Source organism: Fistularia commersonii, chromosome 16 (assembly GCF_037954325.1).
Source record: "Fistularia commersonii isolate RoL2024-O1a breed Wild chromosome 16, RoL_Fcom_v1.0, whole genome shotgun sequence".
Classification (NCBI taxonomy): Eukaryota; Metazoa; Chordata; class Actinopteri; order Syngnathiformes; family Fistulariidae; genus Fistularia; species Fistularia commersonii.
Window position 1 is genome coordinate 18,009,994 of NC_141299.1, and position 115,185 is coordinate 18,125,178.

At 48.9% G+C, this 115,185-nt stretch overlaps 8 protein-coding genes and 1 long non-coding RNA gene across 15 annotated transcripts in view; 3 read left to right on the forward strand and 6 right to left on the reverse strand.

The window, feature by feature from the left end:
* Window positions 1-24,102, reverse strand: part of ano8b (anoctamin 8b) — a 49,593-nt gene extending 25,491 nt beyond the window's left edge. For both annotated transcript variants that reach the window (XM_086161680.1, XM_086161679.1), the window contains exon 1: window positions 23,266-24,102. In XM_086161680.1, coding sequence (XP_086017806.1) covers window positions 23,266-23,398 — 133 coding nt within the window. In that variant the 5' untranslated portion in view covers window positions 23,399-24,102. The remainder of the gene's footprint in view (window positions 1-23,265) is intronic.
* Window positions 24,103-27,613: 3,511 nt separating this feature from the next.
* gtpbp3 (GTP binding protein 3, mitochondrial) lies at window positions 27,614-41,117 on the forward strand. Of its 2 annotated transcripts, none has more exons than XR_015107303.1 (11): window positions 27,614-28,141; window positions 28,541-28,809; window positions 28,916-29,002; window positions 30,608-30,690; window positions 30,828-30,947; window positions 34,025-34,097; window positions 35,549-35,692; window positions 37,449-37,614; window positions 39,248-39,378; window positions 39,458-39,625; window positions 40,649-40,776. XR_015107303.1 is itself a non-coding variant. In XM_086162318.1 (11 exons), the coding sequence occupies exons 1-11, from the start codon at window positions 28,074-28,076 to the stop codon at window positions 40,878-40,880; spliced, it is 1,545 nt and encodes a 514-aa protein (XP_086018444.1). In that variant the 5' UTR covers window positions 27,614-28,073; the 3' UTR covers window positions 40,881-41,117. The 2 variants fall into 2 exon arrangements, 1 of the variants encoding a protein (XP_086018444.1); XM_086162318.1 differs by having other exon boundaries at window positions 39,454-39,625; window positions 40,649-41,117.
* Window positions 41,118-44,130: 3,013 nt separating this feature from the next.
* On the reverse strand, window positions 44,131-50,241 carry plvapb (plasmalemma vesicle associated protein b). Its single transcript, XM_086161935.1, has 9 exons — window positions 49,747-50,241; window positions 48,546-48,722; window positions 48,354-48,447; window positions 47,655-47,856; window positions 47,298-47,517; window positions 45,148-45,297; window positions 44,942-45,070; window positions 44,579-44,689; window positions 44,131-44,334 (listed from the first exon to the last, which is right to left on the reverse strand). Exons 1-9 carry the CDS (start codon window positions 49,948-49,950, stop codon window positions 44,326-44,328), a joined length of 1,296 nt encoding a protein of 431 aa, XP_086018061.1. The 5' UTR covers window positions 49,951-50,241; the 3' UTR covers window positions 44,131-44,325.
* A 1,669-nt stretch (window positions 50,242-51,910) lies between these two features.
* babam1 (BRISC and BRCA1 A complex member 1) lies at window positions 51,911-56,895 on the reverse strand. The gene is made up of 9 exons (XM_086161958.1): window positions 56,774-56,895; window positions 55,612-56,090; window positions 55,478-55,536; window positions 55,282-55,402; window positions 55,117-55,195; window positions 55,001-55,025; window positions 54,787-54,916; window positions 54,596-54,679; window positions 51,911-52,647 (listed from the first exon to the last, which is right to left on the reverse strand). Exons 2-9 carry the CDS (start codon window positions 56,074-56,076, stop codon window positions 52,447-52,449), a joined length of 1,164 nt encoding a protein of 387 aa, XP_086018084.1. The 5' UTR covers window positions 56,077-56,090; window positions 56,774-56,895; the 3' UTR covers window positions 51,911-52,446.
* A 568-nt stretch (window positions 56,896-57,463) lies between these two features.
* On the forward strand, window positions 57,464-68,175 carry ushbp1 (Usher syndrome 1C binding protein 1). Of its 3 annotated transcripts, none has more exons than XM_086162351.1 (14): window positions 57,464-57,645; window positions 58,667-58,860; window positions 58,963-59,099; window positions 59,540-59,703; window positions 59,787-59,957; window positions 60,070-60,314; window positions 61,205-61,345; window positions 61,428-61,504; window positions 61,591-61,696; window positions 61,775-61,979; window positions 63,097-63,222; window positions 63,649-63,746; window positions 65,143-65,265; window positions 65,346-68,175. In XM_086162351.1, exons 1-14 carry the CDS (start codon window positions 57,640-57,642, stop codon window positions 65,494-65,496), a joined length of 1,944 nt encoding a protein of 647 aa, XP_086018477.1. In that variant the 5' UTR covers window positions 57,464-57,639; the 3' UTR covers window positions 65,497-68,175. The 3 variants fall into 3 exon arrangements, 2 of the variants coding, with proteins under 2 accessions (XP_086018477.1, XP_086018478.1); XM_086162352.1 differs by having other exon boundaries at window positions 65,350-65,485; XR_015107305.1 differs by having other exon boundaries at window positions 63,649-65,265; window positions 65,346-65,376.
* A 5,877-nt stretch (window positions 68,176-74,052) lies between these two features.
* Window positions 74,053-79,373, reverse strand: LOC147226156 (uncharacterized). 2 transcript variants are annotated; one of them, XR_015107259.1, is made up of 4 exons: window positions 79,129-79,373; window positions 78,715-78,935; window positions 75,373-75,481; window positions 74,053-74,715 (listed from the first exon to the last, which is right to left on the reverse strand). It is a non-coding gene; the product is annotated as an uncharacterized LOC147226156 (long non-coding RNA). The 2 variants fall into 2 exon arrangements; XR_015107260.1 differs by lacking the exons at window positions 78,715-78,935; window positions 79,129-79,373 and adding an exon at window positions 77,874-78,010.
* Window positions 77,212-87,585, forward strand: LOC147226157 (nuclear receptor subfamily 2 group F member 6-like). The gene is made up of 5 exons (XM_086161500.1): window positions 77,212-78,914; window positions 79,722-79,816; window positions 83,063-83,397; window positions 83,860-84,106; window positions 84,747-87,585. The coding sequence occupies exons 1-5, from the start codon at window positions 78,646-78,648 to the stop codon at window positions 85,019-85,021; spliced, it is 1,221 nt and encodes a 406-aa protein (XP_086017626.1). The 5' UTR covers window positions 77,212-78,645; the 3' UTR covers window positions 85,022-87,585.
* Window positions 87,586-88,559: 974 nt separating this feature from the next.
* LOC147226158 (occludin) lies at window positions 88,560-102,345 on the reverse strand. The gene is made up of 9 exons (XM_086161548.1): window positions 102,081-102,345; window positions 98,830-99,427; window positions 97,134-97,325; window positions 96,527-96,694; window positions 92,804-92,967; window positions 91,645-91,863; window positions 90,767-90,938; window positions 90,092-90,133; window positions 88,560-89,934 (listed from the first exon to the last, which is right to left on the reverse strand). The coding sequence occupies exons 2-9, from the start codon at window positions 99,406-99,408 to the stop codon at window positions 89,833-89,835; spliced, it is 1,638 nt and encodes a 545-aa protein (XP_086017674.1). The 5' UTR covers window positions 99,409-99,427; window positions 102,081-102,345; the 3' UTR covers window positions 88,560-89,832.
* A 2,103-nt stretch (window positions 102,346-104,448) lies between these two features.
* mfsd12b (major facilitator superfamily domain containing 12b) lies at window positions 104,449-113,823 on the reverse strand. Of its 2 annotated transcripts, none has more exons than XM_086161126.1 (9): window positions 112,990-113,823; window positions 111,753-111,963; window positions 109,402-109,522; window positions 109,132-109,314; window positions 108,796-108,888; window positions 108,618-108,710; window positions 107,883-108,056; window positions 107,480-107,574; window positions 104,449-105,215 (listed from the first exon to the last, which is right to left on the reverse strand). In XM_086161126.1, the coding sequence occupies exons 1-9, from the start codon at window positions 113,273-113,275 to the stop codon at window positions 105,059-105,061; spliced, it is 1,413 nt and encodes a 470-aa protein (XP_086017252.1). In that variant the 5' UTR covers window positions 113,276-113,823; the 3' UTR covers window positions 104,449-105,058. The 2 variants fall into 2 exon arrangements, with proteins under 2 accessions (XP_086017252.1, XP_086017253.1); XM_086161127.1 differs by lacking the exon at window positions 104,449-105,215 and adding an exon at window positions 107,061-107,210 and having other exon boundaries at window positions 112,990-113,819.
* Between the last annotated feature and the right edge of the window lie 1,362 nt (window positions 113,824-115,185).

Here is a 115,185-nt window from a genome sequence, read left to right on the forward strand (position 1 = left end):
AAGTTTTCACCTTTGGGTGTTTTCAGTTTTAGGACAACAAAGTGAAGATGAGCAGGAGAACACGAAGGATCGCCGTTCTGAGCGGCGGCTCGTGGAAAGTATCTCGACCGAACTCTCCGTCATCATCTTTACGGTTCATCCTGCGTGAAGTGGCGTCCAGGAGCTCGTCCAGGAGCTCGTCCTGCATCACAACCAGGGTTCTTCTTGCTTGTCTTACATCTCAAGATTTTCAGTCACGGATGAAAAAATCTGAAAGTCGAGGGAAAATGTTTGTAGCTTACGTGGAGCTGCGGCGCCCTACCGCCATTTCCGAGTCTGCGATATCAGACTCGGAAACGATATCAAAGGTGTTTGATATGATGGAAAGTTTTTTGGGTGACGACGACGGCAGAGACAATATTTGTCGGCGGTTTGGATGAACAGGAACGGCGAAGGACGTCCTGGTGAGCAGGCGGCGTTCACGCAGAGGAGGGATGGTATGGTGGTATGGTGGTATCGTCAGCGAGCGGAGGAGGAAAAGCGGATTCACGCTGGAAACATCACACTGCGGGGAATAAACTGCTCAAATCATCAAGCTGTTTCTCCAAATCTTTTTAAAGCCTTTATATGTAAATAGATCCTCAGCCTCGGCCGAGGCGTGAAACTTCAAAAACTAGTCTGTAGATGTTAAACGGTGGGATAGTTTTACACAATCCTAAGCTGTGTGGCGGCATTTGGGATTTCACATTTAGAAGATCTGGATGGACCTCTGGTCCCTTCCCTTCTGGTTCGCCCGCACCTGCAGCCTCACAAACCTTTTGAAATTTAAAATGAATTAAGATGGCATCTAACCATTATTTTTGCCTTTGTGCTGTATATACACAAAACATGCAAAACTAAATGACATTTCTGCTTGCAAATACACATTTTGAGCTCTGAACAGATGACGTCGGGTTGAAGGTCACTTTTAAGCAAAATATCGCGTATTTATGAAAAAAAGGAGCTGGATTTAAATCCTCCAAAAATGCCATCCTCTCTGCTTGCGCTTTCACCTGCAGAGCGTCAAAAATATTTCAACACATTTTATTTAGAGGAAGTAAAATAAAATACATTTTAATGACACACTTGCCGACCCCTGACCTAAACCAAAACACAAAAGGGACAGGAAGTGACCTCACCTTCTTCTGATGAACGGGCGGCTTTTCAATCATGACAAGAAAGCGCTCAGACTAGCACTGAAAGCAGGGACAGATATCGCCGATGAATCCGCTCTAACGTCGCCGCGCCGCTACGTGACGCGACATGGTGGCGCGGCGGTCTGACGCGAAGAAGGCAGGACAAATATCGATACCAGGCGAAGATAGATCACGGAAACATTTGCATCGCAGTCGTCGCCTTTTCAACGCGCGCCTCGCTGACGGTTTCTGAGTCGGTACGGCGGGTTTAGCCGGGCGGCGGTTTAGCTGCTCCGCTGCCGGTGCAACCCAAGACCCAACGCCACCTTTAACGCTCGGACAGAACGCCTGCGTGACGGGCGAGGACAGAACGCCTGCGTGACGGGCGAGGACAGAACGCCGAGACTTTAAAACTCAGATCATGAATCCCAGATACTCACTTCATTTAGACGGAAACGCTTTGAGTGGAAACAACAGACCCGAGAGCTGAGCTGCATCCGTGCAGTATCACATTACACATGATGTGATGCCTGGTCTGTGCTTTGAATATTGCTTACACACACACACACACACACACACACACACACACACACAAAGGTCAAGGCCGTAAATGTAACGGTGGCACATCACTGGGCGGGTCCAAAACATTTCTGACACATAAAACCATCACTCTTTGTCCTTCGGCTTCCAGGAAAGTGTTTTGGGCGGAAGGTGTGAATGTCAGAGATCCGGGTTCGAAGCTCCATAACCTGATTTCTTCACCGTTGTTTTCCAGACGCTAATTTAGAACCGAACCAGCATTCATGACCTGGTCAGACGCATGTGAGGAGATGTTTGAGCTCCTTTGCATCGAAATGAGCAACGAAAACAAAGCAGAGGCTGGTTTTACATCTCAACTTTAAGAGAAAAGGATATGAATCCTGAAAGTTTCATACCTTTCATGCAGAGACTCTATTAATGATGTGTAAACAGATGATAAAAGTAGCGGCCGGGGTTTGAATTCACCAAAAATAATCCTTGTTGCTTTTTTATTGATCCTTTTATAAAAACGATTAAATCTCAACTAAAATGACAGTATTCATAAAACAACGCGATCGTTGAATGTGGATGTAGAACAAGTGATAGAAGAATCTCCGATGGGAACTTACGAAACAGGTTATGAGGCCTTGGTGCTGCTGCTGACGCTCCTCACATCTGAAGGACCTTCTCAAAGTTCTCAGAAGGGGAAACCAAAAAAAAGGGCCGGGTATTTTCAACTTGCCGGTGGACGGCGGGAGCCGACGGGCTGCGCCGCCGCCGCGCCACATGAAGTGCTGCAGGCTGCGCTGCGACACCACCGCCATTCTAATGAGCCTTGCATTCATCGCTGAGGGCAACACACACACACACACACACACACACATTTACACCGTCCTGGATCAGCAAGTAGACCGGTTTAAATGCTTTCATAGTTCTTCAATTAGTGAGCAACAAAACGGCGCCGGTGTTTATTTGAGCGTGTTTTGGCTAAAGAGCCCAGGGATCTCCACCCAAGTGTGATCGGCTGCTCGCTGAAGGTGTCGGAATCAGAACTTTCTGGAAACTTCCGTCAGACGCGGGTTAGGGTGACCAATCCCAGATCGGGGCAAAGTTCGTATTCTTCGGACTCGAACCCGAGTGCGATCTTATATCCAAACTCTTGGACGCCGGAAGTGAAAGGAAGCTCGAGGGTTCTTCCGAAATTTCGCCGCCGGTTCGGGGTTTTCCGATCGGTTGAGGACGGGGATTCTTCCTTCTCGCGCCGGATCGTCGCTTCCGCTTTTTCATTTAATAAGCCTTTATCCTCTCCAATGATAGGATTTATCGGCCGCGGTTGTTTGTTTAGGATGAGTAAGGTTCTTTCTCACGTCGGCCCGGGAGATGATGAATGTCCTCTCCCGCTACACGGCCCCCGTCCGGAGTTGCATTTGAGCAAATGTATTACAAGATGTAAAATCCCACTCTGGAAAATCAGCATTTTTCACCCTGCGGGGGAAAAAACGACTTTTAATAAAAGGCCGGCCGATCCGTGAAGGTTCCGGAGGAGGGAGTCCCGCAGGGCCAAAGCTCCCCGGAGGCGGCGGAGACGCTCGCCGAGGTCCTGCCTGCAAAGTGTTTACGCGCCGGCATTTCTTGAAAACCTTTGACCGGGAGAGAGATAGAGTTTCTGATGACCGGGCTGGAAGTCAGCTTCCAAAGCTGATACAGGACTTCAAGACCGGGGACGCTTTCTCCAGGGGGCTTTAGACATTTTTAAAAATCCCTTTCCGCAAGGTTGTTCCAAGGAACCGTCGTCCTTGGAGGCGAACGTTCCCGGTTGCATCCCAGTACGAGTGTTGTCCAGCGGGACGCCGAACCCTCCTGCTGCTGCTGCTCTTCTGATCTTCTGCTCCTCATCCATGATGGGTTAAATCATGGCTTCTCAAATAGTGGGGCGCGTGACCCCCGGGGAACACGATTATTTTTGTTGTACCGCAATAAAGTGTAATTGCACAGCCACAGTAGGTGGCGGTGAGGCTCTCATCGGCAGTGCGCGCACACACACACACACACACACACACAGCACAGAGCAGGAGATATGAAGCGAACAAACCCTCGAGAGACACCGTGGAAAAATATTTAACATGGATGAGAAGAGACGGAGAAAATGAGACAAAGCAAAGTCACCCGAGAGCTGAGAGGAGGAAAGATGACAAAGCGTATGAAGCGCGAGAGTCGCAGTTTCGAGCTTCAAACCCGCTTCGAAAAGACGTGCGAAGCAAAACCTGCGCCGTAATCCTGACTTCCTCATTTGGATTAAAAAAAATAAAAAATTGTTTTATCCATTTTTGTTTTCTTAGTGTTTTATATATGGTGCTCCTGAGTCAATGTTGCTGATCAATTTGAGTTTATTAGCATTATTTATTGATTTTATTTTTCAGTATCAATTGGTTCAGTCGGTCAAAAAAAATCTTATAGTTTAAATAAGGATTTGATTTTTTTTTTATTTCAGGTAAATTGACACTTTAAATCTTTTCTATCCAGACAAACTGTTAACAAAATAAAGTTATTCTTTGTTGTAAGTTTATCTATATTTCTTTCTTTTTTCTTTTCTTTGATGTTAATAAGGAAACAATTTAACCCTTGTGTGACCCACTATCATGTTTAGCCGTAGAAAAAACACCTTAACCTTTTTTTTCCGACTTGAAATTTTATGACTTTTCCTCAAGAGACCCCATAATTAGAAAAAGTGATACTTCTTTTTTATTTATGTTTCCAAGTGGGCTGTACAAAGATTGTCTTATGGGTCATTTTTGACCCGTAGGACAAGGGGAGTAAACACAATGCTAGGATCGCTGCAGGGTTAACGCAGAGGTGTCCCTACAACAGCGTTACAGACACGTGATACCATCCGTAGAAGATAACCGAGAAGCAGCGGGTTCAATGCAGAGGTCGAATTTCGCTGAGGTTGTGCTCGACCAAGAGCTGAATGTGACAATCGAGGTACTTCTCGTGTTCCAGCAGTGCTGACAAGGTAGTCGCTTCTGGATGTCCAGTCAGCGGGCAGCGCCGCTCCGCGGGGAACCGGCATTTCGGACAAACTGACACCGAAATCGAGTTCTCTCAAAGAGTCTCGCGCTTAAATCAAAAAATGATTATTATTATTTCCTTTTTTCTCAAAAACCAGGCTCTTTAATGGGCTGGGAGGGCTTGCACATATTCTTATTCTTCATATTCAGAAAATATCTGAAGGTAAACTTTGAATGCATGTAGAGAATTTAACAATCTTAGATGTACCGTCCTTGAAGCTTCGGTGTCTAAAGAGAACACCTTTGTGTTTATTTCACCACCTATGAGTTACAAGTTGTATTGTTTTAATTATTTTCTCCAAAAGTCCATCCTCTGATGAGGCTCCCGGTGGCTTTTGAACATAACGAACGAGCATTTAATTAAAATGCATTTTATTTTAGTTTGTTCATTTTTAAAACGTCATTTTGAATTTTGTAACATTGAAATAAAAGCGGTTAAAATATTCGTGTCGCTCTTTCCGCACGTGCCAGTAAAAGGACGACAGAGTGAGAGGACGGTAATTCTGGTCCGCGGTTGGTGAATAATTAAAAAAAAAATGTTTTCATATAAACAAGAAGGACTCAAATAGAAATGGAGTATTTTGTGTCAAAGTGACCTTTGACCCAACGTCTTTTTTTTCAGAGTTCAAAATGTGTTGTTGCATGCAGAAATGTCATTTTGTTTCCTCTGCAGATGCTCATTGATTTAAAAAAAATGCTACACTTGTTTTTTCTACAAAGCAAGAAGGCATAAAAAAAATAAATGTTGGTGGGCGATCCTGTTTACGGTCGCTGCAAAACCAGTCCTTCCTTTTGTCAGGCTTGCTTCGTGACAGGCTGCTTTTTATCAACGCAAAGCTGGATATAAAAGGTCGCGCAAAATCACCTGAGTCGTAATGTTTGTTTATCCAAGAATTCACAAATGACCATTTCTATTTTCTATTTTCATAGACTTCATAGATTTCCCGGACGGTCGAAGTTTAAACCCGCCTATTTTAGTTTTCGTCCGACTTTGTTTCCCCTCTTATTCAGAAATGTGCTTCCCGCACTCATTTGATTTCTTCCAAAATGAGGCTTTTCTCCATCATCTACGATGATCCTCTCATCTTCTGCCGCTCCTCCTTTCTGGTGCAAACCAGACATTTCCAAAGACGCGCTCCTTTCACGCCAAGCTTGACTTTCTGTCCGGCTGCCGCCCCGAGTTTGCTTTGGGCCCAAAGCAAATTTCAAGTAACAAAGAGAGCCGAAGACAAAGAGGTGGTTCCTGGAAACACACCACGGCTTGATCTCGGACAAATGTCAGCTTCCACCACCTCGACACAGAATAAACCCTGGGACGACATCGACGCAAATATCGTCTGGTTCTGTGCAGCACATCCAGCCTCTGATGCGCAAACCACACACACACACACACACACACACGCATCCCTCTGGAGAAGCCGCATCCGACAATATAACAAAAAAAGGCTTGGGTTTGAAAAGAGAGGAAATCCAGACGGCTCAGGAGGCAGAGGGGATAACAAAAGAAAATTCATCATTAGTTTCCGTGACGGGGGAAAGAGCTGTCGACTCCTGCGACGTTTGCTAATTAGCAAGAGAGCGGGATGACGGACGATTTGCAGATTCGCTCGGCTCGCCGCCAAGATTGTGGGCAAACAGAGGAGCTTTTTGGAAGGGGCTCCTCGCTTTTAGGGGGCCGGGCTGGACGGCAACGCAACGTCTGGAAAAGCACACGTTTCTTCTGCTACTTGTGAGTTACCAGTTACTAGAAACAGCCAACCACCACGTTCCAATATTTCTGTTCAAATACACACACATACATATATATATATACCTATAATCAGATCCTAAATATTTTCATCAAAATGATTTTAAGTGTATAGTAGAACCTCATTGACTGTTCGATTGTGAACCGAATCAATGTTTCCCATTGAAATTGATGTCGATTAATCCAGACCCAAAAAACATACTTAACTTTTTTCCACTGGTTTATTTGTGGCAAGAAGACAGAAAGGTGTTAAAGATAACCTTAATTACTGCTCCGTTTCTGCTCTTCTTTCTCTTCTTGTCAGCACTTGCGCTCAGCGTTTCCTTCACTACATCAGCAAACGTAAAGCCGTCTTGCAAACGCAAACGCTAACACAAACGCTAACGCAAACGCTAACACAAACGCTAACGCAAACGCTAACACAAACGCTAACTCCATCTCCAGCAAGCTGTCTGACCTTAATCCCAATTAACAGTCACTTTTCAACTTCTTCGAAGACTCAAGACCTTTGCTTCGTTAGCGTAGTCGCACGTTTAGCCACATCAGCCGTCTTTAGCGCACCTTCGCTCTGTCTTAGTCATGTGTTAGTGCTTAGCGGCATCTGGAACGCCAACGCCGCTCCCGCCTTCAGCTATCATTTCCTTCTTCCCATCCACTGCGCTTCCTAACTTCGTCCCGACACGGCTGTCACCAGCACTTTCTTGGGAGCCTGGCGAAGGATAACTAACTCATAAAAAGCACAAACAAGCCTTTTAACAGGAGAAGACGACAATGAACGGCGTCAACAACACAAAGTAGCACCCGCAACTGCCGCTACGCTACAACATGGAAAACCCGCTGGGTTATTCTTTTGTGTGTGTGTGTGTGTGTGTGTGTGTGTGTGTGTGTGTGTGTGTGTGTGTGTGTGTGTGTTGGTGCGCCGAGGCTTGTTTGCGAACCCTGTGCTATGATGGGCCTCAGCCCTCCAGGTCCTGGGTGATCTTTGTCAAACCCTGGCTTGTGGGTCTCTGGGTGGTTTGCAGGGTGCAGCACTGGTGTGTGTGTGTGTGTGTGTGTGTGTGTGTGTGTGTGTTGATGCAGCTTTCACTTCACGTGTATCTTGATGCCTAAATAAAGCATCGGGACAAAAACTGGAGTTCGGACGAGTTCTTTTTTTAGGACTCTGTAGCTTGAAGAATATTTGACTGCACTGATAAAAAGGAATTCTATTTCAACTGCACTTCCATCACAAGAAAAAAAAGTATCCCTTTGTGCGCGTGCCCGACAACAAGGTTTCCTTCCAGGTGGCGTCGACTGTGGCAGGTTTTGATTTGTGTTCACAGTCAGAAATGTTGAGTCATTTATAAGAGATGTTTTTTAAGCAAAAGGAGCAGCAAATACGGAGAGTAAAATTAGAAAAGCGCAAATCTACTGCTTTCGTGATAGAACACAATGACAAGGGGAGGTTTAACTAACCAGACGAGTGAATGACGGGGTGAATGTGTGTTTATCAGGGGCGTCAAAGGGCCACATGGAACGGGGACACCAGCAATGGAAATCGATGGAAAAATAAATGTAACCACTCCTCTATGTTGAGTAACTCATTGGAATCCAAAATGTCACATACAGTAGGCCTTCCCATCTTTCTTGAAACTCCTTCCATCTGCATCAGCTTCTCTCTTCCTGGACATTTAGGGATCCTTTGTATTTCTCAGTTCCGCATTGATGGACACGCTGAGATCTAATGGTCGGCATGAATCCTGGGAAATGTAATAAAACTGTTGGAAATGACCGATTCATGTGAAGACAATCGGACCTTCTAAGACGTTCTGGCGGACCAGATGACATGAGGTGTCGGGTCACATTTTGCCCGCGGGCCTTGAGTTGGACACATGTGATCTCCATGACGTGTGAAGGAGAAGCAAACGGTCTGGTCTCCATGCCATCAGTGAATGAAAGGGTAGATGTTGTATGTCTCTTTAGTACTGAATCTTCTTCTCCTCTGGTCTTTTCCCTTCAGGATCTCCACAGCGAATCCACCTTCTCCATCTCACCCTGTTCTCTGGATCCTCCTCTCTCACACCAACGACCTTCAGATCCTCTCACGCCGTCCATCCATCTTCTCTTTGGTCTCCCTCTAGACCTCCAATATAGACCTCACCGTCCGTCCTCTGTCCATCACCCAACCGTCTCTGACCTTCTTTCCAAAACATCCGACATGTGCCGTCCCTCTGATGGACTCGTGGAGAGTCAAACAGAACCTCAACATCTCCATCTCAGCGTCAGTGTGTCGGCAGCATGCAGCACCGTCTCCTCCACCTTTCCTTTCATTCCCGCTGCTGTTCTTCTATCTCTTCATCTCCCAACACTTTTCTCCAGCCGTTCCAACCTGCTCGTCTGCGTTTCTTCACCTCTTCTCCACCCCAACAACGGTCCTGTCCAACAACAACACCCAACAACCAAACCTCATCTTCTTAAAGAAACACATCCCACACACAAGGACGCACCCAGCAGAAACGTCATGATGTTTTAGAATCAAGCGACTGATTCTGCAGCTGCAGCCTTTCACGCCGCCTGCGTCCTTCTTCCCGAACCGCCCGTCTTCGCCGGCATTCGGCGTCCGTTTGGACAAACGGCCCCGGCGTCCTTTATGAACCGACGCCTTGAGACGCTACCAAAACCCCGCGGCACTTTTCTTTCCCCTCGGCGGATTCATCTCCTCGCCGAGACCCCCTCGTCTATCTCCTCTCCTTTTTCTATTTTCTTTTCGCCGCTATCGTCCCCGCCCCTCATCCAAATCCTCTCTCTTGAGCGCCATCCTTCAGCGCACGCTTCCCCTCTACGGCTTCAGTTTTATTCTCCCGTCTCCAGAGTTATTTGTCATCGCTGTAAACGGAGCTGCAACGGAGCTGCAACGGAGCTGCAACGGATAAAGCCCTCGCGGAGGGCAGTGGGAACCAAAAGCAAAAAAAAAAAAAAAAGAAATGTGTTTGTAATCCTGACACAAAGGACGTGGGTTGCTACCTGAGTCGCTGCTAATGGGATCCATTTTAGAGGAATAAACAAATAAATAAACCAGTAGGCATAACAGCTGTGTTGAATTTGAGAGGTGGCGTGCAGCTCTGTGCACGGCGCTGCAGCACAAACACCGCAAAGCGCCTTCTTCTCCTCCTCCCGTCGTTTTATTGACACCAGTCAACATCAGATATTCTCTGCAGTTGATGTTGACCGGTGTTTTGACGGTGGCGCGGCAGCGAGCGCTTCCGCCCGGCAGCCGGGCGTCCCGTGTGATTCCTGCAAGGGGTTCTCGGGTTCTGAGGCTCCTCCAGGTCCATCACACAGTCCAACCACAGACATTCAATGGCTCAGACAAAAAGAGAAAGTCTTTGTCTTTGTATCTGCGTGAACTCTATACCCTGATAGGTTAATGTTTACTGATTAATGTAAGCGTGCACGGCATCTCATTTGCAATGAATTGAATTAATGGAATAATTTGCCATATTATTGTGAGAAACAATGGCAACACACACACACACACACTCACACACATACATACACACACAGGAGAGACAACTTTTAGCAGTCTTCCAGAATAGGTTTAAAGGTCACTTTAGCGCCAAAACTGACAAAAAAAAACGCCTCCTCGCTCCTCCTACTGGTCGACACACAGCGAATATTTCACACTTCACGCCGTCAAATGTCTGTCATTAGTGTTTATGAAAAAGTGCGCTTTACTGTTTAATTTGCAATTAATTGAAGTCATGAAATAGTTTGCTATTTTATTGTGGGAAACATCTTCTCTATTCCTCTGTATGTCCAGTACATGTGGAGAAACTGACAGTACAGCTGACTTTACTTTCACTTTGACTTCAATCCCACAAAATTCACTTCTAACAGCAGCATTACAGGCTAGAAATAGTGGGCAAATAGTAATAATGGAATAAAAATAGGCCAATAAGGATAAAGGTACAAAAGAACTAGATGATGGGAAATAAAAATAACATAAGAACAATATATATATAAAAAATAGTAAAAACAAAATTAAAAATCAGAAAATAAATCAATCCAGAATATAGAAAAGTGGTAAAAACATGGTAAAAAAGAAAGAAAATAAATAAATCCTAAATATATAAAAATTGTAAAAACACAATTAAAAAATAAGAAAAAAAAAGTCCAAAATACCAAAGAAACTCTCAAAACATTGTAAGAAAATAGAAAAATTAATAAATCCAAAATATAAAAAAAGGTAAAACATAGTAAAAATTAAGAAACTAAATGAGTTCAAAAGATAAATAGAATGATAAAAACATGCTAAAAACAATAAAATAAATCAATCCAAAATATAGAAAAGTGGTAAAGACATGGTAAAAAGAAAAGAAAAGAAATAAATCCGAAATATATAAAAATGGTAAAAACCTAATAAACTATAAGAAAATAATTAAATCCTAAATATATAAAGATAGTAAAAACAGAATTGAAAAATAAAATAAAAAATCCAAAATACTAAAAAAATTCTCAAAACATTGTGAGAAAATAAGAAAATTAATAAATCCAAGATATAAAAAAATGGTAAAACGTAGTAAAAATTAAGAAACTAAATGAATTCAAAATATAAAAAGAATGGTAAAAACGTGATTAAAAAAAATAAAATAAATCAATCCAAAATATAGAAAAGTGGTAAAAACATGGTACAAATAAAAGAAAATAAATAAATCCGAAATATATAAAAATGGTAAAAGCCTAATAAACAATAAGAAAATGAATAAATCCTAAAAATATGAAAATAGTAAAAACATACTTAAAAAATAAGAAAAAAAAACCCAAATACTAAAAAAACTCAAAACATCAAAAGAAAATAAGAAAATTAAAAAATCAAAAATATAAAAAAATGTTAAAACATACTATATTAAGATACTATATTAACCATGATAAAAACATGGTTAAAAAAAAGAAAATAAATCAACCCAAAATATAAAAAAGTGGTTAAAACATAATGAGGAATGATTGCACACAAGTAAGTCCTAAGGGAGAAGTTGTGCAGGTCAGGTGGAGAAACTGTCAATAAAGCTGACTTGACTCTGACTTTGACTTTGACTTTGACTATGACTCTGACTTTGACTTTGACTTTGCTGTATGAATGAGCGAATGGCGGTGTGTGTCCATATGACATGTGAATGAACGTTTCCCACACGTGTCCCGCCGATGCTCGGGTTGAGCCCCGCCTGTCGGCGCCGTTAGCCGATGAATGGATGAATGGATGAAGGAACCATCACTCCCCGGTTTTAATTGAACCGCAGCTTTCCCTTTCTCCGCGGCGATGAGAGAAGCTTTGCTCGGCGGGAGATTTCCACAGCGAGAGCCGCCTGTTCTAACTGGATGAAGACGTCAAAACTTCCTCATTAACGGCTCCGGGGGAGGATATGAGGGACCCGTCCGCCGGCCTGAGAATAATGATATCATGTAACTCCGGAGCCGTCCGTGGCTACGAGCCACAGCAGAACAAGCCCAGAAACCGGCCATCGTTCCCAACAGACGAGCCCAAGTATCACTTTTCCACCCGTCCCGCCTTCTCTCGCTCTCGGATTGTGTCCGCCAATCCGGACGAAAAATAAACAAGATAAATTAGGGATTATCGTGTCACATCCACGACGCGGAGTCACAACTCCATTAGGTAACAATGGTGAAAATACACAGGGTTGAGTTTGGCGACAGACGGGTTATCTAACTGGCACGGCTGAACGTTGTCGGGGGGATTAGGAATTATGAATAAGCGAGTGGCGAGGATGAATTTCCTCCAGTGAATGGACGCCTTTGTGGAGCTCACTGGCCTCCTCCATGGCCAGCGGGAAACTGCCAGCGTGGAGGGAGGGCTTTTTGGTTTTTTTCTAATGAACCCACGGAACAAAGGGACACAGAAGACAATGGGAACACACACACTCGCACACACACACACACACACACATGCGCACACACGCATCATTATTGCAGTCTTTCAGAAATGGTTGAAAGGTCACTTTAGCACCAAACAAAAAAAAAAAAAAACGACCCTCCTCGCTTCAATTCCTGCCGCATGACACACGGCGTTCCTGCGCTAACGGCCCTGCAAGTCAGTGACAACAAGCGAATACATTTTTAATGGACTCCCTCTCGAAATCTTCTTCTCGCCGCAACCGGACTTGAATTTCTCGACTTAAAGACATTTCAACCCTCATCCCAGCAGCTTCTTCACTTCTAATGACCTGTGAGGAGTTTCCCAATGTAACTGACTGGTTTTTATGGTGTTATGGCGGCTTGTTGTGTCAATGGAAGACTTGATCCGCAGAAGCCAGGTTGCTATGCTAGTTATTAGCATAGCATAGCGACGGAAGGAAACGGCGCTCGGCCCGGCGGCTGCTGCAGCGAGAAGACCCATTCCATCCGTTCCATCAAGCAGTATAAATGTCACAAAATGGAACCAAATGTTATGCAAAATAAATGTAACTACCCTTTAACGTTAAATAACTTAGCCCAGTTCCAAAATATTTCATATGCATTTGCATCGACAGGAAATAAAATGACGTTTACTAGATGCTGTTACATCATAAACCCTTCTATATTGTCAGGTTAAGATTTAATCCATCAATCGATGATCAAACTATCCAAGTGAAAAAAGAAAAATATCATACGACACTATTCTGACGTCAACTTTGTTCAAAACCATCAACTTTTCCGGACATTTAGGGATCATTTGTATTTCTCAGTTCCACGTCGACGTGGACGCGCTGTGATCGAATGGCGTGATCGGCAGGAATCGTGGGAAATGTAGTTTCTGGTCAACGCACGCCTTCGACTTACTTATTCAGACCTTTTAAGACGTTCTGACAGCCACAGAAAATGAGCCTGGAGTTTGACACATCTGACACATCGGCTCCCAAATAATCCATAAAGCTTCGATCATCCCAGAAAGGCAGGTGATCATCATACCTCGGATATAAAATAATATGAAGATAAACTTTGCTCTATCAAACAAGAATTTATCATAGATAAACTACCGTGATCCTGACTCTAGACACACACACGCACACACACACACACACACACACATAAATACATTTTGAATATATTCTGAACAGGTTGGGTAGCATCTTAGACTCTACAGATTCCTAAAGTCACGCCCACGAGCTGGTTCCCCCTGGTTCCCCCTGGTTCCCCCTGGTTCCCCCTGGTTCCCCCTCGCACGTGAGCAGAAGCTGCGCGACCGGCAAACACAAATATGGGCGTTTCAGGAAAGCGAGTGTTTGCCCTCAATGTTCCTTCGGGCGTCGTCACAGACGCTTGGCATGTGCAGCCGCCCGCTTCCTCGCCATCACGCTTCACGGCGTCTCGTTCACGAGCATCCAAATGTAAATAGTGAGTTTTGCATGCAGAAAATACAAAACGTGTGCCGTAAGTTGAAAACGAATCGTAATAATTACGAAAAAAAACCACTCAAAATTCGCCTGTATTCAAGCTAGTCATGCCACGATGCTTTTGTGATTAAAATCAATTGCGGCAGCAATACTTTCCATGCGGACACGTCGAGTCACGATGCTCGCGGTGCAAACGTGAAAATTAATATTGCATTGGAAGCGATTGTCCTCCATTCCAAACTTGACGCCGACGAGGTAAAACCCACTCAAAGTGAGGTTCAGAAATGAAGGGGAATTACGCTGGCGGCGAAACGTGAGCGGGAAAGCTGTGTATCTGTCACCTCCAGCTGGGCCTCGGCCGCTGATGTCAAAGTGCATTGTTCTCCCTATTACAGAGCGCCGCATAAATCACTCCCGCCCAGATCGCTTCAGCCGGCGATAAAGGGCAGAGGCGAGCGCTGATTCATTTCCACATGAGCGCCGAAACAAGCACCCAGACCCTGAAATACAAAGCCCGGAGCCAAAACCGAGCTCCAAGAAAGCGCGATTCGAGAACGACCCGGGCGTTATATTGCGACGTGACAAACAGCGCGTTCTGTTCGGCAGGCTGACGACAAGGCGATAACGCCTATTCCTCTTCTGCTAATACCGAAGCAAAAAAAGACGCTCGCGGCGGGATTGCTCGGAAGCAGTGACGTGCGCCGAGGTTGATGGACGCTGAGACACCGACTGCATCGCAATCAGATTTACAAACCCTACAGAGGAGCTTATTCACCATCTGATTGGCAGCAGTAAAAGGGTGATGTTTAAAATCTCAAATCAGCTTTCTTCACACATCCAAAGTGTAGCACACAGCAAAGCACATTTAATTAAAAAAACCTACTATGGTATGATGGAAAGTGATGAGAGGAAAAAAATAAATGGACGGCTGCACTTGACTTGCAAACTCTAGCTTGCCGTCGCTGCGTTCTGCAGCCGAGGAGTCGCAAGAAGGATCCCTGGAATCAGCAGCGCCCCCTACCGTGAGGCAGGAGGACGCCCTGCCTCACTTGGTGGCTCTTTGCAGACGTTTTCTGATCGCTCAGCACGAGAAACTAGCTACACACATACAGCTTCTGACTAAATTGGAAATGCTGTTCATCGAGCAAAAGCGTTTCAATATTAACCCTCTCAGGCTCAAATTAAGTTGTGGCGTAATTAGCTAAGTAGCATTTAGCTGTCGCAAATCTGCAACATCTGCCTGGAGAGGGTTAATATAGCGACGGAGAGACGGCGAGACTGTTCGCACAGAGCACGACGGCGGTCGGCCGTCACTGAGGCTCGACGGTCGGCGTCATTCTCAGTATTTTAACAGTAAACATGAATAAAAAACAATCTATAAGAGGTGAAGTTAAATGAAAAATACCTTTCTATTGCAAATCACTGATAAATAGAACCTCTTCATTCTTTTTTCTTTCCACGAGGCACGGCCTCTCCTGCCTCCCCCGACTGCACGGCACAGTTAGCAAGAATAAGAGCGAGGACGGAAGATGATGGAACCTCGTTTCTCATTGGTTTGTTCTGCACCGACGCCGTCAAGGTCAAGGTGTCCCCGCTCAGCGCCGTAGGTCTTATCCTCCCGGCCCTTTATCAGACCCCCGAGGCTCCGAACCGCGAAGCAGTTCCTCACAAATTCTTTGCCATGGTCATTTGATTTATTTTTTGGGGGGGCTTTAGCAGGGGTTCTCTTATCAGCTATAAAAAAAAAACAACAAAAAGGACCGGCTAAAAGGACGAGGTGACCAAACGCTCTTCAATCCTGCTTTTTCCAGGAGGAAGGCGGTATCTGTGGCGCACAGGGCGGACCAACGGTCGCCGGCGCTGCTTTGACGGCGCAAAGCCTGATACGATCTTTCGCCGGGCGCCGTCAATTCCGCACGAGGCGGGAAACACGGCGACGTGATCCCGGCTCGGAGCGCATTAAGCTCCGGGGCGCGCATTTTTTTATTTTTCAAGTGCTTTACAGTTTGATAATCTTCATGGCTCAAATAGAAAAGTGTAAACTTCCAGAGGCCGTGAACGGGGATTTAGAAGATGCCAGGCTGGAAGCAAAGAGCCATTATACGTGATGTGATTAAGCCATTAACTAGGCCAAGTGAATCACCGACGGCGAGATGGTTTATCGCAACTCGAAGAAAAGTTTTTGAACTTCTTAAAAACACACCGCCATTAAGTCCTCTCTGGAACGTAAACCAATTCAACGGCTTCCCATTTATTTGTGACTTTCCTGATGGATTTTAAAGGTTACAGACGCAGCGCTGCACTTTATTCCCACTACCATATATTTGATTTATTCTTATTCTACTGTGTACATACTTTGTCTACTTTTATGCACGCCTCTAGCCGGGAGTCCCTGAAATCGTACCTTATGCTTGCATGATGGCAATAAAAACGCCGGGGTCTTTTTAGTGTGTGTTTATAAAGAATGTAAATGTAAACCAAAGCGTCGGATCAGCCGGAGTCAACGGAAGAAGCCACGGGGTTTTTCACGGAGGAATTTTCCAAACAATCCTCGCACGATACATTTTGGACAAGTTGGTGCTGAATCATGTCAAGGACTCCCCGTCACGTATCACCACCTTGGTAACTAATAAGTAACGTCACGCATTCATTCATTCATTCATTCATTCATTTATTCTATACTGCAGAGAGACAAACATCTATTCACCCTTTCATCACACGGCCGGGAAATTCTATTTCTATCCTTGTTGTTGTCATTTTGTTATCTATCCCTATTGTTATTGTCTTTGTCCTTTTATTGTCTCTTCTATTTATGCTTATATTTATTGTCATTGTTATCGTTATTGTTGCGCTGCTGTGACAAACCAACTTCCTTATGGGGATCAATAAAGTCTTATCTTATCTTATCTTATCTTATCTTATCTTATCTTATCTTATCTTATCTTTATCTAGGTCTCCAGTGAGCCATGTTTTCAGACTGGGAGGAACCCGGAGAAGCCGCTAGGAATGTACAGACCTCCGAACAGTTGGAATCCAACCAAAAGAATCCCATTATCATTCTTTAAATCACATTTTGAGCCAAACAACTTTTTCCTGACCTGAATCAGAAAACAGATTCACCGTAATGGGGAACAAAACATCACGGTAGAGATTGGAAAATGGCGAAAATGCACAAGCCGTGAGATTTTCCTGGTCTGACATTACTCACACTGACTTTCATTTCTAGGTTCATGTTACCCGTGTGAAAAGGGACTTCTGTTTTGCAACGTGGATTTGAACTAATTAACCGCGAGGAAAAGAAGGCCCGGAAACCACAAAACGCAAGCAACGGCTCCGAAAAGGACGACGAGGAAGCTGCCGTTGTCTAATAACGTCAACATTTAGCGCATCCTTCCTGCCAGGATCGGAACCCGTGGGGAGAAATTCATTCGTCCGCAAAGCCGTAACGGAGTCCACGCAAACTCTGACATCAACACTGGAAGGGAACATAATTAGATCGCTAACTGCGTTGGCCGTCTGCCGCCAGTGTGAAGCGTTCTCCTGGCAAAGAGCTACCGCCCTTTACGCTCATGTTAGCACGATGGCCGGCTAACGGCGCCCAAAGGCTCCTCGCCGTCGGCCGATCGGCCGAGGTTAATAAAGCACGCACATCACCCGCGGAAAGGTGGTCGGGGCGGACGCCATCCTTTGCTAATGGATTCTAATGCGCAGTTGGGCTTCAACAGGAGAGAGAGGACGGGAAATGCGTATCTCTGGGGAGAGCGTGGAGAATACCAGGGATGCAGACACAGAATCATTAGGCAGCACACACAGCTGTCATTATCATACTGTATTACACTCATCAGCCCCTCCATTACGAGGCGGGGGAGGGCGGCTCCGACCCGACCCCACGTTGTGCTTCGACTGCGGCGAAAAACGGCTCGTCTTCGGGCGAGTTTGACGCAGAACCGAGCGCCGCATTTTAAGCCGCCTGCGTTCGATGGAACCTGAGCGAGGCTCGGAATCTCCGCTTCCGGCAAAACTCCGCTTTCCATCTGAATCTTGCAATTTGTGACATTCGTCGGCTCACTCTCTGTACTGTTTCCAAACAGTGCCGGAGCCATCGTTGGCCCCGGAGCCGTCATAGCTGGACAACTTAGGGCGGCGGTGTCAAACTCATGCTCTCCGAGGGCCACGGCAACATCATTGTGGCCCTCAAAGGGCCACATGGAACGGTAGCTGGAACTAAATGTGATGGAAAATCGATGTAACTACTCCTTTATATTAAATAAGTCATTGAAATCCAAAATGTTACATATGCATTTGCATGGATTTAAAAAAAAAAAGGTGTAAACTAATTGCTCTGTTCCAAAGCTAGCTTTCACTGCTGCAGTGCTTTGGTGAACACGTTCTGCTGCCGTCTGAGTTTGGCTTTTAATTTTTGGACAATTTGTTGTTTTTCTGGAGGCTAACTTGGTGGCAAAGTGCCGACGTAGATTGGACTTTTTGACAACCGACGCCGCCTCGTAACACAAGAGACAAACAGCTTTTTCTCCTTCAGGCACAAACATGGATTGAGACCATCTTCCATCAGTGGCAACTTTTCTCTTCCTGGACATTTAGGAATCATTTGTGTTTCTCAACTCCACTTGTTGAAATTGGCATCGATGTGGATTCACTGCGATCTAATGCCATCACTTGTCGGGTAACGTGATCGACATGTATTGTGGCAAATGTAGTTTCTGGTCAACGCACACGTTCCACTTGCTTATTTGAAGACCACCGGACCCTTTTAAGACGTTCTCGCGGGCCTCATGAAATGAGGTGACGGCCACATTTGGCCCGTAGACCTTAAGTTTGGACTGTGGGAGGAACTCCATGCAGACACGGGGAGAACATTGGGACTCCACAATGAAAGGACCCCTTGATGGGGATTTTCTCGCAGCGAGACGTTTGCGCTGACCTCTGCTGACCACTGCTAACCACTGCTGACCACTGCTGGCCACTGTTAACCACTGCTGACCACTGCTAACCACTGCTGACCACTGCTGACCACTACTGACCACTGCTAACCACTGCTGACCACTGCTAACCACTGCTGACCACTGCTGACCACTGCTGACCACCAAACTGTGCCATTCACCAGGAGTGGAGGGGTCTTCATGGGAAACGTGGATCCTCCAGATACCAGTCCCGACCCTAAGCGGACCCTCTAAAGCCGATCCAGGTTCCAGGGTATGCGGCACCTTCCAGACAAGCTTTACATCCTCCAAGGGTTTGTCAGTGGAACATAAACCTGGTATTATTCAGTTTCTCCACGGCACCTGTGTCAAACTCAGGGCTCGCGGGCCAAATGTGAGAGAGTTTAAAAGGTCTGATTGTCTTTTGTGTGATGAGGCAGCGTCAAAGAGTCCAATCTACGTCATAACACGGAGCTAAGTATGCTAAAGTTAGCCTTCCAGAAAAACAACAAATTGTCCGAGAATTAAAAGGCAAACTCTGAAATCTAGCTTTGCAACAGAGCAACTAGTTTACATCTGCGCAAATGCATACGTAACAATTTGGATTTGAATGAGGTTTTTAACATGAAGGAGTAGTTACATGTATTTTACATTACATTTGGTTATATTTAGTTCCATCTATTCTGTTGCCGTTCCATGCGGCCCTTTGAGGGCAACCACGATGCTGATATTAGACACTGAATGAGTTCGACACCCCTGTAGGATCTACAGACAAAGCCGACGGGCCGCGATCACATTGGAGTCATTCTTCGGTTTGGTTTCCGCTGTTAGTGTTCATCATCTGCATTTAAATGCACTTCTGTCCGGCTGAAGTTGACTTTTAGTCTCCATTGCTTGCAGCTAACAAGCTCTAGCCTGTTCTAGATCGATCCCTTCCCTGCCGCGGCAAAGAAAACGGCATCCTAAAGCACCGTGATTTCATTCAAATATGGAAAAGCTAAACGCAGGTACGCAAACATACAGAATCACCGTCAGCTCTCTGTGTCGTTTATCCAGTGCAAGGAATCCCAAACGCCTTTGCCGGATGATTAAACAACCGCAAATGACATGACCCGGTTTCCAGAACGCGCTGGCCTCGGAGGGAGCGCCGGCTAATTGGTGAGATATTCGCTTTGCTTTTTTCCTAATGATGGGCGCTTAATTAATCTTTGGAACATTGGGTTTGTGGATATGGGGAGGCTACGGAGCCACCGAGCAAGATGGCGCGGAGGATCAAAGTCTAGAGCGAGTGGATTAGGGAAATACGATGGAGGCATTGAGACGATCCGGCGCCCGAAAACCCGGAGCGAGAAAAATCCTTCGAGACGGCGAGAAAAAAAAAAAAAACAGCCGGCTTCCTGCCGCACGGGGGAACGGGCGCCGACACGTGAGAGGACGGGTATGTGATATTACCGGCGTAATCCGGGCGAGGTAATGTTCAGCCAATCGGGAGCGGCGGGGTTTAAAAGGGCAGGAGAGCAACATCGGCTGAAAATAAGGGACGGAGAAACGAAGCTTTCGAATACGAGTCGGACGCCACTATTATTAGGATATTCCAACCTGAAGACTTTGCTTGGCATCAAGACGTTGCCGTTCTGATGTAGTGAATCGTAAACATTCGGCCACACAAACTCAGCCCTCCGGAGTGGAAACTGACGATCGCGGCCCCATTTTACGTCCAATGCCGATTACTGGTGGCCTCGGATCGCCTTCGTACCGGCTGTGGTGTCCTTCTAGAGGGAGGAGGCCACTCGCTCCTTCTGCTTCTGCTGGACAGTCTGATCAGACCTCGCTGAGATGATTCCCGACACGCCGTGCGTCTCGATCGTCCCTCGCCCGGATCATCCCCGCTCTCGTTTTGGTCCGCGGAGGCTCTCGGTCATCGGATCGTGACGAATTCGGTTCTTCAGAACCGGGGAAGCCTCTCGGATGGAACGTCTTCAAGTAAACACATTGAAGCCACGAGAAGACGAGAACATTTGGACAAGAACTTCTGTTTTTCAGCAAAGCGACCATGTGTGCTCTACAGACACTGACAATGACCAAAAGACAGAAGGCAGAGCTGGTGGGCCCAGAGATGAAGATGTTGAGGCTCTCTTTGGGAGTGACCAGGATGGAGAGGATCGGGGTGAGTCCATCAGAGGGACGACACATGTTAGATGTTCTGGAGAGAAGGTCAGAGATGGTCGGGTCACGGACAGAGGAGGGAGAGTGAACATATTGGTAGACAGATGCTGGAATCGGAGATCTAGAGGAAGACCAAAGAGAAGATGGATGGACGTCGTGCGAGGAACAAGAAAGCAGTTGGCGATGGAGAAGGTGGATTGGCTGTGAAGACCCCTGAAGGGAAAAGCCCAAAGAAGAAGAATTAGAAGAAGTGGTCGAACCCCTGCCGTGGCGCCGCGACGTCTCTCCACCTGCCGCCGCACGCCGAGGCCTTCTGACTCACAGGTCAGCCTGAAGACGTCGCTGCAGAATTTTCCAATTCAGATGAACCGACCACATGGCGAAGATCATAATGGCTACTTTGTCATTTGGAAACTGCATGAAGCGACCGGAGCACGCCGGGCGCCGCGCGCCAACGCCTCCATTCGTCCGAACACCCTCTGGATCCGCCGGCGGTCGATTCAAGCGGCTTGACGAAGGCCGACTCCAGAAGCCTCGGCTAAACTTAGCATAAATAATGAAAACTGGGAGGAAGCTAGCCTGGACTATGACCTACTTAAGTATTCATTATTTGATTAGGGCCGCTGAGCAGGAGAGGACGCCACCAAACCCGCTCCGGTTTCGAGAAGAGCGTGACTTTATTTGTAAAAAATCCACCTAGATTTGTTCCGGAGTCACTGGGATGTCGCAGACGTTCCATCCAACGCGTTCATTTTCGGTCCATTTCGTTGCAAATCTATGAACCCGGATGTCGAAGCGTCACCCTGAACCGCCCGATAATCTGCAGCCGTGAATGTCGGACGACCGAACGCCGGTCTGTTCCGCCCTGGACCCGAATAGATCAGGTCTCCCTCCGCCACCGTGTCGGATAAATCCATTAACGTGTCAAACAAACGACAAAGAAAATGCCAAGCGGCGGATCAGAGCTACCGCTCCCCGGCCTGCTGACGATAGCCGATAGCGTCCCAGACGGCTACGCCGGGCTCTCGCGCGCCGATGTGGAAAGACGGGCCGAACGATACCCGGAAAAAACGCACAAATATCAGCGCGCGTCCCTGTCGTTCTTTCGCTCGCCCTGTTTCGGTCGAGGCAGAAGGTCGGCGGACGCGCCGGGACCCGTCCGATGCACGCCGGGCTCCCGTAGATCATTTTAGAAGCGGCGTCAGGCGACTGTGTTATGATTTGGCGCCATGGAATTAAAACCCGACTGAACCGCCGATGAGGAGCTACGCTATCCGCCCGGTGTCTTTCCACCTCGGCGGCCCCCGAGGGGCCCCGGGGACCTCGCTCATGTTCCGGCGCCGACCGATGAATGGCGGGAGCCTTCCTGCTCCTCCTAAGTTCAGCATCTTGATCGAGACAAATCCCCGGAGGACTCGCTTTCCCCGGCATCGTCGCCGCCGATCTCGCGAAACGAAAGCTTCTTTCAGGCTCTTCTTGTGACCCCTGAACCTTCTGGCGGTGGGAGAGCCGTCCTCTCCGCCCTTCCCTCTCGGGTTACCGCCGCCGGGCGTGGAAAGAAGCGCTCATCACCCGATAGCCGGCCGCTCGCTGCATCACTCTGCAGCAGAGCGAGCGCGGGCCGTGTCTGCGAAAACAACCCCCGGCTCGACAGCTGCCGAGGCTACGCGCCGGCTAATATTGTAGTCCCTTCCAAAAATAGCCCCTGAATGTTGCAAGGAGAAACCTCCGACCCCGTCTATTCCGGCGGGCTGCGCTACAGAAATCACATTTCTACTTCACCGTAAAACCGGCGCGAGCGTAGAACTTCTGCTTTGTTTTGGTTTTTTTAAATAAGGAGGATTAAGCCTGTTTGGAATGACAAAGGTGGCACCTGCTACAACTTAACCCCGAGGGAAACCGACGCCGCTCGTTCCCGGGAGGCTTCAGGGTGACACGGTGAAGTTGCCGAACATCCCGAGCGAACCCCCCGACCCCAAAAAGATGAAGATGCCCCCGCGGCGGGTCCCGCTGCAAAGGGTCGGTGGTGCAGAAGAAAGGTCAACATGTTCACCCAGGAGCATTTTAGTAAAGTAGATGCCAGTGACCCCCCCCCCCCCTCCTCCGTCCCTCCGTCCCTCCGTCCCTCCGTCCCTCCCCCACCGTGCAGGGCTCATCCCGGGCCTGCAGCCTCCGGAGCCTCGTGGAGACAAAAGAGGGAGTGTGACGGTGCTCGTCTCCCAGCATCACGTCCACCTGCTCCCTCCTCTTCCTCCTCTTCCTCCTCCTCCTCCTCCTCCTCCGCATCGAGCGGCTCTCACTCACCCAGTACGCCGGCTTGTGTGGGTGCAGCGCCGGGCTCCGGCCTCTCGGCGTCTCCCTGCGGGGCTCGGTGGCGGTGCCGGGAGCTCTCCGGCCCGCCGTCGCCGGCCGCCGGTGCCGTCCCCGGGTCGGGCATGCTCTCGATCAGCGAGGAGCGACGGACGATGAAGATCTTCTCCGGGAAATGGAGCAGCGGTTTCGCATCGCAGGTGGACGAAGAGCGGGAGGAAGGCAGGGCATGTGTGTGTGTGTGTGTGTGTGCGTGTGTGTGTGTGTGTGTGTGTGGTTAGACGGCCAGGAGACGGAGGTGAAGGTCGTCTGCGCGGCTGCGGCGGAGGGTCATCCCGGCGGGGCGCAGGAGCGGGAGGCGCGGCTGGATGGAGACGGAGATTCTGCCGAGCTCCGGAGGAGGAGGAGGGACAAAGGGAGGGAGGAGGCGGCGGAGGAGGAGGAGGAGGAAGGGGGAGGAAGGGGGAGGAAGGGGGCTGGGCGACCCGCACCTCGGGACGGCCGTCCCTCCGTGCACGGAGATGCATGGAAAGCCCGCGGAGACGCGTTCGGTGACAATGTATCCCCGTTGGAACAATGTTATCCACACGCACGGTGGCCGAGAAACTCCTCCCTCAGAGAGGGACTCACTGCGTGCAATAAGTCCTCCCGTGCCATAATCTGTGCGTGTATTTATTTGTTTTCTCCTTTTTTTTTATCATTTTCCCCACTTCTCATGTTTTGCAGTCATTCATTTTCTTACTTTTTATTGTCATTTAACCACTTTTTTTTATTTTGGATTTATTATTTTCTTATTTTCACTATGTTTTTACCCATTTTTTATATTTTGGATTGATTTATTTTCTTGTTTTTTATTGTCATTTAACCACTTTTTTAGTATTTGGGATTTATTATTTTCTTTTTCTTAATATTTTTTTTTTATATTTCGGATTTATTATTTTCTTATTTTCATTAAGTCTTACCAATTTTTTTTATATTTTGTATTGATTTTTTTTCTCTTAATTTTTATTGACATTCAACAACTATTTTATATTTCGGATTGATTTATATTCTTATTGTTTATTTTTATTTAACCACCTTTTTATATTTTCTAGTTATTATTTTCTTATTCTTATTAGTTGTTTTTTTTATAACCAACACATTTTATATTATATATATATATATATATTTTTTTTTTTTTTTCTGTTGTTTATATTGTACATCGTCTTGTCCATTTGTACCCCTCTCCTCATTTGCCATTTTTTCAATTGTTGCGATTTGCTCGCTTTTTCTAGCCTGTAATGCTGCTGTTACAATTGAATTTGCCATCGTGGGATTGTCAAGTCAAAGTCAAAGTCAAAGCCAGTTTGACAATATGAAGACTGAAAATGTATAAATATTTGTAAATTGAATATAGAGAGGAGCAGCAGAGGTGGTTTGGTGTTTTTTGTCCACTTTAGTGCAAACATCAGTCAGTAATACCATAATGGAAGGTGGTAAAATAGCAGCATGATGTTTTTTTCAGTCGTGCAACAAAAAGGGATAACATTGTGATATATTATCATGGATACAGTCTATCTTATCTAATTGTCGTTTCTATGCTTTATTTTCAAAGTTACTTTTAAATCTGTATTTTTCGTACAAGTCTGCATGGCGTCCTTGAGTGTTGAGGAAGGCGCCATACATAACATGTACTATTATTATTATTATTTTTATTATCATTACCCATGTCGAATGCAAATATAGAGCAATAACCCAGAACTAATTATACTAGTGCATATTTTTATATTGATTTTTGAGATATGACAGACTTTATTGATCCCACAGCAAGGAAATTCAATTGTCACAGCAGCACTGGAGACAGGGACAGTGCACAAAGGAGATGTGGCTACAGCAGACTATTTAATATTAGATGTGATACAAAAAGAAGATAATGTATAACATGATAAAAAAAGAGGAAAAAGTGTAAAAAGAAAAGTCTATATTTTCATATTGATGTTTATATTTTCTAATCTTGCACCCTCTGAGTAGGAGCTGCTGCTGTTACAAAAAGCAATTTCCCTTGGGGATCAATAAAGACATTCTGATTCTAATTAATAAACTATATTGTGCGCGCGCACACGCACACACACACACACACACACACACACACACACTGAGCACTGAGCACTGCAGCGAGCACCTGGCTTTGCCTCTGCAGAAATAAAACACACCCACGTTGACAAAGCCCCGTCCGAGCTTTGGTTTTAATCAACAATCACAGGGACCTTGGGATTATTTGTGCTGGAGCGATGCGAGGAGGCCCACGCCGTGTCACCAGCGCGTCCGACAAGGCCGAGCCAGTGGAAAGAAAGCCGCCAGGAGAAAAGTGAATTGTCAGGGACGGTCGTGACCGTTATAAGAAGAATGAACGCAGATCAACACAAGACAGGGGAGGAAACAGGTTGGAGGTTCATCTCCAATCCTCTTGGCCCTTTCTCCACATCTCATAGGTTTTACTTGATATCTTGAAAATATAAATCATCTGCGAACGCATGACTTTAGCACACTGACAGAACAAGTCAGTCATGCTTGAGTCTAAACGGGACAAGAAACCACGCTGCTTCCCGCACTTTCACACCGACTGTAACCCCGAGAGCGCTCGACGCAGCCGCTCCTTCTGCGTCATGAGATTCCAGAAGACAAACACGTGCAAATATTGGACATTTTAAAACACGGACCGGAGGACCTGCGCGTCTCTTATTTCACTATAAAGTCTATTCTCGTGTGGATGCACCCGATGCCCTCGGTTGACCCGCTTAACACTGGAGAGAAGACGCGACGTCACCGACTGTGGATCCACTTATTTTGAAATCAGATCTTCTTACCTCTCGGTGTGAAATCCGGCTTCTACCGACTCCGCACTTCGGAGCGTGACTGGAAAAATAAACTTTGAATCGACAGGAGCCAGCTTATTTTTCGGAGCTCTGCCTAATATCTGTGTCTTCTGGCCCACTTGAGAAAATTCTATTAAGGTTCAGCTCTTTCGACTGTTTGACTAAATGAAGATCAAGATTCATATCGCTTTATTCGGTCGTTTTCCTCCATCCATGCTGTTATACTTCTACAAATGCCATTTTTAATCCCCAAGTTAAAAGCGCTCGCATCCGCTCGGCCGCAGGCCTATCGGCAGGCGCGCTATTGCTCCCCAGAGAGAAGGACTGCATTATTCCGGACCCTCGAAGATTTAATAGACTATGATTAATTTATCAATGCAAAAAATACCTCCGTAGATTAAAGTTTTAGTGGCATTCAGGCTCGGGGAAAAGCTCTGCGATCGGAGCTGCATAATTCACCCGTTTGCTCGGACAAACACTCCGGGCCGACCTCCCGGAAGAAAAAAAGGATCTCGTGATAGATGATCTCTTAAAAACACATCATAACCAAAAGAACAACTAAGTCGACACCTTATGCAAATATAATTGCGCGCTGAACGCGGTTACGTTATAATCTGCTCCGTGACCGCCAGCAAATAGGGACCAGCCGGCGTTCGCCTGTGTTTTCACGAGCGTCTCGCTCAACCATCAAATCAGCGAACGACTTTTTTTCCGATGCTAAACAGCAGCTTCGGTCAAATGAGACTGACGTGTTTGCGGAGTGACGCTCGACAGCTGCGGGGTAGCAGCTGCCATGCTTTGTACACATGCCGAGCGGCTATAAATTATTGAGAGCCCAGGTTGAAGACTGCTCCTCGGGCCTGAGGCCACGCCACTCGTGCACGTCGTATCGCCTCGGCCGCTCTCCTCCGACAGCATGTTTGGGCGGGCGGTCCGCCGTCTCCGAGCTTGGACAGCAACGTTTCTGCGAGCAGAGATTCTGCTTACTCACCTGCCTCCGTGCTGACAGCTGTGAAGCTCTGCGGCAGGGTCCACACACCAGTGCACCTGAGCTGGTTGTGCGGTTGCATACTTGATGCATGTCCCGGAGACAACACCGCCAAACATCTACCAGATGCCACAACACAGGCCGGAGAACACGGCGTGCAAGGAAATCGCTCGCGAAACACAAACTGGTAAAACAGCTCCGCAAAGCTGATGCCTTTAGTAAATATTGGTTGTTGTTTTTGCCGCGTTAGAGTGAAAAAAGGCCGACTGTGTTCATTTTAAACAGAGCAGCTCGAACGGCAGAAGCACTTGAAAACAATCCTTCAAAAAGACAAAAAAAAACAAAAACAAACTAAGGATAAAACAAACACGGTTCTACATTTTCTGTTTTTTCTATTCTGCTCCACTGTCCGGTGTATCGGTCCTCTTGTTTTAAGCCATATTTTTAAAGATAGTAAACAAAATAATCTAATCGTGTCTCTTTCTGTGCACACGGGGACCAGACACACCTTGCACAGATCTGGACCTTACAGTGGAATATAAAAGATACTTTTCCAAAATAAATCAGATGAAACGGATAAAGCAAATCACAGGAACATAACTTAGCAATATCTTTTGTTTTGTTTGTGCAAATCAAATAAATGTGTGACGGGAAAAAGGGACGCAAACATCGAGAGCGGGCCATGGAAAGAAGTCCGGTGGAAAACAATAAACACACGGAACCTATTTAATGTTGCACAATGGGCGGGGCTTACTGATGATTGACATATGTCGGACCAATCAGAGAGCGCGAATAGGACAGCCATTTCCGGGATGAAGCGGAACCGGTGAATCTTCCGGGGGACGTTTGTGCGAGAACACGTCCGAATCACGAGATTATTTTATCCGTTTATCAGCTACTTTCTCGGATATATTCTGGTTTCATTTTGGGCATAATGTTGTGAAACATCTCCATAAACCATGCTTTTTCCCCGGCCCGGTCTGCGTGGATTGTTATGGAGAGCAGCCTTCCACACACTCACGATAAGGTTTGTTGTCAAATATCAAGACATTTTTAAATCCAATCATTGTTGCTCAAAACACTCCGTGTTATTCGGGCCACGTCAAAACATTGTTTATTATAATGTTATTACAATATACATATATAACGTTTGAATGAAAATAGAGGGAAGGGCTTCTGTTCCCTGATTTTGTTTCCTCAAACATTATTTGTAAAATAATTTTGCATCTCTATTCATTGTGGAGTTTTATTTTGTTTTCTTATTTACACACCTTCATTTGATTATTTTGCCTTAAGCAGGCCGGTCTCAGAGCGACTCCAGGTGCAGGATTCGCGGTTTAGACAAAATGAAGATAAAAATTAGCTTTGTGTTTTTTCCCCCCGTGCATTGAATCAAATCCGTGTCGTGTTTTTCACTCACCGCCAGCAGAGCGACCGCGCTGCGACATCTCTGCACCGGCGGTGGATTCTCAGCAGGTCTGGCCGATGCCGGGACCATCTACGCCTTATCGTCGGGTCACGGCAGGTGTGGGGTGGCGGTAGTCCGGGTCAGCGGGCCGGCCTCGGCCGCGGCCCTGCGACACATGGCGGGGCTTTCGCACCGCCTGCCTTCTCCACGCACCGCCCTGCTGCGGAGCATCACACATCCCCGGTCCAAAGAGGTGCTGGACCGCGGCCTGGTCCTTTGGTTCCCTGGTAGGCTCGCCTCATGCAAACCCGTTGCGTTTCACTCCTCCTTCACGCGGAGGTACGATGTCGACTAATACTGCGCCTCCTTTCTCTGCCACGCTCACCTTATCAGCTCCTCACAGTTTCACCGGAGAGGACAGTGTGGAGTTCCACATCCACGGCGGCCCTGCTGTCGTCACTGCTGTCTTACAGGCTCTAGGTAACATCAGATACTGTTACGACCGAGATACCATGTTATATTACTTAAAATAAAACACCACACATGTAAGATGTTTTGGAGAGAAGGTCAGAGAAGCCAGACTGAGATGGTGGGGTCATGGACAGAGGAGGGACGGGAAATATATTGGTAGATGGATGCTGGAATCGGAGGTCTAGAGGAAGACCAAAGAGAAGATGGATGGACGTCGCCAGAGAGGATATGAAGGTGTGAGAGAGGAGGATCCAGAGAATAGGGTGAGATGAAGAAGGTGGATTTGCTGTGGAGACCCTGAGTAGAAAAATCCCTGAGGGGGATCAGAAGAAGAAGATATTACTTACAACACATCTATCTGTCTATTTAGGTGGATATAGATATAATCATTGCGATGTGGTCGGACAAAGCAGACTAATGCACCGCAGGATTTGTCATATGATGGCGGTAACATTTCACTTTTAAACCGCAAATCCAAATCCGTCAGTGTCGCAAACATTGTTTATAGTGCTTATCGAAAATGAGGTCGATGGGCCTTTGAAACTATCAAACTCTCAGAATGCCTGTGATTCGCTGCCTTGGTTGGCCGGGTTTTAAGCCCGAATTTAATCCCAATCCTCACGTGACTGTCAGTGTGACTTAAAAGGGAAAACTGAGGCGAGCGTTCCTGTTTTTAATTTACTGATAATATGAGCCCCGACAGGCGTAGCCGTCTCTCTGGGAATGGCTAATAACCTTCTCCCTGTAATTCCCGTTCTGGCCTCCTAGAGTGCAGTGTTGTATCAAACCTGACGGGAACCTCCGCCGGTGAACTTCAGGTCGTGAGCTCCAGACTGGAAAAACCTCACAGCGTCTTCTCAAATTCATTTTGGCGCACAGAATCAAGCCGGGTTCCGCTGCGACCCGGCCATCCCGCAAGACGGTCCATCCATTCAGGAGTCACAGAAAACATCTGGAAAATCAGAGAAACCATTTGAAACGTCCTGCTGATATCACGAGAATTATTTCTGAGATGTCTCGTGTTTTCCGATTAACTTTTTCAAAACCGGAGATGGAATAAAATACAGTGAGGACACCTTATTTTAAATCAAATATTAAAAATAATCGAATAAAGACCGTTCAAACAGAAGAATGTAATGTAACGGTGAAAAAATAAAATTCTTGACAGAAAATATTAACGGGCCTCAAAGTTGCAGAGTTAATGTATAAATATATAAGCGTCTTTGAGTACCATGAAAAGTGCTATACAAATCCTATGTAGTATTATTATTATTATTATATATGTATTTTAATAGATAAAGTCAGTTAGCGTTGATAGCGAAAAAGAGCGAGAACCGCACAGGACAAGCGACAGCCAGCGGCGTGTTAAAGCGAGCGAAGCGCTCCGGGACGCTCGGATCCGTCCGGACGTCCTCTGGTTCCACGATGACATCTGCAAAGCGTTGGAGAAAACAAAGAAAGAGGTGCCACCTGCAGGGCTCCGTCTGTTCTAACTCTTAAACCACCGTGACCTCGCGTGGGTTCGTGCACGCTTACCTCTGGGCTCATACCTTTCTTTCATGTTTGTAAGCATGCTGCATGTGTGTGTGTGTGTGTGTGTGTGTTGTTTCTCAGGAAGCGTGCCTGGCATGAGGCCTGCTGAAGCTGGGGAGTTCACGCGGAGGGCCTTTCAAGCTGGAAAACTTGGCCTGACAGAGGTGGGTCAAATGTGAAAACACATGGAAACCTCAGCCGCCGGGTTATAGAAAGTAAACCCGGTCCATGTTCGGTTCCTCCGGAGACGGTATTTTCGCGATCATTCTCTGGGAATGAGAAATGTCGCCGCTCTCCGAAGGTGGAGGGGCTCGGCGATCTGATCCACGCCGAGACGGAGGCCCAGAGGCGGCAGGCCCTCAGGCAGATGTCGGGAGATCTCGGACGCCTTTATCAAGACTGGACTCACACACTGAAACGGGTACAGTATGTCTGACGCCTTTCGTTTTGTTTTTAATCAAACTGCAGAAATTCCCGTTTTCATTCGAGCCACGGGGTCAAAAGGGGAATGTTCAGGATGTGTCGCAGGAACTGGGGTTCCAATACTGGTTTGTTCTGAAGCGACACACAATGGGTTTCAGGCGGTATTTGGCCAACAAGTCAACCTTTTGTGTCCAATCACATGGATGAAACATCTCCAGGGTGAAGACTCTCCTGGTCAGAAAGGTTTTTTTTCCCCCACACCTTCCGCACCTCTCGACCCCCTCATGTGGACGCATCGCAACCTTTAAAAAGCAAGCCGGACCCGAACGATAATCTGCGTTTAAATGTGTAACGCCCTCAGAACACACTCACAAGCGCGCAGACACTTTCACACTTATCCCATCATATGAGACGAAGGCGTCCCGGGGGTCCGAAGGAGATCGATTGGGTTTTTTTTGGTATCGTGTTTTACAAAGACCCACAGGCTGAATCCACGACAGACGCGACCCTCTTTCAATGACTGCAGTCCCGGCGTTGTGATGAACGCGGCGGCTCGCCATCGGTCACCTGCACAACACGCGCCCGTAAATGTAACCTTATGTCTGAGTAAACAAGCAGTTTGGTTGTTTCTTTTTGTTTTTTAAATCTGGCATCTGGATAAGGAGGACACGCCTGCGTCTGCGAGGCCACGGTTCAGGTCCTAGCTTTCTCTTTTTTTTTTTTTTGTGCCCTTTTGAATCAAGGCAGGGGATTTCGCACCAAGTTGTTGATGGATTAACTTTATCTGAGGTTTCCTGTTTTCATTTCGCCGTGGTCCGGAGCCATTGTGTGCGACAGCTGCAGGATTGAAGAGCACAGCGCTAACCTGCATCTTGGCTGGAGATATTAATAAGGGGGACCTTGGGGAGCCGGGGAGGACGGGGGAGGACGGGGGGGGACGGGGGGGTCCCACACTGCAGAGGCCGGGAACCTTTGTTGCATCTCGGGATCTCTATGCTCACTGCCTCGGAGAAACATAAGCCTTTAAAGTAACGAAAAAAAACGGGGAAATGTTTAGTTTTTGTTCATCTGTTGCAGAAAAACCCCCAGCACAAACTGCGTTTTCATCCATTTTCAGACTGAATATTTCTTTATTTACAGCGCGCCTCATGTCGTGAGCACGTGGAAGGTGCGACGTTAAGACGGTCAGGACGAGGACGTGGTCCCTGCAACCGCGAGCCAGAAAATGTATCCGCTTGACTTTGGGTCTTATCAAGTCACCTCAGCCTCCGGCTCGCAGCTGAAATGAGTCCGACATTAATTTTAAATCCTTTAACATCAGATATTGGTTTTGAAACTACCTTTTGCGTGGAAAGCGACAAGACTTCCATGTAGAGATCGATCACATTCTGGTTGTTCTTTCCTCCCGTTCTTTTAACCACTTTAAACTTTTGTTGTTTTTTTTTTTGCTTTCATAATCATGAGGAACAATTATTCACTCGTTCATTTTGCATACAGCTTATCCTGCACTCGCTGTTGTTTTCTAGGGGGGCTCAACTATTGATCTCACAGCAGCGTCAGGGTAGAGAAGTGCAAATAGTGATAGAATGAGTGAGCAAATAAAGGGTATAGATACAAATAAACAAGCACTATGTAGGATACATACAAGAGAATACAAAACTAGAAAAAGAAAGGCCTTTTGCAGGGAATGGTGATGGAAACAGCAGGTGTACGGACCGAGATGTGGCCGGTAAAAATGAAACAAGTGTCCTGGAGAATCTTTATAAATATAAATATTAATATTGCAAGGACGCGCTGATGTTCTTTTCGATTTTCCACGTTTTCCCGCGGCCGATCGGGAGGCGGGGGCAGCAAGGGGGGAAGCGGGTCGCCGAACGCGGACAAACACCTCGGCTCCACGAAAGCAGGCTAGACTTTCCTATTCTGCGAAATGTTTTGAAGGCGATGCACCGATTGTGTGGCAACACTTTGGCAGCAGAGCCGTCCCTCGGGCGCCACGGCGCACCAACCTGCTTCTCCTTCTCGGAAAAGACTCCCGTCGCCATTTTATTTTCGACTCGGATTCTCGGGAATCCAGTTAATAAGAGGAACGCCATCTTCTTCGGGTGAAAGACTCATTTGACACGCAAACAATGTGGTTTTTGTTTGTTTTTTTTAACCATGGGGCTTCCCACGTTTGTTAAAGTAAAGTATAGGAATCTGATGCTTCCTGTTTTTCTCGGGCCAGTTTTGTGTGTGCGCTCCGGCGTCAATCAAGATACGGATCAGCGCTGGAGTGGGAATGAACAGGGTGTCCTCCCTGACGATTCTGGCCGGCGCCGAGAAAACAATTCGAGATTTACTCGATTAGTCCGGTGACATTATTCTAAATCAGTTAATCTATAAAATCAAATGAGAGTTTTGCGACAGGACGACAAACGTCTCCTTGCTCATATGGCAGGATGTGGATTGATCGATATAGGGAATAAATTGGCAAAGGAGGAAGGGCAGGGAGGAGATCTACGGATGGAGGGAAAGGAGACATGAAGTTATTGGGGGTGAGAGAAGAAGATGAAGAGGACGGGGTTGGATGGAGGCAAGCGATTGGCCGAAGGGAGACGCAGAAGACCCGACTCGGTCAAACCCCAGGCCGCAAGAACCTCTTAAAAGATCCGATTGTCTTCAAATAAAGAAGTCGAACGCACGCGTCGACCAGAAACTACATTTCCCACAATTCCTGCCGATCACGTGACCCGCCATTAGATCGCGGCGTGTCCACGTCGATGTGGAACTGAGAAACTCAAATGATCCCTAAATGTCCAGGAAGAGAAAAGTTGATGCAGGTGGAAGGCGGTTTCAAGAAAGATGGGAACGCACATCTAACATTTTGGGTTTGAATGAGTTATAAATTCAGAGTTATTTAACAAGTTCTTTTACGGTACATTTAGTTCCAATGATAGTGTTACGGCTCCATGTGACGCTTTAGGGGCAACCACGATGCTAAGATGGAAAAAAAAATTCCAAGCTAACACTAATCTAACTAAACCAACAAGGCCGTCCGACTGACCTCCCCTTCCCGCCTTTGCCCTTTCGCAGTGTCTGGCCCACGTGGAGGCCTTCATAGACTTCAGCGAGGATGAGCTGATCGAGGACGGGGTCTTAAATCAAGGTATGTTCGCAGCTCGGCGGGGGGGCGGCTTAGGTAGAGCCGAGTCTGACCGTCTTTCCTGTTTGGACTTGGAAGCGTCCATGGTGCGAGCGCCTCGCTGTAGGGACCAGCCGTGGACATCAAGCTGCTCCCAGAGCCGGTTCCTCTCAGGAAGTGTGGACAGAAGGCGAGGCGGGGGGGCCAGACATTCGTCTTACCTTCAAAGCAGACCTGCAACATCGCTCACAGAAATAGGCCTGTCAGCAGCGCAGCTGACCGCTTTCCCATGCTTTGCGTGTGTGTGTGTGTGTGTGTGTGTGTCAGTGCACACATGTTGAGTGTATGTGACAGAGACCTGTGTTTACAGAGGTACAGTTTGCCTGGGGTTTTTTGTACGAATATATGTGTCTTTGGTTGGTGTGTATGAGCCTGTGTCTGTGTGTGTGGTGCATACTGTGTACACTTATATGTATGCGTGCATATTTATACAAATTGAGTGTGTGTGTGAGAGAGAGAGAGAGAGAGCTGTTTTTTAGTACTATGTGTGTGTGTGTGTTTGTGTTTTTATTGTATGAATATATGTGTCTTTGGTCGGTGAGTTTGTGAGCCTGTGTCTGTTTGTGTGTGTGGTCCATACCGTGTATACTTATATGTGTGCGCGTGCATATTTATACAAATTGAGTGTGTGTATGTGTGTGTGAGAGAGAGAGAGAGACCTGTTTTTAAGTACAGTGTGTGTGTGTGTCTTTATTGTATGAATATATGTGTCTTTGGATCTGTGTGAGTATGTCTGTGCATGTGGTGCATACTGTGTACATGTGTGAGTGTGTGTGTGTGTGTGTGTGTGTGTGCATGTCTACACAAATCGTGTGTGTGAGAGAGCTTTGTTTACAGTTAGTGTGTGTGTGCATTTGTTTTGTATGAATATATGTGTCTGGATCCGCATGTTTGTGAGTGTATGTCTGTGCATGTAGCTCACACTGTTTACGTGTGTGTGTGTGTGTGTGTGTGTGTGTGTGTGTGTGTGAGCGCTGTCACCCAGCCCGTCGCCGGCTGTCTGGCTCTGGCTGAGCCCCTCAGATGTCTTGAAAGGTTGGACACGATAAAGCCTGGGAACTATTGTTTTGTTTAGGTGGCACGGAATGTCGGCTCTCGCCTCGGAGGTGAGCTGCAAATAATAATAGGCACACTTCCAAAAATAGCAAAGCTTTGCATAAATACTTTCCATCTGCACCTGCGATGAGCGCATTGAAAGTGGTGCATCGGTGTTTTTAACCGCCATAAGCGGTTTCCCTTTTCATCACCCGCACAAAGAGACGCGTCCGTGACCCACTTTTTGGAATCCGGGCGAGGGGTGTCAGACGGCGAAGGTCTTCTTTTTTTCCGTCAAAGCCCAGAAATCCCACGGACAAGGACGCGGAGGTTGAATCCGGCACGAGATCTCCCCTCACATCCCGTTCCTTCCCCCGCAGTGGACGGATGGGTGCGTGACCTGCAGACGGAGGTGGCGCGGCACCTCAAGGACGAGCGCAGGGGCGAGCGGCTGCGCGCGGGAGTGCAGGTGGTCATCGCCGGCGCCGCCAACGCCGGGAAGAGCAGCCTCTTGAACGCCCTCTGTAAGACAAACACCACGGGGAGGTTCAGATGTTTTATTATCTGTAAATCCCTGACTGTTAACTGACAAATATCACTTTGTAGAATCGTTATTATTATTATTATTTGGGTCATCCGAAATGTGACGAGCAATTTGGCCAAAACCGTCCCGACAGATCCGCGCGAAAGAAAACAAGCAGCCGTTTGGGATGATTTGAAAGGGAAGAAGACGCATTTCATATTCTGTAATTTTCTTAAAATACTTTAAATTGTTAGATTTTCTCAAAAATCAGCCGTGCCCCTTATAGTCCGGTGCCTTATGTATGAATTCTTGTTCTGCTTGCTGACCTCCAACCCATTCTATGCGGCACACTGCGCTCAAACATCTGTCCAAATGTTTTAGTGCCTGATCGATGTCGGGAGCGTTCCACCCGACGCAGGGACGTCGTATTAAAGTGTCTCCTTGCTTGAATCTGGGTTGCAACGTCAGACAGCGTTAGATGTGCTCCATCGCTGGCAACTGTAAACCAATCAGATAACAAAACATAAACAGAGCTTCCTTGGAGCAAAGAGAGATGGCCACAGTGAGTGGACAACGCTGAGCAGTGGGTTTTAGAACCAGTTCAACTAAACGGACTATTTGTTTGGCTTTATAGAGCGTATGTTTTATCATGCGCCTTATAATGCAGTGCGCCTTATAATGCAGTGCGCCTTATAATGCAGTGCGCCTTATGGTCCGCAAAATACAGTTGGTTTTAAGCGGTTAACAAACGCACGAAAATACAATAACAATACAAATGTTTTATTCCCTCCTTCCAGGACCCGCAGTTACACAAATTCATTACTGCACACATATTTTGATGGCAAACTAATACAACCCTGATAGTTTATGTTGTAAGGCTGCATTTGTTTGGAGAATCATATCCTGAAAAGTATTTGGAATCACCTTCGTATAAACTATCCAGAGCGAAGCGCTGGAAGGACCCTCTCTCTCTCTCTCTGGGCTTCCTATCAGAATAATGGGCCTATTTGTCAAGCTCGCCATAAAGTCCTGCCGTTGTTTCCTTTTCTAATTAGTCTCCGGCCCGAACTAACACCCCGTCTGACAAGTAAGGATTACTCCGGTCATTACCTTCGGGGGGGAAACCGCCGCGCCGCCTCTTGAGAAAGTTGAAGAGGCTGTGAAGGAGGGTTTGAGAAGAGGGCAGGGACGTGGCGACCACCTGTGCAGAGACGTCCTCAAACCGCCCAGGACCAGCGACCGCTCACGTCCGGGATAAATAAACTGGCCCATATAGTTACCCACGCTCCCTTTGAATCCGCCAACTCATGATTAGATAATGAGATCACCGACTTGTAGGACGTGCACAGAACTAGAGGGCCATTACGTTCGTTGTTCTTATCCGTCCATTACTTTTGTTTTTCTGAAACTGTGTGTATGGATTCATATTTTAAAAAGACATACAAAGAATGTCATAATAGAGCTCGCAATATTAATATTATTTATTTCTACTTTTTTTCTTTTGACCACTTTGCCATTTTTATTGTTTTGTTTTTGTGTCTCCACGGTGTCCTTCAATAAATGTATTAGTATCATTATTATTCATTATCGCCATATCTGTGTGGTAAATCACGTGTTTCCACATAGAAGAAGGCGTTTTCTATTTCAATCCGACTATATCGACTTTTCTATTTTCACGATCGTTTCCATAAAAGTCCAGACACAAAATATTTTGATGTTCACCCTCGTTTGACGTTTTCAAACGGTCCTCCTCCCAGGCCGCCGACCCGCCGCCATCGTGTCTCCCATCGCCGGCACCACCAGGGACGTGTTGGAGACGGCGCTGGACATCGGCGGCTTCCCCGTCGTCCTGAGCGACACGGCCGGCCTCAGAGACTGCGGCGACCCGGTGGAGCGAGAGGGCGTTCGCAGGGCCCGCGAGAGGTACCTCTGCCGAAAAACACGCCGGCGTCCGAGCTCCTGAAAACAATGGAAGGAAGAAATAAGTCACGGGCCTTCAACCTATACATCACGTGGCGGTTCTGTCATGTCTGCGTGGACGGAGTTTGTATTACTGCTGAGCCATAGATAGAAATAGGTCCCACAAACACTGGCAGGAGGTTGCGTAATGAGGAGCCTCTTCTTGTCGTCCCCCTTTAAATAGCGCCTCATTTACTCTGCAGAGAATGAACTGGCAGCCACTTCCACTGTTTACAGCAAGGAAGAATGGCGGCGCTTTCTTAGAGTCGTCATCGATTGCTAATCTTATACAAACACACCTCTGCGCCCCCCCGACACACACCGCCGAGTCAGCTGATTGGCAGCGGTCCGGACGGGCTCGGCGGCCATCACTCTGTCCCCCGAAAGCGCAGCCGCATTTTCCTCGGACGTTTCTCCGAATCGACACATTTGTACGGCTCTGCGACGGGTCACCGTACCCCAAGCATTGTCTTCGCGAAACATTTATGGCTCATTTCAAGTTATTTCTATAGGAGGGGTGGGTCACGGGCTGGTGACCCGGGTCACTACAGGAAGGACGTGGTGAGTACAAGCATCCGCTGCTGCTGCTGCTGCTGCTGCTGCTGCTGCAGCGGCGGCGGCGAGGAGGAGGAGGAGGTCTGGTACGGGTGTCACATAAACCTAAATGACCCCAAAGGAATTCGAGCGAAGACCCGGGGGTGAAGTCTGGACTCACTGTGTGCAAACTTTTCTGTTGTCCAATAACCCGGCGATCCACAACCTCTTTTGCACCAGGACCGGTTTTATGTCAGACAGGAATTTCACAGTCCGGCCTTTAAGGTGCGGCGGGTAAATACGTGTTAATATATAAATATCCCCGCTTTCTTCTTTCGACATGTTCCGAAGGCTTGTTTTTAGCGCTCGGTCTCCGAGCGGTTTTGAAGGCTTCGTCGCCTCATCGGAGAGCCGGTCCCTGTATTTAATTCAGAGCGAGCTCGGCATGCGGGAATCACCCGTCGCCATAAATCCATATTAGAAGTGGGTTTCCTGGTATCGTCCGTTAAATGCTTCTTTCTTTATTGGCGGTCTCAGGGTCTTCGTCCGTCTCCTCACCGGGCCTTTTCCCCTTTGCAAAGAAACTTTCCGGAGACTGTTTTTTAATCATTTTTCCGGCTCCTGGGTTTTATATTCACGGTCATGTGACCGAGACGAGCACCTTGACATGTGCAAGAGTGAGTCATAGACGGATTGAACCGAGAGAATTCTCTCGTTTTTCAAAATAAAACATTGTTAAGACTCAGATAATAAGTAGAACAGAAATAATGTCGGTTATTTGTTCCGTCTGTGCGGCCCAGGGGTCGGGGACGGATGCAATAACCAGCATCCGTATCCAACAACAACCGGGGACTGTATATTCACTTTTACATATTTAGTTTTTTCATCAATGCTTAGATTGTCTTATCTTGTGCCCTTCGAGTGGAAGCTGCTTCTGTAACAAATAGCAACATGCTAAAGTCTTTCTGATTCAAACAAATGTGCATTATTGCCTTTGAATTTGGGCTGCATGTTGTTTAGAAGCCAACATGACGCCTTCAAACTGTGCATTTGTTTCCTCCAGGGTCCAGCAGGCGGATCTGACCCTGGTGGTGGTGGACTGCACCCTGCTGCCCCCTCCAGCCCAGGAGGCGGCCGCCTTCCTCCGGGATCACCTGGAAAGTTTGCCGCTCGCCCTTGAGCCGCCTCCCGCAGGTATCCCGCCGATTCCTCCGCGGTCTCCACGTCCGCAACTACTCACGTCCTGATTGGCCGCGACGCTGCCGTCAGACAGGCGTCTCCTGGTCCTCAACAAGGCCGACCTGCTCCCGCGGGAGCGCAGGCGGGAGTTGGAGGAGCTCGGCTGGAGGTCCGGCCTGCCCCCCGTGGTCCTGACGTCCTGCCGCACCCAGGAGGGGCTGCAGAGTCTGGTCCAACTGCTGAGCCGAGCCGTCGGGACCTTGTGAGTCAGCGCCTTACTCGCGGTTGCGTCACATCGATTTATGTTTCCCCGGGGAGGCGGCGCTGCTTTCGGGACAAAAAGAAAAAAATGTCACCACAGAGAGACTCCATTCAAGGTTATATTACTGTAATTTCTGGACTATTTCTGGAGCGCGCCTGAATATAAGCCGCTGAAAGCAAGAAAATAAATCTGTGTGCAAATATAGGCTGCACAGTTATTTACACAGAAAGATGTTACATTAAATCCATAGCGGTAACATCCACAAATACACACCGGAAATGTTTTTATCCCCAAACAGTGGCTGTAACAAAAAAAGATGAACGATAAATAAGACGAGGAAAAGTCCACGTTCTCTCCCCGCCTGGTCCTCCAGCTGATGGCTGCCTTGGTCCTCCTGCACGCTGAAGGTCGTCTTCAGTGTCGGAACTGAACGGCCTCTGAATTTCACGCCCGATGAGACGAGGCTAAATGTTTTGGTGTGAAGTTCATCAGCCCAAAATAAATCCTTGTTTAAGCATTCAAAGCCTGGGGGGGAAAAGGAGCGGCTTATAGTCCGGAAATTACAGTATTCGAGACTTTCTGCGCCGCCTGAATCTGGCGTTCACGCTCGCTCGCTCCCGAATCAACAGAAACACTGAACCAGCTGAATCGGGAGGAGAAGGCAGGAGGCAGGGGTGGAGATGGAGAGCATCAGGAACCAGGTCCATCTGAGGGACAGCACGTTAGATGTTCTGGAGATAAAAGATCTAGGGATGGAGCTCAGGAAGGGTTTGAAGGAGGAAGGTGATTGGCTGCGGGAGCAGAACGGAGAAGTTGCGAATGTAGAGCGTCCGGAGACGACCCGGAGCTCCAGGGCCGACGAGCGGATCCCGCAAGATCGGCTCGTGACGAAAGCCGTGTAAAACCTCCGCCGTCATCCCGTCAAAGATGGAAGATAAATCGAAGCTCGCAGGATGTTTTGACTGCTTTTCTTTGCTGCTTTTTATTGCTTCGGTTCAGTTTGTACTGCAACTTCCTGCGTAGGTGCGGCGACCCGCTGTCCCCGGCCCCGGCCCTGACCCAGGCTCGCCACAGGGCCCACCTGCAGCAGAGCGCCGACGCCCTGGATCAGTACCGGCGCTACCGCCACACCGACCTGGCTTTGGCGGCGGAGGGAGTCCGGCTGGCCCTGGTCGGCCTGGGCCGGATCACCGGACGGGTCGGGGCGGAGGAGATCCTGGACATCATCTTCAAAGACTTCTGCATCGGGAAATAAGTGGGACTCGCGGCGGCTAAAAAAAACAAACCCAAACACGGAGAACATGTATTAATAGTCTCCTCGGAGAGGAAAGCCGCATTCTGGAGCCGTCCCGGAGAAGCAGCAGAGAAAACAAAAAAGGACGGACGCTCGGCGGCGTGCCAGGCCTCCGGGCGGGAGGAGGAAGAAATAAAGGAGGAGGAGGACGGCGAAATGTATGTGTTGGCCGCCGAGACAAAGAAATATAAAGAAAAATAACTGGGCGCGTTGACAGCTGACTGCAGAAGCCCGACGCGTCCGCCGGCTCGTGAGCCGCGTTTAAAAACAGACTCTCGGAGGCCGCCGGGTCAATATTGGGCTCCGGGGAGGCGGTTTAACCTCTGCAAGGCGGCGCTCTCACTGAGGGAACGCTCGCTTCCAATGCAGGACGCCACCTCCGTCCAGCCTCGCCCGACACGCACGCTTCTCCATCGGGACTTTTATTGGTGCCCGAATTTAAACGGCGGACCGAGTCGAAAACCTGCCGGGAACGCCGGACGCTCGGGATTCCTCTGAGTATTTATGATCACGAGGACGATGCAAAATCATCGGTTGTTCTATTTCAAAAAAGGTCTTTCAATGGTTGAAATCAGCCATAAAACTAGAGCTTAAAGTCATTTCATGCAATCGGCCAAAAGTGGACCTTTGGCCGTCATGTGTTTATTATCCCCACTTGAACTTTAGGATCAGATTAGAGGTGGACGGATGTTACAGGATTATTGTCACTTTATTAAAGGTACACGTGCACGATACTGCTGAATGATCTTTACCGAAAGGATTGCCGTGAGGATTTTGATGTGTTTGGAAATGACATTTTTAATCAACGATGCTACACGCCGACGTCCGACCGAAACGCCAAAGCCTTCAAACACGTGCGCGGGCCGAGCGCCGGGGTCGTTCACGTGTTTTTCTGCGCGGCCGGGAACCCTGTTCGCTCGCTGGGATGACTTAATAATAAGAATTATTTGTAAAGTGCTTTCTGTGGAAGAGCGGTGTGATCTGCAGCGTCCCCACTGCTCTGGGGGGTTTGTTTTGGTTTTTTTTGTTCACCTGTCAATCCGGCCTTGATCAAAAATTTATGTTTCCTCGCTGAACCCCCCCTTCCCTCCTGAACCCCCCCTCCCCCCCTCCCTCCGTCCCCCCGTCCCTCCCCGCTGCCGACGCTCGCCGACGCAGCCGTCCGTCTCCGCCTGCGTGTCCCTCCGGTCTGAACCTCCCCCGGCGTCCCGGCCTTCCTCTTTCCGCACTGCCGCGTCAGCCTTTTTGTCCTCTTTCATGTTCCCCGTGATGGATTGCAGGGGACGGAGGGCATCGGGACCAACCCCAACCCTAACCCACGCAATCAGGGGCCATAAATTTCCAGAGGTCCGATCCTTTTCTTTTTTTTTTTTTGTGCAATGACGTCACAGCCGACGAATAAATCTACTCTTGAGTTTTGTCGACGACACCTAAAAATATGATACGAGGCTCTGATCCCGTTCGGTCATCTTCAGTTGTTTCTCCTCCTGAAACCACATTTGTCCTCCGTTTTGCATTTATCGTCGAGAGGATCTTGTCAAAATTGCGTCCGCTGTTATTTCAGAGCGATCCTCGATAAACGTGATATCGTCGTCTACGTGCTACATCTGCCGTTATTCTGTGAGCGAGTTGAAATCCAAGCATTCAGAATCCCTCACAACTCTATGAGCTGCTGCGCTGGTGTCCGACTGCAGAGTGTCTGACTGCATGTTTGCGGAGAAAGAAGGATTCCAGGCTGATATTTTTACACGCCGAGCCCGGGACAGGCATTGCGTGTCCGTGTGTCTCCAACAGGCTGATTTTTGATTTTTGGCGGCGGTCGCTCAGGAGGACGGTCCGTCCGTCTGCAGATCCCGGCGGAGCAACGCTACATCACTATCAAGAGTCACTATCAATTAAACACACAGCGTTTGGACAAACGGCTCATTTCGCTGTCGACTTCTCGAACCCCTTCGTGCGCCGGTCAACTGTTCTTTATAACAAACTGTCGGTCGTGTTTATTTTCTGTAACACACTGAAGAAAGTCACGTTTATCAACCACATCTGACACCGATGCATGTCGGGAAAAACCATGTCAAATCTCTCAGGGATCAAATAAATCTGTTTATATTCGCACTTTCACGATCGTCCCCCATTTCTTTCAGGTTGCCGAGCGAAAAGTGTTATATTTTATATTATATTTTATAACGTGATGTTGCGTCGGAGCTGAGGAGCTGGCAGGGATCAGCGTAACACCGCCAAGACAGGCAAATACACTTTTCCACAACGCCCACTTTACACAATAACTTATTTTCAATGACGCACCAGAGTGTGTGTGTGTGTGTGTGTGTGTGCCAACAAGTTAAATGCCATGAAATTAGAAGGGGAAATTAGGCTTCTCATTCGGGTAACGACACAAATAGCGAACTGTGAGCCGGCCTGCCGATCGATGGCGAGAGTGAAGCGGAACAGCAGTTTAAAACGTCGTGGATTCAGAAAATACAGGCGGGAATGCGATGAACGATTATCGCTCAGTATTGATATGGAGCAGATTAGAATTAAATGTTGTTTATCGATAAGCGGTGCATCGACGACCGGCCGCGGGCGTTTCAGACAAATATGCGAAAAGTGAAACAACAAAAACAAGAAAATGATGATGAAGGATCGCCGACGCCGGTGCAGAGACACCACTTGGAGAGGATTATAAGAATAATAATCGTGCACGGCACCCACAAACACATGTACACAAACAGATATGCTCAAAAGTGTTTAGCGCCACCTTTTTTTAGCAATGAAACACAGAGTTACCATGGAAGAGGCGCATTTTAATGGACGTGGCCTCTCCATAAACCTGGAAAAACACTGTACACGGCGAAGAGGAAAGGGAAGTAGTAAAGCATCCCGAGAGCAGCTCATACAGCAGCTACTGCCAGGGCGTGAAACGCAATAAAGGGGGCAGAGAGTGACATTACATTCTCCATCTTTCAGTCTCCCCAACATTACGGGTCATAAAGACGAGCGCGCCCTGGATCCCCCAACGCTCATCTGACGGAGGACGTGGCGATGTGTTTACGACCCGCGCCGTGTGTGTATTGTCATCCGGGTTGGGCTTGAAATTTGAACACTGGGAAACATAAATGCGGCTATTTCAGGAGCACACACACACACACACACTTTGCTGTGTTCTTCTGTTTTTGTTTTGAGAGACAAAGGAAACGAGAAAAGTGTCTGCTTTCGGTCGGCTTTCATTTTAATGCCACTGTAAATGCGAGGAAAGACATGAATCAATATATTTACACCGGTGTCATTTTTACATCTACCTGGCGATGACCATACACTCATAAATGCGGACAGTGTGTGGAGTGGGTGTGTATATACAGGTCGCGCACGGCGTCCGAGTTATGTACACCATCTTCGCTTCCGCATTTCATCTCACCTGGAAGATAAAACAGTGAGTCGGAAACGTTTCCACCCCAAAAAGTAAAAAGTGATGCAGACACAGAAGCTCCGCTGCAGGTCGAATGTCACCGCTAAAAATGATCTTTTCTAAAGACACTTGATTTCACTGATTTCCAGTCATCCATGTGCAGTTGACTTGATCAATCATTTCAAACGCATCTTAACCGGGTTTTGGCCACCGGCGTTTCTGCTCAGCGAGGAACATATAAAGTAAAACTCACCGTCGGGGGTCTATTGATGGCGGGTCCTCCTGCAGAAGGCCAGTTGTGTCCCATCTGCCTGCCGTGCTGCTGGACGCCCTGCGGCGCCGCCGGTTGGTTCGGGAGGCCGACCTGCAGACACGATGGTGATTTAGCGTCCTGCAGCTTGGGGGGGGGGGGGGGGGGGGGGGGGGGTGACGGCCGCACGCCGCTAGAGCCACCGCCGTTTGCGGCGTTTCAACGTCATAATCATGGCGGTGGGCCTCTATTGTTCGGCCCGCGCGTCCTTCCGCCGCCCTCGGACACGTCGAACCTCCGCCTCGCCACAATCACGCGCCGCCTCCCCGCGACCGCTTCGGCCCACGTGTGAATAAATGTCTGCACCTTGCAGTTGGGCTGAGAAGAGATGGCGGCTCGCAGGGTCTGAAGCTCCTGCTCTCTGAGGCCCACGCTGTCCTCCAGCAGTTTCTTCTGCTCTCTCAGACGGTTCTGCTCCATCAGCAGCTGCTCCATCTAAACGCAAGCCGGAAAACTAAACGTGAGCGCGTTCTCCCGGCCGCCGCCGTGGCGACGACACGCGCGTCACTCACCTTCTCGTCGTGAGCTTTCTGCTTGTTCTGCAGCGAGTCCGCAGCCTCCGCCGCAGACTCGCTGCGGTTGCGGTTGCACTGCCGGAGGTCAGAGGTCAACTGGGAGTTTTGCACCTCCAGTTTACTGGACAGGGCTTGGATTTCAGCCACCTGGAAACAGAAGTAATCCGAGCGTTACAGTCATATGACACCGAAGATGACATCCTTGTTCAGAGCTCCAGTTTGCCTCATGGCTCTTCTGGTTATAACGTTTTTTTATAAACAAAGCAGGTCTTCGTGGGTCACAAAAGGGACGATTACAAATTTCCCCCTTTTAGCGAAAAAAAACATTTCTCTCATACGAACCGGGCGTTCTGCGCCAAATTTATTCCTGGAAGTTTCTACTTGTTTTGAATAACGCCTGTCTATTTCTGGCAGAGAATGTGAGTGTTTGTTAGTGTTTGATTTCCTAAACGTCACCCCGGAGAACACGGCGTACGGCCGGCGTGACAGCGACAGCCGTGTCCAACGTCTGCCGGCAGGACGGCGGCGAGCCATTGATCAAAACAACTGATCGTGAGCGCGTTATTGTGTCCGACGCTTGCAGAATCTGACAGCAGAGCTGGCAAAAATAATGAGGGAAATTATAGGACACGTTGAGGGGGGTTCATTTCCCCCAGGGTTTCATGTAACTTCACTAGAATGAGGCGCAGGGAGGGAATATTTCACATTAGATGGCAACATTTGCACTTTAATACTAGCAGATCCAGCCAGGAATAATAATTATTATTTGGATTTCTGCTTCCGTTCAGTGTCGGGCAGTCAGGGGAGGCAGGAGAAGCCGTGCCTCACTATTCATCCGTGACTTGAGCAATAAATGTATTTTTCGTTTAACTTCACCAGTTTTAGATTGTTTTTTTTTAATCAAAATGGCTGGATTTTCACATTTACTGTGCAAGTATTAAGAAGAGACGTGCGATGAGGCTGCGGACCGTCGAGCCTCAACGTAGATTGTGCAACGTCTCCGCACCAAAACCGGATTGCTGTTTCTCCGTACGTCGCTATTAAAACACTTTTGCTAGATGAACTGCATTTCCAATGCAGAGTGTTTTTGTCAACAACTGCATGCGCGTTACCAGTTTCCTGTGCCGAGCGATGATTAAACGACTGCAAAGAGCCACTAAATGAGGCACGTGTTTCTCCTGCCTCACGTTGGGGTGCACGCCTGATTCCACGGAGTCTGCTGGCGACTCCTGGGCTGCAGAACACATTCATTCTTTCCCCTCTGGCAGAGATGGGGTTCCCCGGAGCGTCACGGGGCCACATATGGAGGCGTACAACCACTCGCTCGCTCGTTCGTTCACACTTGTGGACAATTCAGGGTCTCCAATGAGCATCTTGCATGTTCTTGTCAGAATTCGAGCTAACGGTAGCTTGGAGGATTCACCTTCTGCTCTGTTTAACGGTCAAGCCTTCGCCCCCGAAAATCCACTTGTTATTTACACAGAAATAAAGTCAGCGGTGAGATTCTCTCCCGCTCCCCTCTAACCCTTTGCAGAGACACTTCTCCAAGTAAAATATCAATTGTAAAAACAAACATCTTTGCTCGGGTCTCGTCTTTTGTTCTGCGGTCATGAAGTGCTTTATCAGCAGAGCCACACATTTCACCTCTGCTACGCTGCGCCGTTTGCCTCGGAGGACGTCTGTCTCTTCAGCCAGATTTATCACGGAGGAGGCGGAGGATGGACTTCCTCTCTTGAGCTACGGGCCTTTTGGAATATTCCATTTACTTTAAGCCGGCTTTAAAAAACGGCCGGCTAGACAGGAAAGCAAATTCTTAACAAAGGAAAAATCTGCCCGGTAAAATATAGCATTTGTTTTTTTTTTAAACACAATCCCTCGAGGGTCTTAAACACTCTGAGTTGAACCTGTAACCTTAGAATAAAAAAAAAAAAGTTAAAAAAAAAATCCCCTTTTCTATTTCCTCTGTTAAATTCAATCCAATTTATTTATTTTTTCATTATAGGCCACCCTTAGCACTATTTGCATTAGCAACTTATGTATGGGCCTTAGAGGATGCTCAGGCTCTGAATCCAATTACACACACACACACACACACACACACACACACACACATACACACAAATCACACACGTGATTGGAAACCTCACCTTGTTGCCCACATTGTCTAAATACAGCTGAAACTTGTTCTCCACGTCCCTGGACAGGTTGCTGCAGCTGGTCCGGATCTTCTCCATCTGGTCCTTCTGACTGTCGCAGGTGAGGTGGAAGGTCAGCTGGTGGGGGAACAGGTTGTTGATTCTGTTCAGAAAGTCCCTGGTCACCGTCTGGATCCCGTCCAGAGAGTGAGCGAAATCCTCCTTGCATTTCCTAGAGGGACAGATGGAGCAAACCTCTGATTGGTTCAGGACTCTCTCTCTCTCACACACACACACACACACACACACACACACACACACACACACACACACACACACACACACACGCACACACGGGCAGCGGCGTACTTGGTGTAGGTGGTGAGCTGCTGCTTGAGCATGGTGTTCTCCCGCCGCATGATGATGAGGTCCTGGTGGTGCAGGTCTCGGTCCCTGAGGGCGTTGTCCCTCTCCTGGATCAGATACTGGACCGTCTGGGTGAAGTTGAGCTGGATGAGGTGGATCATGGCTTTCTGCTGGGCGTTGAGGGTCTGCAAAGTCTTGACCTCACCTAGAAGATTCAGGCGAGGACTTCAGAAAGTGAACAATCTTCAAAAAAGCCGGCCAGGAGAATATGTCATAGCAGTGAGGTGCAGTCAGTCAGGGGAGGCAGGAGACGCCGTGCCTCACCTGCCAATCTTGGAGAGAAAAAAATGAAAAAAACCAATGAAGTGGTTCTATTTATCAGTGATTTACACCGTAAAGATATTTTTCATTTCACTTCACCGGTTTTAGAAACTACATTTTCAACGTAGAGTGTCTTTTTGTCAACAGCTGCGTGTGTGTTACTAGTTTCGTGTGCTGAATGATCATAAACCGTCTGCCAGGAGCCACTTGGTGAGGCAGGAAAACTGCCTGTCTCACCAAGTGGCTTGTATGTTTGTATGGGGTTTGTATGTCTGTAAATCTGATCTTGATGAAGTCAGCGCCTCACCGGCTACAAACCTCACAGCACGTCACCGCTTCAGAGCATATTTAAAATGTAAGCATCTCTGGAAAAGTACGTACTGCCGGTGGTGACCATGACGGGGGCTTGTCTGGCAGGAGTGGGACACCTCATGGTCATGCTGCGAGTCACCGCGATCTGTGCCTCGCAGGAAGCCTGGTAAGGAGACAGCGACGAAGCTCTGAATCACATCCGGGCTACATTTGTGGAAATTTCACGTCTGGACGCGAAACATCGTGGAATCGCCCGCTTACCATTTTACTTCGGAATTCCAGCAGGGTTCTGTTGTTGTCGGCCCTCTGCTGCTCCAGTTCTTTCTCCAGCGCTGCCTTCTCGGCGCTGCGAGCCCCCAGCTGGGCTCCCAGCTCCACCTTCTCCTTCCTCAGCTGGATGTTGTTCTCACTGAGTCTGTTGATGTTCAGCTCCAGTTCCTTCACAACAGCACATCACTCAGCATCACCAGATCCACCACTTTGCGTACCTCGGAGCGTGTGAAATAAAAAGGATGCGGTGGTGTGCCAATATTGTTTCAGCACAGGACGACCCACGGGCCGCGGTGTGACAAGAGCCAAGGGAAATATCATCTGAGAACATTTTAAAGACATTAAGGCTTCAGAATATTTCAGAAACCCGTCATGTAGGTACATACATACACACACACAGGCACACATATATATGCGTGTATTTACGTAAATATATATATACACATGTGTGTATACATATGTATATACATGCATATATATGCATATATACGCACGTGTATATGTAAATATACACACATACATATGCATAAATATGTATTTATACATATATATGTGTGTGTATATACATGTGTGTGTGTATATATATATACACTCACACACACATGAATTTATATGAGTGTGCATATATATATATATATATATATATATATATATATGTACACACATATATGTGTATAAGATTTTATTTGATTATTTCCATATATAATTCTGCTAGAATAAAAAATAAAAAGATTTCTGATTAAGCACCATCCTCATTGAGTGTTATAATACTCCATGTAGAATACCTATTGTTTAATTTTATGTGAATAAAGTGTATGATGCAAACATTATATTGTATTTTTAATTTCTTTCACTCCATGTAGAATACCTATTATTTTATTTTATGTGAATAAAGTGTATGATGCAAACATTATATTGTATTTCTAATTTCTTTTACTCCATGTAGAATACCTATTATTTTATTTCATGTGAATAAAGTGCATAACACAAACATTATATTGAATTCTGAATTTCTTTCACTTCATGTGTAGTGCTCAGTGGTAATGAAATATAATATATAAGGGTATAAAGAAACTGCATTTTTGCTAATTTTGCTGTTAGCTTTGGCATTGAATATTGATTTCTTTATTATGATTGTTATTATTTAAGAGCAATAAACAGCCTTCAGCATAAGTTACCACAAGCCACTGACCTTGACCCTCTTCTCCGCGGCGGTCTTCTCAGGCTGTCCGTAGATGAGGAAGAGCACCAGGCTGACGATGATGAGGGACTGGATCAGCGAGGAGAAGAAGAAGACTATCCTCATGTAGTAGCCGCAGCTCTTCCCTTTGGGTCGATGCAGGGGCTCCTGCGCCTCCAAGCCAAACTTGGCCCGGGAGTAGCTGGAGCTGTACATGGCCGTCGGGGGTGAAATGGTGGCGACCGGTTTGGCAAATTAATAAAAAAGAAAAAAAAAACAATCCTCTAGGGCTTTCCTTTCCCCTTTGACGCGTCGGTCCGCGCGGAGCAGGTGTCGGCGGCTTCCAGCGGGACGTGTCGAGCAGAAGTCGGAGGAACCCGCCGCGATTATTTCTCCGTCTGGCAGCGAGGCGTCATGTATGGATGGATGTAAACAATGACCCTTCGGGGTGCAAAGGGGCCATGTTTATAAACGCTGCCGGAGGCACACTTCCACTCCATCCTGGCACAGCCCTCACATCACCTCCCTCCTGGCTCCTCGCCTTCCTCCTCGACCTCTGTCACACTTCCACACTCCCTCCGCACTCCCACCTTTCCAATTATCACATTTTCCTACGGGGCCGTGCGGAAAAATACAGGACGTTCAGGTGAGGATTTAATAAGTCAGAATTAAAGACGTATCTTACCGCTTCGTCCTCACGCTATAATTGGACCTCATTATGAACCATGTGAATAATGCAGCGATACGAGTGTAAGGCAGCGTGTCTTCTGATCCGTGGAGGCCACGACAAGACAGAACCTCTTTCCATACTTTATAGGAAGAATTACCGGCTAATATTCAAAACAGAGATCCTGACACCTTTTTGATGATGCGCCTCGGGCTCAGCGGGATTTTTTACCGAGATTCACCTCGGACCCGTTTCGCCTGTTCCCAGATAATTACCCCGTGATCAGACCTCCTGTCAAAACATCCCTCATTTAATGTGGACGGTCCTCCTAGGAGGGCTTTTATGAGAAGCTAAAACACTATTTGATTCAGAATAATCTAGTTTTGAGGGGTTATGATCACCATCAGCAGTGAATGCTCATCTGCAAGATACTTGCAGTTCAGGGGGGTAAAAGGTGAATGTGGATCTTCTGGATTCAGGAAAAGGTACAAATACCTTCGTACGGCATTTAAACGAGATACTCGATGACTCTCGGCAGACGTGCGCGGTCGCGCAAAATCAATATAGCTCCTCTCATAGAATTGACGGTGGCCTTTCACGGCCAACGGGAGGACAAACGTGACTTCACCAGGAGAAAAGGCAAAAAATAACAAACGAAAAAAAAAAAAAAAAATTCCACCATTTCCTGTCCCAAGCAAGCACGGAAAGGAGTCATGGCAGTGGAGGAGTGAAAAAATGAAAACAATAGGGACCTGTCATTCTTCGGGGATGAGGGAATAACAAATTCTGCCTGCGGCAAAGACACACTGGATCCTCCCTGGTGCTGCTCCGAGCGCCGATGACGTGAGGAGAGGCCGACTCTGCTGGGGAAGGGTGTGAAAGGGGAAAGGTCTGCAGGGCCCGGGGTTTTCCTGCTCCCCATTGTCTCCCTAATAACCTGGACGCACCGGCCAGAAAGAAGCCTAAATTATCAAGGCCCGTTAAGTGACACAAAATGACAGCAGAGACACGGGGACGTCTGCGCAAAAACAGGAAGAGTCGCGGTTGACATTCCTTCGAGTGACAAGACAAGACACAGGAAAGTATGTTTTGCGCTGCGGCAATATTCACGCCGGTGCTGGATGAGAGATAAGATTCGCAGCGATTATCCCAATACCTCTTTCATCACTGTCACCATGACCAGGAGGTGAGGGGAACCCGGGATATGAGGAGGAAAAATTGAATTTCAAATGTACACGGAGACGGGGGTTTCTTAAACATCCTCGGCGGCAAGACGCAACTTTCTAATTCCGAATATCCCAGAACCAAGTCCACCTTTAGAAGACGATTTGCTGCCACCTCCTGACAATAATTCAGAAGGCGAGAACAAACCCCGACATCTCCACGGTGATCGTCATGAGTCATGTGATGGAAAATTATGGAGGAAAAAGATGTGTTAAGGTACATTCATTCCATGTCTGTGGAACAAAAGCTTCTGACAAATCAGTAAAAGCTACGTGTTTGTGTGTGTGTTTCCTTTGTTTTTAATAACAATGATTCAAAACAGGCAACAAAGGTGGAAATCGCCGAGCGGAAAGCAAAGGCGGCGTTACAGTAAGTGTGACTCTGTGATCCAGTGCAGCCTATTCCGGTATGTCATTTTAAAGCTTCCAAAAAAATTAAAAAATGAGAAAAATGGCACAGTCGGAAGAATGTCGCAGGTTTGTACGTCGGTAAGATTAACAGGCAGGTAAGAGTGAGCTGACGTCTGAGAGGAAAATAAAGGTTTGGGGGGGGGAAGCGGGGTCAAGATGCCCTGCCGTTTCTCTATTTCATGTGATAATTAGGATAATAAGATCATTCAGTTACCGTTGCTTCCAAAAGCTCCACTCACACAGAAACACAACCACTGTGTGGATGCCAGCCGCTGCGCAGGAATACAAAGTTCCTCTGCTACAAAAAAAGAAAAAAAAAAACAACTTCCAAAGGCATTCAGTACTTACAAGTCTGTTCAAAAAAAAAACCAAAAAACAAAAGTTGCACTTCCCAAAGAAGTGAGTCCAGTTCTAGACGGTGGCCTCGATGTCCTGGGGTTCTTCCCCCTCCAGGAGGCTGTAAGACGCGTGGCTCTGGAAAGGTCTCTGCAGAGGGTGGGCCAGGAGTTTGGCCATGCAGTTGTGCAGCTCGATGGCCAGGCCGCTCAGGGAAACCTCGAAGCGGTAGCACATGCCTTTGGAGTCCAGATTGCAGAAAGACGTGTAGTTTTCCTGGAGAGAGAGGCGATAAACGGGCGTCGGTGGAGCAGCCGGGCTGGAAACCTTTAAGTCCCTTCTATTCATTTCAGATACGCTGACTCACATCAGATCTGCATGTTAACACACACACTTGTACATGACTATATTTAGTGTTTTCCATTACACTTTATCGATATCATTTTGAACAAATTGCGACTTTCCTTTTCATGCTTTGTTGGTACCGTATTTTTCGCACTTCAAATCCTTACATTTTCTCAAAAATCGTCCCCGCGCCTTGTAACGTGGTGCGCCTTATATATGAATTCTCGTCGCGCTTACTGGCCTCCGACCGATTTCACGTGGTCCACTGCGCTCAGATAACGAATAATGTGGGGCTGGAATCTCACACTGACATCAGGTGTCCGCCATCGCTGACAACCACAAACCAATCAGAGAACAGCAGGTGGTACGCTGACCTCTGGTGCGCACTGTGCTGCAACACAATATTACTGTACATTTGTGTGGGTGAGGACGCCCAAAAATGTCATCTGTTAAGCAGCATTGAAACTCAAGGCTATCAGTGACGCAGTAGATGATGGGAACAGAACAGCCGCCAAAGAATTCTACATGAATGGGGCGGAAGTGGAGGAGGCAAGCGGATGAACTGCGCCGAGTCAAGAAGACCAAACAGTTTCCCAGGGAACAAAATGAGGTGAATAAAGTTGGACTAAACTGACTGTTTTGTTTGACTTTATTTACTGTATGTTTTATGATGCGCCTTAAAACGCAGTGCGCCTTATGGGACCCAAAATACGGTGATTTAGAAGGGAACAAGTGGCTTCACTTCCTTATAGCTGAGCCCTTCGCTGGCCAGCACGCTGTCCACAAACTGTTCTATTAGGCTGTCACTTGTTTTCCCAAAGTGGCAAGATACAAGATATGGCCGACGCCAAAAGCCGCTGATCGTCCGGTGAGAATGCGCCATACGTGGGAAACACACCAAGTACAGAAACACCTTGACTTGCGAGTTTAATTGGTTCCATGATGGATTTGCAACTCAATTCGCTTGTTTATCAAATGAAATGTGCCCACTGAAATGATATCAATCCGCTCCTGCGCTCCCCGGTTTTGTTACGCAGTTTTAAATGAGTACTTGAATAAATTAAAAAATACTGTATAAAAATTAATACATAATAAATGGAAATGCAAAGAAATCTGTCTTTATTACGTGTATTTGCCTTGTAGATGGAACAAAGATGCCGGCGTTGACAGCAGCGGTTGGGCTTTTTTGTATAAATTTGTTGCTCTACCACTTCACTTGCTCGCTTAATGTCACAATGTAGTGCTAAATTTAACTTGCTCACTATGCTACACTTCAAGACTCAGGATTCAAAGTGTTTACTGTGATGTGCACAGTCTGCAAACGTGTTTCCCTGTATAATGACATTCTTATTTTGCTCTCCAAAGCACTGAATAATTAATGAACATGCTGTTACAGCCAGATGCAAACAGGGCACAGAAACGTAAACAAGAGAAGCATGATGTGCAAATTGAAGGCAAGAGTGCAAATTTAAATCTTGAAATTTGAAATGGAAACATTTTAATTCATTTAGCTACGGAGTGAACGCCGCCTGCTGCAACGTAAATATCTCCCGGCTTCTCGAAGACGACGCTCCGGCTCACCATATCTCACCGACAACAACTTCTCCGTCTCTTCACGGATGAGTCCACGACACGCTCGCCTCGCTCATGTTTTTCCATGATTTTCTCTTGGCTACCTAGCGATGTGTCTGACTGTTTTTAAACACCACGTCACAGGCAGCGGCGGCCACATCGGCGTCAAACACTCGTCCCGCTCGCTCAGATCTCAGCCTGAATCATAAACCCCCCCAAAAAAAGACAGAGCGACGACTCTTATCTTGGAAAGTTGATGCACCCGTGAGTCAAGGTTCCTCTGCATATCGGCATTTTGTCCACTCACCCGCCAGCTCGTCTCATCCTGATCCTCCAAGCCATTGTGGAGGTAGACCATGTCAAAGAAGAAGTACGGGGACTGTAGCATCTTCTATATGGTGACAGAAGCAAGGAAATGTGGTTTGCAAACGTCTCAGACCATCAAATGCAAGAAATCAGAGACAGAGAGGGCGTCGATCTCAGCGCGGTCAGACTTACGCCGACGGCCTCGGAGGGGGTGAACTGGAGCTGACCCGCATGGCGGCTGTAGATGAGCACCGTCCGAACCACGTACGGGGGCGGGATGGTCTGAACATTTTCCATCAGTGGCAAATCAATCTTCTGACGTCTGTCGAGTCAACAGAATCGTGCAGAGCTGAACTCCCTCCAATCGGGTTTAGGGAGCAATGGTTTGCTGTCGGACGATACTTACATCACATTGAGAAGATCTTCCAGGTCTACAGAGGAGAGTTAAGGTTTAAGCTTACCAACCAAAGTCCCATGTATTAAAGTACGTCGAGGTCTAATAAACAGTGAGCGGGAGGATACTGAAAGACTCGCACACGTTGGTCTCCAGGTCATACAGGCAGCTGCACAGCTCCCGGGGGTCAGACGTGAAACCCGAGAGCTGAAACAAAACCAAATACGCATTAGAAGAAGAAAAAAAAAGGCCCTCTGGTTAAAAAGCTCATGGAATGTAATTAAAAGGCTCACCCACAGAGCGTCATCATTCACCACCACCAGGGCAAACTCGTGCCGTTTGTCTATCTTGTGTTTAGTTCTGACAAACATCTCGATCATCTTCTGAGAAATGTTCAGCGCGTTCGTTTTAGACCTGAACACAAAGGAAAAGTTTAGCAACGAGAGAACAGTCGCAAGGGAAAAGATGGTTTCCTCAGTAGTAACGTACCCATTAAAAGACTCCAACTTTGGTAAAGACATCTCTTCCGAAAGGTCTAAGCAGATAATCTATGAACAAAGAAAATGTGTTTTGAATACTCAATAAACAAATACCATCTGGATCATTTTACAAGATCTTCTTACCACTTTCTCTGGACAGTTGACGCGAGGAACTCGTAGCTGGTACTCTGTAGGAGGGGGGGCAGGAGGTGCCAGGGCGGGCTGCTGCTGGGGGAGCTTTGACCTCTCTTTGGCTGCCGCACCAGAAGCCGGAAGTGGCATCGTGGCACTGGCTGCAGCAGCAGCAGCAGCAGCAGCTGCAGCAGCCGCCGCCGCCGCCGCCGCCGCTGCAGGTACAACAGTCTGGGCTGAAGCTGTGGAGATGGTTGTGGTGGTGGAACTTGGAGGACTATCGCTGGTGGAGGCCTCCCCCTCCCCCTCCACGCGACTTCCCACAGCTGGCTGGGATATGTTGGGGTTACTGTTGCCCCCCAAACTCCCTGTGCTGCTGCGACGGTCCTCGGCACCTTCAGGATTGGAGCGTGTTCGCGGTCGCAGCTCCACCAGCCGCTCCTCTCCGTCTGCAGGCCCCGGCTCAGGAGTCTCCATGAGTATAAAGTGTGCTGAGAAAGTAAAAGCGACATATTTAGATTGGTGACAGATGAAATACAAAGCGCAATCCTGTTCTTACATTGAAAGAAATGTTTTTCATTGCCAGCTACATGCCGACAGAAAGAAACGGCATATGGAAGGAACACATTTAGAGATCTCACAAGCAGAAATAACAACAGTGTTTGCCTAATCCTAACTTTATGTATTGTGACAAATAACAAAAAATAGGCACTGGGAGTGACCTCTGAAATGGCCTATTGCGGAAACCGGAATGTTGACATTTTGCACCTGCATAAGAAATGACTGCAGCGACAAAAAGAAATAAACACTGCCCAAGTAAAGACAAATTACAAATAAATTATCCTAGAGCACACGATATTTGAGACAACATATTTCAAATAGTTGCAGAGTAGGAACACTTTGTCGACATTTTTCCAAAATGTTCGTTAATTGTCTGAGTGACGGATAACGACAGCTTGTACATCATTTATTTATATTTAGTCATTTGTTGCAGATCTACTGAAAGTATCCGACAGCACCAGCAATCAGTGCAGTGGTTTATCAGGGAGATGCTAGGTGACAGCGCAGTCACAAGCTGAGCTATTAGCATTAGCCTGCCTGAACTAAAGCACTAAAGCAACGTTAACTTGCTTACGGTTTCAACATTAACATTAAAATGAATGAACAGACTTACGTGGTTTCGAGCGGTAATGTTTTTAGATCTAGGATACCGTGAAAGTAATTCAAATTCACGAATAACTCAGATGCAGGCTAACGTAGTTTTGAACTTCCGTACCGGAAATGACGAAATGTGAATTCGCCTAGCTTCATGGGTAATGTAGTTTTTGCTATAAAAGACTGAAACGTACTGTTTTCGTCCCTTTTCCCTTTTCAGCCTGTGATTAAAATCAAAACCTTTTCAAATTCGCTCAAACTGTCACATAAATGTGAAGTCTTATGTTCCTTTTTTGCCCAATAAATTAATCTTGTGTCTTTCTAAGATGGGTCAAAGCGGTTAAATAAAGCTATAAATAAGGTGATATATTTGTGAACATCATTAAAAAAAGGAATATCTGCAGGAAAAACAAGTGTAAATAGAAAAAAAATCAGGATGAGTATTTTGTAGCTTGCAAAGTTATAACATGGAAAGCGTGAAAAAAAATTAAATGGCAAAATACAAAAATGTACAGACAAACACATTTCAATCATAAACAGTGATAATCAATACAAATTTCCTCATAACTCGTACATCCATACCGCATACAGCAACCCATCCATACAGAATGTGTTGTAGGCATGGCTGGACAAAACAGGAAAGTGACGAGGAATGGGTGGGGGTGACTTTCTGAGTGTTTTCCATTTACTTCATTCATCACACTAAACATAGTGTGGCGAAAAAAATGCAGAGGGCCAGAAGCTGCAAGAGAAGCGGGTGAACCAAAGGAAAATATCGCTTTGCTGACAGAAAAAAAAAACAGGTTTAAAGAAATCATCCCATCAAGCTGAATGCTTTGTAGAAAGTGAGGAGCGACACGGTACAGCTGCAGCCACACCACAGTTATGGAGGTGAGTGGTGATCCAGTGCCTGTTTTGAAAATGTGTGTCATTATCTTGAATACAAACAAGATGAGGGGGAAAAAAAATATAAACTTGCAATGTTGTTCAAATCCATCACTTGGTGATTTTGCTCTCACACACACACACACACACACACACACACACACACACACACACACACACTGGGTTGGTTGTGGATGTTGATGTCACCCTTTGCTGTCATGATGTTGACTGGATGATAAAGCGTCTCTCTGTGATGCCGAACAGGAAAGGGTGCCGTTCGGATCAAAAGGATCTGAAAACAGTCGTACCTAATCTGCATAATATTTGCTAAAATGTATGAGATTGACAATATACGGCAGAGCCACTGCAATTCATGTTACATTTTTTTTGCTGTAACTGTTGAGATCCCTCAAATAACACGGAGACATTTTGTTCCCGGTTCATTTCTAAGGTATCTAGTTGACATTCCTTGTGTACAACAAGAGGCGGGTTTGATCCGCAAATATTTTCCAAAGCAGGAAGTCGGATCGCAGGATGTTTTAGTTTCCTCCTTTTCCTTTGCTCAAAACAATAGCCACCAAACAATTCAACATGTCTGCCTGCGGATCGTAATAGATTTCATCTGTAGATAAAATATCAGGGGAATTAAATTAATTGCGCGAAGCAGTTTACCGGAGCAGGGTGACTCAAGTTGCTGCACTGGAATGTGTGCCTAATATTAGAATTCCCTGACTCATAAAAACTGAAAATACAGCCCGATTTAACCCAATGCATAGCAGACTAAAGCAAAAACTGTACATAAAAAATACTTCCACCAGGTAAAAGGGCCAAGCATAAATATTAATCCCTTAAGTTTATTTATTCATTTATTTACTATGGTGTGGTAGTCTTGTATCACACTGTTATATGGATAAATGTACTACATTCACAGTTGACTGTGTGTTAAGATTAAAAGAAGAAGATGTTTGTCAATATCTCGAGCTGAAAAGGTTGTTAATCTTCTTCTTGAAAACCGACGGACCGTCAGGATTTCAGATGTGACAGCCTGGATGCCGGATCCGAGTACGACCGGAAGGCGGCGGCTCCGGTCCGCCATTTGACCTTTGACCCCGAGTGCGAGGCGTCGCCCGCCGAGCTGGCCCAGTGCGAGGCCGAGGTCGGCACGCTTCTCAGCATCATCGCCGAGGTCAACAAAAAAATGGGGTCGCTGAAGGCGCCGAGGTAACATAGATGAGGAGGTGCAGGAGTTACTCCTGATGCGAAAACATCCAAACTTCTACTTATAAATGTGTGTCTTCGCCGCCTTCTCCCGCTTCTCGGAAGTCAATCGGGCGACCAGAGATCGTCAGGACCGCCCAGTCCCCTGTTTCCCGACCTGCTGTCTCACAGGCTGCTCAGAAGTCACCCGGAGAAGAAGATGACCTGCGACGTCACGTCTAAATCTCCGCTAACTATCCAAGGTGCGCCACAAACCGCCGTCATTTCGTCTATTTTCAACCACGCACCTTTCTAAAAGGTTAAAATAGTCAAAGAAGTTTGCAAAGCTGAGAGCGAGGACTTACTCACAACAGCATGCAATGGTTAAATAATAGAGAAATAACAACGTCGTCGTGTTTTGAAAGTATCCATCCAAGCGTCAGACGTTTCCGTCCCTCTGTGTGGAACAACTAATGAAACGCTCCCGCTATCTAAAACCTCAGACATTTCTGAAATGCTAAGATTCACACGCAGCCAAAAGCCCCGGAGCCGTCGAAAGGAAACAAGTACGAAAGTGCGAATTCTTAGATCGGGTCGCCACACGTGGTTTCAATCGGCAACCGGCAGATTTGCCGCACAAACAGAGGCGGGGGGGTTCAGGGGAGCTCGGCCCGCCGGTTCACATGCAAGTTCACGCCCGTAGGGGGCAGCGGCGTCGTGTGGACCAAACTCCAGGACGCTTTAAGCGCCGTGGAGGACTCCATCAGCAGCAGGAGGCTGTGGGCCGCCCCCATCACATCCTCCGAGCAGGAGAAACCCAAAAAACACCTGAGAGCGGCGGAGGACAGCTGGACGAAGGCCACCCAGGTAGGACACTCCACGCTCCCAGAATGGAGCATTTAGGGATTTTTTTTGTCTTGTAGTCGTTCACTTTGCAGATCCGTTTGCAGATCTTACAGGAGATGGAAAAGGAATTTGGGATTTCGTGCACGTCGGGACAGCCGAAGGAAGAATGCCGAGAGGAGCTCGACCCCGTGCAAAGAAGCCCCTCAAAGATGCAACAAGTGGAGGTGGAGTTGGTGCCGAGCAGCTTCGGCGCGGTGGAAGAAGAGAAGAACAAGGTAGGAGAACCATCACAAGGCTGCTCATCTTCTGGATTCTGCAAGAACAACTTCTGTGGCCGACTTTCGTCGTTCTTATTTGAACTACTTACTTAAGTAACTTCTTGCGCAGTTACCGAGCCACCAAAGAGCTCCGCGGTCGGGAAGCTGCTCGCCGTCCTGCAGGCCTTCAGGTTCTCCGGGGGCCCTCGGACCCGACCGGGGCTCCCCGTCCTTCCCGGGTTCGCCGCTGTTTCTTCGGCGAGCGTCCAGGGCCGCCGCGCCTTCGCCGCTGGGAGGAGACGCCTCGCCGCTGAGCTCCGGCAATCCCGGTCCGTGCCCTGTTGCCATGGAAACGGAAACCGAGCGGCTGCACAGGTTAGTCTGCAGAGTGACCTCGTAGATTTGAAGATCAGCTTGTGTTCTCATACACACATATATATATACATACATATATGCATATATACACACATACATACACATATATACGTGTATGTATATATATATCTATGCACACACACACACACACACACATAATAATATAGATATATATAAACAAACATATGTGTGTGTGTGTGTGTGTGTGTGTGTGTTGTTCTACAAATAAATAAAGCTCCTGCTAAATCCTCTAAAAAAATAAATAAGGCTTGTGTTATTGGTTATCAAGCAAAAATGAGGAAAGTGCCAGGATTATGCAATATGAATATATAAGATAAGATATACTTTATTGATCTCCATTGGGGAAATTCTTTTGTCACAGCAGCGCAACAATGACATTATCAATAAATATGAGTATAAATATGAAAGAAAGAGGCAATTAAAAGACATCCACAAATAAATAGACAGAAGAGTAAAGAACAACAAGGATAAGAATAGACAACAGAACTGAAAAAAGAGACAGCGAGGGTGAAACTAGACGACCAAAACGACAACAAAAAGGATAAGAACAAAATCAGATTCATAAAAATATGAATAATTTGTGTAGATAATGTAATGTGAGATTCAAATGTTGCATAACCTCTGAGTATCTTTCAATACTCTAGCAATGTCTCGCTCACGGTGACTTGACTTTGTATTTCTCCTGGTATTCTATCAGTACTGTTTCTGTGCAAACCACTCATTGGACACTAATTAGATTGTTGTTATCTGGAAGTGGCTGCCGTCATTTTGGGATTTCTTGGGGATGAATGACTTTTTTTAATGTTATCTTGAGAATCCCCGGATGAGCTCAGTGAAACGACGCTCCTCACCCGCCTGTGACGTTCCAGGTACATCGAGCGTCTGAAGGCCAAGAACGAGCGTCTGGCGGCGGCTCTGGAGCGCCGGCGAGCCGAGTCGGAGCGGTTCGGCGCCAAGGTGAAAAGGCTGGAGGCCGACTGCGCCGCCTTGCAGCTGGCGCTCAAATACTGGTGAGCGAGCCGACGCCCGCCGTCCGTTTTTATTCCCGAGGACATCGACCCGGATTCTTCTAACCGCCCCTCCGGTTTGCAGCGAGGAGTGCGAGGAGGCCTTCGTCGAGCTGCTGTGGCTTCACGACGCCGAGAGGCAGCCGAGCGTTCCTCCGGCAGGTGACCCCGTCTCGTCTCCGCCGGACGCCGAACCCCGACGGTGGGAGCGCCGGTCGTTTACGCTCACCGCCGGTTTGTCTTCTCAGAGGAGGCGGACGACGGGAAGCCGTCAGCTCAGCTGGGGGAAATGGAAACCGAAGAGCTGACCACCTCCTTCTCCACGGCGGGGGTCACCGAGGAGACGGAGCAGAGGTGATGTCGTCAGAACGTGCCACCTATCCGCCATAAAAACCCGTAAGAAGTGCGACTCATTGTCCGCGAAACCCGCAGGAGTCCGGAGTTCTCGGAGCGAGAGGTCATCCTCCGTCAGCAAATCGAACATCTACGGAGAGACCGAGCGGCCATCTGCCTGCCGAAGCCGAGCGCAGGGCCGGCGGAGGGCAGGGCCGACCCGGACGGCGCCAAAGATAGCGCGAAATCCTCCGACGGCAAGAGGGAGAAGGCTTCGCTCTTCTACGAACTCGTCTCCGTCAGGGTGAGACTCGCTTTCGGATCTAGCCTATCGTCCGAATCCGACCAGCATACATGTCACTCTTCTACCAGCACACCTCCCAATGCACCGCAGACGGCTTCTTCTTCTTCTTCTTCTTCTTCTTCTTCTTCTTCTTCTTCTTCTTCTTATTCTTCTTCTTCTTCTTTTGGCTTTTCCCTTCAGCGAGTCAACTTTCTCCATCCAACCCTATTCTCTGGATCCTCCTCTCTCACACCAACCACCTTCATATCTTCTCTCACCACGTTCATAAATCTTCTCTTTGGTCTTCCTCCAGACCTCCTGCCCGGCAGCTCCAATTCCAGCATCCGTCTACCAATATATTCACTATCTCTTCTCTGTCCATGACCCAACCATCTCCGTCTGGCTTCTCTGACCTTCTCTCCAAAACATCTAACATGTGCTGTTCCTCTGATAGACTCATTCCTGATCCTCCCCATCCTGGTCACTCCCAAAGAGAACCTCAGCATCTTCATCTCTGCAACCTCTAGTTCTGCCTGCTGTCTTTTGGTCATTGGAACAGTTTCTAGTCCAAACATCATCTCTGGTCTCACCACTGTCTTGTACACCTTTCATTCTGGCTGATGTTCTTCTATCTCTTCGTACCCCTGACACTTTTCTCTACCCATTCCAACCTGCTTGGACCCGTCTCTTCACCTCTTCTCCACACTCTCCTGCCCTCTGGACTGTTGACCCCAAGTACCTGAAATCCTCCAGCTTCTTGATCTCCACTCCCTGTAGCCTCACCGTTCCACCCGAGTTCCTCTCATTCACACACATATATTCTGTCTTGCTGCCACTAACTTTCATTCCTCTCCTTTCCAGAGCATACCTCCACCTCTCTAGATGTTCCTCTACCTGTTGTCTGCACCGCAGACAGCAAAGTAGGAATTTCACTGTACAGGGAAACAAATTTCCACGAGTTGCGGAGCTTCTGGTTTCAGGACCCGCAAACAGAAGACTTCCGTTTGTTCATTCGGATGCAGGATCGTTCCATCGTCCGACCTCTTCCGGAGCTCGGGTCGCTTCCATGGACCAAGTTCAACATCTAACCGAATTATACTCAGCTGCTGCATTCACAAGTTGAATGTCTTGTATCCAGGAGGAGATGTCAGAGCTGCGAGCTCTCATCCGCCTCAAGGAGAAGGAGCTGCGGTGTCTGGAGTGGGGTTTGATGGCGCAGAAAACCCAAGAAGCAGCCGGAGCCTTCGTCCCGGAGAGCGATCAGGTACCGCCGCTGCCACAGCAAACCCTTTCAAACATTTTCAAATAACACAAAGTCAAGGTGAAAGGAGCCAGAGGGAGACGGATGACGGTCTATTGTGACGACTTCAAATCTGGCTGTCCCACCTGGGAAATCACACGTCTACCGAAGCAGAATCCCTCCGGGCCGGGAAGGATATTTCCGTTCCATGAAGTCTCCTGCTGAGATTTGCGCCGCGCCGCCGTCTTTGCCAAAGGACACGGAAGGGACGGGCGGCGATGACATATCGTATCCGCTCCTCGCCACGCGCCTCCCCGCCGATCCGACAGAAACCTTACCTCCGCTCCCTCTCAGCGCTTCGTAGAAAACCGTCCAGAAGATCCGCCGCATCTTGAGGTTGTCAGACGGTCTGTTTTCGGCTTCCTCGACAACCTTGCGCTCGTGTTTCAGGGCCTCGGTGAGAGCGCCGCGAAACTCTGTCACGACGGGGACGCCGCCGGCCCGCGAGGACGACCCATCTTGAAGGAGCTGCAGTCGGTCCTTCAAAGGTGAGTCGGCGCCTTCGGAAAAGAGTTTAAAAGCATTTCGTCTGGTAACAACTGTCACGCCTGCACTTCTTACACGGTTATTACCAACCAACAAATGAGTTACTCCTAAACGCACGGTGGACTTTTAAACATCTCCAGTGATGGATCGAGTAAATGATAATACGCATCCAGATCGAGTCCAGAAGCTGCTCCAAACACCAGCCGGTAAATATACAACCGAGAGGGATCCTACGTCTGCAGAACACAAACGTGCCGAACAAAGACGGCGATCTGTGGAATTGTTTTTGAAATTTAGCGCTTCCACCTCACAGCCACAAGGTCCCTGGATTCCCACAGGGGGCCCTTCTGTGAGGAGTCTCCATGTTCTCCCTGGGTCTGCGTGGGGTTCCTCCGGGTTCCTCCAGGTTCCTCCGGGTTTCTCCGGGTTCCTCCCACTGTCCAAAAACATGCAGGAGGTTCATAGGAGACCCTGAGGAGTCCAGATGTGTGGAACAAGGAAAGAATGGTTGTGGAATGAAGGGGTGAAGACATGTATGCTTGCACCCCTAAAAGTCTTGGCCGCAGGATAAATAATGACTGAATGGCAGAAGTAAAAAACAATTTGAAAATATTCTTCTGAATATATTTATAACACTGAACACCAGTGCAAGTGCCTATTGTATGAATAATACACACATTACAATTTTTTCATAATTTCTGCTGTAAGAAGAGCGGGCGAAATATGCTAACGCTTCAGCCGACAGCTTTTCGGTCAATGTGAAGTTTCAGGATTTTTACGTAAATTACTTGCTCATTTACATTTTAGTCTCTTGTGGATTTATTGATTCATTTATATTTCTAAATATTTATTGGGCTTATCAATATCATTTCATTTACATTGTATTTGATTCAACGCGTCGAAAAGACAAAAAAGGGCTCCAGATGAGCAGAAAGCCTCCCTTTTCAGGAAGTCTTGCTCTGGAGAGGTGGATATCCTGACTTGCAGCCGGGCGGCGTCGGGCTTTGCGCTCGGCCTTCAGCCGCATTATCGAGGAGAAACCCAGGCGTTCGAGGCGCAAAACATGTCGGGATGAGACTGTGAGACGGATTCCAGCGTTTGGATGCTCTTGGAGCAGGTTTATAAATGTCACGCGCCGAACCAATTCAACGGCGCAGCAAATGCGCCCCTCTGCGACCGGCCACCCATCCCGCTCCGTTGCCTAGGAACTACCGTGGATCAGCCAAGTCTTCTGACATAAAGCCGATCCGGTATCTTTTCACCGCGGCTGGCGAGGACATCCTCCTCCGCTCTGACCTCGAGTTCTGACCGCCTCTTCATGAAAAGGAGTTAACGCTCCGGATCCCGACCGTTCGGAAATCGGTCCATTGGTTTTGTCCGATCTCACTGTTTGCTCAGGGAGCAGGCGCTGAAGAAGAGGCTGGCGTTGGTCCACGACTCCCTGAACACAGCGCTCTCGGACGGCGCCCCCGGCAGGAGGGAGAACGAGGATCAGATCGCCCGGCTCACGCAAGCTCACAGGTGAGATTCTTTGTCCGCCGGCGTCGACCCGGTGGGAACCCGACAGATAAGAAAAGGTCCGATGTCGTCCTCCCATCCAGCAAGGCCTTGAACTCGTACCGCCACATCCGGAGGAAGTACCGCGAGCAGGTGTGGAGGCTGGAGCAGAGGGTGGCGGCCGTGATGGAGAGCCAGAGCGCCGTGTCGGCCGGAGAGTCCCTGGACTGGAAGCGGGAGGAGACCGTCCTGTGATTCCACAAATAGCAAATAAGCTGCGCCCGAACACTTTTGAGACTTTTCTTAGATCGCGTCGGGAATCCGATCCGACGCGGCCGTCCGGTTTTCACACGTAGCTTCTTGGTTCACCTTTCATCTTATCCGATCCACCTTCTCCTTCCGCCGTCGGCCGCCGAAAAGTAAAAGGACCATCCGGTCAGCCGGCCGGGTTTTGAAAATGGCGTCTTTCGGACGTTTACGAGTCGGTCCGAGGAGCCGAGCTTGAGTTGTTTAACGTCACCAGACGTGTTTCGGGGGGACGCAGCTGCCACCGAGTCACGACCGATTCAAAGAGCCCTTCGGGATCTCCGGGTTGACCTTCGGAGCACGGCCGACTCTATCGAGCCGCGTGACAAAGCCGCTCGGAGGGGGGATGGGACGCTGGCTGATGAGCGCACATGATGTATGACCGGCCCACTTCTCTTCTCTGCATGTTTATGGCTTTCTCAGCCCTATAGAGCCGCAAATAAAGACTTTCCTCCCGGTGGAGTTTGCTCCCTGACTCGGCGAGTCCCGACGTGTTTGGAAATGAAAAATCAAGCATGGTACATGCGACCCGACCCGATTGTCGGCTTTATCGGGAGCAAAATGTCGAGGTAGAGACGTCGGTTTGAAGTGAAGCGACGGCTCGACGCCCGGAGGGACGCAACCCGGGTGTGCTGAGTTTACTCCCGTTAACCGCCAGCGTTGGATATCAATGAAAGGAGAAGTCATAGAAAAGATCATACAAGTACAGACGCGTTGCCTAAAATCCACCTTTTGACGCCTTGCGCCGGGCTTGCGCGCTCGATTTCGCGGCGGAGATGCAGCGTGCTCCCGCCCTCGTGGTCGTTCAGTGTGAGGTGGAAATCTTACAGTCTCAGAGCAGCGACACAATCGACAAGCGACGAAACAGGAAACCCGGTAGACAAATGAAATCGCCATGGCGGTATTGGCGGCGGGGACGGTATTTGTCGCCGGCATGGATGAACGGGGACGGCGAAGGACGTCCCGATCGGTGTGGAGCGTCCACGAAGAAGGAGGGATGGCTCGGATCACGTCGACTCTGCAGATCCCCGCTGAAAACATCACTGTGGGGAAAAACCTGAAAGAATCGAGTTATTTTCTACGAGTCTTTTCCAAATCCGTTCTAAGCATTTAGACGTAAGATCCTCAGTCCTTGTATCTCAGCCTCAGCTGACACACCAGCTGAAGGTGTGGTCGTTTCACGCAAGTCTTTAGATGATGGTCACCGAAGCCAGAAGATCTGGACGGACCACAAGAGCTAAAGAGGCTCTGGGGAAAGAGGCTGGGGAAAACACGGCACGGTGGGACGAATTGTCTAAAGAATCCGGTTGTAGTTTCCCACCAGCCTTTAGATGTCGAATCAGCATCACACCGTGATGTTAGCGTTGAGGTAAAAGGTATTGTCGATGAATGTTGACGGAACGCCGGCGGACCGTCCAGATCCGAGGCGCCGTTGGAACGCCGGTCGGACGGGGGGCGAAGGGGAGGGGGCTTTTTTTTTTTTTTTCCTGTTTTTCATTTCCATCTTCACGCCTTCCTCTGTCAGCGTCCCTCCTAAGTCAGCGCTCAATCAGCGCCCCGCCCCCGCGGGCGACCCCGAGGCCGACCCCGAGGCCGACCCCGCGCCCCGACCTTCCCCGGACCCGTCAGCTGCGGCTGTAAGCGGCGGTCAGGAGGTTAAGGCAAAGGTTGTGTGTCACACCCACGGGGTCAGAGTGATGCCTGGCTGTTGTCTTAGCCGCTGAATGGAGGCTTCAGAGCGCCAGACAAGGTGGCGTGTCCCTGACGCCCCGACTCCTGCCTCGGCTCGCCCTTTCCCGGCCGGAGGTCAGCGGAGAGGGCTCGTCCTTCTCACACCCCCCCGCCCGAGCCTCGGGGTCACCGCCGCTATTGTTGTAATCGCCGCCATTAAATCACATGATACAATTATCGTATTTTGTGTTTCGGGCTCTCCCAGATCCACGTCAACCTTTAGAGTTCATCAAAGGTGTCGGAGGCGGCGGCGCGGCCGTAACCTCGGGGTGACTCCGGGCGCCGCGCAAAACTCATTAAACGGGGGGCGTCGGGCTTTCTTTAGGCTCACGCTGCAAACATACGCTTAAATATATTCAAGCACAATGATATTATACACATTATTTTTAAAACCCCGAGGGGGGGGTAAACTAAACATCGACTTTTTTCAGAAAAGCAGATAACGACGTGTAAGAAAAAGAATATATAATACAGATTTTTCTTATAAACGCGATACGTAAACAAAGTCGAGGAGCGCATGACATTTGGATGCGTATGATACATGTAATATAAGACATGTAGCACTTATACGTGTACGAGTAAAATGTACACCCATATGTAATATGACATATATATGATAACGTATGAAATGTAGTATGACATATTTATGTGTATGTATGATATATAGAATAGAAAGACATGTGCTATATGAAAATCATATGTAAATGTATCATATAAATTCTATAAGACATGGCGTATATGACATATAAGTAGCACATTAAATCTATGTAGTGGAGTAAATGACATATGTATGTATATGTATATAAATGTAATAAATATTGGTGCCGGTATCCCCGCAGCAGTCGCTCCAGGCTGGCGCCGGCGTTCCTCCTGGACAAACACAATAAATAGGATTTTAAAAGGTGTGACGTCCCCTCATAATGTGATCACCACAATATACTTTACAGTTATTTGTATATTCATTATACGTATAATTTTGTCAGCGGCTATCTGGGCCGCAGTAGCTGCCTTTCAGCGTTGAACGGCCGAAGTGTGTTTCTTCTTTTTCCACATGTCCCTCAACTAAAAAACATGTTTGCGCCTTGTTTTTTAACCTTGATCCCAAATCAAAACTCTAATCTCACTGGCGATACGGCCACTTTTCAGACATCCAGGTAAAGGAGCGCTCTTGAAGAATTCAGATAAGAAAGTTAAACCCTCCACATTAAAACTCCTTCCGGTATTTAATATTTTAAAAAGGCCTCCTTCTGTTCGATGTATTTAAGCGATAAATTTCCTCCGACCCTGCCGGTGGGGAGCATCTGATTGGCTGGGAAATACTCCGACCATTATAAGACAATGACAGCGGTTGTCAATCTCACACACCCACACACACCCGCACACACACACACACACAGACGCACACCGTGGGTGTGTTGGGGTTGGGGGCCGTTGACCCGGGGCTTTCAGGTCAATTCATTTACTCCCGGCATGCGTTGTTCATTTTAATAAGTTCCCCCTGGGTCGGCCGTGTGAAGGGATGACAGCCTTTCATTCTTAAAGCCGTGAGTTCGCCCGTCACCGCCGAGTATCCAATCTCATCTCATCGCCTCCTCTTCCTCTCGTCGTCCTGCTCCGGGACGCCACGGCGCCGACTCCGGCGGGGCCCGTGGAGAGGTCACCGGGATGACGGGTTTGACCTCAATCAAACGGTCCGCCACGCCTGCTTTGTGCGGCGGCCTGCTCGGATAATGACGCCATCACCGGCTGTCACGCCGCCGTGAAACATTAGTTCACAACATTTTATGGTCAAATCTATAAATGACTCTTTAAGGGGGTTTTTATTCGGCAGATGCGACAAATCCGGACCTATCCAGAGAGGACTGAGAGCGCTGCCGCAGACCCACGTGCCGGACGGCGAGGAGCTTTCCGGCCACCGTGCGCGTCCGCGGTTACAAAACGCTTAAAAACGCCACCGTGGATTCAGTCAGATGGAGCTCAGCTCGGTCAACCGGTCCGTGCACGTGGCCTTCATTCTCCGATAGGAAGGCTCTTCAACCACTTTATGATTAAAAATGACAGTTTTCTAAAGACCTTCTTCTTCTTCTTTCGGCTTTTCCCCTCGGGTGTCGCCACAGCGAGTCCACTTTCTCCATCTAACCCTGTTCTCTGGATCCTCCTCTCTCACACCTTCAACTACCTTCATATCTTCTCTCACTACGTCCATAAATCTTCTCTTTGGTCTTCCTCCAGACCTCTTGCCTGGCAGCTCCAATTCCAGCATCCGTCTACCAATATATTCTCCATCCCTCCTCTGTCCATGACCCAACCATCTCAGTCTGGCTTCTCTGACCTTCTCTCCAAAACATCTAACATGTGCTGTTCCTCTGATGGACTCATTCCTGATCCTCTCCACCGTTAGATGTTTTGGAGAGAAGGTCAGAGAAGCCAGACTGAGATGGTCGGGTCATGGACAGAGGAGGGATGGTGATAAACTGGGGTTCTAGAGGGAGACCGAGGAGAAGACGTATGGATGTGGTGAGGGAGGAGGATCCGGAGAACAGGGTCAGATGGAGAAAGTGGATTCGCTGTGGCGAAAAGCCTAAAGGAACAGAAGATTCATGCATTCCTTCAGTATCAGGAGATCCCTCCGTCCACCCCGGGCGAGAGTTGGGGTTCCCCCTGGACCGGTCCATCACCTGGAGACAAGCATTCACCCTGTCATTCTCACATCATGGAAATGTCCAACCACTTCATTCACACACCAGATAGAGAGACACATTCTCCATGTTACATATTCATGTAACTATTCACTCTGTCATTCCCATGCCGGGGTGCCGTAAGTCAGGAGTGTCAAACTCATTTCACCCTGACCCGCCTCACAATAACGGTTGCCCTCAAAGGCTCTTCGGACAAAATAAAGCTGGCTTTCACCGCCGCAGTGTTTTTGGATGGTCCTTTGGCAAACACATTCTGCTGCCATCGGAGTTTGCCTTCTTATTCTTGGATAATTTGTTGTTGTTCTGGAAGGCTAACTTTGGGCTCCGTGTTTGGACGTAGATCGGAGCTTTTTCTCCTTGAAGCACAAACACGTCTCGGCCTTCCCGTCTTTCCTGTCACGCTGCGATCTAATGGCGGGTAACGTGATCGGCAAGAGTCGTGGGAAATGTAGTTTATGGTCATGGCTATTTTAAGAGGTTCCCGCGGCCAAATAAAATGAGGCGGCGAGCCACATTTGGCCCGCAGGCCTTGAGTTTGACACAGCAACCATTCAGACGTCATACAGAAGTACATGCGTTCACTCACTCACTCATTGGCACATTATATAAAGACACACAACCATTCACCCTCTGATCCACAGATGCCGTAGAAACCTTTCTGTGGAGGTTCTCCGTCATCCCGGAGCTGAAGAAGCCTCCGAGACGAGGGGGGAAACGTCTTCAGATGAAGACATTGCCACACCAAGAAGATTTCCTCAAGAAACTATGAAGAGACATTCAAGCATTCACCCTTTCATTCACCCGTCTGGACAATAAAGGTGTCCAGTGAACCTCCGGTGTGTTTTTGGACGGTGGGAGGAACCCTGAGGAACCCTGAGGAACCCCGAGGAAGCCCGAGGAAGCCTGAGGAACCTTGAGGAACCCTAAGGAACCCTGAGGAACCCTGAGGAAGCCTGAGGAAGCCTGAGGAACCCTGAGAAACCCTGAGGAAGCCCACGCAGACACGGGGAGAACACAAAGACTCCACCCGTGGAAAGCCAACCGGGGACCTTCTGGCCGCCAGTCGGAGGTGCTCACCACCTTTATTTCAACTAAATAGCGATCAGTCCTTGGACCCTGTGGACCTGGGATGGTGTTGTGGTCCCGCCCGCTGCCAGCAGCCGTTTCAATTCAACTCCAAGTCGCCGTCCGCCTCTGCTTCTCAGAGAGTTTCCGTCGACGCGCCTCACATAGCAAGGCTTCTCCGGAGAGCTCGGGGCGGCCGTTTATTCCGAACGGGACATGAGATCGCTGTCCTGCTCGCAGAACCCGCAGAGCAGATGAGCTAATGAGGTCACTTAGCTCGTCAGCGGCGGATTACAGCTGTAAGGTGTTTAGAGGGGAAAGACGGCAGAGGGTGTGGCCAGCGGCCTAATCCTGTTACACTGTTTGAGTCCTTCGCCGAGCGGATTAGGTTAATTTTCTGTCATCCTAAGCACCTTAGTTGACCTGTAGGCGGTGTCTGCTGGTGGCAGAGGGCACCATTAGCAGATTGGAACCAGATTTGCGGGCGACTGAACGTGGCGATTGGGAAGCGCGATCAAACATGTTGTGGCTGCGTCCAGTTTTAAGGCTAATTCCCCCCCGTCTGAAAAACTGGCGGGGCGGCGTCCGTGGCTCCGGCGGGCGGGCGGACGGACGGACGGACGGGCGAGCAGACCGTCGGCGATAATCTTTTCAGATTCACGCTGAAATATTGAGCTGAATAGATTTTTCGGTGCCGCTTGACCCAAATCAATAGGGGCCTCTGACTACTGGGCTGAACGCAGGGTGTGTGTGTGTGTGTGTGTGTGGCCTGTCCAACTCAATCTGGCGCCTCCACACACCCCGGCGATATTCATGTAAAATCCATCATTTTTATGTTTTTTTTCTTGATTGAAATCTATCCTTCCGCTCACGAGACAAGAATGCCAGAAGTAACGGTGACCCGGTTTGGGGTTCGCGGCTCCAAAGCTCTTCGCCGTCTCCCTGGATCCACCCGTAGGTTCAACATCGCCAGGATAAACACCACATATTTATTTTTCCACCTTCTTCCCTGGCGTTGTGGTGACTCCGCCCCCAGCGGTGACACACAGGCTGTTTGTGAACACGGTCGGGGATTTAGCCGCCACCAAAAGGAAGGAAAAAAAGGAAATAAACGGACGGGGGCGAAAAGTAAACAGACACTCGACTTTAGCGTTTCCCATCCAAAAGCGCTCGATCGTCGCGAGCCGTGTGACGGCGAGTGAAAGCAAAAAGACCAAACAAAGGTTATCATTTCAACATCGGCGCTGCGTCGCGCATTCGGCGCCTCATCTTATCGCGGCGGCAGAGACGCGGGAAAATACAGCGGCCCCGCAAATACGGCAAATAGTCCTATTGATTCCCCGACAATGGGGCCGATACCTCGCTCACAGCGGCGAGCAGATCGCTGATTTGAATGACAACAACGCGCCGAGTGGGAACTTTCCCACCACCTCCAGCGGGTCCCGGGCGTGGAGGAGGGCGGGTATTGATTGGACGCCGCGCGTTGTTGCCCCGCAGTCGCAGCGGCAGATGTTTTTCTTTGGCAGGTTCGACGGCCCCTGTTTATTTTAAATTGCTCCGTCATTCGTCGGAGGTCAAAGGCCCGAGGACGCGGCGCTGCGAGGGGGGAGGCGGACGTGAGGGGGAAGCCGAGAGAGGGAAAGAGGGGGGGCTATTTTCCCTCTTTGGGCCAAAGGGCAGCAGAGCTAATGAGGAAGGAGCAGGGAGTCATGCGCTCTCGCTCGCTCACCCAGAATTACTCCCGAGTTAAAGTTTAACCCCGGTTATCAAATTCCTCCGCTCTTTAACTAATGGAGTTAACGGTCTTCCGGCCGGACTCGTATCCAACCCGCTGTTTACACCTTCCTCTCGAATCGGTGTTTGACCCGCTCGGAAGAAATATCTCCGCGAGTGGGAGGGAAAACAAAATGGTTATATCTCATACCGGCCGCGGCGGGAGTGTGTTTGACAGGTGAAGGAACAAATAGTGCCGTACAATAAAAGGCCAGGGTTCTCCGGAACACCCCGATATCAAGATCTTTGCTTCACGCAAACACTCAAAAAACAAACAAAAAAAAGGTAAACATTAAAACCATCAACAAGGAGATGTCAAAGTATTGTGGTGCTCTGAATGTGGCGGCGGCGATCGCCCGGTTCAGTCGGTGCACGTGCATTTGCACGTTTACTCTGAGCAGAAGCGATATTGTAACTTTTCGAGCCTGGATCCATGAGCTCGGAGACATGCAGGGCGTCTCCGGGAGTCAGGTGATAAATGTGCAGCCGGAGCTGCAGCCCGTGGCGGTGGCGGTGGCGGCGGCGGCGGCGGCAACTCAGCAAGCTCAGCAAGCTCAGCAAGCTCGGCCGCACGCACGGATTGTGAAACATGAATGAGTGTTTTGTCTTAAAGTTCAAAAGACAGTCCAAAGCGTTGAAAAGAAATCTATTCAGCAACGTTACGTCTATTGCGCTCTTTGTCCTTTTGAGCGGCGAGTCGTCCGCCTCCCCTGAGGTACGACGCAGACGCAGACGCAGACGCAGACGCAGACGTCTTATGATGCTAAAAGCTACAGGATGGCAAGTAATAATTAACCTGAAACAGAAAGTGCGTTGTCCAAATACAGATAGAGGCCCGGATCGATGGGTTCTTGCCGTGAGCTTTACAATAATCTGGAGGGATAAAAAGCCCGACGTTTGACAAAGTATGTTCAAGGGCACGGCAAGGGCACGCCGCTGTGCTGCTTGTCTCCGAGCGAGAGAGCTAATGGTTGGATTTGTTTACGCGCAGCCCGGCGATCCACCGGCAACCGATCCAGGAGAGGAGGCCTGGATCCTGACCCGATGGGCTCGGCTCAAAGAACACGTGGAACATAAACAAAAGGCCGGACTTATGTTACAAGAAAGCATCTTTAGTTTTAGTGGCATAAACACGAGTCAAGATAAATGACCAGAAAAAGAAACACAGTACAGTAAACCCTTGTTTTTCGCGGGGGTTACGTTCCAAAAAGAACCCGTGATAGGCGAAATCCGTCAAGTAGAAACCTTTATTCTTTTTTACAATTATTATACAATTAAATACTATTATACATCGCTGCTGTCGTCCTTATGTTTTTTTTCCTCCTCCTTTATGGAACGAAGGGAAGATTCATTCATTCCGTAATGCCGACCTACAGCCGCATAGCTTTTAGCTTCCCTTAGCATGTCCAGAAGTTTAACTTTATCTGCCATAGATAGCATCTTCGCTGCCTTTTGGGCCCTGCAAGGTGCTTTTGTCGCTCCAGAGCGTTTTGTCAACATTATGGATTTAGAGAAACTCGAAATCGCGAGAGAATTTGCACGTACGTCATGTAAATTTGTCAAGCTGTTTTATGTACGTGTACATATTAAACTGCAACATTATTGACGCACAGGTAGAGAAGAAGCGGAGTGACTTTTTAGCCAATCAGAATGCAGAACACAATGCACCGTGCAAATCCGTGAAGTAGCGAAACCGTGAAAAGTAAACCGCGTTATAGCGAGGGATCACTGTATATATGTGTAAAAAAAACACATAATATAATGAAGAATAACCGGTGGAGAAATGATTTATGCCGGGCAGTGTGAAGGTGAGAAGATCTCTGGGGAGCTCCGACGGCGGGAAGAATGCTCAGACTACACCAGAGTCCAACCTCACGCTGAGACCAGCTGCATTCCTGACCTGCAGTTCAAAGAGCAAAAATCACACACACACACACACACACACACACACACACACACACACACACACACACACACAGGTACAACAACACATCTGGATCTGCTGTTCAAACCCGTGGACAAAAGGTGTTGCGTGTCCCGCCAGAAAACACATTTTTGAAAATTGCCGGATAATGTTTCCCGTTTCCCGGCTCGACACGTGTTCTACACTTTGCCGTGCGGATTGAAAACAGCCTATCGGTAAATAGGGAGTTTCACACACACACACACACACTCTGTCGCCCCGTTATTTTTTTTTGAGGATGATAACATCTGGAAAAGCAATGCTATTTATCCAACTCTTATTTTAAACCTTTGCATCACGACGGCCCAAAATCATTTTATATTTCTGATCCGATCGTTGTGAAATAGCCGGGAGGGAATTTTTTGTACGCGTGTTTTATTATTTTTTTTCAATGCAACTGTCCGTTACAAGCATTAAGATCAATAACGCGGGTTAGAATACCATCCCCGGTGCTCCGCTGATGTACGGCGGCTTAAAGGGCAGCGCTAATTCAACTTATGGCAGCTTAGCTCGGCCCCCGATAACCTCTTAACCAAACAAAAGAGCTATCCATGCACAATGAGTCTCGCTGTGACAGATGTGGGTTAAAGTTACCTTATTTTCATATTGAGAGAGCCTGACTCAGGCCGGGCCGTGAAGGCCCCGGGGAAAGATCTCTGCTTCCAGTCAGCTTTGTAACGTTTGGTGAGTTTCGCCCTCCGCCCTGCGAAAAAAAAAAAAAAAAAAGTTTCTTTGAAGTGAGACGTAAACAAAAAGTTTTGTCATCCAGGAGGAATTCCTTTATAAATCACGGGAACATTTTTTAAAAGCGTCGGCAAATACCTCCTCCTCCTCCTCCTCCTCCTCCTCCTCTTTCTCCTTCTCCTCCTCCAAGGGTCTCTTTTCCAGCCTTTGGAGGCTGTTATCAGAAACCTTGTTTGCGGGCTCTGATTGTTTATTTTGTCCTCCTCTTTGCTGGGAGACCTTCACATGACAATACTCTTGGAATGAGAGACAAAGCATGTGAAGAATTCCTCAGGGAAACCGCCAGCGGCCGGACGGCGGACGTGTTGAACCGCATACTAACAACTGTTGGAAACGTCACGAGGAGACGGACAAGTCACAAGATGCTAATACTGTAAATTAGCAAGACAAATGCCTATATTAGCGGGACGCTTCTGTTGGACTTGCCGTCGCTTCTGCGAAGTGAAGACGTGCGTTATCTTTAAGGTCACCTTTGGGGGTCGGACATGGTTTGGATCGACGTCACTCTTAAAATGCAAACAAAAACATGCTTTTTTTTTTTCCTTTCACTTCCACAAACACACTTCCTGCCATGAGAACTTATTCTACTTCGTGCAAACTCAGGCTTACGAACACAACGAGGGGGACCGGATACTCGGAAGCTGAGCGGCAGGGAATGAGCTATTCGCATATTCACATTCGAGTTGAAAAAATAAACAAAAAAACAAACCAAATCTGTGGGACACATCGGGCGGCGCAGTGTCACCATGGCAGCGCGGCTGAGGGGGTTTGCTGTGGGCAGTCTAGCGGCAGCATAAATGAATTAATAATGAGGAAAAATGGGAGTGCATACAATGAAAATAAAATCGGCCCCAGAACAGACCCCTGAGGGACTCCACCGCTGCCCAGGAAGAAAACTAGCTTCCTGTTTTAAAGGTAAAGTTGGAGCCATCGGTTGCAGAAGACGTTGAGGCCGTCCTTTCCGTCAAAATAAAAGTGGAAAACGCGGATAGAATGCAGAAACACGATTCCCTGGAGACCGGAGGGAAAACATCACGGAGATTATCTGCCTGTTTGGGAACTCGAGGAAATCCCCCCCCGATGAGGTCATCTCCGTCGAGAAGTCTCGCACGGCAAAAACGGGCCGTTTGTTAGGATAAGAGGGACGCCGTCGTCGGGGAAACGTCGGGTTTTCGGCCGACGCGAACGCGATTTTGGCGACGTTTCTTCGGCGAGCTCAAAGCCCGCTTGAATGAAATCTTTTCCGGACGCGCGGCCATCCGGAATCTCCCCGTCGCCACGCGGCAGGTGCGAAAAGAAGGCGGCGGGGTGACGGACACACCCCGTGATGACCGGGTGGACAAAGTGGAGGGAAGTGTCCGGGATCAGAACCCTCTTTGTCCGGCGGCGGCGGTGCCGGGGTTAACTCCTCCCGCTCCCCGGACGGCCCGGGGTCAGGGGGGAAGCGGGCGGCCGGGCAGGCATTCTTTGTGTATGAGTGTGCCGCTGCAGCCCACTCTGTGCTCTTTGACTCCGCTGGCCTTATAAGGCATCCGGCGCCATGGCAACGGCAGGGCTTGAATAGCAGTGTCAAATCCCTCAGCACACAGACACACGCTCGCCTCGCCGAAAGGAGCGAGCCGAGCGCAGCGACGGGGAGGCGATCTCCGCTCCACTGCGGCGTCTGGCTTTCGCTAAAGGTCGGTGACCGTGTTTTTCCTGCTTGTTTGCCTAATTTATTCCTATCGGGGGCCGAGCGAGGAAGGGGGAAACAAAAAAAAACAAAAAGGTCGGGGAGAGGAGTGCAACAGTACACCCTGACTCGCTGACAGGGAATGCGGAGAGGCGCTGGCCTCTGGTTGTCTGGTTGTTACTGCTGGATGGACAAGCACTGACAAAACAAGAGGAGGAGGAGGAGGAGGAGGAGGAGAAGAAGAGGAAGAAGAACTCGCGGCGGAGTTTTTGAAAGAGACGAGGGGCGAGAGAAAAGATTTCTCCCTTCTCGCCGCCGGCCGGTGACATTTCCTTCTTTGACGCCGCAGAAGAAGTTGGACGAGCCGGCGGGGAAAACCGCAGACATCGGAACAAGCGGGACTTCTCTAATGAAGTGCGTTGCTGCAGAAACGGCGGTGGCATTTTCCAGGAGTGAAAGGAGCGTATTGTCTTTCCGCGGCTCTTGTTTTAATATAAAGGGGAGAGCTCATTTCAGAATTCTCCGGATGTTTTTTCATTACTTTTAGGGCGCGGATAGTCGGCGGCGGACCCCACTTATCTTTCCGAAACCCTCCTCTGGAGAGGGCCGAGCGAGCGCTCCGCGGAGGATATTAGTTTTTTGTTTTTTCTTTCTCCCCCGCCCTCCCCGTCGCTGTCACCTCTGCATCTGCGACGGCCTCGACAAGTCGAGAGTGAGTCCGGACTGGAACCGCCTCAGATCGGCAGATAACGCCTCTGCGCCGCGGGAACTGGTTGGACGGGTTCACAAGTCGGAGGAGAGGGCAGGGTGGTTGATCCCCGCCTGGAGGACGGGAGAGACGCCACGCCACGCCACGAGAAGACGCCGCTTTACCGGCCGTGAGCAGCGTCGGGTGACCGGCGGCCCTGCCGGCGGCCGGCCCGCCGCCGGGCGACGCCACGGAAAGTGAAAGGGAGGCGGCGAAGAGAAAGAGACAAAGTGTAATTTATTGTTTCCCGTGAAAGAGAAGGCGGCACCCTTTTCCTCCCCTGAACTCTGAACGGGTCGATGTGCGTCTGAAGTTTTTCTCAGACCTCGGGAGCCATTGATCGGAGGTCAGGGCTGAAACGGCGAGGTGAAAGACAAGAACAGAACAGAGGGAGCTGCGAGATTAAAGAAGAGAGAGAGAGAGAGGGAGAGAGAGAGAGAGAGAGAGAGAGAGAGGACGGCGCTGGGAAGGATCACCGGGTCAATCCCGGCAGACGACGAGGGGGGGATCCAGGTCAACGCCGGGAGTCCCGGACAACTTTGCATCAATCTTTGACATCTTTTCGGACTAAACCGCGTCTCGAATAACAACCCGGAGCCGCGGCGTTTCAGCCTGGAGTCGATTCCCCCGACCCCGGAGGGGCCGTTGAACGGCGGCGGCGGCGGCGTATGATCCACTCGCAAGACCGCGGGTCTCGGAGAACATGGCCATGGTGAGCGGGGGATGGGGGAACCCCAACGGGGACGCCAACGGGCTCGGGGAGAAGGCTTACCTGAGGAGGGAGGACGAGGACGCGTCGCCCCGGGCGGGCAGCAGCGACGTGGACGTCGGGGACGAGGACAAGGCCTGCGTGGTGGACTGCGTGGTGTGCGGGGACAAATCCAGCGGGAAGCACTACGGCGTGTTCACCTGCGAGGGCTGCAAGAGCTTCTTCAAACGGAGCATCCGGCGAAACCTGAGCTACTCCTGCAGGTAAGAAGAGCTCCCGTTACCCTGCGGACAAAAGCGCCGGAGCGCATTTAATTCATCTTCAGGTCGGCCTTTCTTTATGTAAATGTCATACACAACATCGCCTTTGTGAATGCAGAGTGTGTGTGTGTGTATCGGCGTGTGTGTGTGTGTGTGTGTGTGGGTGCGTGCACGACTTATTCACATTCAGGAAGGAGACAGAACAGTCAATCCTCACCTCGGAATGATCCGTTCCAACCTTGGATAAGTCTCAAAAACAGCCCTGGAAAAAAGGAAAGAAAAAAAAACCCAAAGCAAACACGAATGCCCCGAAGGTCAGTCATATGAGGATGGATCGCCTCAGAAGGTCGACATTCTCAATATTCTCCACCGCAGGAACACATACTGTTGCAACTCAATTCTTTCCCTCCTGCCCCGGGAGCACTCGTTCGGTGATGGAATACGGTTACGTCCCCCCGACGCCGCCACCCCATCCCATAATAATGTACTAACCCTGAACAGAGTGTGTCTTTTTAATCACTTTGTGACATCCGGGGCTGAAAAGCGCCGGCTGGCCGAGTCTCGCCGTTAAAGACGACACGAGGGCGCGCGGCGCTGATGATTTACAAAGGTCACAGCCTTGATGGCTTTTCAGCCACGCCAGCTCATAGTTTTCACTCATCACAAGGGTCTGTGAGTGTGTGTGTGTGTGTGTGTGTGTGTGTGTGTGTGTGAGTGTGTGTTTGGAGGGGAGGGCTGCATACATGTCGATGTAAACTGCTCGTCGGAAGATTTCGTTTTAAACCCGAGCACATCTCTCCTTTATTTCAGGTCGAACAGAGAATGCCAAATCGACCAGCACCACCGCAACCAGTGCCAGTACTGCCGACTCAAGAAATGCTTTCGCGTCGGGATGCGCAAAGAAGGTACGCCGACGTCTCCCTCCACGAAAACCCCGGGTCCTGCGGGGTTTAAACCCCTCGGGTTTAAAAAAAAAAAGGGGCGTTTGGTATCTTTCAGCTCTTTGTTTTGGTCCCGCAGCCAGCAACCTGACTATTTTGGTTTGATCTCGCAGCGCTCATGTGTGTTGTTTCCAACCGCACAGGCAGCTGTTTTCAGTGAAAAGGCTAAACCTTCTTGGAACTCTCAGTCCATCGGGGGGCCAAGGTTAGCTGGCAAACCCGCCGGAGAATTTAGCGGCTAAATATTCAGATATGTTCGCGCTGTCGACTCCTAGACGGAGCTCAGAGTTTGACCGGCGGACGCTCACGTGACTCCGGAGAAGGGCTTTGTTTGCCCAACCGGCCTTTTGGCGACACGCTGACACCGGTGTTTACTATTTGCACGCAAGTGCGCGACACTGTTTAATGGGGAGAGGGGGGAAAAAAAAAAAAAAAAAAAAAAAATCAGACTTTTTTCCCAAGGGAAACATACCGGCAGAACAATAAGAGAATTAAAAGATCAGCCTGGGTTTCCGCGGCCACGTCTCACATATGAGCCGGACGGACAGAGATTTAATGGTAATATCGCACTCGGAAACAATGTTCCACGCCGAGGACTCTGAACAGGAAATATTCTTGTTATGGTCGACCCGCCTGGGACACGTGGCCTTGGGCGACTCATTGAACTTCACCAATAAATTAATAAAAAGAAATCAAATGGTGACAAACCATGATGGAAGTGGCTGCACACAAGACAAATATATCATTATCCAAATTATGCTAAAAGCGTGCACTGCTGGACAGATATACTGGTGTATTGATACTCAGATACATTAATGTATTCATGTACTTTTATAATGCTGAAAAGGATCCATTTTAATTCCAGCACAAACTCCCTGGAAGGGAAACAATCCCACGGCCACAAAAAAAAAAAAAGGAAAATCAATGGACGCGGACGAGGAAAGTAAAAACACAAAGAAAATCCAGACACCCTGTGACATTCGCACAATATTTACACCGTCAACAAAAAGCGTGTTTTCGGCCCGGAGGTTTCAGCCGTTGCGCGTCGGTGACGAGGGAAGGGGGGGGAGGACGGCGGTCCACGCGGCTTATCTGCAAAACAGAAAAAAAAAAAGTGGTGATCCAAAGTATCGCGGTGCTAATCGGTCACGGCCCGACCAACATTTTACAAAAACTCAGATTCATATTCGAGTCCCAGAGGATCTAAAGCCGCCCCTCTTTGTCAGTGGACACCGAAGCCCCCCCGCCTGAAATGTGCTGCAGGAGGTGACGGCGTGGCAGAGGTTATATTGAGCCGGGTTATTAATGCTCCCGCTGACTGCGGCTCCACTGTTTCCACATTACCTGGAAATGTGCCGCCGCCCACTTCTGACCCGGACGCTCGCGCCGCTCCACATTTTGTATTTCCAAGGTAGCGGCCGGAGTGCCGGCTGCGACTCGCCCCGGAGCTCCGAGGGCCTTTTACAGGGGGAATTTAAAAAAAAAAAAAAATCACCTTTTTGGTTGTGGTGACTCCTTTCTTCAGAAATTCTTGCAATCTGGAAAACAACAGGGTGTTGGTCCTCCTATCCCTTGATTTATTGCACCGGCGGTGTTTGCTACCTCCCTTCAAAAGGGAAGGTTTTTGCTCGGCGTGCCGTCGCCGCCCCTCAAAGCTGAGGCCGATCGCGCTTTCAGGCTTTTAGCGGCGAGACTCGGGCTTCAGTTTGACGGACGAGACCAGTTCTGCAGTCCAACATCCTCTGAGGAGGGAAGAATGAAAATGAAGCCGTACCTTCTTGACGCTCATTTTTTCTCCTCGCGGCTCTGAGGAGAAAATAAAATCAAGTTAAATGATATAAAATGAATGACAGCTCCGAGGTTAGCGCTTACCGCCCGCCCCGGTTGGATTAGGAAGTTCTCCCACAGCTTCTCGAGGTTCTCCAGCTTTCCAAGAACATACAACAGGTTAACTGGAGACCCTTGGACCATCGAGACGTGAATGTTGGGACGCGTGAATGTGAAGGAGAAGGTGAGCGGTTGTCCGACCCTGAGCGCAGACGATGAACGCAGGAGGGAAAAAACAAAATGTCTTTTTTTCTTTAGAAAGGGCTGAATTTTGCATGATTTCATGTCTCGTCTGCAAGAATAACGGTCAATGTTGACCAGATGTGATAATCCCTATCTCACGGCTTGAGAACGCATATTTTTTCATATTTCTTTCTCGCCGCCGGACACGGCGACGGCCTCCGCTCACACCCAACAGGCTTCCGCTTACGGAAACACCGTGCGGCAGAGGCGGAGGCAGCGGCCGCTGTGAAAATGACTTTATGAAAATATAATGGGTTGAGATACGGGGACCGTGAAGGCCGTATATGATTCACATCATTTATTCATCTAATCTTTCCGTGACACACGGACGGGTTTTCAAGAGCGCAGCGCTTCTTGAAGCAGCGGGCGAGCGGACGTTATCTGGCGCTTGCCCGGCGGCGCCGACCACACCGGCGCCATCCGCCATTCGGGCGCGCCGTCCTTTAAGCCGACGCGTCGCGCGTCGACTCCGGCGCAGGAGTCGTTCTTCGCGAACCCTCAGCTTTTCCACGCAGCCGTGCTTTCAAAAGTGCATCCGTCCTGCCGCTAATTCCCTTTTGGGCATCAAAGTGCCCGTGGCGTTTGGTTTATCACGACTCAGCTCGGAAATCCTGTCCGGTCAGTTAAATAAGATTCATTGGTTTCAGAGTCCGTTCAAGAAAAGGCCCGACGGACGACGCAATTAGTTGTTATATACGTTTATATACTTCCATCACCACTTTGATTTTTTTCAAACCCTTCAGTCCTGTCGCTGCGGTCTGACGTCGCATCAGACCGGTTTTGTTGCGGAATTTAGAAATTTGATTTCTAGAAGGGAAAATTCTTTCATTGCAACATGATATTTGACACCCCGTACACACCGTCAATCTGCTCAGACTTCTGATTGGATGCTTAACCTGCACTTGTACGTGTGCGACCACAATCTAATGCTTCTCAAAATGCAATTATTTTTCTTAATCCAAGTTGTAAATTTCTCTGGAACACCAAACACGCGAGGACTCTTCCTGCAGGAGCCGAGCTGCAGCATCACACTCATCCTGTTGGCTTGTGCGTGTGTGTGTGTGTGTGTGTGTGTGTGTGTGTGTGTGTGTGTGTGTGTGTGTGTGTGTGTGTGTGTGTGTGTGACCCCCCCCCCCCCAGCCGTTCAGCGGGGCAGGATCCCTCCATCTCACTCAGGCATCAGCCCCAGCTCTCTGTCGGGAGGCGTGGGCGGCATGGGGCTGGGCCACGTCGGGGCCGATTACTTCAACGGGCAGCCGGTGTCGGAGCTGATCGGGCAGCTCCTGCGGGCCGAGCCGTACCCCAGCGGCCGGTACGGGGCGCCGTACGGCCAGGCGCAGATCCAGGCGTCCGGGAGCGGCGCCTCCGTCATGGGGATCGACAGCATCTGCGAGCTGGCGGCCCGCCTCCTCTTCAGCACCATCGAGTGGGCCAGAAACATCCCCTACTTCCCGGAGCTGCCGGTCTCCGAGCAGGTCGGTGGAGAAATACCGGTTTCGAGGAATAAACAAGAGATAGTCGGCGGTCAACTCTCCGCCGCGACATGTTTTGCCCGCCCGGCCTTTTGTTTACGTTTGATTTAAAGTAAACACGGACCATTTGGTTTCGGTGTCTCGGCTGAGGTCAAACCTTTCAAAAGAGCGAGGTCGCCACATTTACAGCTGCTCGGAAAAAAAAAAAGAAAACGAGCTGGTGTTTAAATACCAGTGGTATCCAAAATACGGGTTGGGGCCGCTGAAAGAGTCCCAAAATAAATCGAAGGAATATGTCGGTTAAAGGAACCTGAGCGGGGCAAAAAAAGAAAACCTTATCGCCGCTTTGAGCGGCGGTTTAGCATTTAATGCCGTATCCCCCGATTCTCTGCGTCTGACTTTTTGCCGCGAAAACGTTTGCGATTGGGCGGCGGCCTCGTGGTAACGCTCCCGTCTGCGCCGCAGGTGGCGCTGCTGAGGCTGAGCTGGAGCGAGCTCTTCATCCTGAACGCGGCCCAGTCGGCCTTACCCCTCCACATGGCTCCCCTGCTGGCGGCCGCCGGCTTCCACTCCTCGCCCATGTCGGCCGAGCGCGTCGTGTCCTTCATGGACCAAGTCAGGGTTTTCCAGGACCAGGTGGAAAAGCTCAACCGTCTGCAAGTGGACTCGGCAGAATACAGCTGCCTCAAAGCCATCGCTCTCTTCTCTCCAGGTGCGTTTGAAGTCGTCCTTTGAAACCGGATATTTCCGCCGTAAGCTGAGTCGGGGCGAGCTGGGCGGAATCCCCCGGCTGCCCGAGGTACCGTCGCGACCTCTGACCCACCCAAGCGACCACGGAAAAGCCCGTCTCAAAATACGGCTCCAGCTAAATCGCGGATTCGCTTAAGAGCTCGCCGAGGCGCCTGTGAGGAAACCGGAGGCGGCGCGTCCCGTCTGTTCTTTGGACGCGTTTGATTCGGGTTTTCCCGACGAGCCATTAGAAGCAGAATAAAAACTTGACAGGTGTGAAAAGCAAACGCCGCGCGACACAAATACTTAAACCTTCTCAAAGTGACACAGTGGCTCTTCAACAACCGCAGAATATTGGAAATCTTCATCATAATAAATCATAATAAAGTCCCAGCAGCATATTGTTTTTAGATATTATTTTCGTGCCTATTTACATGTTACAATTAGAAGCTGCATCTTCATATTTAACATCCCGATCATTTCAAAAAGGGCGGATTGAACATGGACGCCGCGCTCCGAGCTCGCCTCCACCGCCGCCAAGCTACCGCTACATAAAGGTAGCATTTCTCTGCAGTAATCGAGCGTTTGTAAAACCCTCACCTGGGCTTTTTATTCCCTGGCAGACGCCTGCGGACTGACTGACCCCGCGCACGTGGAGTCCCTGCAGGAAAAGGCCCAGGTGGCCCTGACGGAGTACGAGAGGCTGCAGTACCCCAATCAGCCCCAGCGCTTCGGCCGGCTGCTGCTGCGCCTGCCGGCTCTGCGCGCCGTGCCGGCCAACCTCATCTCCCAGCTCTTCTTCATGCGGCTGGTGGGCAAGACGCCCATCGAGACGCTGATCCGAGACATGCAGCTGTCGGGGAGCTCCATCAGCTGGCCCTACGCGCCCGGACAGTGAGCCGCGAGGACGCCGGCCGCTAAATAAACAAACACAAAAACAACAAGCTGAATGTTAAGAACACAAAGTGAGTTTAAGATGAAGGTCGGCTCCTCCGGAGTTCTGTAATGTTTGGGGGAAGTCGCACCAAAGCTGCTTTCAGGGAAACAGCGACTGTCCGACCATTTATTACAGAAGCCGAACACGAAACAGGTCAAACGCTTACCTTCGTCGGTGACGGCGTTTTCCCTTTCTGATGGGTTTGTGTTCTTTCTAAGGCGACGTCTTTCTAGATGATAACGAGGCTTTTATTGTTTTTCCCAAAATAATAACGTACTTGATGAGCGGTACGGAGATGTCGAGAAGGCTTGATTCCGTTATTTCCAGATTGACAGGAGAGCGGATCCTCTGGTTTCTACAAAGCGTTGACGTCGGCGGCGCTTGTCAGTTTTTGCTCCGGACTCCTTCCGATCGCCTCGGTGTCTCTTTCGTACGGAAAAAAAACAAAACCCCGCAAAAACAGGGCTGACTTTGAACGAGGCGGCGGCGGCGGCGGCCGAACTACCTCCTCCCATCTCCCGCGTCACCTGACTCGTCCCAACGCAGCCTTTGTGTGCTTTTTCTGTTTCCTTTACATTTTGACCCGAAGCCGTGCGCGTCGGACCGCCGCGGTTCCACGAAAGCGGCGAAACGATCCTCTTCCCTCCCTGGCGGTCGTCTCGTCGCATCGCAGGTTTTCAAACGACTATCTCGAAAACTTGCGGAAGAATTTGCGTTTCCATCCACTCGTGACGCTGAGTCGATGTATCGGAAAAAGCGACGTAACCGAATGACGTAATTAAAATATATTGTAGCCATTTCTCTGTTGTTTTCTAAACAATATAGCCTTTATTGATTGTTTTTTTTCGGGGGGGGGGGGGGGGGGGGGGAGTAATTAAAGAAATACTAAAATCCTTCCTCCTGTCCACACATATCTGATGTTTCCATCGATCTCCAGTGAAGCAGCGCTGGGAAACAGACCCGTTTCCATCGAACTAAATCACATTTAACATCAACAAACCTCCAGCCAATCAAGTGTATTTTTCATTGTTCCCGCTCATTTTTTCTTTTTTTTTTTTTTTTTTAGTGCAAATAGAATATACGGATAATTACAGACTGCTATAATACTTTGCGTTTGTCCGTGTTTACTTGACACGTATGAGAGCCACATTGGGAAGAATGATTTAAATGTCCTAACCTGAAACCCAGAGCGGCATCATTGATACAATTTCTGTCTATCATCGATGAAATGATCCGAGCGTCACCGTTTTCTCGCTCGGAAGCAGGTTGACGTTTCGGTGCGACGCGGTTAAAATCCCAGCGGCTCCTCGGACGGCCTCGTCCAACACCATCACCTCATCCTACCAGTCAAATCAATGTGCGAAAAGCTAAATTCGTCTCTCTCATAAACGTGTTTTGAAATGTGAAATCGACGTCCGGAACCCGTTCTGTTCTGATTAATCACAGTTAATTCGCTGATTAATCAATTCTTCTGTTTTCATTTGTATGACAGCAGCTGTCTTGCTCTTGGGTCGGACGGCGTTACTTTGGGAAGCTTGTTGCAGAGGTGGATCTACCGGGTTAAACCGAGGCGACGCGACAACACGGTCAAACCCGGGAATCTTTGTCGGCTCATTGTTGCGTGTGTTTTGTTTTTAAAGGACATCTAGATCTCAGTGAAAGACCGACTTCCTCCTCGGCCTGTAACACCTTATCGTTGCTTGAGATAAAAAGTGTCGCGATTTGACGTTTCTGTGGCCGAGCCAAACCTAAATATGTCAAGAATTTCAGAGGGCAGAGGTTGTTTTTTTTTTTCCATGAATAGAATAAAAAGTACGCACATTCCTTTTGGGACGACTCTGTTTCACAGGTGATAAACTGCACACGTAGGACGAGCGTCTGTCAATACCCTTGACAACATGTTCGTCTTTGAGGGCTGATCGAGGTAAAAGCTTTGCTTTAAGCTGCTTTATAGCTCTTTTTCCCCCCATCCGAGTGCCGGAGCCGTAATGCAAAACATCTCTCGTGTCACCTTTCCCTCCCCGAACTGCGTTCAACCTGCACCTCGGCCGCCGCGCTGTTGATTTTTAGATTTTCATATTTAGCCGTGACGGGTCGGCCTTATGTTGCACCGCCTTTTTTACGTCATGAGACCCTTTCATCGCCCTGGATCTTAAAGGTGAATCCTTTCTGTCCCATTCCCGCGCTGAGCAGGAGAGAATGGAGGTTGTGATGCTCATATGGAGCGTCGCCGCTGCATCCGGCCCGACGCCGACCGCCACGCGTCTTTGCCTGCCGTCCATCCAACAGAGAGGGAAAGGCTGGAAACCGAAACGGCGAGAAACGCAAACAGCCGCACAAATATTGCTCCAACTGGAGCCATAAATCACAAATTCCATGTAAAAACTAGGGGAACATAGCTTCGCTCTTCTTTAAATCCCTTTACGCGTTACACGTGGACACGCGGATTATTCACAAGCTGAACTCATATGAAATGATTGAAATTGTTCATTCTTTTTAGATTAAATCATATTACTCTTTTCAAAGTTCACGCGCCCGCTTGTTTTTAATATGGTCAAAATCAACTACTAATATATATCACATTCTTTTAAACGCAGCAAAACTCAGCCTGTCACAAGTCAGGACACAGAAAGACAGCAGATCCAGCAGGATCGCTTTCCTCCGGGTGAAGGATCCTTTGACTCAAAGTCATTTTGAATCAGCTTTTTGAACGCTGCAGCGTTTTTTTTTGTACCAAAAAGAGACGGAACAGACGTGTGTGTGTGTGTGTGTGTGTGTGTGTGTGTGTGTGTGTGTGTGTGTGTGTGTGTGTGTGCGCGTGACCCATGGAAGTGTTACCTTCACTGGCCTCGTCCAGGAGGTTTCCTGACGGAGAAGCCATCCTGCCCCCTGCTGGACAAACTCAGCCGACGCGTTCAGGAGTTCATTGTCCTGCAGGCCGAGCGGGCGGGGGGGCGACTCAAGGCTTTCCTGGCTGTCATTGGGCGAGAGGTCAGAGGTCAGAGGTCAGAGGCGGGAGAGGAGGTTGGCCGATCACACATGGAGACATTGAGCGAGTCACGGAGTCAGAGAGACAAGCGGCGATTCAGTCAGGCATTCCCATGTCTGGGTCTTGAAGGGCCTCCGGAGAACCTCCTGCACCTTTCTGGACCGTGGAAGGAAAGCGGAGAACCTGGAGGAACCCAACGCAGGCACGTGGAGAACACGGAGACTCCGTGCAGAAAAAGGCCCCGTCAGTTTTGAACCTTCCGGTTCCGGAACCCACCGGCCGGTGTTTTCACCTTTTTTTTTGTCTTTCTGCACAGTAAATATATATATATATTTTGAAATGTTTATTCTCTGATGTTCACAGTTCCATGCTGCTGCCACGCCTGCCTCCCGGTTGCCGCCTGGAGAGACAAAAAGTGTTTTCTGATCCTGACTATGATTCTCGCAGCGAGGCTGAAGCGCCGCCTCAACGCTGTCGTCCCGATGCAGGAGCCTGGTTTAAATTAGATTGTAGAATTAGAAGTGTTTATTATTCATTGAATTGAACACTTTGTAGATGTTATAGCACATGGAAGTACAGTTATAAAAAAAAAAAAAAGATTCATGACAGCAACAAAGAAAATAAATTCGTACAAAAATAAATGGCTCGCAAATGGTCAGTCAGTGATAACTTTTCTCGTAAAAAATACAAATATTATGACAGGCGTGGCAAATCAAAGGATTCCCGCAAATTTAAAACGTACATAAAGTCCCCGGGTTTAGCAAAATAAAGAGTCATTTGAAATTCACCGCTTGAAATAGAACCCGCAGACGATGTTTTTCATCGGCCGGGAAAGAATCTGATGAAAATAACAGCTTAGCTTACGGTGAGTCGGTCACCAACAGTCTCTTCTGGGTGGATTTCTGTTTTCTGAAAATGCATAAATAAAATTGCATGGCTTCACCACATTAATGGCCACTTAGACACAAAACAAGCCATTTGGCTACTTTTTACTATCCAAGAAAAGCAGGTGACAAAGGCCGGCCATGGAAAAGATTGACGCGGAAAATGTGATTCTTTTCTTTTGGGACAAAACGTGTAAAAATGGGAGTGAAGACGTGCACGTGACATAAAGAGAGGCGGTTATAGATACGTATGTACAACATGACGATGCTCTACACGGCGATCTAAGCGTGGCTGGTCGCCGTGCGGAGACGTGGCGGTCTAAAGGAGGGGTTCACTTTGACACTGAAATGGACGACGAACGGCGAAGCCGAGATTGAGGCGAACGACGGGGTTCGTCGGCGGCAAAGTTAGCGCCGCGCAAAAAGGGAACGATCGCGCAAACAATCCCCGGCGTCTCGCGTGACACGTTTCGAATGTTCTGTACGACGCCGCTCTTATCCACAGCTGTTATCTGCGCAGATAAAACAGAAACCGGCAAGCTAGGGAACAAACACGACCATGGAAAAATTTAAAAAACACGCTTATCAGAGATGACTGAGATCGTGTGACTTTAAAACGACCCTTTTGTGACGCCACGTGTTCAGATCCCGTCCTCGGAGACGCCAGACGGGGGACGACGCCGCCGCCGCCGCCGCGTCTCTCGTCCGGCTTACAAATGGAATCACAGAGAACCAACAAAAGTCATTTCAATTAATACCCGGGGCGTCTCCCCCCCGTGTGCGCACGTGCTCGTGCACATCCAGTGAGAGCGGGCGACGCCTCGCGCTACTTTGGTCGTCTCACGGAAGCGTTGGAGTGCAATTCGACGGGTGTCGGCGGCGCCCGGGGCCGGACGGATCTACGAGTGGTTCTTGTCGTAGTCCTTCACCATGCGCTTGATGTGGAACAGTTTGTGTCTCAGCCTCCGACACTCTTTCTTCTTGGCCTGATAGCTCGCCGTCTGCCGGGCGGAAAGATCGCGGTTCATGTTAGCACGCGGCCATCGCAAACATCAAACACAAGACAAGCTCCGCATCCAAATGGATCGTGTCGCCGGGCGCAAAATAAAATGCCGCCGATGTTTGTGCGAGACGGAACGTAAGACACCAAATCCTGACCTGCTTCAAGTCCTTCAGCTGGTTGTATTCCTCTGCCACAACCTGAGGAGACACAAGGAAGACAAATCTGAATCCTCTCTTTCCATAAAGTGTCGGGCTCCTGCCGAAAATTTCCAAATGCGCTCGAATCGAATGTATTGTTTTCGCTCCCGTCTCTGATTATTCGGATCCATTTCCCGATGGTTTCCCGCAACCGCATCCTTGTTTGGTCCGACGTGGGAAACTTCACCGACGGTCTTGGTGCCGCTCAGGAGGTTCCTCACAAATGTGACATCAGTTCTTGCTTTTAAAGCACATTTATTTGTTTTTTTGTCCAGACCAGTTCACTGCTCGCATACTGAACCTTCCTGTTTATCTCGAGGGAATTTCTCGCAGATCTTATTGCTTTTTTCCAACGACCATTTATTGCTTATTTTAAATCAGAGAGCGTTGCTGAGGAGTACTGTTTTTTTCTTCTCTTTTTCAAACAAGTGAATTTACCAAAAAAAAGGGAAAGAAATGAAAGACGTGACAGGATCTTTTGAGAAAAGTAGGACAAACCGTCCGATGACAGCGCACGCGGTCGATCGGCGCTCGATGGTACGATTTGTTAAAAGCGTCTGTGAACGTCCATGTTTTACTCTGATGAACCGTCTCGCTAATGTTTTCTTATTTGTCTCTGCTTGCTGGTCTCACCTGGTATTTAGCGGAGGCGTCGTCCAGCGTGTCCAGCTGCCGGCTGAGTTTGTTGATCTGATCGTTAATGTCGTCCATCTCCGCACACAAACGCTTGTACTCTCTTAGGTCGCCGTCAAATTCCCTCTTGTAGTCCTGGCGCTGCAGATCCGACGTTATCTCGGGATACACGCTGAGGCAGGATGAGGGGCGACAAAATAACAAACGGTTTGTACGAATCCAGAATGAGTTCAAGGTGGATTCAAAACTGCAAAGTCAGAGGTAAAATCACTCCATGTTCCCGCGCGATAAAAACAAAAACAAGAGGAGGCGAAAGAGGCGCTTTCGGCAACGGAGCGGTTTACTCGGAACTCGCCGAGGCTATTTGGCGAAGTCCGGCCGCCGGTCCGACACCGACTTCTTGGCTCTGAAAACCCCATGAATTTATTTTTGTCCGGTTTTGTACCTTTGGCCCAATTCTCTCGTGCCCGAGTACAACCGTTGTGGAACGGCATGCCTCAGGAGATTAACTAATCTCCTGGACAGAGCGGGGAATACACTAAATGTTGCCTTTTCCATTTGTAACCGCCAGCAAAACTGAAAATAAAGAATCCATTTGCACGGCTGTGTATTTATTTCTGTGTTTGCTACACTCCGCCGTCCGGAACCGGCGCGCCAAAGTGTATTTTACCGGAAACAATGTCGCTCTCACGCAAGGTTGATTTTCTGGGCTTACAGTTATTTACACAAATCTGAGAATTAAGGTCTCATCCCGAGGGAACAGCAATATTTGTCTGCAATCTCCATGATGCGCTCTTGGCCGAGGACGTTTCCACGTAATCCGGACAGTGTGCCGGCGGCGCGGGGATAAAGTCCGAGGGCGGAGGCTTACTTCTCACCTCTCCCACTCTTCCACGTCCAGTTCGTTCCCGGTCTCCCCCCCGGTGGTGTACTCCGTCTCGTACTGGGACTCGTCCATGTCGGGGTTCCGTCGCCGCCTCTTGCCCCTGTTGGCGGAGGGTTTGCGTCCCCCGCCCGTCTCCTCCGAGGGGCTGGAGCTGGTCCTCCGGTCCGGGGAGAAGATCTCTGACGGACGGCTGGTCGCTCGCTCCGAGTATCTGAGGGGCGGCAACGTAAAGTCCGGCTATGTTACGGACGCCGCGCGCAAAATCACACAATAATCCAAAAACGGTGCGGCGACGGCCTCCGTTTCCATTTGCTGAAGTAAAGAGGACGTGAGGAAACGCTACTGCTGCTTCTTCTCCTCCCGTTTTGGTCTTTCCCCTTCAGGGGTCGCCACGGCAGATCCACCTCCTCCATCCGCCCAACTCTCCCGATCCAACCGCCTTCCCGACTGCTGGTCTGTTATTAATTGCAGCTCAACACATTTACAGCCGCTGGGATTCAAGATCAACAAATATAATAGTCGCCTATGAAAACACAAAAAATAGACGCACGTAGTAACATTAACCTTAAAAACCTTGGTTGTGAAAAACAAAAACACGTTGTCCTTTAAATGAATAACTTTAAATGAGCCCCTCAGCGAGCGCTCTCCAATAATTGGAAGAGGAAGTGCTTTCAGTGTCGCAGGGTTGCGAGGATTTGTAAAGGAAACTGTTGATATGGCACCTTGATGCGAGGACGGCGCGGCGCCAGCGTTATCAGGAGAACACAAGGTGCAACAAACCTGCGTTCATTGAGCGAATAAAAGCGGCGAAGCGACATTTGGACTTTGCATGACGTCGAAGGTCACCGAGGGGAAAAAAATACCGTTTTTATGTTACCCGTTTTTTTTTTGATCCGCAGAGAACTAATGTCATTTAGCATGACGCGCGCACGTCTCGCTTTTAAGAACCTAACGCCTTCTTAGAAAAATTCAATGAACGCGAGGGGAAAAAACAAGGCAGAGTTAATCCGGCGAGGGCTCAAAGGTCACATACAAAGCTCTATCCTGCGGGCGGGGCAATATGTTTTCGGAAGGTTTTAAAAAACGAGGCGGCGATTAGAAATTGCTTTTGCGAGTCACAGACAGATTTGGATTTTGGAGTTTGCACCCACTCGTTGTCCGCGGCCGCGTCCCCGTTGAAGGAGCCGCCGTCCGCCTTGGCCGCGGGGCAGGAAATGACGCTGTTGGCCGAGGCGTCCGGCAACCCGCCCCCTTTCTCTGACACCAGCAGAGTCGGGGCGTCCTGAACACTGCGGCTTTCCTCCACATTGTTCACCTACAGCGGCAGGAAAAAAACAGGAAGAGCATAAACAAACAACGGCCAAAAGGTAGCGCCGCTCCCTCTCCGACGGACATCTTCCTTGACCAACCGCAGCGCTGCGGTCATTACAGTACAGACGACGGCGCCGACGTTAAAGCGCTTGAGGTGAGCCGGACCCGGACCCGGACCCAGATCCGGAGCTGGACCCGGACCCGGACCCGGATCCGGATCCTTAACCTGCTGCCCGGAAAGATCTGCGGGAGTCAAACGAAGGATGACTCATCATTCCAACCCATTACTAAACGAGATAGAAACTACTTTGGATGACAACACAATACTTCTGATGGCTTCTCGTTTATTAAATGTTAGGGTTTTATTTCCTTAATCTGTAAAAAAAAACAGAACCTGAAAGCTCAAAGGCCCGCCGGGCCCCCAGGAGGAGGTCACCCAGAGAAACAAACAATCACATCCCTTTGATGCACACCTGGGGGGAAATGTGGCGCTGCTGTGTGTCTTCACACACAAGCTGACGGCGTCCGTCACGTAAACACACGGCGGACGCGTTCGCCTGGATCCGGATCTCGGAGTCCTTCCTGTGAGCTCGGAGAACCCGCGGCGAGGGAATTCCCCACATACGGAGCTCGGGGGCGGTTACCGCTTCCACGGTCACTTTATCAATCATTAGATTCCTTCTGTTGGACATGGAAACAAAACACCGGCTCTTGTTCTTCTCTTCTATCTGGACACGATGCTGCCGTTGAAATTGAAAATGCACGCGGTCACGTCCGCAAAACCCAGCAGGAAGGCATAAATGCTTATTAGCGTCTTTTCAAAACCGACCAAAAAACGTCTACGGAGCGGTTTAATGTCGATTTACACTTAGAAAGATGGGAAACTCCCAAGCCGGCTTCTTCGACAGACAATATTTTAAAAGGCCTCGGAAAGAAGCGGCGGAGGCAAATGTCAGCCAAGCCCAGAAAAACAACAATCGGAGAGAGCGTGGAGGCATCTGGACGGCGCTCAAGGTCCTTCACCGCGGGAGGATCTTGTTTGAAGAGGCCGATTCATGCGAGAATCCCAATAATGAGACGCTCGGCGCCGGAGAAGCAAAGCAACAAAAGGAGAAAACCGAAGCGCCGCACGGGGACGAGAGCCGCGGACGAAAGGAAGCACAAGAGAGGGAGGCGTGCAGGAGCCGTGAAACTCGTGAACCGGAGTGACGAGGACTGAAACGATTGACCCGGGATGTCAGAACTCAAGGACGAGCAGATGAAGAAGCCAGAAAGAAAGACAGAAAGAGAGAAAGGTATAAGAACTATACTGGGATTTGACTGTTTGCATTCAAAGACGTAGTCTTAAAAAAAACCTGATATTTCCATCTGAAAACCTCCGCGAGCCTCGAGCTTCTAATTACTTGGCATTTAAACACGATTTCAATTAAAGCTCAATATCCAGAGGAAGAAGTGGGATGTGTTCAGCGGTGGCGGCAGAATCATAATGAAGCAAAAGATCACCTTTGCATTCTGATCTTTATTCTAATTAGAACGTCGGCCGTGACGGAAAGGACGGCCGCAGCAAAGAGGCGACCAGGCGGGCGCCTCCTCCGGCCGGGAACCTTTCTCCTGACGCTTTCCTTCATTCGCCTTCATACTTGATGCACCGCAGAGCGCTTTCAATCCGCTCTCTGACGGCGCTCAGCAAAGAGCTGCTCTTCAGAAAACAGGACTCGCGTTCCTGGACGGAGAACCGGCCCGGGCTCACCAAAGATAAGCATTAACCGACTATATACAAAGACCGAAGGGACGGAAGACGGAAAGTCTCTGACGTCAAAAACGCTCTTAATCGAGTTTTGACTTTGACTCCGATTTTTCTCCGAGGCTGAAATCCTCCACATTTTTGTGTCTCGACCCGCGGATAAAATGTGAGGAGAAATGGCCGCGTTCGATGTAAGGTTTCAGTGTGTGTGTAAGGAAGCAGCTCCGGCAGCCGCCGCCGCCGCGCGTCTCCACGTGCAGCTCGGGAGGAACCGCCCACGAGCCCCACGAGCCCGACCGGCCCGATGAGCTCATGAGGCACAAACAATGCAGCCCCGCCATGAATCGGCTGAATGAGGCCGGCGCGCGAGGTCACCGTCAGGAGCCGAGGCTCCCCGAGCTGGACCGGCTGGACCGGCTGGACCGGCACGGACGGCGGCCTGCGGATCTCGCGGGTTAAAAACTGACGCGGGTCAAGGGGGGGGCGATGAGCGACGGCGAGCAAAGATGACGAGCGAACTCGACTCGAGCGCTGAAGATGCTGCGTGGAGACAACAAGCGTCCTGACGGCAAAGCAAAATCTGCACGCTTTACGCGACTCGAACTCGACGGCGAACGGCTTGAACCAACAGCAAAAACCAAACTCATATCTTTGATTCCGGACGTATTAAGTTTTCCTTTTTCAGGCCTGGAGTCGCACGCTGCCTTTCCAGAGCGCTATTTGCAAAGGAATGTGTCCGGATCGTGAATCGTCTCCACGCGGCGGCGGCGGCGGCGTGCAGGACATCACCGACCCCGCGGTGAATCTGATGAGATCAGCGAGTGTGTCCCCCCTCATCCACACAAGCGTTACTCATAAGATGGACCCGGGCTTGTCTCTTCCACTCCGGCCCGCTCTCGTGACCGACCTCTGCGGACGCCATGCCAGGCGATGACTTAACGCTCAAACACAATCAATTCTATATGATCAGATGCGACCGCGACCGCGACCCCGTTTGGCGCCGCTTGAGATGCGCCGCCTCTCACGGCTGCGCCGCTACTTTTCTGTTTAACCGTTTCACGGCGGTGAGAAGACGGGCGCCATTTGAAAAGCGGAAGGTCGGGTCAATGAGCAACTCCCACGAAAGTTGTTGATGTAGGTAAACCCGAGGCGGGTTGGGTTTCTCTCTAGAAACCACCCGCCCGCTCACTATCTCCAGCGGTTAAACATTAATCCCAGTGAAACCGGGCATTCGGCCGCCAGCAAACAATCTCTGATTTGTATCTGCCCCGAGCGGCGACACGACGCCTCAGCTGGGAGTCGCTGCCACTGATTCTCTTTCCTGCGGGTCATAAACAGAGACCGTCGTATTTATTATTCATTAGCTTCGTTAATGACAGCTTTTGGACTCTTAAGCCGGAGCGTTGGAACCCGGGGGCGTGACGTCGGCGGCTGTCCGGTTCGGGACGGATGACATCAAACACCTATTTACCTTCTCTGAATTTTGCAAATTGATCGGAAACGAATTTGCCGCCTGGCAACGAGTCGCAGTTTGACTGCAGATGCGAAAATATATGTCATTTATTTTATCTGCGGATTTTATAACATGCCGAACAAAACCAAAAAACCCAACCGGGCTCTGTGTCGTCGAGCAGAACATCTAATCCTCCGGGCCGACGCCGAACTCCGTCCACGTCTCCCCGGGTGGATTTAAACTCTCTAACCTTTTGATTTGACTGCGAGCTGTGCAGCCAAAGAGGCCAACATTTCATTTTTCTTTGTCAATCCCACATAAACCCGGCCTTATTAAAACAGTAAGTGGCGTCCCGGTGTTTCTCACCCACTCCTCCACATCCCTGCCCTCCGAGGCCTTTCCTCCGACCAGCGGCTCGTCCCAGTAGATGTTGGGTTTTCCGTAGCGCCAGATCTTCCCTCTTGTTTTGAACGCAAAGAAAGCGGCGACTCCCAGAGCGACAACAACCAGGAATCCACACACCATGGCAACTCCCTGGTGCGAGGAACATGCGGGGAACATGCGGGGATGGAACCAAGAAAAAGAACAAGAAGGAGAGACATTAGAATACAACAAATATCAGCTCTTTGTGACAAACGCTGAAACGACGTCTCGATATTAATAAGCGTACACGACGACGGCGAGTTCACCCAAACATTTAGTTTTTCCCGACACATGAGGGTAAAACATGTTCATGAATGAACTGATAAATAACAGTAAATGTGACAGAAATGAAGTGAAACTGAGAACGCCGGAGGAGAAACGATGACCGTTTCTGGCGTTATTCAAACCGCTGTTAATCCGTATTATGACACATTGGAAATGAGAGTCGAGAAAAAGAGGCAATGAGATCGCAAACTCTTGAGATGTTTGAGAAGGTCAATATGAATGATCTCTAATAACGGGGAGAGTTTTTTTGGAAATCTGGACAAACCTCCTGGGGGTCCACGAAGCAGTAGTGGTAGAGGTACTGGTTGTACATGGGGAAGCCTCCCACTCCGCCCATCTGTGAGTAGCTGGTCTGATAGAGGCTCTGGCACATCATGAGCATGGGGTTGTACATCATACCGGAGGATCCCTGGGCCATGGGGTTCACGCCCACGATATAAACGATGTTAATAATGCCCTGGAAAACAGACACGGCCGGAACATCAACACGGACCGCCACGTGTTGTCAGGCGACGCCGGCCACGTCCTCCCGGATGGACCGGCGGCGGTCGACGTCCACGACGCGCAGGATTATGTCGCCTCTCGTCGGCTCGCCGGTCAGAGAGTCAAATTCTACCGGCATCGTCGACGCGGTCATGTTTACACAGCGGAGGACGGCACACTTTACCACATCGCTGCATCTGCGACTGTTTCTACAAATAAAGATTAACAGGTGACCTTGATATATATACACTGCTCAAAAAAATAAAGGGAACACTTAAAAAACACATCCTAGATCTAAATGAATGAAATATTCTTATGAAATACTTTGCTCTTTACACAGTTGAATGTGCTGACAACAAAATCACACAAAAATGATCAATGGAAATCAATTGTATCAACCCATGGAGGTCTGGATTAGGAATCACACTCCAAATTAAAGTGTAAAAACAAACTCCAGGCTGATCCAACTTTGATGTAATGTCCTTAAAACAAGTCAAAATGAATCTGTGTTGCTTCCTGAGTGGACACTATGATTTCACACAAGTGGGATTGACTCGGAGTTACATTGTGTTGTTCAAGTGTTCCCTTTATTTTTTTGAGCAGTATATATATATATATATATATATACATATATTGCTGAGCGAAGAGCACGGGAGCAGGTTGGAAGAAAAGCACAGGAATGTTGTTTTCGTGCCTGAGGAGGCTCTCGGTCGCTCGGGTCACGGCGAATTCTTGTCGAAATCTTCCGGTCGCGGCGACTGGAGAGAGAAATCCAACCAGAGTGATATTACTTTGGGGGTTTTTCTGAACGATCGGGGTTTTTTAACTCTGCAGATAAAGTCAAATCGGGTGAAGAAGCTTCACATGGACCTCCTGGAAGAGCCCAGGATATAAGAGCAGGTGCAATGAGTCCATCAACAAGGGTGCGGGATGAGAAGGTCCAAATCTATTACAACAACACCGAAGCCTCTGCAGAGAGTAAGTCCGCTCACACACTTTGACGGACGCCGCCCAAAATCAATAATAACGTGAGACCACGGATCTGGGAGAATCTCAAAACGGCAAAAGCACTCAAAGTATCTTGTTCTTTTTATTCGAACTGTTCGAATTGAGATCTGTGTCATATTCTCAATTTCTTTTGGCGGTTACGGTTAAAAAGAAGCATGTTTTAGCACACGTCTCCCTCCGTGCTCGACGACCTCGCCTAACGCTGACCTCGGATCAAACTGCAACACACACGACGCCAATATTGTAAAATAATATATTGGCATAGAGGAAGACGCTGCTGCGACCTGTATACCTAAAATCTGCTTTTTGACGGATTTATTGGCCGATATGAAGAGACGTTACGGTGTTTACGTTTATTGTTCCGGTTTGCCGAAACGGCAAAAACCCATGGCTGATCTGCGGCTTTTAAATAGAAGCGGCCGTTGAATTTGGGAGTGTGAGCAAAGGGCGATGTTTTGCGCGACACTCACCTGCAGGACGGCCATGATGACACTGGTGACCAGCAGAGCCAGAAAGAACTTCCTGCTGCGGACGGCGTCGGATTTGGAGAACGTGGCGATGAAGAAGGCCAGCGCCGAGACGAAGTTGATGGCTGCCATGGCGATCATCGCCGTTTTGGCCGAGTAGGGCGAAATGTAGGAGCCGTAGTAGTTGCTTCCGTAGCTTCCGTAACCGCCGTAGCCCCCGTATCCTGACCCGTAGCTCCCCATGCCGTAGCCGCCTCCGAAGCCCATGCCGGTCCCGTAATAACCCGTCCCCATGCCGTACTGGAACTCCCACATGAGCGTGGAGGCCACGCAGGCGAAAATCCCCAAGCACAGCACCAACACCACGCCCAGCATGGCCTTGACGATGCCGGGAGGCGACAGCCACTTGTAGAAGTGCTGGGGTCGGTCCTCCACGTAGTAGGATCCCGGCGGCGGCGGGTACGCGTTGTAATCACTCTGAGGAGCTTGGAAGCTGCCCGGCGCTCCGTAGCCATTGTTGGACGGCGGCGTGAAGGGAGGACTGTAGACGGGCGGACTCTCGAAGTGCTGCCGGTCAAACATGGCTCGAAAATGTCAAGCGCTGTGAACAACGAAACACAGGAAACAAGGAGGCACGTTTTGCGCGTGGGCTTTGAAAGCAGCCTGGAGGTAAACGGGTGAAAATGAAATAGGAAATCTCGGCGGCCCTAAAACGAGTGACGCTACATAGAGATTCGGAGAAGGAGGGCGAGACCGTCTTTGGTCGTGAGGCCTCGTGAGAAAAGGGTGTAAATGTTTCACGGTTGTCAGGGAGTAGGATTTTTCAAGGTGCGGGGAGGGATTCTTGTGCAACGTCTCAATCTAGAGCACAAAATGTATCACCTGCTTTATGAGCGGGAGAAAAAAAAAAGGGAGGACTGAGCGGCTGCTCGAGGCCGAGCCGAGACGTCAGTACCAGGGCTCTGAGGAGCCAAACAATACTTTCATTTTTGCCTCTTCAGTATCACTCCGGCCCACGCTCGGCCCGCACTTTGAACACATCACATCCTGCCCTGGGGTTGGCTGGTTTTTTTTTTTTCTTTTTGTTTTCTTTTAGAAATCTTACAACGTTACAAAAGGGTAAAACTTAACAATACCCATTCTTATTGCCAGAGCCAACCGGGAGAATGCAGAGCAAGTGGAAAGGCATGTAAACAACAGGCAAAAGTTACAATATGGGAGAAAAACAAAGTGAAAGTATCACATCCTTGCTCCCAAAGAGCAGAAACACAAGAACACTTTCCTGACAAATGAATTGCGAAACAGTTTTTCATAAATGATAAGTAAATAAATTCAGATATTTAAGAGTGTTCTGCACAGAGTCCTGTCTGACTGTTACATCCGTACAGAGAGCGACAAAAATGATAATGATTTGATCTCCGTCTCGCTTCCGTTCGGTCATTTCGGCGGAATCCCAAGAGGACAAACTGTCTGTTCGGCCTTTTGGTGTCGGAGACGTTCGGAGGAACCGTCTCCGGCAGCGCCTTCGGCCCGGAGTAATAACTCTTCCGTCTCTATGGAGCTCCGGCTGACGCCGCAGACGAGGTCTGGCCTCGGAGCCTCCGTCCCCGACACCTTCCCATTATTCCCTTCCCCGTTCCTCCACATCCTTCATCCCCCGCTACAAATCTCCGCTCCCTCTCCCGTTCCTTCCCCTCCCTCCCTGTTTCTTTGCCTTTGTTGCCGGAGCAGGAGGGGCATCGGGCCGGGCTGCTCGTCACAAGAACGGCGTTGCCATGGAGTCGGAGTATTTCCCAAAAAAAAAAAAAAAAAAGGGGAGAGAGCGAGAGAGCGGGAGAAGAAGAAGAACCTTGGGGCCGCCGTCCAGGGAGGACCAAACAACAGCAGCTCTGTGCTCGTGGTGAAGCGGGAGGACAGGTGGACGCCGGCTGCCGATCCAGAGGCTGAACCCTCCACAATGGGGCTTTTAGCAGCTTCCACTGCCACACAACTGTGAGCGCTGCCGTTCAAAGGCTCCATATTCACACCCAATTTTGTTCCGACGCTCAGAACGCATCGACGAATCCACAAACTGAGGCTTGCTAGCGCGCGATCACACTCACCTAAGGAAACCCAGTGTAAATGTGCACGTGAAAGCAAGATGTGAGTTAAATGGCTGAATTACTTGAGTGAAAATAGAAACAGCCTGTTGGTTTTCATCACCAGTCTTCAAAAAAAAATAACATCACGGAGAGCGCATGTGTGTGTGTGTGTGTGTGTGTGTGTGTGTGTGAGAGACAGGGCAGAAGCAATACTCCAAGTAGCGGTTGTACAGCGGCATTTGTTTGGTTTTCACCATCGTGACGGCGGCGCCGGGCCGGTCAGACGCCCACCAGATGCAGCCGGAGCTCCACAACAACACTGAGACTCTTTCGTCTGCCGCGGATCTGGAATTCCAGTCATACGGTCACATGTCTCGCTCGTGTCAAAAACAATTAGCCCTCCGGTCGGCGCAGGCCAGGACCCGCCAGCACCGGCGGGGGTCGACATCTATTTCCTTCCAAGAAGGTGATCTCCTGACCTGGGAGCAGACAAGACACCGCAGGGACGAACGCCGTTCCAGCTGCCACCAGGAGATCTTTCAAGAGGCTGATATTATCATCATCATCACTATTATTATTATTATTATTAGGCCGTGCGCGTCGCAGGTAGCTCAGGTGAACCCGCTGAGACTTAAAACGCATATGTAAAATAAACGTTTAAATCTAATTTCTGCATTCATGACACTTTGACTCCTCAGGTGCAGACGTGCAGGAGAAAACAAGGATTCTAACATTAGCAGATTGTTATCTTGCAGACTTTATGGGACCATTGAGATGAACACTCCCTCGGTAAACAGCGACTGAAGGAATTGCTTTGTTTGTACAGTGCAGGGGGTCAGACTCCAACCGGGGACTTTAATAAACACCAAATGGGGACGCCGGATTTACCGTCGGATGCTGTTTATCGTGTTCCCGTCTCGTTCTTATTGTCAGTATTTCTTCGACCGGGTCTGTATTTTGTTAGTGCAGAAACCGCCAAAGACACCTGAAACCCCGGTGACCTCCAACCTGGAGATAAGGCTCCCACCTGGCGGGGTTACACGCGACACAAAAAAAAATAGGTTTGTTTGTTCCCTTTTTCCTCTTCAGAAAACCTCAACCGAAAGCACTTAAAGGGTTGTTTATTCCTATAAAAAAAGAAATGTTGAAGGCAGCAGAAGGGCAGCGTGTTACCTGGAGCGATGCGATGCGAAGCGGCGGGTCGCGGCGCCTCCCGTCCTCCTTCCTGCGCAAACTTACAACAACTTCGAAACCAGCGAAAAACAAGCTTTGGAGAAAATCTCTTGTCCGCGGGTTCAAGTGACACTCGAGCTTTTCAGGTGAAAAGTAGGAGTCGTTTCGATTTTTTCCTCTTTCGATCCCCCGGAGGTCAGTGCCGGCGGACGGACGCGGCGGTGCGTCCGCTCGGATCGCAGAGCAACTGCTTTGTCCGCCGCTGAGCGGCGACGAGGCAACACACACACACACACACACACACACACACACACACACACACACACACACACACACACACACACACACACACACACACACACACACACACACACACACACACACACACACACACACACACACACACACACACACACACACACACACGGCCGCTAGGAGGCGGTCTTTGACCCCCGCAGGCTCTGGGCCACCGGACAGGTTTGGTCAATGTTTTGGGATTAAACATCGCAGAAAGATTTTTATATTCTATATAATCCCATTTTATATGATCCAATTTGAAAGATGTCGCTTTAGCCATGTTACTGTCCATTGGATGTTTGTAGGTGACATTGTGGTCTGTAGTGAGGGCAGGGAACAGGAGTCACCATTTGTGAACAGCAGGACGGATTCATGCCAAAGAAAGAGTACTGCAGATGCAGTATTTGCTTTAAGAGTGCTGGTAAAGAAGTACGGAGAAGGTCGGAGGGAGCCATGGTGTGCCTTCGTAGACCGAGGAAAAGCAAATGACCGCCCGCCAAGAGAGGAAATATGGTAGGTTGTGTGGACGTCCGGAGCGGCAGAAAAGTATGTTAGATGGGTGCAGGACATGTATGCTCGATGTGAGACTGTGGTGAGGTGTGACACGGAAGATCAAGGTGGAGGGGGGACTTCATCAGAGGTCAGTTCTGAGCACCTTCTTGTTTGCAGTGGTGATGGACAGGCGGACGGATGACTGGAATCTCCATGATGATCGCAGCAGATGACATTGTGATCTGGAGTGAGAGCGCTGAACATCTAGAGAGGTGGAGGTATGCTTGGGAAAGGAGGGGAATGAAAGTCGCAGCGAGACAGAATATGGGTGTGAATGAGAGGAACCCGGGTGGAACGCTGAGGTTCCAGGGAGCGGAGATCAAGAAGGCGGAGGATTTCAAGGACTTCGGGCAGCAAAGGAGAGTGTGGAGAAGAGGTGAAGAGACGGGTTCAAGCAGTTGGAACGGCTGGAGAAGTGTCAGGGGTACCAAGAGGTAGAAGACTATCGTCCAGATGGAAAGGAAAGCTGGAGGCGATCAGTCCATCAGAGGGACGGCACAGAGTCCGTGATTCGGTGAGAAGGTCACAGAAGCCGGCCTGAGGTGGTTGGCTCGTGGACAGAGGAAGGACGCTGGGGTTGCAGCAGCCGGGCAGGAGGACAAGAGGAAGACCAAAGATTGACAGATGTGGTGTGAGAGGCCATGAGGAGGATACAGAGGACAGGGTTACAGGAAGGAGGTGGATCGCCGTGGCGACCCCTGAGGGAGCGGCCCAAAGGAGAAGCGGTATTATTGTCTTTCTAGCCACTGCCTGCATGAGCTCAGGCCCGTCTTGACCGAACACAACCGAAACTTTGAGCATCTCCTGTTTAATGAGACATGGTGTTGCTTGTGAACATCGTGGTTAAGTGATTCTGAGCTTCTCTGCAGGCCAGGACGCTCATCCTGCGGTCATGTGGGGTTTCATGCTGTCACTGGGCGAGTCGGGCTCTCCTTCATTCTGCTTACAGGCATCACAAAAGTATCTTGTCACTGCCCATCACCTCCTTCTCCACCTGCCACTCTCATCTGAGCAACATTTATCTTTTATAATATATTCACACATTCTCCAGGACACCTTCCTTAGTAGCAATTTATCTTTACCACCCACATCATCTTCAACGTCCACATTGTTTCCACATTCCCTGCACGAGGCGTTTCTTTGCTTTCTTTCTATATCTTAATATTTTCTCTTCTCCATGGTCTTTGACTATTTCCCATCTATATCCTTATTTGCAAATTCTTTGATTACGACCATCTGCATACAACTCCAGGTCTCTGATGAACCTCCTGCCGCATGTTTTGAATTGTGTGCTGAACCGGAGAACCGGGTGAGTCCCACGCAGACGTTACGGTCAACGCACACTCACCTTCAAAACTCTGGACAAGAAAACCAGCTGCGTGTTTTGTTTCCGCCAGACTTTCAGAGCAACTTTTCATCGTAGTTTGTTTGCAGCTTTACGGTCGGTTGTTGAGTATCAGAGACTTTCATGCACGTGAAGTTTAGATGAATAGCGTGATTGATAGACTCAAACAGGGTGTTTGGAAGAGACACTAGAAATTTATGTAAGAAACAGCCACACAAATAATGACAGACTTGTTGTGTAAACACTGAGGCTTTTACCCAAAAAAGGAATTGATATGATTAAGGAACAAAAGGATTTGCACTTGTCATGTAAACATTTTGCCCGTTTCCTGCTCATAAAATAAAACATGACGTATCCTGAAGATTTAGCAGCAGTGACCAGGCAGGAGGGGATTCTCTCAAGTCTCTCTCGCACACACACACACACACACACACACACACACACACACACACACACACACACACACACACACACACACACACACACACACACACACACACACACACACACACACACACACACACACACACACACACACACACACACAATTGCACACTGTCGGAAATCGTTTTCGATCCCTGCTGAATCCAACGCCCTGACTTCCCTAACCGTACTGGGCGGATGTTCATCAACTTCCATGCTGGTTTCTTACTTACATTGCTCGGAATAAAAAATATGAAAATATACTTGGCTAGGTTATAAAACAATTACAAAAAGTCCTTTATATATCAGCAAGAACTAATTCTACTTCTTAATGATTCCTACGTGCAGAAATCCGGCAGATTCACCGAGGATCCCTTTGCTCCCTTATTTTCCTGATCTTGACCGGCCAGATGAAAAAGGTGAGGAGGGCGACGGCGGCGGCCAGCGCCACGCCGCCGGTCACGGCCACCATGACGTCGTGGTAAAACCAAACGCAGTCCGGGCAGCAGGCCTCCGTGCTGAGGACCGGAAACAAGACATAGATGAGACCTCGTTGCAAAAAAGGCAGGCTGATGGTGGTATTTTGGTTTTCATTTCAATAAGAGTAAGAAAAGCATGCGATGTCTGGGGGAAGGAAGGAAGGAAGGAAGGAAGGAAGGAAGGAAGGAAGGAAGGAAGGAGGGAAGAACGGGTGTTGAAGGAGGGTAGAGAAGGAGAAGGAAATCTGGGCTGGTCTGTTCCTGCGGTCGCCTCCGTGTCCAGCAGGTGGCGCTGCTGTTCGCTTTCATGAGCTGCAGAAAACTCCCCCCCCTTCATTTTCCATGGACTTCAGGCACATTTCTACCAAACACCTGCTTCTCATGGTTGACGTTCATGCAAATGCAAAACCTATCTGGGAAAAAAAAAATTTCAGGAAATGAAAAAAACGCTTCATTTGATTATGGTCTTTGTTAAAGATATTCAAGAATATTCTTTTGTTCACTGACTATAGATCTATGTTGTCATTTGAAAATACATAGCATCTATTTTTACCACTGACAATGCAGATAAGTGTTTTTTCCTATTCTTTCTGCTTCATTGTGCACATAGGAGTTTTGTCATGTGACATTTATGTCAAAAGAAAGAGCGGGATTATCTTCCCATTTCTCAACATTCAATGCAAAAACCCAAAATCGAAAAATTTGAAGATAGGAGGTTTTGCATTCCAGCCTTTGATATCATTTGACCTTGGAGGAGCCCGATGTTTCAGAAGTAAGAAAAATCTTTTATCAAGAGCGTTTACATTTTTGATTCGCGATTCTCGCCGTACCGTTTTAAACTTCTCCGAATCGGAATACTCTAAGTATTCCGATTTCGTTGAAAGCCGCTCCTGCTACAGTCGAGTGGGGAGAAATCAAATAAAATAGCAAAAGATAAAAATAAAACTGTAACAATCAAAATAAATTAAAATAAAGGTATGTAAAAATATATACAAAGTATATACGTATAACGTCTAGTATGATACTTAACCCAACTACCTGTTAGTTAACCTACTTGTAACCAAACGCCGTCCGCTCTCTGCCGTCCCAGTTAAAATGTCCTCATCGTGGGACGATTCAAGGTGCTTTCTTACGGGTTTGTTTCCTCTAACAAATGTCAAAATAAAGATCTACAAGAATCAGTTGTTCGAACGGAGGGCCGTCACATGGACAGAACCCGTCAGCAGCGTCACGTTCAAAGATCGTCGTTTTATCGGCGAGCGACAAATGACAAAAATGTCACGCGGGTTTTATGTTTCGGGTCATCGGACACCACGGCCGGAAAAGAGTTTTTATTGGCAAAGCCAAAGATGATGTTTTACAGCTCCGGCCTCGGTCACTGATAGTCAGTGTCGATATGACGCACGGTGCATCGCTCACACAGCAACGGACAGTAAAGGCCTTTTATTTTATCTTTTCTGGTTTTATTGGAAGCACGAGACGAGAATGAGGCCGTCTGGATCAGCTCTGCTGTGCGGCCTCGGGGGTCAGCGCTAATTCAGGACAGCAACTCAAAGTGTCTCCGCAACAACGGCCGTGTTGCAAGAAAACAAGACATAACAAGAGTTTAAAGGTCACTTTGACATATGCTGACCCAAGTTGAAGCAACAAGTTGCCTTTTCCACGCAGCTTCGCGACTTTGTGCCGCCGTGCTAAAGTGGAGCGGCCGCAGAGCGACCGCAGGAACGCGCCATCGCCCTCCATCGTCGCCAGTTTGACAAGCAAATGAATAAAAGATTGTCCGACTCATGGTGTTTTGTTTACAGGGGATCGTTTTCAATGTCACTTTATCAATAACGTATCACAAGGGAAAGTCATGCAAAACGGAACGCTATCAGTTCGGCCCTTAATGCGGAAATCTGCACCATTCAGCAGGATTAATCTCGTCAAATAACAGATAACGGGCCTTTTCCTTTGAGACGTCCCTTTCTTTCTTAAGTGTGACGTGAGAAGAGTGACAGAGGGTTTCTTCATGTGGATGTTTTGAAGCTGCCACTGATAAGAAGCAAAGAGAAATAAGACCAACTGAGACGCAGCAAAAAGTCAGACGTACAAGTACAACAACCCGGTTTGTATATTGTTAAAGACAAATCTCAAAGCACGTGCGCTGCAATCCGATGTCTGCAAACGAACGACAAACAAACGTAGTCATGTGCGTTGCTCCGACCGGACCTCCACACAACGGACTAAGGAAGGGTTTCTGGACGGATCCGCCGTCTCACGGCTTCCTTCAGGCAGAATCAGATCCCTGAAAAGCGACTCACCTGCAGGGTCTGACGCTCTGGATGAGGATGACGCCCACGCCGTTCGCCACCTTGTCCGTGAAACTCATCGAGCCGTAAACAAACGCTCCGCTTTGCTGCAAAACCAGACAAAATAAATATCAATATCATCATCAGAAGTACCTACTTTGTCCGGGCGAGATTCAACGTCGGCGTGTGTTTATTTAAAAACAAATGAATTAAATGACAATAAATAAAAACCGAAAATACATTTTAAAAGATATATGAGGCGACGAGCAGGGAGTCAGAGTCGGGGGTCTGATATCGTCTTCGAAATCCCCGTTTCTTTCGCGCGACTTTTCAAAGGTCCGGTCTCGTCCCTCTGGCGGGTCGCCTTCATTTTCCCTTTGACATCTGATGGGACGGACGTGCCGTCTCCGCCTACCGTCTGCTCCCCGATGAGGTTGGCCGTCATGGACAGAGACATGACCAGGATGACGGCCGAACCGGCTCCCAGCAGCACCGCCGCCCCGTAGACGCTGTCCGCTGCCACTTTTTTGTCCATGATCACCCAGACGGCGAAGGCAAACACCAGCAGGAGGCCCACCAGATACATTATCTGCAACAACACCTGTGATTCACTCACTGCAACCGCAACCTATTTTCTGGAATGTGGAGAAGATTCACTTTAACTCTTTTTCACATCGCATACTGATATCATTCTTACGGAACACGGACGGCACCATAAACCTTTCCAAGCGGAAAGACCCAACCTCAACCCCCCCCTTCTGCAATATGACCATTACGTCTCTCCGGAGAAAAGGCAGTTCGGGAGATGTTTCAGGATTTAATCATTTAAATCGTCTCTTAAAAAAGTACGACGACGGCAATCTTTAACTGCGGCCGAGTGTATTCAGCTGATTTAAACCCGCTTTGCTTCTCAAACCCGATACAGACGAGTGTGTGTCGCCATAAAGCGAGGGCTCGGAGCCGTGAATCACCTTTACCGGAGCGACTCCGCGGGAATCGGCTGAGTCGGACGGTCGCCGCTCGTCCGCGGGGAACACGCCGTCTCTGGGCTACGGGCACAAACGGTGCCGACGGGTCGTACCCACGTACAGGACGCCGTCTTTTTTCCCCGTCAAGTCCTAAATGAGACCGGACGCCGTCAGGAACTCACATTAATGCCCACGAGCTTGAGGACCGGCTTCGTGACCAGAGAACTCAGGAAGCCGCTGACGTACATCACCAGCGGGATGGTGGCGATGAAGTTCTGAGCGAGAGAGAAAGAAAGAGAAGCTGGAGTATTAAAATGCAACGCAGCAGATTCTGCAGGGCGGTATGAGCTGGCGAGTCACCTTTGGCAGCATCAGAGAGTTGGTGAGGTAAAGGGAGATGTAGGCCTGGGACAGGTTCACGATCAGCCTGGTGCACATGTACAGGAAGGCCACCTGGCGCAGAAGTTAAAGAAACAGAGCAAAACCCTAAACCAGTCACATCAGGATACAGGGATCACGTTGGCTTGCTGAGCCGGATTCCCGTTCTTACTTTGTGCGTAAATTCATTTTGAGCAAAATTCACCAGAGCGAACGAACGCAGGTAGGAAGCGAAACGCAACACAGCGACGCTCTGGTCACCAAGAGGTGACTCCAAAGTAGCGGAGAAGAGGCCAGGGTTTGCTACGAAGGAGTTACCTGGTAGAAGGACGGCTCTTTCAGCCAGTGTTTCCACTGGAAGACGGGAGCCTGCAGAGGTTCCTGAGAGGACGAGGAGGAAAGAAGCTTCTCCGTCTCTGTTCCCGGCACGTTCTCCCTGGTGCCCACGTGGAATATGAAGGAGAACAGCGCCCCGATGCCCAGCACCGTCAGGGCCAGGGTCTGGCGGAGAGCCGGGACGACCGCAGTGAACAAACAAAAGGGGGATTCGCTAAATGGGCTAAAGTTCTCCGCCATCCCGGCTCTTACCCTGAACACGGGGACGTCTCCGGGACCCAGACTGTCCGTGACGGCGGCGTCGTGCTGGAAGTGGAAGAGCAGCCAGGCCAGCGCGTACACCGTGATGTTGGCCACAACCGTGAAGGCGTACCTACCCAGACCCAAGGGAATGAGATCGTCCGACGGTTAAATTCTAGCTAGGATTTCTGGACGGGATTTTACCATCTAAATGGGATTACTTGATGCCAATTTGGTATGTTTATTCATTTATTTATCATCATCTTTTCCAATAAATGTACCTGTTTTCAGAATTAGCCACCTGTATATAAGCAAGTCATAAGCTAGCATTGATATAGAGTTTTTGGACAATTAGCCGCTACGTTTTTCACACGTCTTGAACACCGTGGCTTAAACAACGATGCGGCTAATTTATGAATTTTAGGGCTGCCGAGCTTCGCGCCGCCAAAACATTTATCCCCGTCACATCGGACGTGTGAAATGAGTGTGAAATTTTGAGGCCGTTCAACTCTGACACCGAAGAAGACGACTTTGACGGTTTTGGCGTGCAGGAGGAAGCCCGAGAGAGCGATCGGCTAGCCGGTGCGGCTTATAATGAGGTGCGCTTAATAGTCCAGAAATGACTGTATTCATCTTTTTCATCGTCCGTGTTACAGCCACGGCTTGGATAAAAGCATTTCCAGTACCTATTTGTGGATGCTGCTGCTATGGAATTCATTTAAAGTAAAATAAAAATGGTTCTATGAAATATCTTTGTGTAGATACCTCGTGCTACATCGTGGACGCCTGCGGCTTATAGACAAGAACAGCCTAATGACGGTGTCTTGAGCTCAGAAATGATGGATTTCAAGGCCACATAATCAACTGCATTTTGAGACCTTTCACAAACAACCCAACTACAAACTCAGGATATTTGTGTTGCACATCTACCGGGCGTTTTCCCCGGTCCATCCAGAGTCCTGGATGAGTCAGAATTGAAAGGCAGCTTCTGAACATTTTGCCGGTTGTTCACGCCTACAAGCACTAAAATACTCTGACTGATGACATTATCCTGTGACTGAGACGGTCCTAAAGCAGGCAGCGTCGGGTTGCTTCCTCTGTGTCCAGCTCTTTGTTACGAGAAAAGAAAACGGACGCTTTACAAATGTAGCGGTTAGCTCGATAATATTAGCGGAGTCGTGGTCGCTCGTTGAACGCCGCGCTGCCGAGAGCATGTGATTGTTTGGCCTTGAAGGTAAGGATGTAAAGTAGCCGGGTGTGAGCGGGGAACGCCCGGCCGGCGGGGCTTCGCCTGGCCTTCGCCTGGCCTTCAGAGATGTTTGCTGCTTCGCTCGCGGCCGCATTGCCTGTTGAAGTCTGCTAAAATAGATTAGGAAACCCTTTGCGTCTTATGGCTCGTCATTTCATTTTCTTTCCCCTTCTCACCTGTACGGCGCTCTGATCCAAAGTGTTCCATATGGATATTTATTATTATTATCATCACAGAAACTTGGAGCATCATAATCCAAAGTACAAATCATCTGCGCACAGAGAGGATTCATCAAATATGTCCTGTTCTACTGGACAGACATTGGTAATAAAGGATTCTGCATAACTGGCCGTTCCTTTTTATAGCTATATCAGTGCTAACAGTGGAATTACACGTACTACAGGCTTACGAAATATTACTGCTACCCTCTTAAACATATCTTTTACTGCGGGCGTGCTGCTGGTACTCCTTCAGCCGTAATTCTGTTAAAATCTGTTTAAATACGTCTTAAACGGAAGTTACATAACACAATAAGTGACTTACTGGAGATGCACTGAGTTTTAAGGTCGAACTGAGTCAAGTGCCTCTTTCTGCTGCACTCTGCAAATTCAAAAGATACCAAGCCGTGTCCAAACGGGCCGACCGGCTCTCAGAACCTCCACATACATTCGGGTTTAGACGGGAAGTTCTACGAGGGTTTAATCTACGCTGAAATCTGAAGGTGGTTTCGGGAGAGAAATCCCGTTTGCGCCGATAATCGGCCAAATAACGTGAGTGACGTCGAGGAGCGCTCCGGCCGCATTAACCTCTAAAACTTTAAGCACTTGGACGGGAAATGGTATTCGGTGGAAATAAGGCTTTAAAACTCGTAGTGCTTGGGTAGTAAAAAGCACCGAAGCGTGACGGGCTCGGCCACGAGCGAGCAGGAAGTTGGCTTCGGGTTGAGTTTTTTGGCCGCGGATCGAGCGGGTCGCCGCGCTTAACCGGGCCGGCGGCGGCCGATGAAAGGTCGTCTTAAAAACGGGGAAATCCTTTATAAAAGGTGCCGCCGTCGAACATTCGCGTCCAACGCACGCGGTAAAATCACCCCGTTTATGGTCTGACCGCCGCTCACCTGAAGGCGGTGAGCTCCACCTTGGCGCTCTCGCTGGACACCAGCTCGGGGATGAGCGAGAGGTGCGAGATCTGCGTGGACGCCCAGCCGAACTGGAAGAGGATGACGAAGGGCGAGAAGTAGACCATCTGCGCCCACTGCGGCGTGCTGTCCGAGCACGCCAGGCACGGGATGAAGATGAAGGGGAAGGACACCAGGACGCAGAGGGTGCCTGGGGAGAGGACGGGAAACGGGGTCACGACCCGGCGGCTCCGCGGACGGAAAACGTCCGTTTTTGTGTGTGACGCCGACTTTGCGCTTTGCGAGCCATTAAAACATGATTTGCTTCTCGCTGGATTGGAGAATTTGAAAAGAAATCGGCATAGACAATTCAGTGACAATCCGGTGCTTTTGGATTTGCTAAAATAAAGATAAACCACCATTTTTTTGTGAAGTTGCGCCTATGAATTGAAATGCAAAAAAAAAAAAAAAAATAGTGCTAATAGAGATATATAATCATCTTCATCAAAAACTCATTTACAATCCAGTGGGTTTTGATTAACCGGACTTATTAAATGAAAGGAAATCACAACTTCCTTGTTTAAATAGTATGTATAAATTCAAATCTCTCGAAATTTAGTTGTAATAAATATATAATCGTCAATATTAGCAACTCATTTACAATTCGGAGCTTTTGGATCAACTGGATATTTAAGAAATGAAGGTAAAGCACAACATCCCTGTGAGATGATGGTTCATAAAAATTGAAATGCAAAAAAAAAAAAAAAAAGTTGGAATAAAGATTTATTCAGCAAGAAACGACTCACTGAGAATCAACTGAGAAGCGATACAAGAGAAGCATCTTGTACTGGCAAGTGTTATTTGCACTCCCTATGTCCTCTATTGTTAGTCGCTTTGGACAAAATCGTCTGCCAAATGTAACGTAACTGATTTTGGATGGACTCGAAATTCAATAAAAAAATAAAATGAAGGTAAACCGCATCTTGAAATTCTTCTAAATGTAAAATATTATTCTTGATAAGTGGAATCCCAGGTAGTCGCTCCGCATGAGGGACCCGCAGTCACATGAAGACCATCCTGAGTCCCTCACACGGATCTGCTTCTCCACTGACGATCAGATGGAGGGTCGAGATGTTGTGCAGAGCTTCCCTTGACGTCCCCGGTGGACGGCGTCCCCGGCCCCGGCCCCGGTCCCGGCCCCGGTCCCCCCCCCCGGCCCCGGCCGCCCCTCACTCACCCAGGAGGTGCCAGCTCTTCCTCCTGCCGGTGTTGCAGCATCCTGCCGTCCCGTCCGACTCGTAGCCGACCAGCGGCGTGCAGATCCCGTCCGCCACCTGGCCGACGAGCAGCAGCACGCCGGCGTAGCTGCTCCGGAAGCCGAGCACGGAGTGCAGGAACACCAGCAGGTAAGTGAACCACATGGACGCGCACAGGTCGTTCAGAAAGTGTCCGGCGGCGAAGCACAGCCGCCTGCAGAGCGGCAGGGAGCGGCCGGCGGCGGCGGCGGCGGCGGGACGCTCCATGGCTGCCCGCCTCGCCTCGCCCGGGGACGGAAAATCCCTTAGTTCACCGATGCAGAGCCGTCCTTCCCGGCGCAGAAACACGCACGAACACACGTCTGCGCATCCCGGGGGGAATCACTCCGCACGCACGGTTACGATCATAATAAACGCGGCCGCGGCGCCGCGTCTGCACGCCGCCCGGCCCAGCTGACCGCCTCCACTTCCGGGATCCGAGCCGACACCGTGGCGTCCGACCGGCCGCGCACGACGAGCCAAGACGCGCGGAGGACGATAAAGGAACTCGTGAGACGACGAAGACGACGACTGACCCCGACCGGTTCCCGTTTTCCTCGGGATAACGCGCGGCTCGGACACGGAAGTCACTTCGGGGCCCGAAAGCACCTCCTCCTCTGCGCCCACGACCACGTACACGATCACGACCACACCCACGGGGTCGCGTTCCAGCCGCAGGACGCAGGAGGAGGGGGGGGGGACCCGGCTTCTTTTAGATTGCAATACAAAAGGCCCATCAAACAGTGAGAGGAGTCTGCAGGGCTGCACCCCCCAACAAAAACAAACACACACACACACACACACACACACACACACGGCTGATCCATGACTCGACAGAAATCAGCAAAGATAAACAGCTGTGCCTGACTCGTCTGTCTAACCAGAGTTGGCTGAGCTGTTGAATAACGATGTGCCTGTAAATGTGTTTCTCTGGAAAATGAAAAGTGTGTCACCTGAAGCAGTGCACTTAAAACTTGATTCTGAGTCAGTCTGGCTGCTTATCTTCTTCTTTCTGTCAACACCTCGCGCCTGATTGAGTCACATGAAGAGCAGATAAATGAACGTGGCCTCTGTCGCCCTTGGATGGTTCCACCCACGACAGCCGCTCTTTTCCGCTTTACAAACTCCAAAATGTGCTCTCAGTGCTTTTCCAGCCATTGAGCGCAGTGACATGGCCTCGCATGATGTGATGCAACTTTTTCCGCTTAAAAGTTCCTCAAAAATGTATCACAAAATCATGGCCGCGTGATTCGATGTATTCGATGATTCGATGGCCGCGTGATTCTCGACCTCATGTGACACGCGTGTTCCTTCGAAGGGGTGACGACGGCCGTGCCGCTAAACCGCCAATGTTTTCGGGGTCGACCGAGGTTTTGACCAGGACGATAGAGAAACGCCATCGGTCGACTTTAAACACGGCACGGGAAGTTCAGACGGCTCTCGCGGCAGGATACGCCACGCTTTATCTGCAAACCGAATTTGAAACGAGGCGCAGACGCTCGTCTATTTTCTATACGTCTAATTCCTGCTGACGCTGGCCGGGGGGGGTGGCGGTCACACACAGGGCTGGAATTGAGCAATTTTTCACACCGCAGGCCAATTTTAAGCACGAATCACAAACCGCACGCACTTGGTGTGTGTGTGTGTGTGTGCGTGAAGAAAAAGGGCAGTACCTTGAAAATGCACGCTCAGCAGAAAGGCCTTCCTGCTGTCAGGTGACGTCCACCCATGAGCGTCTGGACCGGGACTGTTTGACCTCACAAACACAGAGCCGTGAAGCCGACAGGGTAAAAGCCAACACTTCCTCACCCTCTCCGAGCCCGTCTTCTCCGTCACACGCCCAGGATTTTTACATTCGGCGCGTCGGCGGTGGCGTGCGGCTCCAAACAGGTTCCTGATACACACATGCACAGTACAATCCACGCTGCCGTTTAAAACTAAGAACCTGGGAAGCAATGAGATCGATGCAAGATTATAAGAAACATGAGCTGAAAGGGCACAGTTGTTTTGTTTTGGTTCGGGTCCACTTCCTTTTCAATCTGAAAGGGTTTCTTTTGGTTGCCACTAAAACTGCGGCCTGTTCCTGAAAGAGTTTGTGGGTGAATCTTGAAAAACAAGCAGGCGCTGAAGGACGGCCT

Excerpts from the sequence above, each read along its gene's own strand:
- plvapb (XM_086161935.1), bottom strand. The coding sequence starts at position 49,950 with ATGTACAGCTCCAGCTACTCCCGGGCCAAGTTTGGCTTGGAGGCGCAG. Across the intron at positions 48,448-48,545 it reads TGGAATTCCGAAGTAAAATG|GCTTCCTGCGAGGCACAGAT; the intron begins GTAAGCGGGCGA and ends TCTCCTTACCAG. Across the intron at positions 47,857-48,353 it reads CGTCATGGTCACCACCGGCA|GTGAGGTCAAGACTTTGCAG; the intron begins GTACGTACTTTT and ends TGAATCTTCTAG.
- gtpbp3 (XM_086162318.1), top strand. The coding sequence starts at position 28,074 with ATGCTTTTTCCCCGGCCCGGTCTGCGTGGATTGTTATGGAGAGCAGCC. Across the intron at positions 28,810-28,915 it reads CCTGGTCCTTTGGTTCCCTG|CTCCTCACAGTTTCACCGGA; the intron begins GTAGGCTCGCCT and ends TCACCTTATCAG. Across the intron at positions 39,379-39,453 it reads CCTTGAGCCGCCTCCCGCAG|ACAGGCGTCTCCTGGTCCTC; the intron begins GTATCCCGCCGA and ends CGCTGCCGTCAG.
- ushbp1 (XM_086162351.1), top strand. Across the intron at positions 59,958-60,069 it reads TGGAAGAAGAGAAGAACAAG|TTACCGAGCCACCAAAGAGC; the intron begins GTAGGAGAACCA and ends CTTCTTGCGCAG. Across the intron at positions 61,697-61,774 it reads ACCGAGGAGACGGAGCAGAG|GAGTCCGGAGTTCTCGGAGC; the intron begins GTGATGTCGTCA and ends CGAAACCCGCAG.
- LOC147226158 (XM_086161548.1), bottom strand. The coding sequence starts at position 99,408 with ATGTTTGACCGGCAGCACTTCGAGAGTCCGCCCGTCTACAGTCCTCCC. Across the intron at positions 97,326-98,829 it reads TCATCATGGCCGTCCTGCAG|GGCATTATTAACATCGTTTA; the intron begins GTGAGTGTCGCG and ends TCTGTTTTCCAG. Across the intron at positions 91,864-92,803 it reads GACGCGGCCGCGGACAACGA|ATACTCGGAGCGAGCGACCA; the intron begins GTGGGTGCAAAC and ends GCCGCCCCTCAG.
- babam1 (XM_086161958.1), bottom strand. The coding sequence starts at position 56,076 with ATGGAGACTCCTGAGCCGGGGCCTGCAGACGGAGAGGAGCGGCTGGTG. Across the intron at positions 55,537-55,611 it reads TCAACTGTCCAGAGAAAGTG|ATTATCTGCTTAGACCTTTC; the intron begins GTAAGAAGATCT and ends CTTTGTTCATAG. Across the intron at positions 55,026-55,116 it reads CAACGTGTGCGAGTCTTTCA|ACCTGGAAGATCTTCTCAAT; the intron begins GTATCCTCCCGC and ends TCTCCTCTGTAG.
- LOC147226157 (XM_086161500.1), top strand. The coding sequence starts at position 78,646 with ATGGCCATGGTGAGCGGGGGATGGGGGAACCCCAACGGGGACGCCAAC. Across the intron at positions 83,398-83,859 it reads AGCTGCCGGTCTCCGAGCAG|GTGGCGCTGCTGAGGCTGAG; the intron begins GTCGGTGGAGAA and ends TCTGCGCCGCAG. Across the intron at positions 84,107-84,746 it reads CATCGCTCTCTTCTCTCCAG|ACGCCTGCGGACTGACTGAC; the intron begins GTGCGTTTGAAG and ends ATTCCCTGGCAG.
- mfsd12b (XM_086161126.1), bottom strand. The coding sequence starts at position 113,275 with ATGGAGCGTCCCGCCGCCGCCGCCGCCGCCGGCCGCTCCCTGCCGCTC. Across the intron at positions 111,964-112,989 it reads GAAGAGCTGGCACCTCCTGG|GCACCCTCTGCGTCCTGGTG; the intron begins GTGAGTGAGGGG and ends TCCTCTCCCCAG. Across the intron at positions 109,315-109,401 it reads GAGACGTCCCCGTGTTCAGG|ACCCTGGCCCTGACGGTGCT; the intron begins GTAAGAGCCGGG and ends GCTCTCCGCCAG.